Source organism: Labeo rohita, chromosome 19, assembly GCF_022985175.1.
Source record: "Labeo rohita strain BAU-BD-2019 chromosome 19, IGBB_LRoh.1.0, whole genome shotgun sequence".
In the NCBI taxonomy this organism is placed as follows: domain Eukaryota; kingdom Metazoa; phylum Chordata; class Actinopteri; order Cypriniformes; family Cyprinidae; genus Labeo; species Labeo rohita.
In genome coordinates, this window is record NC_066887.1 from 14052064 (window position 1) to 14196242 (window position 144179).

The 144179-nt window shown below is 35.6% G+C and overlaps 2 protein-coding genes and 1 long non-coding RNA gene across 5 annotated transcripts; 2 read left to right on the forward strand and 1 right to left on the reverse strand.

Annotated features, from left to right (window-relative positions):
- Window positions 1-3497: 3497 nt before the first annotated feature.
- On the reverse strand, window positions 3498-13501 carry trappc3 (trafficking protein particle complex subunit 3). The gene is made up of 5 exons (XM_051137110.1): window positions 13342-13501; window positions 11534-11631; window positions 7249-7348; window positions 4135-4317; window positions 3498-4052 (listed from the first exon to the last, which is right to left on the reverse strand). Exons 1-5 carry the CDS (start codon window positions 13381-13383, stop codon window positions 3933-3935), a joined length of 543 nt encoding a protein of 180 aa, XP_050993067.1. The 5' UTR covers window positions 13384-13501; the 3' UTR covers window positions 3498-3932.
- A 47-nt stretch (window positions 13502-13548) lies between these two features.
- On the forward strand, window positions 13549-15604 carry LOC127182028 (uncharacterized). The gene is made up of 2 exons (XR_007829841.1): window positions 13549-13723; window positions 15551-15604. It is a non-coding gene; the product is annotated as an uncharacterized LOC127182028 (long non-coding RNA).
- A 9049-nt stretch (window positions 15605-24653) lies between these two features.
- Window positions 24654-79853, forward strand: angpt2b (angiopoietin 2b). Of its 3 annotated transcripts, none has more exons than XM_051137108.1 (9): window positions 24654-24745; window positions 55204-55350; window positions 56855-56976; window positions 63590-63822; window positions 64043-64167; window positions 69694-69795; window positions 72491-72657; window positions 77520-77650; window positions 78859-79853. In XM_051137108.1, the coding sequence occupies exons 1-9, from the start codon at window positions 24710-24712 to the stop codon at window positions 79017-79019; spliced, it is 1224 nt and encodes a 407-aa protein (XP_050993065.1). In that variant the 5' UTR covers window positions 24654-24709; the 3' UTR covers window positions 79020-79853. The 3 variants fall into 3 exon arrangements, with proteins under 3 accessions (XP_050993065.1, XP_050993064.1, XP_050993066.1); XM_051137107.1 differs by lacking the exon at window positions 24654-24745 and adding an exon at window positions 46337-47168; XM_051137109.1 differs by lacking the exon at window positions 24654-24745 and adding an exon at window positions 52248-52397.
- Window positions 79854-144179: the final 64326 nt, after the last annotated feature.

Sequence of the window (144179 nt, forward strand, 5' to 3'; positions counted from 1 at the left end):
CCGCAGGATTTTATTGTTTCAGCGTGCCATTCAGCATTTGTTTCTGATATAGGGCACATGGTTGCATTTAGAGGGTTTAAATGAGATTGGTGTGTACCGTCTTGTTTCCAGCATATGCAACTTTTGCTACTTGTATGCTAGAATTGTCCTAATAAAATTCTTAAAGGGACAGTAACCAAAATAAAAAGTCTGTCATGAGTTAATACTACCACTCACGCTGTTCCAAACCCGTATGGCTTTTTTTCTTCTGTGTAACACGAAAGGAGATGCGCATACATGAAAGTAGTCCATTTAAACAACACTATATTTCATTATAAGACTTCCACAATATATATATATTTAAAAAAAATATTAAGATGTTATTTACAGGAAATATTGGTCCTTTATTGAGAGAAGCCACTGAGTGACAGAATCTCAACATTTAGATGAAGGGAAGAACCGGAACTTGTATCTGGCAGTCGGATGGGATATGAACCCGGACTACTGCCGGGGAAGCCGTCAGAAAAGGTGTCACTCTCTTCGGATCGATCTTGCCATGGCCGTTGGGCATATTTGCACTGTAGACCAAATTGTGGCCAATTATATCCTGTCCCGTCACTCCATGCTGGGGCAAGAGGTTCAGAATGCTCAGGACATCCCGTTTGGAGGTGCTCAGGTTCCTGCTTCAGAGTGCCCGTCAATTGATGCTGGGGTGAGAGGTTCAGAAGACGCAGGACATCTCGTTTGGCATTGCTCAGTTTCCTGCCCCGGACTGCCCACATCAGGTCGCGCTGGCTCATATGATCTTGAGAACTTGAGGACTGAACTCGTTCATCTCCAGGAACAGAAAGCAGAGCCTCTGGTTTGGTTCAGAAGGCCTCTGCCACCCATCCTGTCACCCAGCGGGGCGCACCCAGCGCCTCTGTAAAGTCTCGACAGCATGCATATGGCTTTCGACTCCCGGCGTAAAATCCTTGGTCACCATTCACTTTCATTGTATGTAAAAGAGCATCTTGGACATTCTGCTAGATATCTAATATTACATTCAGTGGACAAAAGATAACCATACAGGTTTTAAAGCACATGAAAGTAAAGAAAAAATACAAAAATGTAATTTTTGTGTGACTATTCTTGTTAATGTCGCAATAAAATGAAAATTCACCCTATCTATTTTCTAAATGCACATTATGAACAATTTATCCACGGATATGCTTAGTTTTTGATCTTCAAAGAGATGTTCAAAGAGAATATCATAACTAGTAATGTATGCAGAACTAATCTGCTTAAACCCATTCCCTCCACAATAAACTGCATCTCAAAATCCAATCCACTGATACATATAACCAACCCGACTTTTTCTTTTTCGATAATCTGTTACACTAGGGCAGGGGTGCCCAAACTCGGTCCTGGAGGGCCGGTGCCCTGCGGAGTTTAGCTACAACTTGCCTCAACACACCTGCCGGGAAGTTTCTAGTATGCCTAGTAAGAGCTTGATTAGCTGGTTCAGGTGTGTTTAATTAGGGTTGGAGCTAAACTCTGCAGGACACTGGCCCTCCAGGACCGAGTTTGGGCACAATATGAAAGAAAAGATATGTTTAATCACCACTTCAAAAATATGGGAGGGCAATGAGGTGCAACAGAGGTAGACCCTAAACAAACTGCATATGACTGGATAAAAGTTGAAACGTCCTTTCTTTCATTTGTTGCCACTGACCTAACTTTAAACAAGAGGAAATAAAAGAAACAAAAATAGCTTGTAAAAATCAATTCCTTATGGTGGAAAAGCACTTCTTGGAATTCCTTTGTGCCTTCTCCATGAAGAACTCCAGTATCAGCCTGGTGTTGTGGCCACACTGACATGAGCAGCTCATACAGATGAGAATAAACATATAAGAAAGATGTCGGTGCCAATAGCCTTGTGGTTAGTGCGTCGACATACAGCGCAACTGCGCTCACGGCGCCCCCGAGTTTGATTCCCATCTTGAGGTCCTTTGTCGATCCTGCTCTCCTCTGTCCTTCCACTGCTTTCTTGTCATCTCTCCTACTGACAGGACTGCTGATTTGATGGTTGCCCAGCAACATAAAAAACTGCAACGCACTGCTCTTTTTTTTAAAAGTCACCAAAAAAGGCAGTGTGGTGCGCCTCGCGTTTTCAGACCTAAAAAATGCGTCCGGTGTGATCGGGGCCTGACACATCACTTTGTATCGGATGCTTGGCCCTGCATTGTCAAGAAGGGAGAAAAAAAGGAGCGAGAGAAATTCCTGAGAGCATATGGAAGAGTGATACAAGTTTTCACGCAGTACACAATCCCAGCTGTATATCCCCATGATACAGGGGTTTATTCTGCCAAATGATTTACATCAAATGTCTGCGCGAAACCATTTCCTATTCCCGTGCTTTCCAATATACACATTATACAGAATACATACATTGTATGCATAATCTAGCAAGAGGGGATGAGGGATTCGGCCTGACAGGGCTCTGCATACGTTTTCCACTGTTTTTCTTGTAAATGTCCCTGAATCAAGAGCGAGTGGGATAAAGAATATATTCATGAAATAATTTCCCAGCCCCAGAGATTCAAAAACAAGCAGTTGGTGGACCCCGTGAGCAATCAAATACCAAATTAAAAGGAATCACAAAAAAAAAAAAAAATTCATGAGAATGAAAAGAGAAAAAAAGGTCGCCCACCGCAATGCTCACAGCTACCTCTAGTGGCTTGATGTAATAAAACAATACACTTACACAATGAATGCATTATTCAACACATCAGTGTGAATCAAATCACATGGAAACTGCATAAAAACCTGAATCCATACACTAGCTGATGGGAAGTAGTAGTAGAAGCAGTAAACTTCTTTCCATTTGTGATTGACGAGGTGTGGAATTCTGGAAAAAGAAGTCCAGATCATGACGTAAGGCGATTAACAGGTGTCAGGAACGAACTTTGAGCTGCCCTGGAGAAATGAATGGCTTTCAGCGAACGGCCTTCCCCTTTCCACCGGTCAGCACAACCGTGAACCCCTTGGCTACACCATTAAAACGCACTGGCTCCCAAAACAGCCCTGTCCTGCACACGCACCAGTGAACCTCCAGGCCCTGATTGCTTCCACGTTGCTTGAGTAAACATCTGAGACGAATTAGGTCCTTGTTATTGTTGTTTAACTCTAACCACATCGTGCTGCTGCGCTGTAGGAATAACAGTCCCACGATGCAAGCGCCAGTACACGACAAGTCGAAGACGGCGATGGGGGCTGCCGTGACACTTCATTACATACGTGTGGAGAGACCTGCTACAGGCTCGGCGCACACAGGTCCCATTATCTACATACCTACACCCCTCCCAGACTCCCCTTAACACCACCGGCCCTCTACAAAACATGTGCGTCTTACAAGACTACGGCTCTGTTTTTGGCGAACATGGGGCCCTTTCTTTAAATGTTGGTTTTAGATTAGCCATCTAAAGTTGTTTTTGATACAAGCGTTATGGACATTAAAACAGCAGTGTGATATGGTCTGCTCAAATAAGCGCTTTATTGCAACTTTGAGTAAATATTAGTTTGTGTCAAAGGCCTATTGAGTAGAAGAATGATAAATGAGGGGATTGGCCACAGTTGTTGCAAGCTAATGATTTATTCAATCTTGACTAAATAAATTAAACTTTCTGTGCCATATGTATGAGTTAAATGCAATAAGAATAACAGAAAATACACTAGAGACAAAGTGTCATACAAATGGAGACTTGAGAAAGGCTTCGCCTGAAATAAAAAACATGGACCAGGTGGAAAGAACATGCCAACCTTGGTGACACATCGAGAGAAAACTTCTCAATGGTGAACTCTCATTGCAGTACTTACAATGTTTCAGGATTGTTGGTCTTCCTGACCAAAAAAGAAGTTTTTGGTTCCCAATCCAACATAAAAAAGTCTCTCAGATCAAAAGTCTCTCAGTCTCATTCATCTCCAGCTGGCAGGTTCTCTTCGATCCTTTTGATGAACTTCATGCGAATTTCTGTCACATTGTCGCCTCTTAGTGTGTCCTGAGCGAATCGCACATCCACTGCCATTTGAACCTGCAGGAGTAGAAAAATAACCTTAGTGTGAATGGTAATTGAGGATCATCTATCATCAATTCAGCACAAATATGCTTTTCACCATTTCAAGAGCTCCTCTCAGCACTCCACAGAGAAGGTTGGAGTAAACTAGATTGCTGTGGTTGTCGGGAAGCTCTACAAAGTCCACCAGGGGGTTGCTTTCGAGGATAAGAGAGAACTCATCTCCGGCAGGACTCCAGTTGGTCACGCTGGGGGTGATACCCAAGTACATCTTGAAGGCTACCTGTTAATGTGAAGACAAAAAGGCACTTGAGTCTTCATGTTAACTCTCTTGCCTACATCTATGATGTCAGGGCCACATTAAGTGATTCTGCAGAGCTGCCACATTCTTTTTAGGTGCTGTATTCACAACTCTGACACTGAAATGACTTGTTTTTTGCACAGCTGCACAGTATGGGTTTGAAGAGACATTATGAACCCTTTAAATGTAATTAATAAAAGTACTGTAAAGACGGGATAGGAAGACCAAATCTGGGTTGATTTACAGCACATTTTTTGTTCATTTAAAACCATTTAACTATAAAAAGTTTTAGATAATCCAATTAATTTAATACATCAAAGTAAAGTTACTGATTTGACTACAATTTTCTTTTTTTTTGAAACCTGGACACAAACCAGATTATTTTTGGTTAATATAACATAATTATCAGCCAATATCACATTTTTATTTATTTTTCATAATGAACATTATGATGCTGTGATGCCTAAAATCACTTTGAGTCAGTGCTGTTATTGTGAACTATTTAAAATAGTTTTTGGTAAAACTAAATTTTAAATTAAAAATTAAACATTATTAAAGTTATACATAAATATTTATAAATAATAATAATAATAATAAAATGAAAAATGGACATAATACTACTAAACCTTAAAAAAACTAACATGAGAAATAAAAAAAGAAGCTAGTTTAAATACCTATAATGGTCTACAAATAATACTAAAATTACTGAACTTAGAGCATTTAAAGTAATTCCTTTTAGTTTTAAGACAATAATAAAAATAATGAAAAACAAAATACAAACAATTATTTGGCTTATAATGAACAGAATTTTAATATTGTGTATCACTTGATTACATCCTTAAAACATTTTTTTAAAATAATTAAATACCATCTAAACAATTTTAGATAATTCAGTAAATCCAGTAAATTGTGACTATGTTCTTTTAGAAACCTGGACACAAACCAGAAAATAAGATTATTATTTTTGGTTAAAAACACTGCATTTTGGCTATCAGGCGATATTACCGTTTTTACTTGTAGCTCCCCAATTTTTGACATTTAAATTACTATTGTCATCGAGTCTCAAAATTAATATTTTTCTCATACTGAACATTATAATGTTGTGATGCCTAAAATCACTTGGAGTCAGTGTTGTTATTATGGACTATTAAATATTGTTTTTGGTAAAACTAAAATTTAAATTTAAAATTAAACATTATTAAAGCTATATATATAAAATACATAACAATATTAATAAATCTTAAATTAAAATTAAAATGAGAACTAAAAATATAAAAATAACAGTTATTTTTAATTATTTTTAGCTTGGAGCATTTAAAGGAATTCCTTTTAGTTTTTAAGACAATAATAAAATGAATTAATAACAAAATACAATTAGTCGGCTTATACTGAACACAATTTTAATATTGTGCATCCCTTGATTACATCCTTAAAAAATACTTTATTTATAAATAATTAAAAACCATTTAACTATAAACAATTTTAGATAACCCAGTAAATTAAATACATAAACATTAAAGTTACTGATTTGACTGTGTTTCTTTTTACTTTAGAAACCTGGACATAAACCAGATAATAAGATTATTATTTTATTTTATTTATTTTTTAATTGGTATCGGTTTATATTGGACTTTTACTTGTCGTTTCTTTCCCCAATGTTTGACATTTAAATTACTTTTGTCATCAAATCTCAAAATGAATATTTATTTGTCATACTGAACATTATGATGGTTTGATGCCTAAAATCACTTAAAGCCAGTGTTGTTATTGTAAGCTATTAAAAAATTGTTTTTGGTAACTGAAATAAAGCTGAAATAACTAAAAAATAATAAAAATTAGATGAAAAGCCTAAACTTAAAAAAAAACCTAAACAAAGATTAGAAATTACCAACAAACTGAGCTAAACAAGTTGAATCGCTAAAGTCCATAAAACTAAAATTTAAATGAAAAATTAAACATTAATTAAGGCTATACATAAATATTAAAAAAGTAAAAAAATGACAAATGTACAAAATTACTAAACCTTAAACTACAATAAAAAATGAAAACTAAAATGTAAAAAGAAAAACTATTTTAAATAACAACTATAATGGTCTACAAATGTAACTACGTTTACAGAGCTTGGAGAATTTTAAGCAAATCCTTTTAGTTTTGAGGACAATATTAAAATGCATGAATCACAGCCAAAATACACACACCTGTCAGCGCACATCATTTGAATTCTATATTACTGTTCCCAGTCACGGCACTGCTCAGCAACCATAACAACTAAACTAAATGTTTCACATTATAACGCTAATTAAAATTAAGAAGTGTTTTAAGACCCACAGGTTTAAGATTCTGATCAGGGTCCCACCAAACCAATGCATTCTGGATTAACATTCAACAACGTGGCACACGTGGAAGAAAGTGAGAACAGAAAGACAGAGAAAACAGAAGAAAAATTGAGAAGAGACAGACAGAGACCAAGCAAGCATGGACAGGTGACGGACAGGGGGAAGAACTCTCTGTCAATCCTGTCAGTGCAAACCCTATACGCTTAGGGTGAGGTGCATTGTTTTGGAAAAAAGCACAGTCTGTGGCTCTCCCAGACCAAAGAAAACAAGCCGAGAGGAACACGAGTGTCTCGGTTCACTCTAACGCCGCACAAACGGCCAGCCAGTTGGCTTTGCGATAGCATAGCGTGGATGTTTCTCAAGCTGTGTGACTCAAAAAAAATTAAAAACGGTAGAAAGATGTGATGAAAGCTAAGAAAATATGTGGGCTACTGCAGGTTGAAGTTCAAATTCCAGTCACTTGCTTGCGCATTAACATGCTTGCCTGCTTCCTGATTCCCTCTTTCTCTCTCTCTCTCGCTTGGCCTAGGGGAAGGGCTCAGCATGCGCTCTGATTGGCTCCAGCTACTCACGTTACCTTTGCAATGACATCGGCCGTTTCTCGGAAATCGTGACACCTCCCCACGCTGGACCGAGCCAAGAAGTCCTCAATCAAACGCACTCCGATATTGTATCCCCTTGAAAAGATGGAAGAAAAGAAGGAAAACTGTGAAACGGTGTCATTGTCAGAGCAACTTCGCTTTCAATCGCCCTCATTTCACCCACCGACGCAATCATAAGAGCTGTAATCTCTTTTTACTTTGAAGGTCTTAACTTCAAGGACTCGAAATGAAAGATTCAAACTTGTTGGTCAGAGAGAAAGTCAAATCTTGCTTTTGCTTATATCATATTTGATGCTTTAAAGAAGCAAGAGGAAAAAAGATTGTATTTCAGACATGTTGCCAAACCCAATATCAGTGGGACTACTGGATTAGTTCAAGGCACGGTTTAAATGAAAAGACCACTCAGCCAAAGAATACACGCTGCCCACTGATTCTCTAAATCACAACCGTTGGACTCCAAGCATCTCAGGGCTTTCCACGCATCCTTACTGCTTTTCCCACAATCTTTAAAACAGAGCTTCCCAACTGCTTTTGATTCAGGGTTCAGATTTTTACACTGGAAATCAAGTGGCGACCCAACACAGTACCAAATTATTTCTACAAATAAAAGCAACAAAAACGTACTTACTCAAAGATAAGCCCGTTTTCGCCACTGGATAAAAAAAAAAAAAAAGGTAATTTGTGACTTTTTAGCTCACAATTCTGACTGTTTTTCCCCTCGCAATTGTGTGATACAAATGGGGTGCTCCGATCAGGATTTTTGAGGCCGATCACAGGAAGCTGTGTCTGCTGATCCGATCACCAATACTGATCTTTTTAAAGCCTTCTATTAATCAAGTAGAATTATTTAGAGATACTCCAGTCGGGATTTTTAGACACTTAATCAGGGCCTGATGTTTATTTTATTTTAGTTTTATTTTTTTGTGAAAGGGGAGCATTTTTAAAAAAAAAATATTTCTCTCACCTAATGTTTGATCATGCAGTGCATTTCTTTTTTTAGAATTATTGCACAATAGCTTACACACAGCACAAACCTGATTTCCACAAACACATTTATCCATTATTTGTATTTCAAATCCAAACATTATTGAAAATACTTTTTTACACTGTACAGTAATGCAGTACAGTAATCTTTTATAGATGTGTTAAAACACAAATAAACACACACTATTCAATGACCTTTACGTTTGCATTTACTTCTAGATTTATATATTAAGTTTGCAAGTGGTAAAAAATTTAAACTACTTTTCTTACGTACCCACAAACATTCTAAATTAAGAATTGAGTGCCATCTATTATTGCCTTATCTAAAGTGCTCTTTTCCTTTAAACCTAGCCAACAACCCCATATGTGTTCACTGTGAAACACAGTAGACTTTAATACTATGCATTTATGGTAGACTTTAATGATATGCATTTATGGTGTAATTATGACATTTTCGTGTCAATCCTTGTTCAAATGTACCGCAAACAATGCGCTGTCACTTTATTCTTCGCGTGCAGCACAAACTCCGTGCGGAAACGATCTCTACACTGCTGCAGATACACCGGAGCGCACTGCCAGACCACAACCGTGTGCAGCTTGAACGCTTTAATCCGTTAGCATGAGCGCAAAAAAAAAGAGGGTATGCATGTGCTTTGTGATTGACTGTACAAACACATTTGACAAGAAACCTGAGGTATATTTTTACAGACTGCTGAAAGCTACTGAAAAGAGAAACAAATTAATCGCTGCAATTCAAAGAAACAAACGGTCTCCAGGCAGCGAAACAGATTTGCAGTTATCATTTTTGTTAATATGTTGAATTGTGCAGTAAAACCATATCCTATATATTGTAGTCATCACTGTAAAAATCGACCTATAACGCTGCAGAAGTACAAACCCAACGCACAAGGAGGGTCAAACACCCTTTAAAAATAAAAGCTGGAGGAGAAAATGAGACGTACTCTAACTGTATGGAACCGGAATGCACAGAGTTCACGCAGAGCTAGACAAGATGGGCATTTGAGGTTATAAAGTATATAAATTGTACATTTTTTATGAAAATAACCAATCGTTTCGATAGATAAGACCCTTCTTTGAGCCCTTTGAAGCTGCATTTAAACTGCATTTTGGAAATTCAAACTCGCGGGCACCACTGAAGTCCACTATATGAAGAACATTCCTGAATTTTTTTCTCAAAAAACAATTTCTTTACGACTGAAGAAAGAAAGACATGAACATCTTGGATGAGTAAATTATCTGTAAATTTTTGTTCTGGAAAAGAACTTCTCCTTTAACACAGAGTCACGCAGAATTCATATTTAAATAGTCATTTTGCAGCTTAATATTTACAAATATTAATCCATATCGCGATTTGACTTAAGTGTAAACAGGGTCTACACAGTCTAAATGTTATTTTTGTATTTTACTATCATTTTATTAGAAGTAGGCCGCCTACGCAATTAAAATTCCTTTGCAAATGGGCATTAGTATCCGGGAATTCTAATATCAGTATAATATTTTGTATCTTGCCATTTTTTCACGCAATTGTGGGTTATAAAGTCCAGTTTTTTTAGAAGAGCAATTTTATATTTCACAATTCTGATTTAATAAGTCACAATTGTGTGTTCTAAAATCAGAATTGCGAGTTTATATCTCACAATTGTGACTTTTTTTTTAACTCACAATTCTGACTTTATAATTCGCAATTGCGAGTTTATACCATGCAATGCTAAGAAAAAAGTCAGATTTGCTACTTTATATCTTGCAATTCTGGCTGTATAACTTGTATAACAGCAAGAAAAAAAGTCAGAATTTTGAGACAATTACCTTTTTTTATTTATTTATTTTTTAATTCAGAGCCGGAAATAGGCTTCCATACAAATGCATAGCCATAAGTACAGAAAAATATTAATAACTACATTTCAATAAGTGCATGTAAATGGACTGAGTGAGATTTTAGTGCAATTAACAGCAAAGAAAATAAAAATAACTGACATCTAAAAACAAAAACATTGTAGTGTGGGTCTTTTTTTTTTTTTTTTAAAAACCATGTGTAGTTTTGTTCAAGGTTTTATGGATGAGTGTATTAGCATCTGCCTAATTTTGACTAGCTTCCACCAAGTGACAGATAAATTTGCACCAAATTGCTGGAGATTTTGACTGGAAATGGAAAGCATTTCTCTTTCCCTTGGAATCTTGATAAGTCTATTTACTTAAACTATGTACTGGTTTGGCGTCAGCTGTTCTTTTGAATATTCTAATCACCAAAGATCCTGAAAAATAAAGTATCACCACTTTCGCAAAAATATTAAGCATCGCAACCATTTTAAACTTCAGTAATAGGAAGGACATTTTTGAGCCCCATATCACCATTTTAAAATGATCAAGTGACACTGAAAATAGGAACAATGATGCTGAAAATTCAGCTTTGCATCACAGGAACAAAATACATTTTCAAACATATTACAATCAAAAACATTTATTTTAAATTGTAACAATATTTCAGAATAGTCCTGTTTTTTCCTGTATTTTTGATCGAATAAATGCCGTCTTTTGGAAACATAAGAAACTTCTGAACAGTCTACATGGTTACATACATTTTACCATTTGTGGTGATTTTTTTCTGCTGCTCAACCCACCAGTTAAAAGAATCAGTGCAGTACAACATGAGATGTGAATTTGCTAACACACACACACACACACACACACACACAAAAACAAAAAAACAAACAAAAAAAAAACACCAACAACACTCTCATCCATCTCTTTCATCTGGATCCACTCTAACAGTGGAATTGAATGAGAAGTATAGCCAAATGTGGAACAGAATCATGCATCTGAAAAACCAGGGGTGTAACCTACAGCTGCACAATTCATTTAGCAGGGTGGGGAAAGAGACAGCTCTTGAAAAACCTAGAGTGGCACATTTCATACTCTCAATACCACCCAACCCAACTTCAGCAGACTGGATGGCACAATCACCACACCTAATGCAACAGCCTACACCCAGCACAAATACTGACAAAACAACATCCACACTAAACCCTCTCTGTTTTACTCATACATGTTGAATAATGGAAATTCTCAAACCGAAAAAAAAAGTTACAGCACCTAACAATTTAAACATATTCCTTACACTTTCAAAGACTCTTTAAACTACAATCTTAGAAATAAGAAAAAATGTATGTATAATGTATTTGTAAATTAAATTATAGTACATCTGTTTAATGTGACCAGATTGGATGGATAGGTGAGAAATGGAGGAGACAGACTCACATTTTGTCCAGTTGTTTGTTGACTTCCTCGTCATTTTCATAGTCCTTACACAACTGAGTGACCAGGGCACCGTAAGTGAGAGTGAATAACTCTGAATTCTGTTTAAAAGAAAGACAAGACAGCCCTAAATTACCCACCACCATACTCACAATATTCACCATGTTTACCTAAGAGATACTGACAATGAATGCTAAATAAATAATACTAATTTTTAAATGAATACCAGTCAAAAGTTTTCAAACAGTAAGATTTTTTATGTTTTTTAAAGACGTCTCTTCTGCTCACCAACCCTGCATTTATTTAATCCAAAGTACAGCCAAAATAGAGTAATTTTGGAATATTTGTACTATTTAATATTTATGCTTTCTATTTTAATATATTTTAAAATGTAATTGATTTCTGTGAGAAAGAAACCTGAAAATATTCTACTCTGTTTTCGACATAATAATAATAATAACAATAATAATGTTTTTCAGCAGCAAATCAAAATATTTGAATGACTTCGGAAGGATCATGAGACTGGAGTAATGATGCTAAAAATTCAGCTTTGAAATCACAGGAACAAAATTACATTTTAAAATATATTCAAATAGAAAAGTTATTTTAAGTAGTAAAAATAAATTACAATTTTTGCTGTACTTGTTGGATCAAAACTGCAGGCTTGGTGAGCAGAAGAGAATTTTTTAAAAACATTAAAAAATCTTACTGTTCAAAAAGTTTTGACTGGTAGTGTAGATCCAAGCTTTTCATTAAATAATTACGAAGACCTTTTCTTTTCCTTTCCTTTCTTTTCTTTTCTTTTTTTGCTAACCGCAAAATGTAACAGTAATGTTTTTAATGAACAAGAACAGTTTGGTCTAAAAGTCTGAGATCTCTAGTTAAATTATTCTATTATGCATTTTGTAAATTAATACAACTTCTTTTTATTATAATGTTTATTATAAGCATAACAATTTGAGCAAAACATTAACACTAGAGAATGTCATATTACTTGTAATAGCCTCCTTCTGCATTATTGACAGAAGCACATAGTCTGTATGACCTTAAAACCTAAATATCATGTTCTGCTGCATGGTTTAAAAAGATCAAAAGAGCACCTTTAAACTCCACTATACAGGATGTAACAAACAATCAGTCCATCAATGTATCATCATTAATAATATCAAAGTTCCTAGTCTTTGGTAATGTTCAGGTCTGAATTAATGAAGGAACATAGTGGTCTCTAGCGCCCTCTCACGGCAAAACATGGGGTTGTCACAGACAAGACCTGTTAAATGTCAAAATACAGCCAAAACTTCATGTCTACTAACGCTTGCATGGCACAGCTGGATAAATCTATATGCGTTTCTCTGCTTTCACTACTGTATTGTTTATTCCATGTTGAAAATATCAATGCTTCATATAACCAGCTGCTCAGTGCAATAATACTTGTAATAAAACAAAATGCATGACATATAATGCACACTGCTATAAAAGCATGTATCGTTCTAACAAAACTACCATTATAATTCCCTCAAACGATTATTTTTATTTATAATATATTTGCATTTCACACGATTTTTAATTCAAACGCCGAGCCATGACTGCTGGAAAGACTAAACTCACGTCTACGTAACAAAATCTCTTAACCAGAGGAATAAACTAAGGCACGTCTAGGTAAACACGTATAGTAAATGTATTTATTTTATGCAAATATACAAACACTGGTCAAATAAGCATGTTATTTATCCGATGATAATAATAATAGCATGTTAGCTAGCTGTCTTGCATTTAGCTCAGATCTGCGGAAACACAACACACACACTCACCATCTTCTTGCTGTCCGTGGCTCTGTTCGACTGCCTAGACATATTGTCTTATATTACAGGTGTGTGCAGATCGGTTACAGGTAATATTTTATTAATCTGCTCAGTGCAATGAGAGTCTCGTGATGTTGTTCCTGTCACTGTAATATTTTTAGTTCCTGAATCGCCGCTGACTCACCGGAAGTGTTAATTCGGTTTGGATTGTGGGAATTGTAGTCAAACTGTAACATTAGCTCTGCCAGTTGAAAGGTTTTTCGTGTAACCTAATGCAGATACGGAGTCATTGACCGTGTGTTTATATTACATTTAATCACTAATCCACAACATTACAGTAGTATGAAGCTGGAGTCATAGTAGTATGGTCAACTACGTGCATGTCCATTAGGTAAGAGAAGCGTCTTTCCTTCTGTGCGTTTCGGGTGTTTGAGTTCTGGTCAAGAGAGAGATTTCATGTGTTTTTTCTTTTCTTTAATTAATAGATAAAATAACGAATTATACATTCCATGTAGGTCAAATTATTAAATTATCGATTTAAATTATTAAAAAATCGATTTTGTCAGTTACCCAGATGCGCGGCCATATTGGCGATACTTGGATGTAAACAACAGCATGGACTGCACGAATAATGTACTACTGAATACGTTGTTCTGCTAATTTATGCTGTCTAAACCATGGAAAAAATGTGTGGAAGCTGCTAAATCATATAGAGATGGACTTAGTAAGCAGAAAAGAGTGCAATATTTTTACAAAGTAAAGTTAATAGGTGGTAAAGATATGTATGAGCAGTATTAAGCAAGATATTAGCCTAATATTTTACCTACTTGACCTGAAATTATACTGTAAGAACAAACACAAATGTTTTCAAGATTCATGCCCTGAAAATCTGATTCAGTTTGACCAACCACAACTGCCTTTTGTTTCTCAGACAGTTTTTTGCACTCCTCTCCTTTATTTGTTATAACTTTTGGCAGGCTATAGTACTCCAAATGTTTTTCCCGGTCCGACAGATTAGTGCAGCCCAAAACATGACAATAATTGACCATTTTTAGCAGCAATTATCAGCAAAATATGTGAGTTTTGTTCAGTTCAGTGGCATTGTTTATGTTCAGTGCCGCCAATATGGCCGAATGATGATGCGTCGTGAAAACACTCTGTATCATATAAAACATAAAAGATATAAAACTGTTATTATAGAAAAAAAACTATTGTGAAATAGGATTTTAGTCATATTTTCCAATTTAGCACATGCCCAATGTTGCAAAGATCTATACATACCACCATAGGCCTGTGTAGTAGCACTGGCATGTGATTTTTTTTTTTTTTTTTTTTTTTTTTTTAATTTAATTTAATTTATTTATTTTTTAAGGGGGAGGAAATCCTCAAAAAAAGGGCAGGCTTTTTTTAAATGGATAAAATAATGAATTACAAATTCCATGTGGGTCATCTATTATTAAATTACTTTTTCTTGTTGTTTTATGTTTTTGTCATGTATTGGTTCAGTAATAGTATTAAAATATTTTAGCCAGGTATGGAATCGAAGTCAAAATTTTGGTATCATGACAACACTAGTATTATCGATTATCTTTTATACCAAAAATCATTAGCATATTAAGTAAAGATCATATTCCATAAAGCTATTTCTTAAATTTCCTACTGTAAATATATCAAAACGTAATTTTTGATAAGTAATATACTTTGCTAAGAAAATTTACACTTGTGACTGGTTTTGTGGTCCAGGGTCACATATAAATTGATATTTTAATTGATGCAGTATTTGTTTTGTTGCTAGGCCAAAGTTTTCTATGTTGCTATTGACTTCTTAGTGTAGACAATCTGCAAGTAAGATAATAAAACATATTCATCTCAAATCATTAATTAATTTCTTTGGTAATGGTGGAGTAGGCCTACAGTGAGCTGTTCATAATTATCACAAAATAAATCCCTTTAGGGCTCCTGATCACACTGTCAAAGTTCAGCCTATTTTATAATAATGCTCAGCTCACTTTACATAATCTCTTATATAAAAAACCTTTTTCTTCAAGAATGATGACCAGTCCTTAACACCTTAACAACTAAACCTAGGTACTCACTAACTTCTCATAAATTGAAAATGGCAAATTTAAAACCCATTTGAATTTCCTGAGGGAACCCATTACAATATTTTCTACTTTGGTTTTAAAGTTAATCTGAACTGCTCTATTTGTACTTACAGTTGCGAAACTGGGGCATTTCTTTCTTCTTCCACTAGATGGCTGTGCAACAACATGTAAGTTTACAGGTGATGTAGTGAGATGTTATGAATTCAAGATACAAATACAGATGTATATTCTTATGAAAATGCAGCAGACTTTAATATCTGTTTAAAACAGTTTAAACTGTACAATCTACTTTAATAAAAAAACATATAAACCTCATTGGCTTACTAAAAACATTAAAATGTCCTACACGACCATGTCTCTTAAAAAAGATTAAAGTTAGGGTTTAATTTAGTCCAAAGACTAAGTTTTAATTTAATGGATTTTCAAGGTAGGCCATTATTGTATCCACTACGATATTCAGATGTGCAAAGATATTTTAGCTAAAAAATTATATATTTTTTGTCCTTTTGGAATTTATAAACATCATAATTGGAAATTAATTAGGCAGCAGCCATTGTATGTTTCCACCGTCTTAGAATCTGTGAGCGCATTAGAACGACCATAAATTTGCTTAGCAGTATTCATATCCTGCAGGAAGGATTGTGGGATATTTTCTTAAAATGATTATTTGCAGAGCTCCAAAATTTGAGATTTGGACAACAACACTTAATGTCACGCTGTGCTGAGTCAGTTGATCTTGCTTGAGGAGAAAAATTTAGTTTCTGTCTGTTCAATAGCAGCTGTCTCATTTTCTCTCCCGATGTTTTCTTTCTCACGCTGTTCAGACTGGAAATGATGGATAAGCTTCTCAGAACAGATTCGGAATAACTTAATGTACTCAGAGCAAATACCAGCGAAACCTCAAAGTAAATACCAGCAAACCCAGCAAAACGATATTAGTAGCGTGTGCGCCCACTCGTGTGATCATAAGCAGCAGACGTCATATCACAATATATAAATATTCCGAAGCTATTTGGCATGTCATCACCAAATACCCAGGGAATTTCACACAGGTTCAGAAAGGCTGGCTTAATTTTAAAGTGGTACTCTGTTTGGGAATCTTTCTCTTTTTAAATCATAAGTGACAACTTTATGATAAACAAAGTCAAATTATTAGTCTGTGTGGAATTATTTGAGATTTCTAAAGGCATGTAGGACTCGTTTCTCAGAGTAACGATTAGTCATTATGCCGTAATGTTTCTTGGTCCACCCATCACGGCGTGCATCTACTGTATATGTCAGTGATCTCTGGCTGAACTTCTTGGAATGTTGCTTAGCAAAGAAGCAACACAGAAACAGTACAATCTGGCCGTGGGGAAAGGTATTATCCTCATTTCACAGGATATATTCTCACAACAATCTCTAAAACTGCAGCTTTGAAGGAAAGCAGTTGCTACAGGCTAAAGTATGATCTGAAATAGTTGCGGGGCAGCCAGTGGCAGTCTGAAATTCAATAAGGTGCCTGTCAGGTTTTGTTTTAAGTTATATAATACGTGATAATAATTGCAAAATGCAGGAATGCACTCGTAAGCACCAGTGCTATTTTTAAAAATGTATTACTAAAGACAAAAAAAAGTTCTGTTGCCACTTTGCATGGAGAGATAATCACATTTTAGGCATAATATTGTAAGGAAAAGGTTTGAGATTGTGTTCGTATCACTTTTGCCACAGACATCGAATCTGCTGCGAATGCAAAATATCCGTACGTCATCTGTTCTACTTTTCACAGATTGAAGTATAAACCCTTGCATTGCACAATTTTTCTTCTTCACGCTACATTGTAAGAGGAGCAAAAGAAAAAACACAAAGGCTGCTTCAGAAGGCCTCAATGTACTTTTTAGCTTATAACAGGACACTCGATAATGTTAGTTGCTCTGTCCTCACCTATTACATTAGCTACAGTGAGGGTGAGCCAGGATCATAGCCCTCTCTCATGTGTTATCATTTGGCATCCTTCTGGCAGTGTAATAAATCCAGTCTCTTAAGCGCAAACATCAGCAGAAAACTGAACAGGTTCTCACTCTATGCAGGAGGCTTGTGCCTTGTCAGGTTGAATCTATAGTATGCAAAAGTACAAGGTGTAAAATTTAGATTGAATTTATGCTTTTTGGCATGAATGCATCTTGTAATGCTTCCAACGCTTCACTTCTTAAATTCAAACCAATATAACAGAGCACTATAATCGACTTTATTTATTCAAGCTTTTTGAAATGATGCTTTTTTGATGTTGCTTACACCACCTGTTTTTAAAGCGAGCTATTTTCTATGTTATTGTGAACAATTTATCCATTTGTGTCTTTATCTTCTGAAATGACAGACATCAGACATTATTTAGTTCGCTTAAACTCTGCCCCTTTCTTACGATCAACAGCAAGCTTGTGTTCAGATCTGCCCCCATCCAGTCAGCAACCAATAAATTGAACCAAGTCCTGCCCTACATTTGATTTTGATCCATTTTATTCGGATGCACATAACAATATAGGTGGAAAGACTAATCTTTTGACATATATAAGGTCACTGTGCTATAAAAACATCCCTTAAGTTTCAGAACTCAAAACCTCCACAGAAAAAGATCAAGTGCCAAGTTGTGGAGAAACCAACCTGATCTCATGACGAAAATGTACCTCTGGGAACTTTTTAAATCGGCATGTACGTTTTGTTAAATACTCGATGTTAAAATGTCAACTGGGTGAGGCTAAAAGCGTATTTGTTTCTTTTTTTCCCTAGAACAGATGAACGTACATATGGTATGTTTTATGTGACATTGTTTTTTTATTTTATTTTTTTTTTTAAGGTATCACTGCAGTTCTGTTTGAAATGTCCATTGAGTGGCGCTAAAACTCCAATATTTCATGGCGTTTTAAAATAAAACATGTACCATCTGCACTACACCTAAACCTAAAGCGAATGTGACGTAAAAACGAAATTGCAAGCATGCAAAAAAAGAATAAAGAAATAAAGAAGCCACATAAATTGAAAATAGCTGGAGGCCAAAAACTGAAGGTTTGCTAGAAGTTTTGATAGACCTGGTATTGCGTAACTTCTAGTTGAGGGTTCCAAGTTGTCTTTTATTTCTTGAAGCAAATTAAAAATAACATGGCTTGTCAAACGATATGTTCTTCTGGAATTTCAAATACAGTGCCCTCCGCAAATATTGGCACCCTTGTTAAATATGAGCAAAGGCAGCTATAGAAATAAATCTGCATTGTTTATCCTTTTGATCTTTCATTAAAAAAAAAAAAATCACAAAATTCTAATCTCTCATTGAAGTAAAAGGATAAAAAGTGGAGGGAAAATCTCATTATGAAATAAATGTTTTTCTCTAGTTCACGTTGGCCACAATTACTAGCACGCAATTATTTCAAAGTCCTTTTCCCAAGATAACAGCTCTGAATTTTCTCCTGTAATCCCTGGTGAGTTTGGAGAACACCTAACAAGAGATCAGAGACCATTCCCTCATACAGAATCTCTCCAAATCCTTCAGATTCCCAGTTCCATGTTGGTGCTTCTCCTCTTCAGTTCACCTCACTCATTTTCTAAAGGGTTCAGGTCAGGGAACTGGGACGGCCATGGCAGAAGTTTCATTTTGTCCTCAGTGACACATTTTTATGTTTGTTTTGGATCATTTTCCTGATGGAATATCTAAACAGGGACCATTATAAGATTTCTACCAGTGGCAGTCAGATTTAGATTTTTCTTTTTTTATCTCTTAGTATTTGACAGAATCCATGATGCCATGTATCTAAACAAGATGTCCAGGATCTCTGGCAGAAAAATAGGCCCAGAACATTAAAGATCCAGCAGTTTATTTATGGCATACTTTTATCCCTGTTTACAGCAAACCCATCTTGAGTGTTTACTGCCAAAAAGCTCTTTTTTTAGTTTCATCTGACCATAGAAGCCAGTCCCGTGTGAAGTTATAGTCGTATTTGACAACTAAATATGCTGGAGTTTGTTTTTAGATGAGCGAGCAGGATTTCTCTTGAAACCCTCCTAAACAACATGTGGTGATATAGGGGCTATTTGAATTTTTTTAGGCCTTCTGGCCCAAAGATTTAACTAATCTCTGCAATTTTCCAGCTGTAATCCTTGGAGAGTCTTTGGCCACTCAAAGTCTCCTCCTCACTTGTCGGCGCGATAGCTTTGTGAGCAGTGTGACGACATACATTGCGGTTGCGCTACGGGCATCCTGTGTTTGAATCTCGACTCGAGGACCTTTCCCGATCCGCTCCCTATCTCTCTCCCACTTTGCTTCCTGTCCATTCTAGTCTGTCCTGTCATAATGAAGGCTAAAAATGCCAAAAAAAATCTTTAAAATAAAACAACAAAAAAAGTCTCCTCCTCACCATCCATTATGACGATATAGACACACAATTATTGCCCTGATGGTGGAAATGTGGCTTTTCAATGCTTTAGCTCTTTTCTTACAGCCACTTTCTATTTTGTAAAGCTCTGCAATCTTGTTCAGCACATCAGAACTATGTTCTTTGGTTTTACTCCTTGTGATGGACAATTAAGGGAATTTGGCCTTTGTGTTCCTCGTATTTAAAATCCTGTGCAACAGGAAGTTATGGCTAGACAGGTTCATGCTCCTAGCTCCACCATGATGTGCTAAAAAAAATGTAAATATGAATGAGAATATATTTCAAAGATATTTTACTCATAAGGATTTCTAGAGGTGCCAATAATTGTGATCAACGTAAACTAGAACAAAAACATTTATTTCATAATGAGATTTTCCCTCCAATTTCCGTTGTTTTACTTCAATGAAAGGTTAGAATTTTGTGTATTTTTTGAATGAAAGATCAGAAGGATAAACGATACAGATTTATTTCCACAGCTGCCTTTGCTCACAAAATCCTCTTCCTTCTACCATGTGCTCTCTGTTCTTTGTGGTGCCTCCTCCTGGCAACAATAATTGCAGCCATTTCAAGCGCAAAATAGTTTAAGACATCCTTTATTGGGAGTTAAATATTGGTGCAAATGCCAGTAATTTGACGAGTGGAAATATGAGTAAAATGCGTTGCATGAATCATTTGAATACTCTCCTCCCATAAATTTTGTGTTTGAAAGGGAAACTCCTACAAATGCATATTCAATAAGGTCAGGTGCAAAAATAACGTGTCCACACCTTTTCAGCGCTAATTCATCACTGTGTGTCAAGCCTGACAGTACAATTTTAAAGCCAAAAGATAGTTTTGCGCTGACACAAGCTGTTAGTAAAATACACCCCTAGTGTTAATTTTTGTTGGAAACTGCAGTGTTATGTACTTATTGGTACGTATTTCGCATCTTGCGACAAAGTTCCCAGAGTTACGTTTTCATCATGAGACCAGGTAGGGAAAAACAGTCGTTGCATTACTTTCCTTCTAATCCCAACATTAGGCAAGAGTGGATGAACTTTATTTTTACTAAAGTTCCAGACCGTATCAGTAAGAATTTGGTCCTACTTCATTTCGACACAGGATTTTCAGATAGATTGAAACTAAAAGACGGTGCTGTGCCGACTATATTAAATCCGACAGTAACATAGCTCCACCCAAGTGTGATGAGGAGGGTTAAAAACAGGACTGAAAATTGTTTTTTTTGCATCTTTTGATGAAAAAATCTTGATAACATTACAAAATAAAAAACAAAGGCAGTTAATGACCCCTTTAAATACTGGTTTCCAGAAAATGTCTGCAATTGGTTAGTCTCTAATGTTCTTGTGTCAGGCTGGTTGAGATGCTCAAACAAAAATGTTGGATAGCGCAATGTTTACACTCCTTAGGGGAACAAATCTTTGGATGGCCTTTTTTGTAGTTTTTGCAAATGAAGCTGAGCTAAATTTTACACTTGAAAACACTCGAAAAGGAAAATTCTGTCATGATTTATTTATTCCAAATGTTGTGTAATCGGTTCTTCTGTGGAACAAAAATAAATTTTTTTTTAAAGAAAAAATGGTCATACAGATGTGGAATGACAAAATAGATTTCTGGGTGAACTGTCCCTTTAAACTACACACATATAGCAGAGCTCTTATGCTAGAGTTTCAAAAGGCTCACACAGCTCTAATCACACAGCAGCATCTTTAATCTTTGGTCCAGGAACAGTGCCTTTCCTGAAAATGAGACCATCTGTTTGGGAGAGGGCTGTGATGTCTGTATTACGCTGGCTGATTTTAGAGTAACAGAGAGAGTGCTGAAAAGGGAATATCACACTACAAAATCGCAGCCTCCAGCAGGGGAGGGTGACCAGTGCCATGAGGAAATTAGAAAACACAGAAGGAGAGAGAGTAAAAGAAAGCAGAGGATGGGGTAGACTCCACAGCTGAGGCTCCATGGCAACCAGTGTTGTGAGTAGGAGGACTGAACACCATGCAGACCTTAGTCAGGCTTCCTATCAAAGAACGCTTGCCAGGGAAAGTTCTGACGGTCACAGCCTGGATGAGTAAATCTCATATGCTGTTTGTAGATATGATTTTTATATTGGGCAATGTTAAGAGGGCAGAATGAGTACCAAGTAAACATCATGTGAAGTGACAGAACATACAAGAGAATTATAATATGATGATTGTTAGATACAATGTACTCTTTTAAGCTACTTTTTTGAAATTATTACACGATATATGCTATTTGCAAAAACATTATTAGAGAATGATTTTACAAAGAAAGTAGCTAAATTATACAGCATACACTACCATTCAAAAGTGTGAAAATAATAGTAATATTGTGAAATATTATTACCTTTTTCTATTTTAATATATTTTAAACTGTAATTTATTCCTGTGATAGAAACCTGGATTTTCTGCAGTCATTACTACAATCTTCAGTGTCACATGATCCTTCAGGAATCATTCAAATATCCTGATTTGCTGCTCAAGAAAGCATTATAAAAGCTTATTATTATCAGTGTTGAGAACACGTGATACTTAATATTTTTGTGTTGTTTTAGTGCATATATTATTTTTATTTCGCGATTAATCACATACAAAATAAAAGTTTGAGTTTGCCTAACATACACTATATTGCCAAAAGTATTCGCTCACCTGCCTTGCGTCACCTCACATATGAACTTAAGTGACATCCCATTCCTAATCCATAGGGTTCAATATGACATCGGTCCACCCTTTGCAGCTATAACAGCTTCAGCTCTTCTGGGAAGGCTGTCCACAAGGTTTAGGAGTGTGTTTATGGGAATTTTTGGCCATTCTTCCAGAAGTGCATTTGTGAGGTCACACGCTGATGTTGGACGAGAAGGCCTGGCTCTCAGTCTCCGCTCTAATTCATCCCAAAGGTGTTCTGTCGGGTTGAGGTCAGGACTCTGTGCAGGCCAGTCAAGTTCATCCACACCAGACTCTGTCATCCATGTCTTTATGGACCTTGCTTTGTGCACTGGTGCACAGTCATGTTGGAAGAGGAAGGGGCCAGCTCCAAACTGTTCCCACAAAGTTGGGAGCATGGAATTGTCCAAAAAGTCTTGGTATGCTGAAGCATTCAGAGTTCCTTTGACTGGAACTTAGGGGCCAAGCCCAGCTCCTGAAAAACAACCCCACACCATAATCCCCCCTCCACCAAACTTTACACTTGGCACAATGCAGTCAGACAAGTACCATTCTCCTGGCAACCGCCAAACCCAGACTCGTCCATCAGATTGCCAGATGGAGAAGCACGATTTGTCACTCCAGAGAACGCGTCTCCACTGAGTCCAGTGGCGGCGTGCTTTACACCACTGCATCCGACGCTTTGCATTGCATTTGGTGATGTATGGCTTGGATGCAGCTGCTCGGCCATGGAAACCCATTCCATGAAGCTCTCTGCGCACTGTTCTTGAGCTAATCTGAAGGCCACATGAAGTTTGGAGGTCTCAGCATCTGCTGACACCGCTCCGTCAGTTTACGTGGCCTACCACTTTGTAGCTGAGTTGCTGTCGTTCCCAAACGCTTCCACGTTCTTATAATACAACTGACAGTTGACTGTGGAATATTTAGGAGCGAGGAAATTTCACGACTGGACTTGTTGCACAGGTGGCATCCTATCACAGTTCCACGCTGGAATTCACTGAGCTCCTGAGAGCGACCCATTCTTTCACAAATGTTTGTAAAAACAGTCTGGTGCTTGATTTTATACACCTGTGGCCATGGAAGTGATTGGAACACCTGATTCCGATTATTTGGATGGGTGAGCGAATACTTTTGGCAATATAGTGTATGTGTGTGTACTGTGCAATAAATACACACAAATGAATGTATATATTTAAGAGAAATATGTTATGTACAGAATATTTTTATTAATATATATTATAAATTATATAAAAATTGTAATATATACATATACTTGTAAATATTTCTTAAATATATACATGAATGTGTATATATAAATACGTAATAATTACACACAGTACACACACATATATTAGGCAAACTCAAACTTTTATTTTGTAATCAGCCCTAATGATAGCCCTAATTTATTTTATTTAATAATTTGTTTAGGATTCCTTCAGCATTCCTTCCTGTCATTTTTTGATCACTTAAATGCTTCCGTGCTAAATGAAAGTATTAATTTTATAAAAAGTATATAAATAAGTCTTACTGACCCCAAATCTTTGAACGGTAGTGTATGTAACAGCTGTTCATTTATTTTATTTTTTAAGAAACAATGAAAATTGATTTTTGTCAGAATGACAAATGTATGTTCCATTATAAATTTAATAATCCCATGTACAAAGTTGAATGTTAAACATATTACAAACTTGCTGGTAAATCAAATTATATATAAGATTCCAAACCATCTCCCACTGCTCCAGGGCTTTGATCTAATCGTAGGCAGTTTTAAATGGCAGAGCATTACGATAATGTGCTTACATTTTCTAACTTAGTTCGTTTCGGACCAGCGCCCAGACCTGACTGCCCGGCTGAAAATTTAGGGTGAGAAGTCTCAGAATAAACACAATATATTCCAGCGGGATGATTGAAGTGAGGGTTTGGCCTTGTTTGGACAACTGGATAAGCGATACAGCCCACATGGTCTCTGAGCCGTGGGAGTTCCAGAACCACGTGTCCTTAAAGAGCAGTTTAATATATACATTTGATAAACTTTATAGGTTAACTAACTGAAGTTTGTGTAGATGCATTCTGCTGTAGTAAATGCCAGTGTCATTTACTAATAATTGCATTTTTACTCATGCACAGAAAAAAAAAAAAAATCTGCTGGATCCTTGACAGGAACATACATTTGTTCTGCAGGGAGGATGTTATGAAAGCCTGTTTCCACAACAGAATTAAAAAAAAGGTAATTTGCAACTTTTTAATCTCACAGTTCTTTTTTTTCAGACTTTCTTTTTGTCGCAAAAAGGAGATTATATCTCCTAATTTAGACTTTTTTTCTGAGATCTAAACTCTGAATTCTGAATTGTGATATGTTAATATGCTATTGTGAGTTCATAAACTCGCAATTCTGAGAAGAAAAGTCTTGAACTTGAAATTGAGAAAAAAAGTCTCAGAAATATGAGACAAAAAGTCATAATTATCTTTTTTTTTATTTTTACATTTTTCATTTGTGGCAGACAAAGTCCGAAATGTGAGATGTAAATTCAGAATTGTGAGTAAGATCAGAATTGTGAGGTAAAAAAGTCTAAATTTGAGTTTATATCTTGCAGTTCTGACTTTTCTCAGAATTCTTTTTTTTTAATGTTTTTTTTTAGAAAAGTTGATGTGTTTCTGTTTATATCTCACAATTTCCTTTACTTATTGTTTCCTTTTCTTCTGTTCTATACAGGTGCAATCATATTGTGAAATATTATCGCAATTTAAAATATAGTGTTTTTCTATTTTAATATACTTTAAAATAGAATTTATTCCTGTGATAAAAAACCTGAATTTTCAGCATTGTTACTCCAGTCTTCAGTGCCACATGATCCTTCAGAAATCATTCTAATATGCTGATTTATTATCAATGATGAAAAAAAGGTTTTTTGGAACCTGTAATACTTTTTTCCAGATTCTTTAATGAATAAAATGTTAAAAAGAACAGCATTTAATTAAAATAGAAGTCTTTCGTAACAACATAAACTACTGTTCAAAATTTGGGATCAGTAATTTTTTTCTTTTTTCGTAAAAGAAACAAAAAAAAAACTTTTATTCAGCAAGGATGTGTTAAATTGATAACAAGTGATAGTAAATACTTGTATTGTTAGAAAAGATTTCTATTTTGAGTAAATGCTGTTCTTTTTATTCACCAAAGAATCCTGAGAAAAGTATCAGTTTCCAAAAAAATATTAAGCATCACAACTGTTTCCAACATTGATAATAAATCAGCATATTAGAATGATTTCTAAAGGATCATGTGACACTGAAGACTGGAGTAATGGCTGATGAAAATTCAGCTTTGCATCACAGAAATAAAATATATTTTTTAAGTATATTGAAAGAGTAAACTTTAAATTGCAATAATATTTCATAATATTGCTTTTTTCTGTATTTTTGATCAAACAAATGGAACTTTGATGAGCATAAAAGACTTCTTGAGAAAACATAAAAAATCTTACTGATCCCAAACTTTTGAACATTAGTGTATATTTATTCCTAAATTTATTAGCAAACACAATGATGAATTCTAATTTCTAATTTAAACAGCTTTAGATATACACAGCGAATGAGACCCACATGATGCAGAATTTGTTCAGGGCACTGAGATGTTTACTAGGAGATTGTTGAACACTTTATGATACTGCTCAGTGTGTATCGCTATCTGTGACAGCACCCCACTGCTAAATATATTATCAGCCGGCCTCAATTCCTCCCATGTCTCCAAAACATGATTATCCCCTTTGACTTGTCTACAGCTATTAGATACATCACACACCTACCACTTCTCTACAAGTGCTCGTCATCTGTTTGAAGAGAACCTCAGGATATGAATGGATTTAAACAATGTTTACAAATAGAAACCGATCTTGTAAATACTTTTTCAGTGTTTTCCCAAGAATTTACAGGAAGCTGAATGTGCACATTAAACTAATCTAAGACTTTGCTTTGCGTATACAATGTAGTGAAGGCTAGGCTTCAAAATGAATAGTTCCAGCCGACGGTTTGTCATTGTAAAGCACAGAATTTACATTTACATTTCATGCACTGCTCGGACGTGAATGTGAACGCACTCATGCACACAAATTGACTTTCACGTACAGCTTGAATGTAAATGAGGGGCTTTTCACGTGTTTTCACATCTGCTGAGTGGGATGTTTTCTGGACAAAACTCACTCATAACCACAGTGCATTCACGAAACAACATCTGCATTCATTCAAGTGGGCATTCACTGAAATGTCTCATTTTTTTTCTTGCCCTGCCTTGATGTTGCAGTTGAGTATTTGTGAGCTGCAAAGAATGTAGATAGAACAGAGAAAAATGTACAAAATACTATAATTTTGGTAAAATATGGCATCTCATTTTGTTTTTTATGTTAAATGTTTTATATATTTTATAATTTATTTTATATTTGCAGTATAATGTTATGTAAGAAACATCTATCTATGCGATTTAATGATTTATATATAGAAAATTATTGTTTTTTCTGTTTTGTTGTGATGGATGGAACATGGTGTAGAAAATAGATTAGTAAAACTGACTTACAAAAAAACGTACACAACAGTTGCACCTACAACTTTTTACTGTTGAACATTTTTAGATTCATAATCAACATAAACCTTTAAGTTATTTACAAGGTCTTATTAGTTGTATTTGTTAAAAGCAACACTATAAGTTCAGTCCTCCCATTCCTGCATTAAGTCCTGTCACGTTCATGAGTGAGTAGCATGCATTGAGAAGAAAAATGTTGAGTGTGTGGTGACCCCTGACCTCTAAATATGTTTATGAAGCCACAAAGACCCTAATGAATGCCACTGGGACCAGACTAAAAGATGAAGGCAGAGGAAACAATTGGTTAAGTCACTTCTGAGGGTCATTAGCCTCATCCTGTGAAGTATCACAAGCATCTTTGGAACAGACCTTCAAAACCAGAGCATATATACTATTTGAATGAAAACCACTGCATTTTCCTTTTCTGAAAATGAATGTGTGATGTCATTTTTGTAAATGTGAGATAATACTATTTTTTGTGCTTTCTTAAAGGGATAGTTCACCCAAAAATAAAAAATCTGTCATTAATTAACTCACCCTTGTTTCATTTCAAACCTGTAAGACCTTTGTTCATCCTCGAGACACAAATTAAGATATTTTTAATGAAATCCAAAAGCTTTCTGACTGTGCACAGACAGCAACGCAACTGACACGTTTAAGGCCCAGAACAGTAGGAAGGACATCATTAAAATAGTCCATGTGACATCAGTGGTTCAACCTTAAAGGAGAAGTCCACTTCCAGAACAACAATTTACAAATAATTTACTCACCCCCTTGTCATCCAAGATGTTCATGTCTTTCTGTCTTCAGTTGTAAAGAAATTATGGTTTTTGAGGAAAACATTTTAGGATTTTTCTTCATATAATGGACTTGATTGGTGCCCTGATTTTGAACTTCCAAAATGCAGCTTCAAAGGGCTCTAAACGATCCCAGCCGAGAAAGAAGGGTCTTATCTAGCGAAACGATCTGTCATTTTTTTTTTCGAAAAATAAAAAATTGTATACTTTTTAAGCACAAAAACTTGTGTAGCACAGGCTCTGGGATGCGCGTTCACAATGCTACGAATCAGTGATGGGTCGTTCTTGAACGTTTCGTTCATTTTGAACGAATCTTTAATGTGACTCGGGAAGAACGTGAGTGATTCGTTGAGTCGCGTGTGTGCAACATTCTGTTAGGTTCTGTACTGGAATTAGTTCACCTGTTTCGAGTCTTTGGGTTATTCGGTTCGTTCATCTTATGGGGCTGTCACGTGATGAACGAACGTCTCGAACCTGAAGACTTGAGAGATGAACTAATCAATTTTTTTTCCGGCTCACACTGCATTGGTTGAGATTATGGGGCTGTCATGTGATGAACGAACGACTCAAACTCGAAAACTTGTCAGATCAGAGGTGAGGTGAGCTAATCATAGACTAAAGACCCAGGTAAACAATGAATTAATCTTTTCTGTTTCTTATATCATTATAGTTTTGTCTTGTGTGTAGTGTAATCAACGTTTGTGTAAGCAGTAGATGTGTTAGGGAAGTAACACTTTAATTATATTATATAATTTTATATTTATATTTTATATAATTTTATTTTCCAAAAAAAAAAAAAAGCCCTTTGAAGCTGCATTTAAACTTTATTTTGGAAGTTCAAAATCGGGGCACCAATCAAGTCCATTATATGAAGAAAAATCCTGAAATGCTTTCCTCAAAGACCATAATTTATTTACGACTGAAGAAAGTCATAATCAACTTGGATGACAAGGGGGTGAGTAAATTATTTGTTAATTGTTGTTCTGGAAGTGGAGTTCTCCTTTAGTATTATTTAGCTACAAGAAAACAACCAAAAAAATGACTTTATTGTCTATGCATTGCTAGAAAGCCCTTAGATTTCATCAGAAATATCTTAATTTGTGTTCTGAAGATGAACGAAGGTCTTATGCATCTGGAACGACACAAGGGTGAGTAAATAATGACAGAATTTTCATTTTTTGGTGAACTATCCCTTCAAGACAAAACTCTACCCAAAATTGTTACATTTGTGTATACCCTGAAAATTAGCATTAACTAACCCAATTTCATGTAAAGGGTGTAATAATTGAACCTGTGTATTTTCATTACTTAGGGTTTTGTAAAATAGAAAAGTGTGATATTTATTAGACGGTCCATTTTCAAACCATAGTAAATCAATAACATTTTCAATTTTGGAGTCTACATGATTCGCTTGATAAAAAAACCAACAAATAATTTCACAGATATCAACGGCACATCGATTAAAGCAGCTGTTGCAATAAACAGACTCATTTTGTGCACATTAAAATCAGGGCTTTGTGTACTTCTGTAAATACCTGCAGACCAGTCTGATGCCTAACTATAAAACATGCTCTCATATTTGGCAGAAATGGCCAAATTAATGGGCTTTAAGGTGTGTGATTTATGGTGCCGTACAAGCTGATGATAATGAACAGCCCTCGAATGAGTTTCTCTATTATTGGCAACCATTGTACAGAAGCCTAACCCAGAAATTTCTTTTGTTTCCTGAACTCTGGTCCAAACCATTAAAACAGCAGGGCATGTTTCTTGGGATGTGATAACACCCACATATTACAATTAGAGAGATCTGCTTCTCTTTCATCATCATCAATCTGTCTAAATGATTTCTTGCTTATTTTCTCTCCGTCTCTCTCTCTCTTTCTTGTGATGAAATCATCTTGAGAGGTTCCACAACCTAGCTGAGGAATGGGCTGTTTGCTCCGAATGGTACATTAAAACGATAATTCACTGGGAACACGATGTTCCCCTGAATTCACGTTAGTCTTGCAGAATTTTTTTTCTGTCAGAGCTTTGTGATTATTATAGATGTATGCTGCTAATATCTTAATCCACAAAATCCCCTGTACTTTTTGGAAACTCTTGATATATTTGGTTCATTTTCAAGTACACCATTATCTAATTAATTATAATGACTTACATTTAAAACGTAAGAACAAAACAATGTTGATCAAAGATATTCACTTAAATATTCACGAGATCCAGTCTCTAGTTTCCTTTCCTAGCAGGTCTGATCATACACTGAAAACTGTTTTTTAGTATTATAGGGCTGTCAGTTTAACGTGTTAACTTAATTCATTAGATATGAAAAAAATAACATGATTTAAATATTTTAACGCAGTTAATGCACTGGCCCCACCCCCACATCTGTATGTCATCTAACATTTCATTCAGTTCCATAAATGCAGTTATGCCATAAAATTCAAGATATTGGGGAAAAAAATACCCCTGTATGAGTTTTTGTCTCATATTTGTATCATATGATAAGCGATATTACAAGAGCAGCGAGAGCAATCACAAGAGTGCTGTTTGTTCTGATTATAAAATGCAAATGTGCTTTTATACAATAGTTCAGTAAATCAGAAGTAGAACAGAAGAGAAGTTGTGTTATATTTTAAAAACAATATTGTCTGTTTCTGCACAGTTTTGCTAACAAAAATATTACCTAGAAAGCCAGCCACGGCAGAACTGTTGCACATCCGCTACCTAGTAGTGTTTAGTTTGTGATGAATCCGCGTTTTGAACGAATCTGGTGAATCAACGAATCAAAAGCCCATTCATACCGTTTACTGAATTCCTGAATGAATCAGCTTTTTGAACAAATCAGGTGAATTATTGACTCAAATACATTTACCGCCACCTGCTGGCAGTTTTAGTTTCTTATTTAAAGTTAAAGTTTACCCCAAAAAATTAAATATTAAATATTATTAAATTATTAAATATTAAATTATGTCCTCATTTACTCAAACCTGAAGGATTTAGTTTCTTTTGTGGAGCATAAAAGGTTGTTTGAAGATTTTTTTGGTAACAAATCTGTTTTGGTTACCAATGACTTCCAATGCATGAACATGTATATATGTGTGTATATATGTGTGTATATATATATATATATATATATATATATATATATTCTCAAATTATCAATTTTTTATGTTATATGGTTTTTGTTAGGCCATTGTAGTCTAGATGTTTATGTGTAATAAATGTTATGTTGTTTTATGTTGAATCAAATAATATATTTCTTTTTAAAGCTTTCTAAAGTAATGTGTACTTCTCATTGAATGCAAAAATAGCTTTGAATAATCTTTTTGGGGGTATTTTCAGAGCCAAATGTAATTTGCGATTAATTTTATTAATAAATCAACACATTGTGTAATTAATTAGATAAAAAAATGTAATTGACTGTCAGCCCTAATTATTAGCTAATTGCATATCACACTGACAGTTTTTTTTTTTTTTTTTGTTTTCAGTTGTGACTGGACTGCATTGTATGTGAGGATATGTATTTAAAGAAGTAGTTAACCCAATAACGAAAATTTGCTGAAAATGTACTCCCCCTCAGGCCATTTAAGCAGTTTGAGAAATTTAGCTTTACATCACTTGCTCACCAATGCATCTTCTGCAGTGAATGGGTGCCATTGGAATCCAGAGAGTCCAAACAGCTGAAAAAACATCACAGTAATCCACAAGTAATCCACACAACTCCAGTCCATCAGTCAAAGTCTTGGAAGGCAAAATGCTGCACATTTTTAATAAACAAATTAGGGTTTCTGCAGGTTTTAAGAGGGTACATTTAAGACTGTTTAAAGACCTTTCTAAGACCAACTAAAGAAAATGTAAGGAAAATTAAAAAACAATACAGCAATTAAATTAGCAGCAAATCAGTGTTTAGCAATTGTTTGTTTTTTGTTTGTTTGAGTTTTCCCTCTTTTCCTCGCTTTCCTTCTGTAAAAGTGCTGTGCACATTTTACTTTCACTTTCAAATTAGTGGCAATTCGGCATCAAACAGTTGTTTGTTTTTAGTTTGTTTGACTTTTCCCTCTTTTGTTCACTTTCCTTCGGTTTTAAGTAGCTTGTAAACGGGGCCGCTGTTAATATTTTTAAAACAGACGCTTTTGCATTTTGTTTTGAAACTCTTCCGCCATAGTCTTGTCTTTTTCACCTCTCTCTTCTTGTCAGTCAGCTCGACTCACTTTAAGTGATAAATGAAATCTGATCTGCGATGCGACTGTCATTTGGCACACTGCAATATGCAGCTGCATTCAGTTTTAATTGTATTGACTGTTTTCTAACTAAATGATTTTTATTACTATGAAAAAAATCAAAACAACAAGTTTGTCTTCGGGTGACTGACAGATGAAGCGGCACATACCGCCATCTACCACGTATTGTTTAATGAATGTTACGCTTTCACTTCACTTTAAAATGAAACACATGAGGAAACAATCCCTTACCAAACTGAATGGAACGGAAAAGTGGACTCGCGGAAATAAATGATTTTAAATTATTTATTTATTAATATATATATATATATATATATCATTTTCAAAAAGATTAAAAAAACGTAATTTTTCCAAAATTTGGACAAGTAGTATATATATGTAGTATATATGTAGTGTATGTGCATATATATATATATATATATGTATGTATGTATGTATGTATGTATGTGTGTGTGTGTGTGTGTGTGTGTGTGTGTGTGTTTGTGTAATATTTGGCATATTAATTATCAAATTGCCATTTAACAAAATGCAATTTAGAATACTGAGATGTTAGCTATGTGGCATGTGTTCATTTTTTTTATATGTGCTGAAATGCTAGATATAGAATATATTTATTTTTGTATACTATTGACTTATGTATTTTTTACATGCCTTCAGCATTTTGTTCCTTTGTTTTTGCACTTTGACCCCTCATCAGTAGTTTTCTTCCTGGCTATGAGCGAAGCGGCTGGTTGTAGTTTGTAACACCTGCCCTGGACAGGAGCACAAAGAGGGTCCAACACAGCAGGGGGGTTTTCCTTCAGACCCAAATGTCCAACTCAAGAGGTGCTGAAATGTTTGCAACCGGTCTTATTATGAGACTCCTGTCAGATCTCTTTAAAGACTGAGAGCTAGTTTGGATAGTGAGTCTTTGTCCTCTGTGCTCCCAATAATCACAAAACAATGCATGTGCATAACGGCCTATAGACATGAATGGGAAACAATGAACACTGTATTCCAATTCCATCGGGGAAAATTCAAGTCTGCTGATTTCCAGCATTTTCTGATCAAATTTGGTTATTTGTCTCTTAAAAGCCTTGTATGGATTGGTCAAATCTTTAAGGATGTTTTTCTTGGCCTCTATTGACCATGATCATCTCGCCAACGTTGTATGAATCACCCTGGGAGAACTGTGGCTTCGTATTGTATTCATTCCCATCTTTCACCTTGTAAAATAGACTTTGTCCTTTCCCTCCCACTTTAATATAATGAGTTGCACTGGCTAAGCGATTGTAAGGAAAATCCAATACATCAAGTAATAAAAACACCTTCAGTTGCCCTATGTATAACTATAGATCATGCACAAGTAAGTCCTCTATAAATTGTAATCAATTGCATCACCTAGATTTACTTTTTTCACTACACCCAATTAGCAGAATAGCTTTTAGGCACTGAAGTGTTTTTGTAGGAAGAGGAAAAAAGGTGAGTGAAAGTAGTAACATAACTCTTTTTTTACTTTAAACTAAACAAAAGGGCTCTAAACACAAATTCCAGGAATAGTCCACTACAAATGTTCACAGCACAGTATCAGATAACTAGCAACACATCTAGCAGTATCAAGGTTCTCGAATGACTAGATACACAGCACCCTTGTGCAATACGCATGTGAATTTAACTCAAAAAATAAACACTAAAATGCTCTTTTCCTTATAGAAAGCCATGCAACATCAGGCGGCACTGAGATCACAGCCAAGGAACTCTACAGGTCCGAGGGAAAAGACTGCTAAGCTCCCAGTCAGATTTTTTACTCTGATGTTAACAAGTGTTTTTAGTTTCCTCTAATGGTGTCAACTGTATCTTCCTGAACAAGTGTTGCCTTGCATCCTGCTGGGGTTTGTTCATGTTGCCTCTGCTCCCACATAGCTGTTTTCACTTTTCCGGCCTGTACAGGCTGCCGGGAATGTGTTATTATACACAGACAGCAGCAAAACTGTCTTCACTTTGTAAAAACAACACAGAAGCTGCATCTGAAGCAACATACAGTATATGCCATGACAGAGATTTAAACGCCACAGTGGCAGCAGATGTATATATTGTACGAATCCTAATCACAAAAATAACTGTTTATTAGCTCAATTACATTTGTTTCATGTGCACAACTGACAGAAGCAAGATGCAAAGACCTAATTGTAATGTATTGCTGAAAACACATTACAAAGACTTTAGTGTCGTATGTAGTGCTGAATTTTGGAGTTAGACTGTTAAATAGTTTTTCACCATTTTTGTGTTCAGGATTTTTTTGACAGCGGACACGCCCCCAGCAATTGAACAAAACGTTTTTTTTTTCGTTTTTTTTAATCATTTAAATTTGGCTAGGTGGTTAATAACACATTTTTCTGTGGTCCCAGGTGAAAAACACTTGTACTTAAAGTGCTCTATTTTTGTGCACCAATTTTGTACTTAATATGTGACCCTAGACCACAAAACCAGTCAGAAGTAGCACAAGTATATTTGTAGCAATAGCCAACAATACATTGTATGGGTAAAAATTATTGATTTTTCTTTTCAAAAATCATTAAGAAATTAAGTAAAGATCATGTTTCATGAAGATATTTTGAAAACTTATTTTTTTTTTTTTTTGTAATATGCATGGCTAAGAACTTAATTTGCACAACTTTGAAGGTGATTTTCTCAATATTTTGATTTTTTTGCACCCTCAGGTTCCAGATTTTCAAATAGTTGTATCTCGGCCAAATGCTGTCCTATCCTAACCAACCATACATCAGTGGAAAGCTTATTTATTCAGCTTTCAGTTTTAAAAACTGATCCTTATGATTGGTTTTGTGGTCTAGGGTCACATACACAAAAAAATTTAGACTTAAGATCATCTTTGGGACACCATGAAATGTGCTTTATTTTTTATTTTAAAAAATGTATTTAGTTACCACTTGTAGTACACTTGAGTATGCTAGTGTATGAAAGATGGGTTCAAGTGTACTACAAGTGGTAACTAAATACATTTTTTTAAATACAGAGATAGTATGTTAAAAGCACATTTTTGTTCATTTTCATGGTGTCCCAAAATAGCACAGTTGAGTAAATGTTGATGATCTTAAGTTTATCTTAAGAAGTACTAAAGAATAATTTTAGTATATTAAGTTCAAAATTAGTGTGAAATATAGAGCGCTTTAGTGTGTGAAAATAGAGCTCTTCAAGTACATTATGGAAGTGCACTTTTTTCACCTGGGGTGTGACAAACTCAGAACACATTTAATATTGCTCTGCACAGACTTTTAAGGTTTATTCAACTTTTAATTTAAGCAAAAATTACAAATGTCTGTGTTCTGCTTAAAAATAATGCTCTATCTGCTTTATGAATAAAGCATTTTTCTTTACTGTACAGATTCTATATACTGCACAAAGCAGCTTCAAGAAAGATTTTGAATTTATTATTTCTTTTTGACTTTTACAAGGTACTGTGGCTGCCAACCTAAAAATTTACAATGAATCATAGTCGATTCTAGACACTATTAAGAGCTCCGTTTTTTAACTCAGCCACCTTTTAGAGTACAATGCAAATCTTCTCTATTGCATTTTAGTCAAATCACGTAATAAAATGCAAGCAAATGTGTCCTTTTCCTTAAAATTCAAAAATTGCTGAAAAACAGGTTGTGTTATTATCAATGTTGAAAACATTTTTTGCTACAAAAGTTTTCATAGAATTCACATAGAAGGAAAGAAAAAAATTATTTGTAACATTATAAATTTTTTTTCTGTCACTTTTGATCAATTTAATGTATCCTTGCTAAATAAGCGTACTTTTGTTTTAAAAGAATTATCATTATTTATTTATTTATTTATTTTATGTATTTTATCTTATTTTTTTCCTGTCTGTTTTCATTAATCAAAGAGTCCTGTAAAAATGTATCATAGTTTCCACAAAAATATTAAGGAACAAAAAATGATGATACATTTTTTCAGGACTCTTTGATTAATTAAAAAAAAAAAGAAGAAAGAAATTAAACAGCAAACAAACAAACAAATAAATAAATAATCTGTAGCTTTATAAATGTTTTCACTGTCCCTTTTAATAAATTTCATGCATCACTGCTAAATAAAAATGTATTTTTTTTTAAAATATTCTTCTTTCTTTTTGCTGTCTATTTAAATTTGTCCTAAAAAATGTATCATTGTTTCCACAAAAGTATTAAGGAACAAAAAAATGATGATACATTTTCCCAGGACTGTTTCATTAATAAAAACAATTCAAATAAATAAATAAACTGTAGCAAATGTCTTCACTGTCACTTTTGATCAATTGAATGCATCCTTGCTGAATAAAACAATTTGTGTTTGAAAATATTTGTTTATTTATTTTGCTGTCTGTTTGAAAAATACAATGATACAGTTTTTCTTTGATTAATTAAAAAGGATGCTTTGAATAACTGTGTAAAAAAACAACAAAAAACAAAAAACAAAAAACAAAAAAAAAAAAAAACAACTTGGATAGCAAAATAGCTAAAAATAAATAAAATATGTTATATATTATTTGTAGCATTGTAAATGTCTTCACTGTCACTTTTAATCAGTTTGATTAAAAGTTTTTTTTTGTAGTGTTCAGCAAAAAATGTTTTCAGTAGCATTATATAAAGTATTATATTGACGTACACATGTATTATATAACACGTATTTATCTTTTTTTTTTTTTTTTAATAATCGTAAATACAAACAGAAAAAAAGGGCTGAAGTCACAGTCACTTAAATGCATTTTACCTGTTTTACAAGCAGCAAATTTGTGAATGCGTAGATATAAACCCGATCAAGCATTAACCCCCGGTTGCACATGTATGCCATCCCCTACGGGCACACACATCAAAATGAGATAGATCTTTTGAACACACTCCAGGACATTGTGTAGGAAGGGTAAAGGCTAGAAAGATAGGGGGGCTACGACTTCCTGATTCACACACAGCATAAAGAGAAAGACAGCTGGCTCTAATAAGCTCTCTATCCATAAAACGCTGCGTATTACCCAACCACCACTGAACCAGCCATTCGTACAACATGTGAACCACATTAAAGTTCATTATGCCTTAAACATGACACATATGTTCAGGGCCACTGCAGGTCCTCAGCAGGAGAAACATCCATGCTAGATTAACATGCTAGATGTCTTAGCATGACATGAAGTGTGATTATGTTTAACTGCTTAGCTCCTCCACTTACAGCTGCATAATCTAATCCAATAACAACTATTTACGGAGAGATTAGCGACATTAGCATTGACGACTCCGTTTGACTCCGCTAACAACCTGAATTTACAATAACAGATAATTTAGGCTAAACTGTTAGCGTAGAGATCTTAATGCCAGACAGATTAGCATGTAAACACCAAAACATTATGACTACATTTCGCTTATTGCTTTAATTGCTTAGAAACCACTTTAAGATAGTTTGTGGGGGCAGTTTTTTTTACAAGCCGCTTGCTGTGACTAATGAGGACTTTTAGGAGTTTAAAATGGAGCAAACAGCGATATTTTTACAACGCAGGCGATCAGAGCAGTTGTTGGTCGTAATATAAAAAATGAAAAACAGATACGCTTACACCATCCTGACAGGAGTATTGAATAAAACAGTGCATGATATATGTCTGATATCTGGCAGTGGCCTCGGTTAAACCCCTTGAATATGGTTTCAACAAAAAACAGAAACATGCGGTGTCAAGAGAGAGAGAGAGAAGATCACCGTAAATGTCTGGAAAATCTGGATCCCCTTTTGGTAATGTTCTGTTTTGCTGGCACCATTAAACCTGTCTATTTGCTATAAGGATAAACTTCCAGATAAAGGTGCGTATTTTTAAATGTCGTTCCTGGGGTTCACACGAGTTCAGAGGGCATTCACCTTGCTGTAATTTAAGAAAATGCATTTTTTGGAAAACAATCAAAGTTCTCTGCAAGGACTCTTATGTGTGGCAAGATTTTAGGATCTTATAAAACTGTCATTTTCACAATTTGTTCCAAAGACAAGACAAAGGATCATAGTGTTTTTTTCCCGCTAAGACCTGTCAAAGGTGAAATTACCCTGGCTCTGGAAATCAGAGCCTTCATGTATGTGTTGTCCTGTCCCCATGGAAATAAGGGCCTGTTTGTGTAGAAACATTAGTGGGGTCAGAGGTTAAAGGCGTTGCATGACTTCACCATTGCTATAGTTTAGGAATATGTTTTACATGTATTTTTCCTGTAAATTAAAAACTGATGCTAAACATGCACTTCTGTCATGACATCATGCAATACTGTGAATTTAAAGCTTTTTAATAATTTCAGTTCATTTTCCTGACCTGATAGCAGTGCAATAAATATACCATCCAATACCATCATTCACAATCGCACGACTGGCCTTTATAGGAATAGTTCAGCTTTTACAAACATCATGTCTCTAAAAAACAATATCAGGTTAACCTTTATTTTAAGATGTCCTTGTTATAGTGCAATTATTTAATTAAGTACTGAGTAATATTAATAATAACTTGTAATTATGGTAAGGGCCAGGATTAGGGTTTGGTTTACAGTTAGTTGCATTTAATTATGCACAATTTACTGTTATTGCTATAATAAGTAAATGTAACACTGGCAACAAAGACACTGTGAAATAAAGTAATAAAGTTCACCCAAAAATGAAAATTATCCCATGATTTACTCACCCTCAAGTAATCCCAGGTACATGACTTTCTTCTTTGAGACAAATACAGTCAGAGTTATATTAAAAATGTTGTGGCTTTTCCAAGCTTTATAATGGCAGTGAATGGCTGTTGAGATTTTGAAGTCCAATAATGTGCATCCATCCATCATAAAAAGTGCTCCACATGGCTCAGAGGGGTTGATAAAGGCCTTCTGAAGCGATTTGTGTAAGAAAAATATGCATATTTACAACTTTATGAACTGTAATCTCTAGCTTTCACTATCTGTTGTACACACGTTCACGAGAGTGGCGTTCTAACGGATGACATAGGATGACGTCATAAAGGTGATGAATGCAGAAGTGCAGAGGAGAGATACAAAATGAGGATTTGTGAAGAAAAATGTCAGAGGATTTCGATATAAGAGGAGACTGGTTTTTCTTTGCTGTAAACAAAACTTGGTTCTCACAAGACTAGCATATTCTCACCGGAGCTTATGCTACAGTTACATCCTACATCATCTGCTGGAACGCCACACAACGACAGTTAGCGAAAGCTAGAGATTACGGTTAATAAAATTGTAAATATGGATATTTATCTTACACAAACACTTCATTTCACTTCAGAAGGCCTTTATTAACCTCTGGAGCCATGTGGAGTACTTTTTATGATGTATGAATGAGTTTTTTTGGGATTCAAAATCTCAACACCCATTCACTGCCATTATAAAGCAGGGAAGAGCCAGGATATTTTTTTAATATAACTTCGATTGTATTCATCTGAATGAAAAAAGTCATATACACCTATGGCTTGAGGGTGAGTAAATCATGCGGTAATTTACATTTTTGGGTGAGCTTTCCTTTTAAGTCATCTGGAAAGCAAAATGTCCTATCTGCTCTTTCTTTTGAGTAATGAATGGCAGCAATGGCTGTCAAGCAAGAATTTTAGAATAACAGCTTGTATTTTAGTCTTTTCCTCAAAGAAAGCTATGAAAAAATGACTTCTTGATGCTTTATGGTGCTTTTTGTACTTTTTGAAGCTTGACAGTCCCTGGTCACCATCCACTTTCATTTCTTTCCTCTCGTCTTTTTCGAAATCCTTTTGTGTTCCACAGAAGAAAGAAAGTCATGCAGGTTTTGGAATGCTAAACAGATTTTATACAACAATAGGGACAGCAGCCAATAATGATTTGTCCTTGTTAAAGGGACTGTTTTCTGTCATCTTTGCATGCTGTGCAAGCTGGTTTGGTTTGCTGCTCGTAGAGTGACAAGTCCACTGAAAAAGACATTAAATGGCGATTGATATTGCCCTGAAGGCTTGTTTGTTTTCTCCATACTGAAATAACACTCGCCTGCCTTTTGACAGGCCCAAGAAAGAAGCCAAACCCTTTCTGCCCTGATAGAGAGGCCGGTTTGTGTCAGTTCACGAAAGGACTAGTTTGTCAGATTTAGAACCTTTGGGGAGGTTAATAAAATATCAGGCCTTTGACGGCTGGTTCTCTAAGTACTTGTAAATTTCTTCTGTCCCTGCTCATCAAGACATTTTGCCCTGATGCTAGCGATGGACAAAAAACGGTAGTCTCGCAGGCCATAGTTTTGATTTACAGCATAGTACAAAAACAGATATTACAACATAAAAAAAGTGTACAAATGACTTGTTTTTCTGAAGTACAACTGTCCAACAGCGACACCAAGCAGGTAAAGTTACAGCGGGAGTACAGTGGCTTCCCCTGAGCCCACTGAGTTTTAACAGACCCCCTAAAGTGAGCAGTGGGTTTGGTGGGGGGTAATTGAGAATGAATGGGGGAAAGTCATGTGAGAGGAGGCAATGCCTCCATTGCGATATGATTGGATATGACTGGTTATGATTGTCTATGATTGGTTCATGCGATAAATCCAGCCTCTTGTGTTCATGTGCATTTCACATTCACGAATCAAGTCTGAATGAACAATACAATGGCGTTAATGGGAAGACTAATGAAAGAATAAGTAAAAAAAAAAAACTTCAAGTGGAATGAAAACATGATCTGTGGGGTTTTTAGCAGTCAGCTGAAATTAAAAGTACATCTCCACGTCAGTGTTTACCGAGCTTTGATGACTGATGATCCGAATATGAATTTATTATGAGAAAGAACAGCTAAACATCAGTTTATAAATAATAGTTTAAAGAAATATTGTTCTTAATTTTTTTTTTAAATAAATATAATTGTTTAAATAAAGTATATTATGTAAATGGTTACTGAGTTATTATTTTGGAAAAAATGTAAAATGCTTAAAAATACTAAACTGATGAGATTTATACTTGGTTTTAATAAATAGAATAGTATATAAATTACATTGTTGGTAATATTTGGTAATATAAGTAATGTTTATTTAGCCATGAAAATGTGACTGGGACATGAATTTACATTTAATTAAAAAATTATATATATATATATATATATATGTGTGTGTGTGTGTGTGTGTGTGTGAATATTTATATTATATGATTATTTTAGCATTAATCATTTAATAATAATTTCCATATATTTTGCCATAAAACTCTCACTGTAGAATAAAGAATTTATTAATAATAATAATAATTCATATTATTATCACAGTGTGTTTTTATTGAGAAATACATTTTCAATAATAAACTCTCTGTACACTCCCTGTGGTTCAGTAATAAGACATTTTCCTACCATCTGAGCCATTCAAGCTTGATATAATTTCAATTTCAAGCTTTATATCAATTCGATGCTGTTGTCTGCCGCAATAATGTAATATCTTTGAATGCCTTCATTTTGGGGTCCATGATTAATTTGACAATTTTTTGGTATATCAAGTGAAAATGTAGTCTTTTTTATTTTTTATTTTTTTTCTAAATATCAATTGTGTGCATTCATGTTGTGATAATCACTTCATTTTTACTCGACCACAACATCAGCACATGGTTCTCATTGTGAAAGTGAGCTTGGCAATAATGAAACAAGACTATTTTCACCAGTCAGAGTGGGAAAATGAGTGGTATGTTCTGTTAGGATGAACTATTGAACCTAAACAAACCATATCATATTCTGACGCCTCTCCGCACACATCTGCACAATTGATCATAGCTTTTAGCTTTCGCTGTGACCTCAACTACCCCCTCACACCGATTTGCATACTTTGATCAGTTTCTATGATGGACACTGCGACAATACAGGCATTCATAGAGTTGCAAAACATCGCCCACACACTCTTTAGTACACCCTGATCCATGAGGCATCACATCATTACCAGCAGACTGTTCTTATTTAGCTGCTGCGCTAAAGAATTTAGCAAGACAAATGAACCTGGTTCTGTTGGTACAGACGTAAAAGAAGATAAGGAGCGGGAGGGAGAGGAGGAGACAACCTCCTGTCAAAGAAGAGACATGTACAGACAATTAATTTCTCTTTGTGTTGGCAACTTAATCCCATTATATACCCACAGGATTTTTATAGCTACTAACTTTCCATTTAGCGTAAACCATTTATGAAATATGGCACGGAAAAGTGTAAAAGGAAACAGTTTAAGTGAACGGGATTGACTCGGTTAGATTTTATCCTGCATCTGGCAAAAGCAAATGAAAGAGGGAGGAAGATTTAAGCTCTCAGATGTTCCTGAGAGCTTGTGCTATTCATACCAGTTGCTGGTAAGCAGTCTAAAATGCCAGGCTGTATTAGTCAGTGGGAACTAGTAATGGAAGGATGACTTTAGTAGAACACACAAAGTCTGCATTGTAAACTATGTAAATAATGCCTACAGGTTAAATTAGGTCAGAGCGATCCAGTATGCTATTCCACCAGGTTAGAATCAAATAACTTGCAGCTTCTTTGTGTCACACCCCTTTGGACTGTTTATGTTGGTTTGTCCCTCTGGTGCCCATATTTGGTTCTTCCTGCCCTCGTTGTGTCCTGATTAGTTATCTCGTTTCACCTGTGTCCTAATTAGTTCTTTGTAATCACCTATCTTTATAAGTTCGTCTCAGTTCAGTGTTTGTTGTCTGGTCTTGTCTGTGTGCATGTGCTTTGCTGCCTTCCTGTTATTTCTTTGTGGATTATATTAAAGACTTTGGATTTCACCTTTATCCTTGTGCGAGTACGTTCTTCCAACATGTTTGTGACGGAAGACCAGACCTTATAAAGAAAAATAGCGGTGTGTTTACACCATGGACTTTGTGTTCCTTGCCAACCTAACACACTATCCTGACAGCTGCCTCTGCTCATTCTACCAAGCTGGACTTAACATCGCCACATGAGCGCAGCTGTCCCGAAAGGGTCCTTGAGAGAGCCTCGCCGCCTTCATTGAGTGGGTGCTGGTGTCCTGCAAGTCTCATCTAGCTGTGGACATCACGGATGACGACACCAGCCCCACTTGGGACCCAGTGCCCGCATCCACCGTCGCGTAGGTTGTTCCCGGCTCTCGCACCTGGTCGGACGTGATGGGTCCAGGGCAATCCTCAGCTCTAACGCTCCACTTGGCGATGGCTCGTCGGTCGCACTGGGCTTTGGTCCGTCCGCAGTGGGCTCGGGCTCATGCTCTGTGATGCAGGGTGATGGTGGGCTGGGCACTGGGTCCCAAGTGGGGCTGGTGTCGTCATCCGTGATGTCCACAGCTAGATGAGACTTGCAGGACACCAGCACCCACTCGATGAAGGTGGCGAGGCTCTCTCGAGGACCCTTTCCGGACAGCTGCGCTCGTGTGGCGATGTTAAGTCCAGCTTGGTAGAATGAGCAGAGGCAGCTGTCTGGATAGTGTGTTAGATGCGGAGCAGAAGGGGGTCAAGGATGGCCCCACCCACTGCACCTCCATTGAGGGTGAGCTGAAACCAGAACTGGGACTGCAAAACGGTGAACTGGACTTAATAGACTTCCATACTGAGATGTATGCAGACATGCCCCCTCTTCTAGCGCCATCACCTGAACTCTCAATCTGCCCTGACCCTCAACCTGGGGACTTTTACCACCCACCCACTCTCTCCTGCCTTCTCCTGTCTTCCATGCCTCAGCCCTGCCACCGCTGTCTCATGACAGCCCCTCTGCTCACCCTCAGCCCACCATCTGTGCCGTGGGCTCGCTGCACGTCTGCCATTCTCTATGGGCGTCTCCGCCTCCAAGTCCTGGACTCTCTGCCCTGGCTCCTGGCTCCTTCATCTCCACCGTCGCCCATCGGCCCACCAGCTCCACCAGGCTCCCTCATCCCTCTGGCACCGCCTTGGTCGGTCGTTGACCCGCCATCGCCTCACGACTCCTCCGACTGCGCCTTGTCACTCCGTCCCACAGGCTCCGTTGGGCTACTCCTTCCCTCCAGCTCCGCTTCAGTCCTCTTTCGCTCCGGCTCCACCGTGGACCTCCGCATCTCCGCCTCGGTCGCCTGAGCCTTGGACTCCACCCTGGCCCTCTGGAGCCTCGGTGTGGCTTGGACTCGTCGGCTCTCCGTCTCCGTCTCCGCCTCGAGCTCTACCTCCAGTTGTTCCGCCACCCTTGGTCGGCCCCCTGGAGTCATAAGCCCTTCCTCCACCATGGCTCCTCCCTCTGTTGGCTCCGCTGTGGGTCGCCATCATGGCTGCGGCCTGGGTCTCGCCGGGCTCCTCCTGCTCCGGCTTCCTTCTGTCTCCACCCTGGCTCCTCCCTCCGTCACCACCATGGACTTAGTTTTCTATCCTTCTCCCGGGAGTCCGTCCTCCACAAGAACCACCACCAGCACATACTTTTGTTTCCATTCTATTTTAAATGTGCTAATATGATGTAAAAATCTGATTTTGGCAGTTCAAGTAGACTAGCATGTTAACACATAACTTGAATTAGATGTAACCGTGTGTTTTTGTTGTTGTTGTTGTTGTTGTTGTTGTTGTTGTTGTTGTGGTGTGTGGGTTTTTTTTTTTTTTTTTTAATACAAATTTTATTATCAACACAATTTCGGTGAAAAGTTGCTTTTCAGATTTTAGTGAAGTAGAAAGTTAAGTGCATAATTTTAAATACATTTATTTAAATAATGTATTTTTAAATTAAAAATAATTAAATTTTAAATTTAATTACTATTATAAATATAAACTCAGAACTTCAAAAATAATTATTTATTAATTTGTAATATTTTTATCTAATATATTTAAATACTTTCCATAATATATATTGTTGCCTTAGAATTATAAAGTTCCATCTGCATTCTAAGCACTGAGCAAAGATACTGAGCTTTAAAGTTTTTGCATTCCATAGACTTCTGTAGATAACCTTTTTTGTTTTTAAAAAAGGCCCAAAACGTACACAGCTTACAAAAGAAACTACACATAATGTATAACTTCACATAAATTTGTCACTGAATAAGAATATGTGAATAACTCAATTTTGTCAAAAATGTCAGATAGAAACTTATAATTCTAAGGTGACAATATATTAAAGGCGTTTCCTCCAAAGAGACAAGGGAGGCAGTTCCTCATCAAAATACTGCATGAGAAAAAAAAAGTACAAAAATAAAACGTTAAAAAGTGTATAAATCACTTGTTTTTCCAAAGAAACACTGTCCAACTGCAACACCAGCAGATAAAGTTACAGCAGGAGTCTGTATCTCTCTTACATCCCCTGAGCCCATTGATTTTTAATAGACCCTCCAGAACCTTTATCGCGATTGAATATGACTGTGATTGATTTATGCGATAAATCTCACCTTTTGTGTTCATGCGCATTACACATGCACAAATCATCTGAATAACCAATATAATGCTGTTAATAGAAGGACTAATTAAAAAAAAGTAATCAAACGCTTAGATATATCCACTTTGTTGAAATGGCCTGAAAACATGATCTATGGGAGTTTTTAATGAAATTTAAAGTGAATCTCTGTTTGTGACCAATATTTACCAAGCTTTGATGGCTGATGATCAGAAAATTTAAAAACAGTTACTATTACTAATCCTTACTATTAAAAATAGCTGATCATAAGTTCACAAATAAATTATATTGTTGAAATTGTTACTGCCTTGAGTTATTGTTTTGGAATAAATGTAAAATGCTTAAAAATACTAACTTGATGAGATTCATACTTGGCTTTAATAACAGAATATTGATTACATTGTTAATGTAAAAATATAAAATATAAAATGTGACTGCAACATGAATTTACACTTGATTAAAAAAGGACAAAAAAGGACCTCCTCATTTCAGAACACCACTGAACACCACTGAGATATATATATATATATATATAACTTTGATCTCAGACTTTTGGACCTCACCAAATAACCATAAAAGTGCTCTGTACTTTATACAATCCAGTTTAACTCCCAATAATGACTCACGTCACCATGTCCAGCTTTTTATTCCTGTGTAGTGGTGCAGGTGTGGAACCACAAGCTATTGCTCTGAGGGAAAGATGGCAGGGGGGAGAATGAAGAGAGAACGTGAGAAAAGGAGGGGGTTAATGAAAAGAGAATGTTCTCTGTTTGGGTTTTTAGTGGTGGTTGCTGTGGGCATTTTTGCAGCTTCCATCTGAAAATGCTGAGAAAGGGAAGGGGGGAGTATGTAAGAGACGGAGAGAGAGAGAGAGGGAGAATGAAGGAGGGGGTGAGTGATTATGTGTCAAAAGAAGGGATGTTAGATTCAGTCTTTAAAAAGCTCTGGCACAGAGTTCAGAAGTTCCCAAACTCAAAACTTCCAACCCTGGACAGTCGCAACGAGTGAATGAGGACGGTACAGACCCAGAGCGGGAAACTGAAAAACAATTCAGAGGGTAAATAAACAGAGAGGATGTTTCTGGTTCTGAGCTGTGCTGAGCGCAAAGTCAGCGAGGAATAGGAAACAGTCTCCCCCTCCAAGCTGTCGTCTGGACAGTGTTGCTTTTAAATCTACAGCAGTTTTTGGCAAACAGCACTACAAGTGTGCTGTTGTAGAATAAGATCTCTCTGGAACAACACATCTAGCAAAAAAAATAAAGAAGGGAAAACAGAAAGAAGCCAAGAAGCAGAACTTGAACTCCAAACTTCAGAAAAGTTTGGACAAGTGCAAATCCAAGCAACGCTCTCACCCGACCTGCTTCTAGAGGAGCGCCCACGCGATTTCATCCTTCCCTGGATTATAACTTTCCTACCGTCAGCATTTTCCTGGGATGGGCTGGCTGCTGTGTCTGTGTTACCTGGCAGCAGCAGTAGCTGTGGCGATTGGCTCGGAAAGACGACAGCACCAGGTGCAGCATGGCCCCTGCCGCTACACTTTTATCCTTCCAGAGGTGGAGCAGTGCCGGCCTGCGGGGGACTTCCAGGTGACTAACTCCCTCCAGCGGGACTCGCCCTCGGCCCCGGAGTCGCCCCAATCTGAACCCACTTGGCAGGAAAGGAAGCTGGAGACCCTAGAGAGTGCCACAGAGAACAATACACAGTGGCTGCAGAAGGTAGTGAATTAGCTTCATCCACCTAAACCTCATTCTGTCTGATTCTCTCTCATCTTTCATTGCACCAGTGGTTCAAATTAGATTGCATGTTTGAAAAAACTGCTAATGCTAAAATGATAAACCAGGGTTTCCCAACTGGGGATGAAAAGATAATTAATTAAATCAAATGTGACCCTGGACCACAAAACCAGTCTTAAGTAGCATGGGTATATTTGTAACAATAGCCAAAAATACACTGCATGGGTCAAAATTATCGATTTTTCTTTTATGCTAAAAATCATGTTTCATGAAGATGGTTTGTGCATTTCCTACTGTAAATAGATAAACTTAATTTTTGATTAGTAATATGCATTGCTAAGAACTTCATTTCGACAAATTTAAAGAGGATTTTCTCAATATTCCATATCTTCAGATAGTTGAATCTTGGCCAAATATTGTTCTATCCTAACAAACCATACATCAATGGAAAGCTTATTTATACAGCTTTCAGAAAATGTATAAATCACATTTTAAATCACATTTCTTATTCTTATGACCCTTATGACTGGTTTTGTGGTCCAGGGTCACAAATATATGACAAAATACAACACAGAACAAAATAATTGTGATATAATTTTTTGCTGCAGCCCTATATCAAAAAATTAAAATGAAAACAATTCAAATAATACTCTTACTAAAGAAGATTAAATATTTTATCTGTTTACTTGCATGCCGTGTGTTTATTATATGACATCAGAGAACTGTGAATATGCAAATGTGTCATTAAATGATTGAAATCCTCATTTTAATTCTCGGGGTACTTCAAGAAAATATTTTACATCTAAGGTGTTCGGCTTAGTTTGGCAACCTGTGTGCTGAATGATAACTAGCAAGATAAGTTAGCAAGATAAATAGGCTCATTAACTTTCACAGGGAAGTAGAAAACACGATCATTTTTAATGAAGGCTGTACATCCAATCACATTTTATGGTATTGCGCTGCAAAATTTTGTATGGCTAAACAGATCACATGCAAAACTGTTTGTTTTAGTGACCTAGAAACGTATTTTACTAGAAACTGTGGTATTTTAAATGTAAATTTGAAATTAGTCGTGGTAGAAGGTTACCAGGTTGTGTGACGTCTTCGAAAACCATGAACAAAGCTGTGAAAGGAAATACAATCCAGACTAACATGGTTTGTGTCGACCACAATGTATATGTCTAGTGAATTATAGGCAGCCAAGCATGAAACTGTTGCAATTTAGACATTTAGAAAGCAAATTGTAAATATGCGTGCTGTTCAGACTACATCATGGATAATTCCTTGGAAGTTCTTGGAAATATTAATACATTTCAGTGTTAGATTGTAAGGGGATTTTGTTTACTTTCACACGATAAATTATTTTGAGGCTTTGTTGGGTCGCCACTTGATGTCTAATGTGAATTCTGGATTCTGAAGCCAAAGCACTTGACAACAAGTTTATGTGTATTATTTATGCTTGTGCACTATAGATGTGTCCCAATCTGCATTACACATTAGTCTCAGAAGGTTATTGAATTTGGGAAGGAGAGAGAGAAGGAAAGGTAAATCTTGAACATGTTTAAGCAAGATTTCCTGAATGTGTAGATCTTTTTAAGCTGGCGGACAGTTTGTCAGTATCAGAAACTGTTTTTGGCCTCTATTAAGAGCCAGATCCATTTCTCTCCGTCATATTTTTAGAACAAAAGTTCTTCATAAAACAGCAGAATTGATTCCACACTGTATTACGAAGAAGTCTATTTCGACCTGATCTAACCCCTAAAAATAACTGATGTAATTAAATGAAATCAGGTTGATCTAACAATTACATTTATTCACTTAGCAGGTCTTTTTCATCCAAAGCTTGAATGAGAATATTTCTGTCATATCAAGTAATATATTGACTTTGATAAGTCTATTTAACCTCTCTCCATTTTTTTAGGTTTCCTGATAAACATTGTCACAGTGTGTTTCTGGCTAACATATTTTAAGCTTATCTCAGAAACATTCTGTTTGACAGGGATATTGCTGTTTATAAAGATATCAACAGTTAAAACCTGCAGATTATTGTTTGGAAGTTTGAGATAATGCTGTTTTTGCAGTGCAGGTCTTTTAAACTCTGATAACATTATGGCATAGTCATTTCCTACAGTAATTCTAATCAGATGTGTGTTTTGAGTCAGTTTATCTCTGTGCCATTTGCACTACGATTCAACGAGAAGGTCATTACTTGTCACATCACAGCTTGCAGATTCTGTCATTTATGGGTCCTCCAAGAGCGCTCACTACTTCTAATATATGCTTGTCCTTTAAATCACATGGCCTATATGTTACATGCCCCAGCTTTGGCCTGCTCTGTTTGTCACCCAGACTATGGGCCGTCTGGAAAGTCTGTCTCGTTATTCAGACCTCCTATTGGTTTGCTCCATAAATATGGAGATGGAGTAGGCTTAGTATTGTACGTGCACACCCGAAATGTTCCAACATGCCAAAGGATTACAAAAAGGGTCAAAAGCACTCATGAGTTGGCTTTTCATTTTACAGGCAATACATCTGGCACAAGATGCACTTAACTGACAGTAGGAGGTATGGAGGGGAAAAAAACGGCTGAAGCGGTTACTATATCTCAGAAATAGCGGTCCAGACAGACTGTCCTGACATGCCTATATGCACGCTTTCATCAGCAGGCCAAATGTTGTATAAATTATTATTTCACTCCCTCTCCGGTCATTGAGTGCAGTACGCGGTAGGAGCAGCAGCTTCCTGAGCATTGGAGAGCGTTGACCTCTGGCCCGCTGCTGAGTGGATTGTACTGGGTTTTCAACACCACAGACGATCTGCTTTGCATATGCATTACTAGACTTTCCGGCCAGAGGCCACACATGAGACGGTGTATTTGTATCACACACCATACTCCCACATGATTATCTGACCCCCAGGGTCTTCGAGAACCCCCCAAAGAAAACACGAGCTAATCCTGGACGTTCCTCAATGAAATTCCAACGAGGGAACAGGCATGCCAAATTACATGTTGGAGGCATTTTTGTAAGAACTTATTTTTCTTCAGTATCTTGACCTAATACTGTATGTGGTCAATAGGAGGCGTTTCTGCTGTTTTAGGTTAAATACATGTGAAGTTTAGATCAAAACCAAGCACTGGCTTTAAATTTAGGTCTTCTTTAATTACATGCTATGTTTCACTTTGCAGCTTATCTTTTATTGGACTTTTTGCAATTCATATTAGACTTATGACAGATGTAGTCTGATCCTTTTAGCTAACGTGGTAAAAGAATAAGGCTACATTTCCGCAAGTGTCGGGGAAGCTATTTTTAAACTTTCAAAAAAGTCATTTAAAGTAGTAAAACCGACAGTCATGACATGCTTTAGAAAAAGGATTTCATTTGAGTTCTTTAAGAGGGCATTTAAGATCTCAATTAGGGTGACAGTTGAAGAGAGAAATTTATACTGAAAAATGCGAGATATATAAATGAGTAGAAAACAATGAACTTCAGCATTTAACTAAATATATTGCTTCAGAAAGGTTGACACTACAATCGATCAAAATGAAATTCGACAGAGAAAGAATAGGTTTAGGAATATGTTTTGGAAATAAGTCCCTTCCCTACTGGAAAAAAAAAAAAAAAAAACAGCCTAGGCTGGTTGGCTGGTTTTAGCTGGTCATCCAGGCTGGTCTTAGCTGGTCATAGCTGGTCAGCAGGCTGGAACGACCAGCTAAAACCAGCTACTTCCAGCTTAAACCCTTATTTTATTATTTTAAACAGTTATTTTAAATTGTAATACTTAATAATATAACTGTTTTAAATGCATATTGATAAAATAAAGCCTAGGTGAGCATGCTGGAAAACAAAAACAGTTTTTTTTTTTTTTTTTTTTTCCAGCATGCTTTAAAATAATTAAGTTTAAAATAATTTTATATTCACCTTTTTCCTGAGTAACCGATCAGTGCCAACTTCTATTTTCTGTCTCTATAGAAATCCATATTAAAATGGGGTACAAAAAATTGACCGAATTAGTTAAACTGAAACTTTTTTTTAATATAACTAAATATAAAAATATGCGCAGGGTTAAGCTGTGCCACAGTAAAAGCAAGAAGCTCAAGCAATTCCTGTAAAGTACTTGTTTTGTTTACTAGCAAATCCCTCCGTGTCCTGAAGTGTGTGTGTTGCGTAAACGATGACAAAAGAAATTAGGGTCATTGTGAAACTATGCATCATGTGCTTTTTAAAACCATTTTACCGGTTTAGCGTTACATTATTAGCTCGGAAATTATGTTCATCTGACTAGAAACACCAGAGACTGGAAATATAAAACATCGTTCCAGTCGGCCGAGACTTCCGCGTTCAGGAAAAGGGTGGATAAATGTAATTTATTTCTGTGATGTCAAAGCTGAATTTTCAGCCTTCGGTGTCACAAGGTCCTTAAGAAATCATAGTAAAATGTTGATTTGGTGCCCAAGAAATATTTATTATCAATAATAAATATTGTCATTGTTGAAAACAGTGATGAATCTGATGAGAAACTTTAAAAGCAGCATTTATTTGAAATAACTTCTGAATAATTGGCTTTGTTGAAAAAAGTATTAATATATAAATGAATAAAATATACTTATCTTACAGATCCCAAACTTTTGAACACTTGTGTGTGTTTGTTCCACTCACAATCAGATGGCACAATATTTATAAATGATTTGAGTACAGAATGTGATTCACACATGGGCGTAAAACTAAACAAACCTTTTGCCCTGAAATGTTTATCTAAGCACTATTCAGAAAAGAGAAAAGGCATACATGGAAAATCAAGCTTATTGTGTCATAGTACTGGCACAACAAAAAAAAAACCCTTTTTATTTGTTGTTTCAGAAGTGAATAAATCACCTTTCTTTCAGGCAAGAACACGTCTCGACGTGGAATATACTGGCAGTAGCTGTAACAGTTTCTTGAATTCCCAACATCCGTTCTTAAAGTTGCGTTCTAATCCAAAATAATCTCCTATGACAGATCTTCTGCTTGCTTATGCAGCCTTTGTTTCTCAGTTTAAAGCTGCCAAGATGCACTGACATGTCCCGCTAAAAAAAAGATAGGAAAAAGAGTGAGAGACAGACAGAGAAGAGATGGAGAGCCACATAGGAAGAAGTGAATTAAAGGAATAGTTTACCCAAAAAATCTTTTCCAATGAAGAAACAAATTCATCTACATCTTGGCTGACCTGAGGGTGAGTACATTTTCAGCAAACTTTCATTTTGGGGAGCTATTCTTTTAAAGAACTGAAAGGTTAATATTTTCCAGACCTGAATGCATTTTTTATTTCCATCAAATGATAATTCATATTACCCATGGCTTTAAAGCTACTAAAAAGTAATATAAAAGTAGTCCAGATAACTTGTTTACTAAATTTGTCACCAGTAGTGCAGGTTGGATGTCAGTAACAAGCAAACGTTATTGATTCACATGTGTTTTAGAACCAAATGTCAACGCCAGAACTACTTTTGTAGTTTTTTTTTTCTGGATCTTAACAGTGCATGATCACTATAAAAATGCCATTATACAGAAAGTGTGAATGTTCTCTACAAAACCTTTGTTTGTACCACGGGGGAAAAAAATAACATACTGTTTTTAAACATGATGGGGATGAGAAGATAATAAAAAAAAAGTTCAGTCTTGCACAATAAAATAATTCTTGCTCAACTGCCCATCTATTGTTTCAGTTTTCACAGAGAGCCTGGAGTGTTCATGTTTGGCCCTTTTTAAGAATAAATCTCATTTTCCAGGAAATGGAAAAATACAAATGGACTTGGCCACTTTTTATAACTTGTTATTTAACTCAATTAAAGCCTTTTGAATGTTCATTACTGAAAGTGGCAGAACACAAGATTAAAGGTGGTTTAATAAATGCCGCTTTAGTTTGCTACAAAGCTCACCTACTTAGCGACTGGCAAAAAATCATTCTTGGAAAAACGTTGAAATTACATGGTACAGTCGAGATATGCCAGGAATTCTCTTCCCTTTTGTCATTTTTTGAAAAGGCCACATCAATCTGAGATCTGTTTATAACTCTCAGATGCTTGGTGCCTCGATTTTATAGTTCGCATAAATGGTTCAATACACATCACAGCCAATGAAGAATTAAACAGAACACACAAAACATAGTTTACCCAAGGGCGCTCACACCAGTGTTTCAGCACAGTGGTACAGTAGTTGTGGCTGAAAGATGCCATGTATTGTGCATATGGTACAGTGTCATGGCCTCTGTGTAGGATGTTGTTTGGTTGTGGACAGTGGCACTGAAGATGGATGAGGGCATATTTGTATTGCCTCATTAGAATTGTACAGTGTGCACTGAAGTGCATTTGTCCAAAGGGAGTCAAGCACTGTCAGTAAAATTGATTGTACAGTACTTGTTTTAGTGTTGATTTCCGACCATGCATTTCATATTGATTGTTTTTGTGCTGTTTTGGCAAACTTGTTGGCAAACTTTTCAAGAACTTTTCATCATCATTATCAGTAAGGGATAATGCACCAACAACCACCAACAGATACATTTCTCTTGTGTGTGTATGTGTTTATATATATATATATATATATGTATATATATACAGTTGAGGTGGAAAGTTTACAGTATATACACCTTGTATATACTGCAAAATGTCAATTATTTTTACCGAAATATGAGGGATTCTACAAAATGCATGTTATCTTTTATGTAGTACTGACCTTCACATAAAAGACGTTTACATATAGTCCACAAGAGAAAATAATAGTTGAATTTATAAAAATGACCCTGTTCAAAAGTTTACATACACTTGATTCTTAATACTATTGTTGTTACCTGAATAATCCACAGCTGTGTGTGTTTTTTTTTTTTGTGATAGTTGATTACGAGTCCCTTGTTTGCATGACAGTTGAACTGCCCACTGTTCTTCAGAAAAAATCCATCAGGTCTTACAAATTCTTTGGTTTTTTAGCATTTTTGTGTATTTGAGCCTGACGACAACTGAGGGACTCATAAGCAACTATTACAGAAAGTTCAAACGCCCACTGATGCTCCAGAAGGGAAAACCAATGCATTAAGAGCCGGGGTGAAAACTTTTTAAATTTGAAAATCAGGGTAAATGTAACTTATTTTGTCATCTGGGAAACATGTAAGTATTTTCTGTAGCTTCTGAAGGGCAGTACTAAATGAAAACAATATGATATTTAGGCAAAATAAGAAAAATGTACACATTTTCATTCTGTTCAAAACTTTACACCCCCGGCTCTTAATGCATAGTAATGCATTTTCCTTCTAGAGCATCAGTGAGCATTTGAACTTTCTGTAATAGTCGCATATGAGTCCCTCAGCTGTCCTCAATGTGAAAAGGTGGATCTCAAACAGTCAGAAATCATACAGTCATTGTTGGAAAGGGTTCAAATACACAAAAATGCTGAAAAAACAAAGAATTTGTGGGACCTGAAGGATTTTTCTGAAGAACAATGGGCAGTTTAACTGTTCAGGACAAACAAGGGACTTATGAATAACTATACAAATAAAAAAAACAAAAACAAAAATCACAGCTGTGGATCATTCAGGTAACAACAGAGTAAGAATCAAGCATATGTAAACTTTTGAATGAGGTCATTTTTATAAAATGAACTATTATTTTCTCTTGTGGACTATATATATAGTAAGAAATTGGCTTTAAACATGCACAAAATTATTCAAAACTTACATTTTGTAGAGCATCTTTTATTTTTTTATAACCTCTGATAAACATTGCCTCTGAGTGCTTTCAATCACCTCTCTACCACGATCTTGGCTCAATCCCATTCTATTCAGATGTAAATTATTCAGTCTCTGAGGGGTTGAAAAATGTTGATTCCAACTGTACATATATACATATCAATAAGCAATATATAAGGCTTTTGAGTTGGCATGCTTTTATACCGCCTATGCAATCTTATGTTCTTATGTGAGGCTAACAATCTTAGTATGCGGAGATGCTGGTGTACATTTGTTGATGTGTTTTGTGTCATGTTTACAGCTGGAGAGCTATATTCAGGAGAATGTGCGATCAGAGATGGAGCGGAATGTCATTCACACTCAGACAGCCACCATGCTGGAGATCGGAACCAATCTTCTAAGCCAATCAGCGGAGAACACACGCAAACTGACAGATGTGGAGACACAGGTGAGGCTGATCAAATGCAACTGACAGCTTCCAGACAAACAAATAGCACCCTGTTCTAACTGCAGCTTCTGTTTTCTGTGAAATACCTTTTCTCTAATTGCTTAAAACACATTTTGAAGTCAAGCATCCATGAAGAGTGGGCACCTCTCATTCCATTGCTTGTCCAAAATTTTCTATTATAATAAGCAAACTGCTCAATAATTTGCATTGGTGACTCATAATCGAATTTAATTCTTGGACCTCGATGGATGAGAATTTTTAATTTTGTGTAGTGAGTGAGTTCACAAAAATTAGGCCTCAGTGCCTCACATTTGACACTCAAAGCACCGCTGCCCATTTTGGATAGTGTGTGTGTGTTTGGTTTTTCACTCATCTGAATTCATGGCCAACAGAAGCAGGGTTAAGTGGCCATGCAGAGTAGTGTTGGAAAAGAATCAGAGGGACAGTGAAAATAGCCCTACTAAAACAGCCATAGTGTTTATCCTCTCAAAGAGTGATTGTTTCACACTGCTATGTTTTGCCTTCATTTTTTCACAGTCAGCAGTTCATTGAACATCATAGTACAGCCTGAAAAAATATTCGGCTGCTTTTGTCAGGGTTTGAGCTGCTGTGTTTGAGCTGCTTGAAAAAACATGTAGGTGTTTGAAGGAACAGGCATGATGGGATAATCACTTATGATCTATGTGTGATTTTCAGAGTGTTTGGATCACTTGATTATGGCTTCATAAACTTTAAAAAAACAGTGCACCCAGAAATGAACCATCTGTCATTATTTTCTAACCTTCATGTCGCTCCAAATCCATAACTTTCTTTCTTTTGTGGTGTACAAACGCACAGATTTTGAAATCTTTTTATCCAGCTACAATGAATAGGACTTGTCTAAACATTCTTTTGAGTTGAATCATTTCAATGAATCAAATGATTTGGTCACAGTGGTTTACAGCTTATCGGAGGGAAAGATTGTCAGTAGATACATAAATATTTCAATGTTTATTACACAAAACTATCATATGACTTGGAATATAGTGCATGAGTGTTTTTAAATTACATTTGCATCCTCCTTGTGTATTGTAATTGAATGAAAAAGTGTGACCAGCACAGTGTCTGGGTTATTCCTTTTTTTAGTTCTATGAAAGAAGGAAAGTAATTTGGATTTGGGACAACATAAAGAATTTACAGAATTTACATTTCTGGGTGAACTATTACTTCAACCCTGATTAAAACTCATTAACATACTTTATTTGTTTCCAGCAATGCTAATTCAAACATTGCTCTTGGAAAAACTTGGCAAACTTGATGTTGCAGGGAAACATCTGGTACTACCTTCAACATTTAACTACGGTGTTTTCTTGGAAAAAAAAGGGGAAATCCTGTACATTTACATTAAAGCAAAGATGAAAACCATAGTAGTTGGACAAGAAAAGCACCATCATTCTTCCGTGCCTTTGAATATTTTAAAGGTAATATCTCTTTCCGCTTGTCTGTCATGTGGGCCTGTTTGCAGGTGCTGAACCAAACCAGTCGGCTGGAGATCCAGCTGCTGGAATACTCTCTGAGCACCAACCGGCTGGAGAAGCAGCTCTTAGAACAAACCCAGGAGGTCTCCCGCCTCAATGACAAAAACAGGTGAGTCGTCTGGAAATGTGCAGCGTCTGACTCACACCATTCTGTATGTGAGCACTGTCTCTAAACGTACAAATGCAAAGTGCATTAATGCATATTTTCTAAAAAGGATACAAAGGCAAACAGGTTGCAAGATGCTAATGACCTGTAATATTATATTAAGTTGTTTGTACATAAATATTTGTGACCCTGGACCACAAAACCAGTCATAAGTAGCACAAGTGTATTTGTAGCAATAGCCAAAAATACATTGTATAGGTCAAAATGATCGATTTTTCTTTTTTGCCAAAAATATTAAATAAAGATTGTGTTCCATGAATATATTTTGTACATTTCTTACCATAAATATATAAAAACTTAATTTTTGATTAGTAATATGGATTGCTAAGAACTTCATTTGAACAACTTTAAAGGTGATTTTCTCATTATTTTCTCAACTTATTTATTCAGAAGATGTATAGATCTCAATTTCCAAAAATTGATCCTTATGACTGGTTTTGTGGTCCAGAGTCACATTTGTTCAAATAGATGAAAATGCATATGTGCTAGAACCACACATTACACAATAATACCTATTAATATTAGTTGGATCATGCTGCCACTTACAGCTTTTTTATTAAACCTTAATGCATTAATATACACTGCCCTCCAAAAGTTTGGAAACACCCCTGGCAAAGTGTGGTTTTGGACGATATCAGTATAAATCATTTTTTGGTGCAAATACATTAAAATAAGTTATGAAGACCAGCAATAATAATTTTCATTTCATGTCAACATATACATGTCAAAGTCAGACATGCCCCTTTGCCAGCTGTGATGTCTGGTTACTGGTTTAAACTTGGCCCAGGTTTTTAAAAGATTTTTAGGTCAGCACACCTTAATAGCTTCAACAATTGATTGCCAATTAAGTTTAGAATACAATGAATTTAGGCCCAGATTATGCAGAGCTGTAATAGCTGCTAATGGTAGATATTTTGATGAATCGAAAATTTACGTTTTTTCTATGTATAAACTGTTTATATAATAAAATATGTATTTGTAGTTTGTGTTGTCCCTTATCAGTGCAAAATTATCACAAATTAAAAAGGATTCATGCCAATATTGTCCAAACCCCCACTTTTCTAGGGTGTTTCCAAACCTTTGGAGGGCAGTGTATGTTAATACGTTAATATTATTAAACATTGTTAAACACTGATCAGCACACATACATGAAGTATATCAAATATAATAAACGGAAACATGCTTGCTTGACATGCAAGAACCAATTTTTATCTTGATCAAAGCACATTGCTATATGTGTGTGCTTTGATCAATGTTTATATGTGATTAAAAGACGATATCTTGGTAGAATCAACCTTTAATGGAGGGTCAGAAATCTCTTAGGCTTCTTTAAAAAAATCTTCATTTGTGTTTTGAAGATGAACAAGCTTGAGGATATGATCAAAGAACACTGCAAACATTTATGTACCCTAATATCATTCCAAACCTGTGTGCATTTTTTCTTGGGCGTAGCACAAAAGAAGAATGTTGGTAAGCAAAAACTTTCTTAGTTCCTATTGACTTCCATTGTATTTTTGTCAATACAGTGGATGTCAATGGAAAACAAAATGTTTGGTTACCTTTCTTCAGAATAGCTGCTTTTATGTTCTACGGAAGAAAGACAATTATACAGGGTGAGCAAATGATGAAAGAATTTTCATTTTTGGCTGAAGTATCACTTTAATATAAGGTGTAAACAGGCCCAAAATCATCTCATCAGTGATCTAAGAGAGATATTTCTCATTTTCCCTGTTTATTCCTTGTGTTTACTATTTCATATACTAAAAATAAGTTATAAAATAAGCATCACCTGTTTCACATCGCTTTTATGACTTTATAATTGCATCCAAATAAACAATGATGCTGCAGAGCAGCAAGTACCTTTGACACAAAAAACAGCACTCTGTTACAGTAAATTGGCTGTCAAGCGCCAGTAATAAAGAAATTGCGTTTTCATCTTTCCCTGTTGGTCTTTGGGGAAGTATAGCTCAGTAATTATGCATCTATCTGCTAACCCAAATTAAAATATGCAAGCTTTTTTGTGGAAACTTAAACTTTCTGTCTGAAAATGGGGCAGTAAGATAATCTATTCAGGACTGAAATATTGTTGAACAGGATTTTTTGGAGACAACGTGCTTTACAACAAAGCTGCAGCTTAACAATAGCGATGTTTTATCTCCACAAATTCAGATGACTAAAAACAATCATCTTAAAAAACTATTTAGTGTATTTTCAGACAATATGACAAGGTATTCTCAAGTGCAGAGCTCCACAGTTGCACGCTGGAAGAACAGAAACAGCAAGCGAAGAGGGATTTGGGAATGCTTCATTCGACTAGCTAAGAGTAGCTTGTTCAATCTGTGTGGGTGGATCGTTTCAATAAAAAACTGCTGCAAAGTCATTAGTCGGACTCATAAAGATCAGGCCTGTGGGATTTATTGTCTTTATTTGGAGCTTGGTAGGGTGCCAGCTCACACAGCCTGTTGGAGTGTTGATTTTGATTTTGATAGAGAAGCCCAGGCAACAACACCATCTGTGAATGGCAGCGGTATCCAGGTGTTTACAGGTCTACCAGCCTCTCAGGCTCACAGAGGTGTGTGATGTGGAATCTGAGAGGCTTCTTCAAGGGTGTCGTGTGTGCTAAGAGCGGCGTGAACCAACAAACAGCTCTTTACAGACAGAGTGAAGTATTAAAAATTAAGATTTGATATGGCACTTAATATAGTAAGACAAAACGTTTGTGTCTAAGGACACAATTTATGTATTCCCCATCCACATACTGTACCCTCTTGCAATTCCTGGACTTCCTTTATAAATTAATTTGCTGTTTAAAAAGTCTTTCATCATTTACCGCTAAATAATATTTGAATGTGCTCTGGGAATTCAGCTATTGAAAATTAGCTATTGTAATTTAATATAACTCCACTTAAATGAAATGAACAAAATGACTTGACTAAAAATAAGTTAATTTTGCTAAATGAGATCAAGTTATTAAAATGATTCAATCCTCTACTTACCATTTTGAACCATAGGGACTTTGATTAAAACAAGTCACTTGTGGCAAAGATTCTGACCATTTGAGTTCTGGCTAGTCTTCAAAAGGTTCATAAAGATTTATGCATCTCTAAAGTTGTGCATACTGTACATATAAGTATTTACATTTTAAATGCTTTAGATATGTTGATATTGTGTGTTTAAGTGTGTACATTCAAAAAAAACTTTATATTAGTAAATATTAATAAGTTATATTAATAAGTACATTGTACTTATTGTGTTCATATTGTATTGCAAAATACAATATAAAAAGGTGGGATACGGGTAAGGTTAAGGACAGGTTTGGTGGTATGGGTAGGCTGGGTTAAGGGATGGGTCAACAGTGTGATTATAAATGTAATTACAGAAATTAATTGTAGATGTAATTACAAGCAGGTATTTTATAATATAAGTACACTGTAAAAACGTGCACAATAAGCGCATTGTATTAAATTACTAATTTAAATGTAAGTTACTTGTAGTTAAGGCCACCTAAAAATGTATATGTATGAATATGAATAAGAATATAAATAATCTAAGATGCAGCTATTCAAATGTGTTATGCAGTGTAGTGTTAATTTGGTGATATAATTGTACAAAAGAGCAACAAACAAGAAGTTAATGTTGAGAAACCTACATTTTAGACACAACCTTTTTTTGCTTCGCCAATAAGAAAAGTACCAGTTCTATTCCTCTCTAAACACAAAGCTGTCTTTGCTTCCTAAATGAACCAATGTTAACAACTTGATTGAGTGAATTACTGTGATTCACCAACAAAGTGTTTTGAATGAATCGAGTGAATGAATGATTCAACAACTCATTCAACAAAAAGTTGGAATACACTATGCAACTTTTTAAATCTGAATTTTTTTTAAACCCAGGCATCATATCAAAACAATGAAACCATATTCTAAAATAGGTTGAAAATATCAAACATGTTTGATATCCTCTGACAACCATACTCTGAAGCTAAAAAATCAAAGTCTGTGCCCTTCAAACACTACGTGATTTTCTGTGAAATCTGTCAACACAGACTGCCCAAAATCTGCAAAGTGACTCTGACTTTCAGCAACTAGACTCATCCAGACTCTAAATCATGGGTGGGAAATATTGTGTAAAAGTCAAGTAGTGTATGCTAGGGCTGTGTTTGATATATTAATATGATACTTGACAACACGGGTCTCGTCACAGCTGTTTCTGTATCGATTCCGCAGCACATGCACAGCATTGGAGTGTGCTTAATTCGAATACAAGAAGAGCATTTAAAACAGAGTGGAAAAGTTTAAGGTTTCTAAAAAAAATAATGAATAGCGTATGTACACTTAAAGCCAAAAATATCTGCACCCTTGCAGTTCTGTCAGAAAATGCAACCCTTCTGAGAAAATTGTTGCAGTTGCAAATGTTTTGGTACTCACAATGTTTTTTTTTTTTTTTTTTTTTTTGCAATGGAACAACACAAAAAACAGAAGAAAAGTCAAATCTGATACAATTCCACACCGAGCCCAAAAAATGCACTGGACAAAAGTACTGGCACCCTTAACTTAATATTTGGTAGCACCCCCTTTGGAAAAAAAAAATGCCTGAAATCAATCAGTTTTTTACACCACTCTACTGGAATTTTGGACCACTATTCTTTTGCAAACTGCTTCAGGTCATTCAGATTTGAAAGATGCCTTCTCCCAACTGCTGTTTTGAGATCTCTCCACAGGAGTTCTATGGGGTTCAGATCTGGACTCATTGCTGGCCATTTCAGAACTCTCCAGTGCTTTGTAACCAAAAATCTTTGGTAAGCATCAGATTTCATTTTATTGTTCACACAGTCAAGGCATCCAGTGCCAGAAGCAGGAAAGCAACCCCAAAACATCTTTGAACCTTCACCATATTTGACTGTAAGGACTGTGTTCTTTTCTTTAAAGGCCTCATTGCTTTTTCTGTAAACAGTGCCATGATGTCCTTTACCAAAAAGCTCTACTTTTGTCTCATCTCTCCACAGTACATTCTTCCAGAAGGATTGTGGTTTTGTCACATAAGTTTTGGCAAACTCCAGTCTTGCTTTTTTATGCCTTTGTGTCAGCAGTGGTGCCCTCCTGGGTCTCCTACCATAGCGTCCCTTTTCATTCAGATGGTGACGGATAGTGCGAGCTAAAACTGTTGTACCCTGTGTCTGCAGAACAGCTTGAATTTTTTTGGAAGTTAATCGGGGTTCATTATCCACCATTCGAACAATCCTTCATTGTAATTTTGCTCTTACATCCACGTCCAGGGAGGTTAGCTACAGTGGCATGGGTTGTAAACCTCTTGATGATATTGCACACAGTGGACACAGGAACATTAAGATTTCTGGAGATGGACTTGTAGCCAGATTGAAACTGTCCATGTTTTACCACAATTTCTCTCTCAGATCCACAGACAACTCTTTCTCCATGCTCAGTTTGACACACAACACAAAGTTTGAGTCAACTTTTCTCAATTTTAACTGGTTGCAAGTGTGATTACTATATTGCCCACACCTGTAACGTGCCACAGGTGTGTCTAAATACAAATTACAGGAGCATCACATGCTTGAAAAGCAATTATTTCCTACAATTTTGACAAGGTGCCAATCATTTTGTCCAGTCCATTTTTGAGTTCTGTGTGAAATTTTATCAAGTTTGACTTTTCCTCTTTGTCTTTTTGTGTTGTTACAGTGCAAACAAAAACAATAAGCACTTGAATACCAAAACATTTGCAATTGGAACAATGTTGTTGCATTTTCTGACAGAATTGCAAGGGTGCTGGTGTTTTTGGCCATGACTGTTTAAGCTACGGTTTAACCTGGCTGCAGAATAACACAAAAGGGGTTGCGTGATATAAACAGAGCTTCGCACTTGCGCAATACGGAAGTATCTGCTAAGTGTTTGTTATTTTTGTCAACCTGTCAACCATGTGGATAAAAGCACTGGCTTTCTAAAACACTGGTAAGCTTTTAGTGTAGCGATATCTACTTCGATATTCTGTTCCCAGAAAAGTGTAATACAACAAGTGTTCATTAACGAGAAAGAGAGACTGTGTATGTATGAATTACCTCAGCTTTTGCCACATTTCTCTATTAACAGAGAAGCTGTGGTTTTAATTGCTTCAAAAACAATGATGTTACCAATTCCTTGATTGCTTGACCAATTCCAAGATATTGTAGCTTTTCAGCGGTTAAGCTATTTTATTGATAAAATTGTGGCACAGCGCTGAGACATTTCTGTGTTGCTGAATGTCTGTGTACATTATTATTTATGGACTTAAAAACAAGATGCAAAGTGTATTCCAGCCTTAAAGGTGTATTGATGTATCCTCCAGACAAAATTCCTACAGCTAATGCACCGTCTGACTAGCTAATGCACTGTCTGGAAGCTCTATCTGGAACACAGACAAGTGAAGTGATACAAACCGTAAAAAATCCCAGTGCTGTTGGGCGGTTATTTCAGAAACGTATAAATAGTTTTCTAAAAATGTTGAGCTTGTAATATGCAAATAGCAAGACCATATATGAACCAGGCTGTTTTTTTCTCAGCTACCTGGAACAGCGTTTTGCTGCCATGGAGGCCAAGCACAGCAGAGAGCTTCAGGCCATCCAGCAGGAGAAACAGCAGCTGCTGGAGCTGCTGGACAGACAGAATCACCTGGTCAGTTTGCTGGAGGGAGAACTGGCCAGCTCCACTCGTAACAGCACACTGCTCCAACGACAGCAGGCCACACTCACTGACACAGTGCAGCAGCTACTGGCTATGGTTGCTCACTGTAACGGTTAGTGCCAAATTCATATTATCAAAGGGTAAGCTGCATATGACCAGCTCAGTGGGAACAAAAGAGTCTCTTTGAACTGGGCATCTGCTTAAATTCCCAAAAGTGGCCCGTCGAGCAGTTTTCCAGAAAGACTGTGATGTAAATCAGTATTGATTATAAGGGATTTACATATGCTTTTATTTCTTTTTCTCAAACGTAATAATATCCTATGTATTTACAGATATCTCCACTCCAGTTGAAAAGGAGATGTTGAAGTTCAGAGACTGTGCTGAGATATTTAAATCTGGAGTTACAGAAAGTGGGATATACAGCATTCATCTTCCTAACTCCACCCAGAAAACGAAGGTTTGTACATTTATATATGAGTAAAAATGACATATTACATTCAAAACAAAAGCATTTTGTAAAGCATGAATCTTGGCATGTATCTTGATTGCTAAAGAAACGGAGCTCTAATGACATTTACTTCTTTGTGTTGTTTACTAAATTATAATCTGGAAGGACAGAATGTTTCAATATAATGCAATTTCAGGACGTCTTCGTAAAAAGGCTAAGATGAAAATGTCATGTGGACCAGAAAACCAAATCAAAAAGTCAGACAAACATTTCCTTCAGGCCAATTCTCGGTGCATCTAACTGTGAATATGCACCCGTATTTATTTTAAAATCATGCCCTACTGAACCACAAGAAAAGGTTTGCGTTTTGTTTTTGACTTTCAGAGTCAGATCTAATTTCTGGCAGGCTCATGGGGTGATGAACATTTTAAAAATGTGGCTAAAATTGTTTTTGTTATTCATTATTTTTCTGTGCACTCATTCGTCTTCCCCTCCATTTCCTGTGGGCATAGGAGCCAGGTGTTTGGCAAAGATCCGGGAGCTTCCTGCCAACACAGGGTTTAATGCAGCGAGTGAAAGCGAGCTGGTATATGTAGTATCACCACCCTTTCAAACTGTGCCGCCCCTCAGAGAAGCACACTGGGTGGCTCTTTTCATTTAGAGTGCAAATTGTTCTTTTTTTCTACCTCATTTTGTTTGCATAATGATACAAATCCACATATTTATGAGGGAAATTGATGAGTGCTGATAAAAGTTTATTGATAACAAATGGTTCCTTTGGAAAATCTTGACCGGTGATGCTCACTTATTAAAACATTGCCGTTATTTTGCTGCCTGAGACAAGCTGAACAAGAAAAGTTTTAGAAGAAGAAAAGACTATCTGTTATGCAAATAGAAGGATATGTTGTGCCGAATAAGAATGAAATCAATTCAAACTCTCTAATAGCAAGCTCTCTACAGATGTCATTAATGTGAGTGCTTTGTTTTTAAACCCTGATTAGCCGTTTAAAGTTTCACAGTGGACAGTCTCGTGTGTTGCTAAATGAGCTGGTCCCACCAAGGGATAAAAATGTACGTTATCCCACTTTTTGTTTTTGCCAAGAAGAGCTTATTGCTTTTTGCCTTTTCCTTAACCTTATTTCTTCTCAAAAACAGCTGGGAAAATTGGAGAAAAATCATACAGAGGATATTTACTTGGAATCTTTTCACTTGACACCCACAGGCTAGAAATATGTAATATTCGAGAATAAAATCCTTTACGGGATTGGCTTTAATTAATTTTGATGGATTCAGATGATGGAACTCAATGAGTTGCCCTTTTATTACTTTAGTTTGCTGCTCATAGCTCATACTAATTTGCTGTTTTTATCACAAAACATTAAATTATTAAGTTGTTTTGTATCCAATACCAAATCAATGGTTGGTAAAAGTTTCAGCAGAAAAGCACACAAAAGAGTGTGCATTCGAGTGTTTAAACTGCACCGAGACCAGTGTGCTCATGTCCCAAAAATGTCTGCATGAGACTTTGTTTGTGCTGTATGGTAAACTGGTACATTCATCATGGCAAGTTTATTGCACAGTGGTTAACCAAATTTAAAAGCTACAGTAAATACAAACCAAATAGTGCTCTCGTATAGCTTGAAGTCCTACCATCTGTGGACAGGAACAAAATGTCCTGCATTAGATGTCCACATGTGGCGGTCTGCGATCCAGTTAAGTCCCGAAGCGCATTAAAAAAAGATTGTTTGTCACAGTTTTTTTTGTGATGACTCATGAAGTTCATATTCTACCATTTAAGTTATCAGTTAGTTTATTTTGTCAATGTAACCCACAGAGATAAGAAAAGTCTCCTAAGCTTGTAATAAGTCTCCAGTTTAATCTGTCAAATCTCAAAACTGCAGCTTATTTTCTGAAGTGTGTGGGAGTATTTACCAAATTTGGACTGAAATAATACTCAGGGTTCGTACAAGGTGCTTAAAGTACTTGAATTTGACTTTTTGACATTTAAGGCCTGGAAAACCCTTGAAAATAGCTATGAAGAGGTACTTGAAAAGTGCTTAAATTATAGAAAGATAATGTATCTATAAAAGAAGTGTTTAATTTTGTCAATAAGCACATCTTTTCATGCAAAATTCACACAATTCAAAAAACGTACCTTTTCCACTTATTTCAGTGAATGTTGGAAATAAATTGAGCTAAGCAAGTAGTAGTACTGAAAGTGTTGTGTAAACATGGCCAGAGATGAACAGATGAACCAAATCAATTGAATCATTTATGCTGGAACCACTCCGATTGATTCAAACTCATGACTTCGATCATTGATTTCAAGCGGTTTGCTGGCAAAAACCAAATCAAATTAAAAGAACCATTCATTTTCGAATTTCGATTGTAACGATTTTAAAAAAAGCACGAAGTGATGGGTGAAACTGAGCTTTTTGAAACTCAGTTAAACTGTCGCTAAATGATTCACTATTTCGAAGTGCTCCAATCAGATTGCGTTTTGTAAATAATTTGATTTAGATCGGAACGGATTTGTGAATCATTTAGCGAACTGAATAATTCAAATCAAATGATTCGTGATATGCGATTTGAAGTCACAATCTAAATCAAATTCAGATCGGGACTTCAGAGCGTGGATCACAAATCATTGGATTTAGATCGGAACTTCGGAGCAGGTTCGCGAATCTTTTGCTTTAGATCAGAAGTTCGAAGCACGGATCACGAATCTTTTGATTCAGATCAGGACTGCAATTTTTTTTCCTTAAACAGTAAAAAACAACAAAGTATTAATGCAGTACAGTTATTTATATATATATATATATATATATACATATATATATATATATATATATATATATATATATATATATATATATATATACATATATATATATATATATATATATATATATATAAGAAAGTATACATAAATACAAATCCCTTAAAGAGTCATGAAACCCTAGACTACTTTTTCTGAGATTTTAGCAGAGGTGTTTGTGTTGCATATCATAGATGACATTGTTAGCATCCGTCCATTTTAATTGTTGGAGAAAACTGGTTACATTTTAACTTTTTTTAAATCTATTTTCATCTTCAGGGTTTAAAAACTACATTGTGCTGATGTCACAGTTTGTGACGTTTTTTTTTTTTTTCAATGCTTTATTGTTCCAATGCCATGAGAACATGAGGTATTACATATTCATGTCAAATTACAATAGCTGCCAGAAAAAAGGAAGAAAAGAAAGAAAAAAAAAAGAAAAATTACATAAAATTCAATGCTTTCAGAGCATTACATGTTTTCAGTGCTTTTTTGTTTTTTAATTGTTCCAAAAGATTTACATAGTCACAGTTTGTGACGTGGCAACGGTCTATAGTACAACGATGACGCGTGGGTGTCTCATAATTATTCATGAGGCTGCGTGTTCTTATCCTATGAGAAGAGGCTTCGCCTAATTATTCAGGACAGCGTGTGTTGATTTGCTATGACAGACGCTTCAGACTGTGAGACTGCATATATTAACTGAGAGAAACGTTCATGGATCGAAGGAGACTGTTTTTGTTTGCTTTGTAAGAGTTCAGCACAAACGCGATTCATTCATAAAGTGAGTGTAACAGCGGTTTTTACAACTCCTTGACGCAACCCATCAAAAGGATTGTAAAAGCGGCAAAAAAAGCCTTAAAAAGTTAATAGAGGTGCAACAGCGCGTTCATATATATATATATATATATATATGTTTTCGATGCAGAGTCCAAATGGTTGTGCATTTGTTCTTGTTGTTAACTCAATGGGAGTGAAATGAAACTGTCTGAACCGTCTGAACCCTAAGTTAAAACTGTGGTGAGAACTAACCAGAGCTGAAAGCAGGGGGGGTTTCATGACTCTTTAAGCAAATTAACCGTGCTATTACTATAATAAAAGTATACTTTGTAATACTTTGCATGTGCTTCACTTTATTTTTGCCATTTTTATTAGTATATCTTTATTTATCTATTTCTCTTTTTTTAGAATTTAAAATTGAAGACATTGTTTGATAAGTGAGATCTGTGATTGAAGTCCTTGAAAATCAGCAAAAAAAGTAATGCTTGAAAAGTCCTTGAAAGTTTTGGAATTTCATTGTACAGTATCTGTATGAACCCTGAATACTGTAATAATGAAATAATGGAGAATTACCAATAAAACTGCTTTTAAAAACAAACAAACAAACAAAAAAATAAAACAAAAAAACAAAAAAACAAAACAATAACCCACTGAAAACCATAGTTTTGTCATAAATATTAGGTTAAAATAAAAGGAATGTTTAATTTAGTTCCCCACACAAGTGTTATCTCTCTACTGTAAAAAGGATAAAATTACAAGCAGTGTTGGGGAGTAACTAGTTACATGTAATGGAATTACGTAATTTAATTACAAAATAATTGTAATTGTAATTAGTTACAGTTACTGAGAAAACATGTGTAATTAAATTACAGTTATTTTTGAAAAATGCCAGTGATTACAAAGAGGATTAGATCTGAATTTTTTCACACACCCACCCCAACAAAAAAGTAAAAAAAAAATAAATAAAAATAAATATATATATATATATATATATATATATATATATATGAATTTGTGGTGGCTGTGCTTTAAATTAAATTATTGTACTGTTCTGTGGAATGCTTGATTCTGATTGGTCAGTCACGACATTCAGGGCAACTTTAGTCAGTGCTAAATGCTTGATAATTTTTCTTGGCGGAGGCTTTGCGTTTGGTTAGCTAATAAAATATTAAAGCTCAATTCAATATTATGCAGACAGTTTTTTAATTCTGTCATCCTGGTATCATGGACTCGCTCTATTGTTTTATACAAATGCAGCTGCTGCCATTTTTTTTTTTTTTTGTACACTGTAATGGATTATAAGATAACTAACAAACTAGTACTACTTCCTTAATTATTTATGTGGTGAAATGTTGTGTAAGAAAAGTGGTTTGACTGCACTGTATTCCTACAATGTCTAGTTTGAACTTGCCGTTTGCTAGCAACTGATTTCTTCATGGAAGCTTTGCGTTCAAATATTTCAACTCAGATCAGTGTTTCGTGTCTAATAATTTTTACACGAAACATCTAAATAATCTATCAAGCAGCTGTGTATTAAGTGGGATAATGTTGTTGATAATGTAGCCAGTTGTTATCGCAAAATAAAGATGTATGTTGTCCCTTACTTATTATAATCTTAATTCAAGTGATGAAGGAATTTGAAAGTCTGACAGTAATCAGTGTTGAGTGCTACTGTAAGGTTAACTCTGCCTGGTTTAAATGTTTCAAAATGATTAACAGTTAAATATTAGAAATTTAGAAAAGTAATCGAAAAGTAATTAAAAGTAATGTTACATTACTTTTATAAAGTAATTGAAAAGTTACACTACTTATTACATTTTAAATCAAGTAACTTGTAATCTGTAACCTATTACATTTCCAAAGTAACCTTCCCAACACTGATTACAAGGTATATTTATATTGCATGTGTGTGTTTCTGTATGGTTGTTTCTGACCAGGTATTCTGTGACATGAAAACTAAAGGAGGAGGCTGGACTGTTTTTCAGCATCGCTATGATGGATCGGTCGATTTCAACCGTGGCTGGAATGATTACAAACTGGTAGGAACAACTTGTTCAACACCAATTAGAGCACATTTTATAATTGTATAAGTAAGCTATAGCTTTAGGAGGTAGTTAACTTTACACGGTTTGACTTTAGATTCTCTTAAATGCAGTTTTCAATCTCTGATCATTTATTATATCACAGACATCTGCATTAAGCAGGTCTTCATATATCTAATATCTTGAAAAAGACTGAAATAAAAACCCTTCTGGTAAATTCCACAATATCAGTGATGTTTTGAAAAATGGCACATCTTGCCATGCATCATATCTGACTAGCTGAAGAAATTTGATTATGTGCCGTCATTAAAGACAGCTTCAAAATAATTTTTCTTGATTTTGCTTTAGACAATGAAGTATGATGACTTCTTTAATGAAGACATACTGTATAATTCACATGTGGGCCTGTCTATCCTATATTGAGGTTTCTTGATTTATGCACACTTCTCCTAGCATTAATCTAAGGTACTTTACATTTAAAACACATATTTAACCAACACTGATGGAGAAAGCCTACTCATGTGTGGTATCTGACATGTATAGCCATAGAATACTGATGTGATGGTGACCCCATTGACCTTTCTTTGTGGAAGAGAGTTCTGATTGGCCATCTTTGCATTCCCATGTCTCCCTATGTTGTTACACCTGCATTCCCTCCCTATATAGGAGGATGAGTATATATTAAATCGGTCACAGGTCATTTGATGTCTTGAGAAGAGAAAAGATAAGGAAAGACTTTAGAATTTAAGTAGGATGTCATCATTCACTCACTGCGTCCGTTATTTAAAACAAGTTATGGAATATAAGAAGAGCACTTATTGTTAGTAATGCTTGCTTTAAAATCATTGTTTTGTACCTGTTAAAGTAAAAGCTCCCTGGAGAGCTGATTTGTTTGGAAACTATTGAATTTTAAATGCAAAAACAGTGGTAATTCATCTCACCTGGGCCACTTCAACAGACAAATTGCTATGGGTGCTTTGGGAGTGTGTCAGAACCGCGCAAGTTTTGTTTTCTCTTTTCCTTGTTGTCTTCCAAGAAAAATGTTTTTACAAGTGAATGATAAATATTTGGCCCCAGATGGAGTGTGGGAGTGGGGAGCCCCTGTAGATTGTTGATAACGTGTGCATTGAAGCATTTGAATGCCCAACTGCACTACCACATCTCACAGTGTTCAAATGTGCCATCTCATTTGCTGGTCCAAGTAGATGGAAATGCAGTATTTTCCTGTGGTTACAGGAGGTCTTGTGAAACGTTTGCTAGTATGTGATGAAGAACTCCTGGATTGTCCTTTTGAAGCGTCTTTCTGCTATCAGTGTAAATAATTATGTAATACTAATTATTAGTAATCGTCTATTTTACAGAAACAGTGTTTGAAAATTCTGTCATTAATTACTTACCCACATCATTCCAAACCCGTAAGACCTTCGTTCATTTTCGGAACACAAATGAGGATATTTTTGATGAAATCCAAGAGCTTTCTGACCCTGTCAGCAACACAACAGACACGTTCAAGGCCCAGAAAGGTAGTAAGGACATCGTTAAAATAGTCCATGTGATCCCTAGTGAACAATAAATATATAAAAATGTATTTAAAATACATTTATTTCATGCTAAGCATACTATAAATAAATTTACATAATATGTACTTACTAAAAATACCCTGCAGTTGTACTTTTATTATACTAAACTAGTATATTTAAAGTCTGCTAAATTGGAACAAGTAATTTTTTACTTAATGCACTTTAATTGTGTAAGTAGTCCAACTAAAGATATACTTAAGTATATTTGATTATGCTGAAGTGAAACTATTGCAAGAATACTTTATTTACACTTTAAATATTTTGCATTTAAAGATCGATATTGTTTAAAGATCATACAATACTCATCAATAGTGACATTAAAACATATTTTAGGCTTAATATTAAGAAATGTGCATTGTGCACAAGTAGTACTCCAAATAAAGTTTAATTACTTAGTATAAAATAAATAAATCTATTACTTTTTTACTAGGGACATCAGTGGTTCAACCTTAATTTTATGAAGCTACGAGAATACCTTTTGCACGCAAAGTACTCTCTTGAACGCACACCAAAGACTGACACGGAAAAGAAGAAATTGTTTAATAAAGTCGTTATTTTTGTCTTCTTCGAGCATAGAAAGTATTTTCATGGCTTCAGAACATTACGGTTGAACCACTGATGTCACATGGACTATTTTATCGATGTTCTTACTATCTTTCTGGGCCTTGAACGTGTCAGTTACATTGCTGTCTATGCAGGGGCAAAAAGCTCTCGGATTTCATCAAAAATATCTTAATTTGTGTTCTGAAGATGATTGAAGGTCTTACGGGTTTGGAGCAACATGAGGGTGAGTAATTAATGACGGAATTTTCATTTTTGGATGAACTTTCCCTATAAAATATTTCAATGCACTTAAACCTAATTGGATGTGAAAATTATGCATTCACAAATAATCTGACCTGTTAATAATTATTTTTAAGTTGTGAACAAAACAAAAAGATAATTGAAGTGTGTTTTAAAAGAAAAAACAAATTAATTCTTAAAAATTAAATTTTACTAGCAATTTGAGTGAAAATAGTTTCACTGCTTGTTCTGAGATTGTTAAAATGAGATGTGTATGTCAAGCGAATAAAGCAACTTTTTTGCTTTTTTTTCCCCCACATACAACATAGGGATTTGGAGAACCATCAGGAGAACACTGGTTAGGAAATGATGTCATCCACCTGCTTACCACATCGAAAGACTACACTCTCCAGGTCCACCTCAAAGACGCAGACGGACAGCAGGCTTATTCTCAATATGACCATTTCTACATTGATGGAGAGGATAAGAAATACAGGTAGCAAAATGTTCCGTGTTCTCTTGACTCTAAATATTGTGATGCATACAGATGGGAGCCACTTTGTTTACAGAAGTGGTGGGAATAAATTGGGTTGTGCACAGTGTAGGCTGTCAATTGAAAAGCTTCTTAGCTCATGAATATTTATATCATTAGGTTATGTACAAATAATTGAATGGTGTATTTTTACTTTGATAAATTGTCTCAGTGGTGTATTTCCTGTTTGCAAAAAATGACTTAAAGGAATAGTTAAAAATAAATATCCTTTATTACTCACCCTCATGTTGTTCTAAACCGTAAGACCTTCATTAAAATAGTCCATGTGACATCACTGGTTCAACCTTGATTTTATGAAGCAATGAGAATACATTTTGTGCCAGAAGAAAACAATAAAATAGCGACTTTACTCAAATGTACATTTCTTGTAGCTTCATAACATTACGGTTGAACCACTGATGTCACATGGACTATTTTAACAATGTCCTTACTACCTTTCTGGGCCTTGATTGTGGTAGTTGCATTGCTCTTTATTAAGCTGTCAGATTTCATCAAAAAAATCTTAATTTGTGTCTTATGGGTTTGAAATGACATGAGGGTGAGTAATTAATGACAGTACTTTCATTTTTTGGGGTGAACCATTCCTTTAAAACATTTTTAAACTAATTTTTGTTTTTGACATGCACATCTCATTACACAATTATTTGAGGGACCAATCATTTTCCCAACCATTTCTGTTTATTTCAGATAAACTTGGGGTCAAACATGGTCAGATATGATTGGTCTAATGGCAGTGTTTTTGCTGTAACTGTGAGGGGTTCCATAATATAACCTTTTATTTGAATAAACCCAAATCAGCAACAGGAAAACATTTGGTTGCGTTTTGTTTTGTGATTTAACTGGAACGGATAACAAGCTGAGGAAAGTGAAAAGGAGGTGGCAGAGCAGTGTGCGGTAGAGAACATTCCCGCCAAACGCTTTCCACCACTGATCGCAACTGCAACAATCACTCAACAAAACATAAAAATGATGAATTCCAGCTCCAGACTCATTATAATACCCACTCACAAATTGAAAACTCCTGCCCAGCATTTGAAGACGCATCCTATGTATTAGCATCCAAGACATGAGCTATTTCATAAAGTGCTGGGTATAAAACCAGCCTTGGTCAGCCATGTCTCCACCGTAAATGACATCCACAAGTGAATTTAGAAAAACAAATTAGCAGAAGATAAAATCTCCAGTATTTCAGGTTTTTCATCACAGCTGTGTTTAATTCTGAGTATTAGTCAAAGCCAGGCTGAACTGAACTGGTGAGAGTAATGCTGTTTATTTGTATGTATTTTATATAATTTAGGTAGAATATGTTCAGTATTTAATTGTAATCCAATTAAGACTTAAAGGAGAAGTCCACTTCCAGAACAAAAATGTACAGATAATGTACTCATCCCCTTGTCATCCAAGATGTTCATGTCTTTCTTTCTTCAGGCGTGAAGAAATTTTTTTAAGGAAAACATTTTGAGTAATACATCCATATAATGGACTGCTATGGTGCCCCGAGTTTGAACTTGCAAAATGCAGTTCAAATGCGGCTTCAAACGATCCCAAATGCTGCTGTAAATGATCCCAGCCGAGGAAGAAGGGTCTTATCTAGAAAAACGATCGGTTATTTTCATAAAAAAAAAATACAATTTAAATACTTTTTGTATATTTAAATTTAAGTGCTCGTCTTGTCTAGCTCTGCCTGAACTCTGTGTATTCTGGTTCAAGACAGTTAGCACATGTCTAAAAACTCTCTCAACTTCAAAAATCATTTCAAAATCATCCTACATCGCTGCAGAAGTACCGACCCAGTCTTTGCAAAGTGAACATGCAAAGAACATCAAACACCTTTAACAAAAAAGGTAAAACAGTTATATAGGATGATTTTGAAGTTTAGGGAGAACATGATATGGGAGTTTTTCGACATACCCTAACTGTCATGAACCAGAAAAAACAGAGTTTAGGCAGAGCAAGACAAGACGAGCATTTGACATTAAAAAGTATATAAATTGTATTATTTTTTATGAAAATAACCAATCGTTTCTCTAGATAAGACCCTTCTTCCTCGGCTGGGATCGTTTACAACCACATTTGGGATTGTTTGAAACCCCATTTAAACTGCATTTTGGAAGTTCAAACTCGGGGCACCATAGAAGTCCACTATATGGAGAAAAATCCTAAAATGTTTTCCTCAAAAAACATTATTTCTTTACGAATGAAGAAAGAACGACATAAACATCTTGGATGGGGGTGAGTACATTATCTGTAAATTTTTGTTCTGGAAGTGGCCTTCTCCTTTAATTTGCATTTCCACTGTGAATTACATTTTCCGCATGTTTTTGGCACATTTAATTTCTTTTTTGGCTTGTCTTTGTCATTGAAGCACTTGATTATATTCATAAGTCAAAATGATGAGTTACATTTACGGTAAACTACCATTTCTCCCAGCATCCCTATTGCTTCTGGTCTGCAATCCCAGGAGCAGATCTGCCTACAAAAGAAAAACAGGGCAAACAATTTCAAGCATGAGGCTTTGCCAGAAAACTGCCGAGTTAGACAAATCTCACACCTCTCTTAAGGGATGCAATTAAACATGCAGCATTGCTTGTGGGCATGCTTATACGGTGAATGAACCAGAACCAGAAATATTAAATTTAACTCGAAATAAATGATTTGGAATACAACTCTAGAATGGGAGAGTGTTGCAGGAGTGGTATCAAATGGAAATGCCAATGTGTGTTTGTGTGCGTGTTAACAGGTAGAGAAAATGCTGAACAAACACTTGCCAAATCCCACCATGTTTGTTTTCTAGTTTACCTCATATGGTAAGTGTGCGTTTTATTAGCGAGCTGAGAATCCTGGCATGGTCCCGAAGGTGTTGGGCCCGTTTGGGATTAACCAGCCAAGCAACCTATGGTGCAAAAATGTGTTCATGCCAACACAATCTCCTGCAGTCCCTAGCTGTGTGGTCCTTTTTCTGGCACAGTGTGTTCGCAATCCTTCCTGGTGAGGCATCATCAACAATGGATTGTGGATAATAGAGGCCGAATATCTTTGGAATGCACTTTAATGAGTCTTAGAGCTTTTTGAAATAAGAAAGAGAAAAAGATAAATCACTTAGGAGTATCTTATACCGGCTCGCAGCCGGTCCAATTACTGGGGTTAACAGTGGATGTAATAGATGTAGACGCTTTCATCTGATTATGTAAAAAGAAAATAGAAAATAGTGTACGTAAGTGATCCTTTGCGTATAGTATTTAAGTTCATTTATCTAAGGCAGCATATGTGTCCAAGCTGATTATGCAAGCTAATGCTGGAACACGACATACAAAAAATGGCAAAAAAATAAAGAATATAAATAAAAAAGAAGAAAAAGGTAGTAGCATTAGGGATCACCAGGGGGCCATGAGGGCAAAAACTTTTGTGAAATAATTATTATTATAAAATACGAATCTGAAATGATTATAGTTTCATTCTACATTCATTTTTTCTTTTGCTGACAAAGTATATTAGAAATATACATTTTCAACTTAAATTTAAATAATCCAGATAATATTTTACACATAATATTTTCATTTTTCATCATATAAATCACTACAACTCACTGAGGCTTCCTTTAATCGATAAAAAATGCAGTAAAACAGTAATACTGTGGAAATATTATTACAATTTAAAATAACAGTATTCCATTTGAATATTTTTTAAAATTCTGTGAAGGTAAATCTTTTTTTTCAGCATCATTACTCCAGTTTTCAGTATTACATGATCCTTCAGAAATCATTCTAATATGCTGATTTGAAACTTTTATTATTATTATTACATTATTTAAAACAGTTGTACTGCTTAGTATTTTTATGAAAACTGTCATAATTTTTTTTCAGGATTCTTTGATGAATACAAAGTCTAGCCGAATAAAAATATTATTAAAAAAAATCCTTTAAAGTGTAACGTATGTTTGTGAACAGTAAGATTTTTAATGTTTTTTTTTTTTTTTAAGTCTTTTGCTCACCAAGCCTGCATTTATTTGATCCAAAATATAGAAAAAGCAGTAATATTGTGAAATTATTTTACAATTTAATATAACTGTTTTCTATTAGAATATATTTTACAATGTAATTTATTCCTGTGATCAAAGCTAAATTTTCAGCATCATTACTCCAGTCTTCAGTGTCACATGATCCTTCAGAAATAATTTTAAAATAATTCTTAAAACAGTTGAGTACTTTTTTTTTTTAATAGATGAATAGAAATAGACATTTATCTGAAATAAAATAAAAAGCTCTTGTAACATTGTACACTATACCATTCAAAAGCTTCAGTATTCAGTCAGTATAATTTTTTATGGGGACACATTAGAAATTAATACTTTTATTTAACAAGGATGCTTTAAATTGATGAAAAGATGAAGATAAAGAATGAAGATAAAGACAAAGAAACCTGATTAAAATGATTTCTGAAAGACCATATGACTGGAGTAATGATGCTAAAAATCCAGCTTTGAAATCACAGGAATAAAGGACATTTTACAATATATTCAACTAGACAACAGTTACAGTATTTTAAATTGTAAAAATATTTCAGTTTTTTATTGTTTCAGTTTTCAGTTTTTGCTGTACTTTGGATCAAATAAATGCAGGCTTGGTGAGCAGAAGAGATTTCTTTAAAAACATTAAAGCTTTACTGTTCAAAAACTATATTTATATATGGTGGTCCCTCACAAGGGAGTCTGTTGCCTCAAAACATGAAAACCACCTGTTGTATATTATATATTTTGTATCCGTGCTTATGTTGAAATATTCAGTATTTTTCTCCCCCCCCCCCAGTCTTCATGCAAGTGGTTTCAGTGGCACAGCTGGACGTACCAGTAGTCTTACCCACTCAGGAACCCTCTTCAGCACTAAGGATCAGGACAATGACCAGTGCAGCTGCAAGTGCGCTCAGATGGCCACTGGAGGTATCACATTTACATTCTTTCTGTTTGTGAGTGCACATAATGATCAAATTGCATATAATGGAAAACAATTTTCCAACTTTAGCCAAGACAAGAACTACAATAATGTTAAAGTATCAGATAGTTCCAATGGAACTGAGAAAGAAAGTAGTGGTAGAGTAATCTAGTAATAAAACAGCAGTTCACATTTACTTGACTTAAAGGGATAGTTCATCCAAAAATTACAACTCTGTCATTAATTGCTCTCCCTCGTGTCATTCCAAACTCGTAAGACCTTTGTTCATCTTTGGAACACAAATTAAGATATTTGTGATGAAATCTGAAAGCTTTCTGACCCTGCATAGACAGAAATGTAGTAAGGACATTGTTAAAATAGTCAATGTGACATCAGTGGTTCATCTGTAATATGAAGCTACGAGAAAACAAAAATAATGACTTTATTTATATATTATTTTACTACTTTTATGAGCCTTGAACATGTCAGTTATGGTCACACAATACGTCTGTTTTTACCATTTTATTGGTAAAAGGTTTACTAATGTTAGTCTGGTAGGTTTGCTGTTGGGTTCAATACAGTTGGTGGTGTCTTATATTTTGACAGCAGCCTTTTTACGAAGCCTGCGTTATACCCTGACAGAACCACAAAACAATCCTCACTGCAATGTGCTGCACAAACACTGAAGGTTGGGCTGATGTGATCAGGGACCTTGTTAAAAACAAACTTTAGACACTCTTTACTAAAGTTAAGCAGAGCCACAGATCAGAGTTGCTGGAACCAAGCTCCCTCCTTACCTCCAGCAGGTAAAGGTAACTCCCAAAGCATCCATGAATCCATCCCTTGTGTGCTGCTTACAATAAATCAAAACAGCTGAAGGTTGTGTAAAAATATTAGATCAAATGTGAAACATATCTGCTATGATGCACCTTTGCAGAGCCCTTTTGCAGATCTCTGACTCTCTGCCAGAGCCTAAATATTCAGTCTTGTTATTATTATAGGAATGGTTCACCCAGAAATCAAAATTTGCTGAGAATGTATGCACCCTCTGGTCCAGGATTATCTAGGAACATGACTGGAATAAACCCACTTCAAAACATGTTGCTGCTTTTTTAATTTCATAAGATGAAGGAAAATCTGATTGATATAACATATTAAAAATTTAATTTAAACCAATCTAGAAAAAACTGAAATCACTTGCCATTTGTCACTGCAGGGTGGTGGTTTGAAGCTTGCGGACCGTCCAATCTCAATGGGATATACTATTCGGGAAGCTCCAATGTGATACGGTATAACAGTATAAAGTGGTACTACTGGAAAGGGCCGAGCTGGATGGCGACCATGACCACTATGATGATACGGCCTGTGGACTTCTAAAAGCAGGAAGAGACTCTTACAAATGGGTCATTTGACATCACTGACAGCCAAATCATCCAAACAAGATGGTGACATCAATGAAAATTATGGACAACTTGAGCATTGGACAGCTTGTGCCCATGTCATTGTAGCCATTCAATCTGTCTCCGTTTTGTTTGTTTAGTCTGGCGAAACAGACACAAATTGCACCATAAATGTTTTATCTCCCTGTATAGCGAAGCTCTTCCAAAGTAAAATGCAATGAACTGGAATGGCTGATCAGTGCTCACATTTGTAGTTGATGTTTGAGGCCTATGTCTGTCTGATAAAACACTAACCTATCCTCCTTCTCCATCCAGTGGAACATCAGCTCTCCTGAGATTTCCTCTCCCATTCTAGTGCTTGTAAAGTGTTTAAGAGAGAACACCTCTAAAAAAAAATGCTCAAGACACTGAAACAGGTGTATGTTTTATAAGCATACCTTTCATTATAAATATATATTTGTAATAAAACAACAGACATCAAATCAGGCTTTCCTACAGAATTCTGTTCCAACCTTCAACCTTACATACAATATAGGACTATTCCTTCATTGCAATATTGTATGTTTAATAATATGTAAATATGAAATGTTAAATGTGTTAAGCAAAAAGAATGTTTAATCAAACAGAAAAAACATGCAATACTGGCGTGACTGAAAATAACCTATGAATAACTTGCAGTTAAGCACTGTATGTGGGACAGGTATTGATTCAGTAAATGCTCAATCAGTTCAACTGAGTGAAGTGAAGGATTCATCGACTGATTTAAACAGGTAAGTTATCTGTTTGAACTGTTCATTAAACTACTCATTCATTTGGGAATCAGACTGTTTTTTATTCACTAAAAGAACCAGCTTACAAGAGTAATTTGTTTGTGAATCAGGCTGGTTGTAGTGCCTGTTATTGATTTGCTAAAAGAAACGGCTTAGTCATTCATTCCGGAGTGAGGTTACACTGGACATATGGTTTACTTTTGATTCATTAGCAGGTTTGTATTAGTAGTTCATTCAGGAAACAAATGGTAAGTTTTTGATTCACATGAAAGAACTGGGTAATAAGTGTCATTTTTGGGGGAATTTTATTACACTGGTCATGGTTTTTGATTCAAAAACAAGAACCGGTTCTTAAGAGTCATTCATTTGGTAATCAGACTATACTGTGTGCACTTTAGTGTTTTGGATTCACTCAGAAGAACCGGTTCATAAGAACCGGTTTTTGATAAAAATAGTCATTAATTAGAATCTACACTGATTACGGTGCATGTTTTTGATTCTCTAAAAGAAATGGCTCAGAAGAAACTCACTGGCCTTTTGATTCATTAACAGGTTTGTATGGAACCATTATTCAGGAATCATGTTGTAAGTTTTTGAATCACTTAAAAGAACTGGGTCATAAGTGCCATTTATTTGGGAATTTGATTACTTGTCATGCCCTGGTGAAAAAAAAAAAAAAACAGCATATGTTGGTAGGTATGTTTTGATGCTGGGATGCTGGTTAGGTATGTTTTGGTGCTGGTTTAAGCCGGTCCTTGACCAGCAACATGACCAGCTTAAACCAGCAAAGGACCAGCAAAAACCAGCAAAGGTCCAGCATAAACCAGCATCAAAACATACCTAATCAGCATTATTCATATGCTGGTTTTTTCACCAGGGTGGTTTTTGATTCACAAACAAAACCGGTTCTTAAGAGTCATTCATTTGGTAATCAGACTATACTGTTTGCACTTTAGTGTTTTTAATTCACTCAAAAGAACCGGTTCATAAAAATAATTAATTAGGGTATCAGTCTAAACTCATGGCCTGTATGTTTTTCATTCACTAAAAATAACTGGTTCAGAAGAATTATTCATTCGGGAATCAGACTACACCGGTTGCAGTGCATGTTTTTGAACAGAAACGGCTTAGAAGAGTCACTCATTCAGGAATCATGTTGTAAGTTTTTGAATCACTTCAAAGAACTGGGTTTATAAGTGTAATTTATTTGGGAGTTTGATTACACTGATCAAGGTTTTTGATTCACTAGTAAGAGTCGGTTCGTAAGAGTTATTTATTGTTAGAATCAGAATAAACTATTCACACTGTACTTTTTTTTTTGTTTGTTTCACTCAAAAGGAGTGGCTCATAAGAATAATTCCTTTGGGAATCAGACTAAATGCATGGTGTGTAGTTTTTGATTCACTAAAAAGAACCAGTTCAAAAGAGTCATTCATTCGGTAATCAGACTGCTTGCAGTGCATGTTTTTGATTCGCTAAAAGAAACGGCTTAGAAGAGTCATTCATTCGCGAATTAGATTACACTGGTTAAACTGTATACTTCTGATTCATTAATAGTTTATATGAGTCATTCATTCATGTTGGAATCATATTGTAAGCTTTTGAATTACTTGAAAGAACTGGGTCATACTGATCGCACCATAGTCTGTTCGCACTGAATGTGTTTGATTCACTCAAAAGAATCGATTCATAAAATTCATTTGGGAATCAAACTATACTCACAGCATGAATGTTTTTGATACGCTAAAAAGAAGCGTTTCAGAAAAATCATTCCTTCGGAAATCAAACTCGCACTGAGTGTTCTTGATTTACTAAAAAGATCCGGCTTTGAGGATCTATCCACCTTATTTTTAGTGTGGAAGTAAGCTTTTTCCTGGTAATGTGTTGGACTACAAACCAGTGTGTTCATAATAAAGATAATACATTAAAATAATATGGTAAGACACACCAGTTTGGAATATCAAGCAGTAAAACAAGCTTTTTGTGCAGCTAAAAATAGCTGGAAGTGGATGAGACTGGAAGCCAGACACAAAAAAATTTACAAATGGCTGCACCCACTCTCATGGGAAAATAAGGTGGATTAGTGAATTACTACCCGGACACACTAACTATATGTTTGTCTTACATGCAGCTCGTGACAATAGCTTAACACAAAGACGTTTCTTGGCATTATTTTTGAAGTATGCTTCTTATTTTATAGCATTCAATACAAACTGCAAACGCTCAGTCACAACTCAGGTAAAATGTGGTTTATTTTGTCCTCAGAAGCGGCGGGAGCTTTGCTGGATTGCGGTGCATGAAGCAGCCTGAAATCCACTATGAGGTAATTAACGCGGTGTTGTCTACGCTTGCACTCTGCCATTTTCATAATTGCGAAAGCAGCAGGTTTGGTCTAAAGCTGCCGTGGAAGGCTGACCATCCATGCAGCGTGTTAAGAGTCTATATTAGCCCCTCTTTTATGCCAATCGCTTGATGAATCATTCACTAAAGAACCTTCCTGCTGCTTCTATAAAACACTTCTCAGAGGCTGGCTCTCTTGGCCCGCTGACCTGTGTTCACACTCAGCACTTAGCCATGCTACTACTGTCTTGATTTAATGCTCTGGTCTACAACCCCATTCATCCGTGGCCAGAGAGCAAGAAGACTTACCGTGCTCTTTCACATGAGATTCTGCATTGATTCGCCAGCCATTTGCCAGAAATGCATGCATGTATGGATGAAGACATGCACCATAACAACTAGCACAACTTTATTACAGGTCCAGCAGCAGCAGCAACAGCAGCTGTGATAGATTACTGCTGGTGAAATGAGGGTTAAGCATGGAGGATTCCATCATATTTGTGTCTAGGGAGATCTGGACTGCTGGCTCCTCCTGGTTTAGATCACATATGAACCTCGGCTTGAAAAAAGACGCCATCTTTGTTAAGTGTGCAAATAAGATGCCCTACACTGACAGGGGGTTCCACACCAGTACAGCCTTTGAGCACCTTCAAGAATTTATCATCTTCTTGAGCAAGAGAACGGAGAAGAAAGCAAGCTCAGTAGGGAGGGTGTGCATAGTTTCCACACATAAATCTCTGTCCGGCCTCAGTTCCACATGGTGGGCCGGATGTGAAGACAGGTGAAGCCAGGGATATGCCATAATGAATCCAGGGGACAGTGAGATACTCAGCAGAGCAGAGACTACTGACCTCGAATGAGAGCAGTTTTTGCATTCCTTCTCAGTTTGTTTGTTTACATGTAGTATGTTTTTTTGTCAGTCTAATCATGTTTGCAGATGAAATATTTCTTGTTGCCAGCAGGGGGCACTCGAGACACAGCAACAGCACTCTGTTGTGAGGCTGCGTATTTGGATTACAGAACTGATAGGGAGTTTGTCTCCACTCTGCTCTCCCTTTTCCCTCTTATCATGCTGTTTTTGTCGCAACTTCTCTTATGCATGTCAGTCATAACTATTGCGACTCTTTTATACTGTTGTCTCAAACAGATGGCCGAAAGAAGGGCTGGAAAAAAGGGCGATTGATGGGGGAATTGTGTGATACTTGCTCACAAGGCATCACAAATCTGTTAATGATATGTGTGCACTAACAAGTAAGAGTCAAAAAAGGCTGGAAGACCATCAGAATGGGCTCGTTAATGCTGCTGAAACACAGAGAACATATTGTTGCGAATGCATCTGCGAACCTAGTCATCTGTCAGCGCCGGCTGGGTAATGATCTAACCTATTAGCACTTCAAAGTCTAGGGTCTTTCCTTCTCTGCGGTGGGGGTGTCTTCTTGTTGCATATGCAAAAATAAGAAGAATATATTGTATTTATTTATTTCAGTCGTTTTTTTCCATCTCGGCTCTTAGATTCCGACATTAATTTGTTGAGCTATTCAGAACAACACCTAATGAACTGAATGTTATATTGTGGTAAATCATCCGCTCCATTTGTTCAACCTTGATTCCATTTCATTTTACTCAAGCTTATTATTTCTAACAGCATATTTACATATAAAAGAGTACCGACTCTGGCGTATGCACTCTGCTGTTGTCATTTCAAAAGGAGGGGTCTTTCTCGAGAGGATGCAAGCAGAGCAATAATGCCTACACCTAGTGTTCGAATTACGAGGGGGGCTAGAAGGGGCCGAGATCAGCTCGAGAGGGGGCTTCTTAACTGCACTTTGAAGTGTCATTTCGGAAAGGAAACCAACAATACAATCTGTTCGCTATGGGGTTAGAATCGTTGCATAATTCCAAATAAATACATTATGATCCACAAATAAATGTAAAGCGATTGACAAAAACAAAGCATATTCACAAAATAAATAGAATGAGATCCACAAATACATCTTAGAGTTCCACAAACATAAATTATATTCACAAGTAAAAAAATTAGAATTGCAAATAAAAAACATACTCACAAATATTTTTTTTATTTTACAAACACAACTTTGCCCGGCATTTATATGTGAATCGCGTACTGTGCATTTGTAGATCGCTGCGCGTATTTGTGGATTGCTTTCTGTGCATTTGTGGATCGCAGCGCATATTTGTGGATTGCTCTCTGTGCATTTGTAAATCGCTGCGTGTATTTGTGGATTTTGAAACATTTCAAGCGTCAAGACGCACACTGATCCACAAATGCATGGACTCCACCCACCTTCTACTTAAGCCAATCAGATACCGGCCACGTGGGGCTGACCAATCGTTGCATGTTCTCGCTCCAACCAGTCACGTTTTGCCTTACAATCAGTGCGGGACCAGCCGTAATTCAGGACAATTAACCAGTCTCTTCAAAATGGACGATTAGGACAGTGGTGCTCATCACAGCATTATTGTAATAATATCTAAAATAAAACAAGTAATGTTATGTGTAATGTAATCAGTGTTTCATGTATCACTGAGTCGATGCGTGTTTTGACCGTGAGTGTGTTTAGCAAACTGGTATTCTACGGTGACCGGGAGGGGAGGTCTTCGGTTCACTTAGTTTTGTCGTGGCCACGACATATAAACTCGTGAGAACGTGATAATATAACACAGCCACGAGATATTAATTTGTGGGAACGTGATATTATGTCGTGGCCACGAGACCGTTTTGTCGAGGTAACGATGTCGTGGCCTGGAGAGGCTATGTTGAGGGAACGACTTCCATTTCTCGTGGCCACGTCTTATTATGATGAGGGAACGGCATATTTTTCTCATGCATAAACAAACCTTCGTGACCATAGCAACCTGGGATTATCAGAGTTGTTTAAAACATTTTTACTAACATGAAACATTTAATTTAATATTTGTATATTCTTCTTCTTCTTCTTCTTCTTCTTCTTCTTCTTATTATTAATAAGAACGTTATGTAAGATCGAAATTAAGGGAAAATATAAAAATATAATAATAGGCTAATAATAATGATGTTGATGAAGATGATGGTGATAATAATGGCCTAATAATAATATACAAATATTTTGAAGACGATTGAGGGATGGGTAAAAATGTTTTCTTGTATGCCTATGTTACTTAGACTACTTTAGGTAACGTTTATTCATTATAAACTTAATATGAATGCTGTTTACATTGCGTGCAATATAATAATTTATATTATAAAACAATAAAAGAAATTATGAAATAATCTATAATAATTAATATAATAATTTATTAATTCAAAATAAAATAATAATGAATCCACCATCTCTGATAATCCCGGGTTGCTATGGTCACGCAGGTTTGTTTATGCAATAAACTGGTGTCCACAAGAAAAATATGTCGTTCCCTCAACATAAGTCGTGGCATAAGTATGTCGTTACCTCGACAAAACGTTCTCCTGCCCACGATGTAATATCACGTTCCCACAAATTAATATCTCGTGGCTGTGTTATATTATCACGTTCTCACGAGTTTATATGTCGTGGCCACGACAAAACTAAGTGAACCGAAGACCTCCCCTCCCGGTCACCGTAGAATACCAGTTTGCTAAACACACTCACGGTCAAAACACACATCGACTTAGTGATGCATGAAACACTGATTACATTACACATAACATTACTTGTTTTATTTTAGACATTATTACAATAATGCTGTGATGAGCACCACTGTCCTAGTCGTCCATTTTGAAGAGACTGGTTAATTGTCCTGAATTACGGCTGTTACTGATTGTAAGGCAAAACGTGACTGGTTGGAGCGAGAACATGCAACGATTGGTCAGCCCCACGTGGCCCCGGTATCTGATTGGCTTAAGTAGAAGGTGGGTGGAGTCCATGCATTTGTGGATCAGTGTGCGTCTTGACGCTTGAAATGTTTCAAAATCCACAAATACGCGCAGCGATTTACAAATGCACAGAGAGCAATCCACAAATATGCGCTGCGATCCACAAATGCACAGAAAGCAATCCACAAATACGCGCAGCGATCTACAAATGCACAGTACGCGATTCACATATAAATGCCGGGCAAAGTTGTGTTTGTAAAATAAAAAAAATATTTGTGAGTATGTTTTTTATTTGCAATTCTAATTTTTTTACTTGTGAATATAATTCATGTTTGTGGAACTCTAAGATTTATTTGTGGATCTCATTCTATTTATTTTGTGAATATGCTTTGTTTTTGTCAATTGCTTTACATTTAATTGTGGATCATAATGTATTTATTTGGAATTATGCAACGATTCTAACCCCATAGTTCGCTGTGCACTCTGCCATATTGACAAGATGATTGGGTGATGCATGTGAAATAGCAATCTAGATGTGTTTATGTGCAGCAGACATCATCAGAGATCTATTCACAGATAAAATATGAATTACTGTTCAAAAGTTTTGGGTTGATACGTTTCTAAATGTTTTTGGAGGAAAAAAGTATCTTGCTCTCACCAAGGCTGCATTTATTTAATACATGCGTTCATTATTACATCCAGCAACACAACACCTCAATCGCTCAATCGGAGGTATTCTTGTCCTACTTACATCCCTGCTCCGGCATCGAAACAAAGAGGGTGGACTGTTACAGCTGATCTGAGGTAAAATGCTCATGTCAATCAACTATCATGGGAGCGGCCTCTGTTGGTGTGACGCCACAACGACAGGCATCTGAGAACAGCTCGATTTGGAAAAGGGAATATTATTTTTACAGATTAATTAAAAACCACTGCATGGATTTTTATCATTATAGGGTAGATTTGTACATACACTGCCAACACACATTAATGTTTAAACAACATGTAAAAGTGAACTTAGCATCCAATGACCCCTTTAAAGTAACAGCATCCAAAATATCCTAATAACCAGCTGCTGTGATGTCTGTTAATCAAAGAACAAAATTAAAAAAGAGGAAATCAATAACTTCTGTAGTTTTAAGCTTTATCTTTTATTTAATTTAGATTTTAGTGTTTGATAGCTTTATTAAAGGAGAAGTCCACTTCCAAAACAAAGATTCACATATAATGTATCCACCCCCTTGTCATCCATGTTCATGTCTTTCTTTCTTCAGTCGTAAAGAAATTATGCTTTTTTTGAGGAAAACATTTCTGCATTTTTCTCCATATAATGAAGTGATATGGTGCCCCAATTTGAACTTCCAAAATATAGTTTAAATGCGGCTCCAAACGATCACAAATGCGGCTATCTTATCTAGCGTAACAATTGGTTATTTTAATAAAAATAATACAATTTATATACTTTGTAATGTCAAACGCTCGTCTTGTCTTGCTCTGCCTGGACTGTTTTTGTTCTGGTTCATGACAGTTAGGGTATGTCGAAAAACTCCCATCTCATGTTCTCCCTTCAAAATCGTCCTGTATGGCTGTTTTACCTTTTTTGTTAAGGGTGTTTGATCTTCTTGTTCACTTTGCAAAGACTGGGTCGGTACTTCTGCAGCGATGTAGGATGATTTTGAAAAGATTTTTTAAAGATGAGGGATAAAATATGATTGGAGTTTTCCAACATTACCTAACTGTCTTGAGCCAAAATACACAGAGTTCAGGGAGAGAAAGGCAAGATGAGCGTTTGAGATTAAAAAGTATTTAAAATGTATTTTATAAAAATGAAAATAACCGATCGTTACGCTACATAAGACCCTTCTTTCTTGGCTGGGATCATTTACAACCGCATTTGGGATCGTTTGAAGCCGCATTTAAACTGCATTTTGGAAGTTCAAAATCGGGGCACCATATCAGTCCATTATATGGAGAAAAATGCTGAAATGTTTTCCTCAAACATAATTTATTTACGACTCAAGAAAGAAATACATGAACATCTTGGATGACAAGGGGGTGAGTACATTATATGAATCTTTGTTTTGGAAGTGGACTTGCTGAAGGGCACAGGTAGCTATATGGAAGTTATTATAATGGGTTTGAAGATTGTTCTAAATCTTAGAATTCATTATTAAATTACAAGTCTAATAAATGTAAAATTGAAAGCTCTCAATTATACTGTAATGTTAAATGGCTAAATTTAATGGATAAATATTAGGAAAAAATTTATAGAGAGATCAGTTGGTATCAGTGATACTTGCCTTCTGTCATAAAAAAGATGGCATTAAACAAATATCAAAAATACACACATGTTGTTTCTACATTAATTTGAAGAATGAAAATGAAATTATTGCAATATTAAAGTAGAATTAAAAATGGTAATGTTAGGTGGGATTAATTGCGATTAATTGTGATTAATTTCTGAAAAAACTATTTAATCGATTGACGCCACTAAAAAAAATTCATTTTAGTTTTTAGTCTTTTATATGTAATTTATTTTGACAATATAGTATAAAATAATATATAATAGAAAAGCATATAATATCTAGTTTGGTTATGTACCATAACATAAAATAATTTAAAATAATTAAAATAATTATTGGCTTAACCACCTTTTTCCTAAACGCTGAACTCTTGTCCGCCCTAATTAAGGAAAGGTGCTTTACATTCCCGGTCTCTGGTGTTTCTGGTCAAATTAACACACAGCTTAACCCTGCGCACATTTTTATATTTAGTTATATTTATTACGTTTCAGTTTAATTCATTCAGTCGGTCTCAAGTAGCAGTCTATGGAAGTGAATTTATATTTCAAAATTCTGACTTTATTCTTACAATTCTGATAAGAAAAATCAACTCGTCATTTTCTATTTTCTCCTTGGCTCATGCGTTTATATCCCATACTTCTGACTTTTTTTCCCCCTCAGAATTGACAAACTCGCTATTGTTGGGTTAAATTGAGTTACAAAATTCCGAAATATGAGATATAAACTCGCATTTGCGAGTTGTAACTATATAAATGTAGCAAATTATTATTATTATTATGAACTGCGTATGTGAATATTATGTAGACCTATTATTTAAATCTAATTAATGCTTTAAAAGTAGGGTAATCACACGTGGGTTTTTTCTTTTATTCCATGGATTTTACCCATTTCTCTCCACTTGTTAACAGTGTTTTTCTGCTACCACAATGTGACATCTACTCTAAAGTGGTCTATTCGTATCAGACAGAATTCAAATTTTAGTCCATCCCTAGTTCTGTTGTTTTTTCTTTAAAATTTTTTGTTTTGTTTTGTTTTAGATTTTAGATTTAAGACAGATGTCCTTTTATTATTTCTCAGACAAAATGCTGCGTATTTCTTTGTTAAGCTGAAAAATGTCAAATAATAAAACTAGCTTGAAGTTTTAAAACAAATCCCAAATCAAATAAATAATACAAATTAAATAAATCTCTTCATATAAACAAAGGCTTTGCTTGTGCCCTTGCCATTTAAAATCAGAGGCAACTGCTGCATGTTAATTGTGATCCAAACAAAGGTGCTGCATGTTATTTTGATTGTAATTTCTAAATATGAAGCAAAAACAGATGGTCTGACTTTAGCTTTGTGAATAAGATGCAAATGTCACTCTCTGACAGCAGGTGGCACTTATGGAACAGCAGGTATTTATAGGCTGCTACCGATCCAATAACAGAGGTGCCCAAACTCAGTCCTGGAGGGCTGGTGTTTAGCTCCAACCCCAATTAAACACACCTGTACCAGCTAATCAAGCTCTTACTAGGCAGAGATTGTATTACTATAGGGAGTTGAGAAGGTCTGTATTACTTACTATTGGAGAAAGCGTAACGGCTAACTTGGATCACGTGTCCCTTAAACCAATCACATTACAGCCTTGCCGTCATTGAATTTCAGAGAGAGTTGTGCGACACTCATTGGCCATTTACAGATACCATTGGAATGAATGAGATGTGCCGTAAGTTGAATCCCATCTGACGCAAAAAGTCAGTGACTTCTCTTATAAAACGGCATTTTTTTTGTAGTAAACTCTAAAAATATTTAAATCCAAAAGTATTGTTTGGTGTAAAACATGTTGAAGATTAGCAGATAGGCTGTGGATTTATTAAATGATAAGCCGTTTCCTCTAAAAAGCTCTTTATTCAGTGTAGTAAAGCCTCTCGTCCACTGACATCCAATCAAACAAAATGGTGTCTGGTCTCCTTTCCCACGTACTGCCAGACCGGAAATGTTAGCTTTAGCCGTTACGCTTTTTTGTTACGCCTAATCGTTGTAGGCTTGCCATCCAGTGGCTTTATTACTAGGCATACTAGAAATGACCCAGCAGGTGTGTTGAGGCAAGATGGAGCTAAACTATGCAGGATACTGGCCCTCCAGGACCGAGTTTGGGCACCCCTGCAACATAATGATGCTCATGCGATTTCTTTCCTGACTGTTTAAGTTCACTTAAGACATAACCCACTTTCACCCCTACAAGTGAGTGAACAATGCGAATCTAGGAGAAATTTTAGATTACTATTCTAGATAGCCCGTCAAGTCCAGGTGGTACATTTTGGTAGCCCAACTTGAAATCACATAGCCCCAGGACGTCAGGCTAACGATTTTGCGAGCCCTATAATGTAAGTAAATATTTACAAAAGTAAACTTTTTAAAATGTTTAATAACCTAGTTTTTTGAAGCTTTAGTATAATTAGAACTCAGTCTCCAGTTCAACCCTGACAGCTGAGGTGTCTCCTTTTTCTTCCATCTCAAAGAGAACTTAGGGAAAAGCGTGAAAAATCATGACAGAATCTATTAAAGCAAGGCACAGACTTGACCCAGGGCACAAAATAAATATTTGATTCCGACGGGAAATGCAGGCCATGAGTTAATAGGTTTAATTATTTATTTAGCTCTTTTTTTAAAACTCCCCTCTTCCAATAGCATATGTATTAGGAGCGAACATGAAGAGCAAATAAACTGGTTGCTATGACCCCTGGCTACTTGTTGACTGGCTCCCTCCTGTGTGTGAGGAGCAGGCAGAAAGAGAGAGAGAAACTGACGCAAGGAAGCAGAGGAAAACTGTGTTATGGAGTAAAAGTTATTTTTCTTCTGTCGTGCTTGGCTGTCTCCATTGCGGTGTGCTGAGAGACGAGAAAAAGAATGGAATGAAGTAGCTCTGTCGACTGAATGGGTACATAGAGCCTTGGGCTTGTCAACTTCAAATTCACTACACTACCAACCGTCAATCAAAATGTCAGCAAAAAGGGAACATTGCGTTTAGATTCAAGTTTTAGTTGGAAAATAAGGCACATTGCAAGTAGCATATAGAGCGATGGGATTATAACGGGGTCCTGCAGACCATGCTAATTGAAATGCACAGTACAGTAAGTCCCACAGCTGATGCTGTGCTCACAATGCTGCACATCTGTGCTTGCCATTTATAATTTCATTGCAGAAAACCAACGATCACAATTCATTTAGAAATGAATTTTAATAACCTTTATTTCCTTAAGCACTGCAAATGGCCCTGTCCGTATCCACTCTCCCCATGACTCACATTGTGAATTTATCCAGAAGGCACAATTAGGGCTAATTGCTGCTTTGACATTTATAAGTTTTAATTTCCCAATGCATTTCAGGAGGGAAAAAGTTGGACATCTACAAAATAAGAGAATGTCTGTTTTCTTATCTGCTGGTGAGACGATGATAATCCCTGGTTAAAGCCTCAACCACAAACTTAAACTCACAAATGTGCACTTGTTGGAATAATACGAATGAACCTAAAAGTTTAAATAGTTAGATGCATGGATATATAATGTTGAAAACTTTAGAAAACTGCTCAATTCTAAGTTCTACTTCTAATTCAAAAATCTGTTGCTCAGCAGACCCTCTCCAGCTTGTTTCTAGAAATAGAAGTGACGTTGGGAAACCAGCTCATGAATTTGAACATTCTCGTTTGACAGATCTTTCTGCACCACATACATTTTTTGTTAGGTTTCAGTGTGCCATTGTTCCCTTTAATGAGAATACTTTATTTTAAGCAGGGAAAATATTCAGTGCAAGCAGAACACATAAGGAATTAAGGTTTTCAGTTCCAGCGGGCCAAGGAAAAATAGAGCCTTTTAGACCTTTTTCATCTTCATTAGTGAAATCCATCTGGGACACAATAAAAGAAAGTCTTGAAAGTCTCTTATTCTCACCAAGGCTGTGTTTGATTGATCAAAATACGGAAGAAATAGTAATATTGTGAAATATTATTACAAATGAAAATAATATTTGAATATTTTAAATAAACGTGTTGAAAGCACTTTTGCTGCTTATTTTGTAATTGTTTTATTTACTTGTTTATTTATTTGAGGAAACCATGATACATTGATACAAAAATCAGCATTTATTTTAAAGAAAATATTTTGTAACAGTGTCTTTACTGTCACTTTTGATTAATTTAATGTGCCCTTGCTGAAAAAAATCCTACTCATATGCAACTATTACAGAAGGTTCAAATGCTCACTGATGCTTCAGAAGGAAACGCAATGGATTAAGAGCCGGGGTTAAAACTTTGGTAGAATTTTGGTAGATTAATTAACATTTTGGAGATTCTGCAAGGTGTATGTAAACTTATGACCTCAACTCAACTTTCTTCTTTCAGAGTAATACAACCTGAGTTATATTCAAGCTTTATAATGGCAGTGAAAGGGTGTTAATATTCAATAGTCCAATTCTCACAAATTATTCTTACACATTTCTTACAAAAACGCATCGATTCGCTTTAGGAGGCCTGGAGCTGTGTGAAGTACTTTTTTATGATGGATGGGTGCAGTTTATTGGACTTCAATTGGACTGTTGAATATCAACAGCCATTCATAAAGCTTGGAAGAGCCAGGACATTTTTTAATGTAACTATTAATAGTATTCATCTGAAAGAAGAAAGTCATATACAGATGGTTTGAGGGTGAGAAAATCATGGGGTAATTTTCATTTTTGGGTGCGCTATCCCTTTAAAAACTGCCTTACACTGAATGCTGGCACTTATTGTAATGAGAAGAATTCCATTATGCTTCTTCAAAAAAAGCTTACAGAAAAAAATGCATGTAATTAAATTGAAAAAAATGTCATGTATGTTGTGCAAAGCCTGGAAAATGAGTTGCATTCTTACATTCTCTTTACCATTAAAGAAACATCCCACATTGCACTACACAGATGCCATCTGATGCGTGCATTACTGTCATAACAGTACAGAGGGGCTGGGCTATGGCCATGATTAACAGTGAGCTCACGCTGCGCCAACATGCACTGTTGCCTTAGACCGGAGAGAGGTAATGAGCTTTGGCTGTTCTGGCCATGTTGTCCATCATTACTCATCATTACAGAGAACATCCTATATTTAGAGACACATGGTCTGTTTATCATTAACCAGATGTATGCAAAGATGAGCTTGTTTGCGTTTAATGAACAAACGCATTTATTTATGTATTTATGAAGTGTACCATCAAGGTGGGTAGGGGTCAAGGTCTCCTTCTTTGTTTGCAGAGTAAAGTGGCTCATTGGGACAGCTGTTAAAGGGTCAGTGGAAGAGAAAGTGGGTTTTAAGTGACACCTCTCGGACTCTCAATGTGGATAGAGGTCAGTTCTAGGAGATGCCCACGGCTGTGAAAGCTGAGCTGAAGATGAACTCGAGTGGGCAGGCTGATGTTTTATTCAAACACCTTCAGGCCTGACATTTAAAAAGCTGGGCAGATATCAGACGTGCAGACGCATCAATGCTGCGACAGACAATGATATGTCCATTGGACACCGCTGCCTCTTCTGTGCCCCCCTTGTGGTGCTCTCATGCTGCTGCATGTGTTTCCTGACTGATGCAACCCTTTGGGGCTCAAGCGGTGATTTCAATGACCTTGGGTGTTTAATGAGGAGAAATGAAGGGAGAGATATCATTCTATTTCAGGTTTCCACTCAAAAGCTTTGCCATAGCCTTTTAAAATGTTCTCAAATTGGCCAAAACAGAAAAAAGGCACACTGTTCTCAAGGTCACGTTCTACTCTACTGACCTTTGTATAACATGCTTGCACACTGTAAAAATGCTTGTAATCAGTGCTCAGAGTGGACCGGTATGCACTAAAGCACTTCTATATTTTAATCTTTAGCATACCTTCACTTTTCTTGTGTACAGCAACTTCTCGCCTGCTGAGAAAGTGTCAATTAAAGTGTCAGTGTCTGGGTTATTAGTAATGAGACTATATAAATAACACTATCTGGTCTACCCTATCCAGTGAAGGTGCCACTTCAGCCCTTGTGCCCCCTCAGCTTGCCGATTTCTAATGAAGGGGACCCCCTTCAGTCACTGTCTTGAGCCTAGGCCCTCTACTCTCTACCAACCTAGCTTACAGTGTCCTCTTCTAAAAGTCATCTTTGACAATTCCACTTCTGAAAAAGAGGCTATCCAGCCTTAAGGCAGTCGCACACCGGACGATATGTGCAGCCCTGCACTGTGCCACACCACTGCACAACGCCTCAGCACCATAATTTTCCATTAAATTACATTTCATTTGTCCCGAATTATTGTTAATGTACATAATGACTTCATCCTAGCTCTGACGATTGTGTATTGTGCATTTTTTAGCAAAACGTTTGTCTTTCTGTGGCTCTAATAAATTCTGTTATTCATACATTGTGCTATATATCGCAATTTCTCATCCCGTTTGCTGTTTTTTTCAATCTCCGAACTTTAAACTTATTGACACAACCTTTTCATTCTTGAAGTTACATTTTGACTGTTTGGGGAATAGATGTGAGTAAGTTCTCTTTCATGTCTTATTGCGCTTAAACTGTCAAATACACACAAGTTTGTTAAAAACACATGAGTTACAAAAACAGTTGGTTATGTCTGTGATGGTAAACAGCTGGAAATCGCATGTTTATATTAGATGTGTGTGGCAGAAGTGTAATATACAGTGAATAAATCAATAAATCCACTGCTCTCTTGTCTCCTCTGAGGCTGGGACTCTAAATAGTGTTCTGATGCAAAGACAGAACAGCTAGCATGCTTTGTGTGATCTTTTGCCAAGGCGTTAAAATTGGTACATCATTGTCGTTTGTGAAAACAGAATGGCAGCACTGTGGGTGAAAATGTGCAGATTAAGTGGCGGTAATATTATAATGAGATCCCTTTTCTACATCATGGAGGGAGCGAAATCTGATGCGCTCATTTTTTCACATGCTTGCAGAACAGGGCTTATTAAAACATAGGTACTGGGTTGTCCTAGTTGGTAGATGTACTAAAAACCCGATTATAGCATTTAAACATGGAAAAAGTCCGATTTTCATGATGTATCACTTTTAAAGATTTATTTATTTATGCAATTATTGCTTTTACAGAGGGTTTAGTAATTGCAGAGACAAATACAAGTGATATGTGAGCATTACATGTGTACATTTTTTATCCAGGCAATGTTCCATACGCTCCCCAAATAAATTTTATATCAGCTCCATCAGGACCCATTCCCATCAAATGCCCTTCTCCTGACACAACTTTGCCTCAAGCTTGTGAGTCTCAGGCTTGTTTCACCTGTTTACCAGATGATTCAGGACAAGAACATGCCAGCTTTGCTGTTTTATTCATGTTTAGTTGCTTTGGATTTACCAGCGAATGAACAGAATGCTGCTTGCCTGCCACATATGCATTGCAAGAAACTCAAACGTTCATGGAAACAAGAAGTAGAATCAACTCTAGTGATAACCAGTCATGAGAATGTTTGAAGCATGAAGATCGAACCTTTATGAATCTCCTGCTTTACATCAGTGCTGAATATATATATATATATATATATAAATGTTGAAGTTGAATGTTGAGTTGGTTGCATACTTAGTAAACGTTCCACCGCACTTATTATTGAATGCTTGAAAGTGCATCTGACCTGCAGAAATAAGCCTCACGCACGAGTTGTCATGCCATATTTGATGGCTGGACGAAATTAATTCAAGCCAATTGATTTTTTTTTTTCCCTTTCTCATGACATTTTCTCCTCTCCCGCTATACACACCGCAGCTCATTGCTGGCACTGTTCCTCAGCCATTTTGTGCTCCTGCACTTGACCCTCCAATATATATCCCTTCTCAATTCATCCCAGTCCTTCAAGTGGAACAAGCACGGCGAGAGGAGAAGGTGTTGATAAACCTGGCACAAACACCATTACCTTTCAGAGTCAGCTTCGTAGAGTGACCTGGAGATGTGAGGAAGTGTGAGGTTCAAAGGGTCTATTTACTCAACTGGTGAAAGGACACTGAAGCATTTTAACTTTGCGTGCCGGTGCACTTATTTTGTTTTTGAATGCCTGAATAAAAACCTCATAGCCATCAAACCTGCCCTCTCAACAGGGACTTTGTCAAGTACCAAAGAGTGTGATTTTATTTTATTTTAAACCTCTTTTATGGTTAGCTTCTACGCAGAGCGTTCTATTTCCCACAGATGTGTCTGAGCTCATTTGCAAGTCATGCTGAATTTCGGTATTCTTTTCCAAAGCGCTGGTCTTCTTATAAGCTGCAAATCCCAGGGCGTAATATTATCTGTTATTTCAAGCTTTATATGGCTTTTTCAAATCAACAGTCCACAGAAGAATGATTTCCAAACTCTGAAATATAGCACCATTTATTTAAAACCAGCAGAGCCTGTTTAACATATATTGTTTGTAGTATAGCAACTAACACAAGGACCAATTCTTCTTCATAAAAATGTTTTATTTAAGGATTGCGGAACTTGATGAAGAACATGTTTGTGTTACAATAGCTATAAATGGAACATTTTTCATTGGAGCTTGAAAAAATACGCTTCTTTTCTGTCATGTGAAACTCCAAAATTCTTGAGCAGATGGTCTGAAGAAGTAAATTTTGGCAGGCAATATGATACATTATGAACAACTTAGTTTTGTAAAAGGAAGCCAGAAACATTCCACTCGGCCAATCAGGCTGTAATTGATGGCCCAACCTAATAGAGTATGTTTATAATAAGAAAGATAAATCATTGAGTAAAAAGCCTGAGGAGACAACTGTTGAGCATTCGACTGTGTGTAGACCATACCATAAATCTTTAATTATTATTATTATTATATTATTGTCTATTCATTATTTATTTTTTAATACATTTTTATGAAATTATTTTTATTATTATTAGATATAATGTTTTATTCATATCTATTTATTAATCTGTTATTTATTCTATTTTTATATTAATTGTATTATTCTACTGATTGATTGATTGATTAGTTCTTATACTAATGTTTTGGTCAGTTTTTTTTTTTTTTCAATATTCAGCAAGGATGCATTAAGTTTATCAGAAGTGACAATGAAGATATTTATAATGTAATACAAGATTTTATTTAAAAATAAATCCTGTTTTTTTTTTATTAATCAAAGAATCTTGAAAAATAGGCACGGTTAAAATGAAAAATACAGTTAAAATATATATTATAACAATTTAAATAATTATTCTATGTCAATATATGTCATTTAAAATACTGGCAACACTTTACAATAAGGTTCATTAGTTAAAATTAGTTAACTATATTAGTTAACATGAACTAAGAATGAACAATACTTATACAACATTTATTAATCATAATTAATGTTAATTTCAGCATTTACTAATACTGCATTATTAAGATAAGTTGTGTTTTTTATCATTAGTTAATGTACTATAAACTAACATTAACAATGAACGACTGTATTATTATTAACTAACATTAACAAAGATTAGTAGTGTAATAAATGTATTGTTCATTGTTCGTTCATGTTAGTTAATACATTAACTAATGTTAACAAACAACGCCTTATTGTGAACTGTTACCAAAATTGTATTTATTATTTAATCGTGCCTATTTTTCAAGATTCTTTGATTAATAAAAAAACAGGATTTATTTTTAATTAAAATCTTGTATTACATTATAAATATCTTCATTGTCACTTCTGATAAACTTAATGCATCCTTGCTGAATATTGAAAAAAAAAAACTGACCAAAACGTTAGCATAAGAAGTAATCAATTATCAAGTATTACAGTTTGTCGATCTAAAATGGTAATTGTGCATTAACAGCTGCAACCATGTCTGTACGTAAATGCGCGCGTGCAAATTTGCCGATCACTTCTGCGCCCCTGGTAATAAATGTACTGTTCATTAATTGTTTAGGTTACTTAACACATTAATGACACCTTATTGTAAAATGTTACCAATAAACCCAGTCTTGTTGCATAAAATACTTGTTGAGTCTAAGCTTTTGAACAGTGAGTCAAATCTGTTTACCTTTAATTCTTTTCAGGTATTCAAAACTAAATCTATTTGTTCATATAGATTTACATCTCCGTTAGAAAAATATGGCAGCTCAATGGTTTAAGCTCTGCATAAACTGTCAGTAAGATATATATGATTCCTGATATATATGCTCCGCAATTCAAGTCAGATGAAAAAACTACAAGCAGTAAATTCGAAATTAAAAAGATCTGCTGGATTTGAAAATGGAAAGTGGTTAAGTATCTCAGCCTTAGCTGTGATCTCGCTAAGACTTTGCAGCCGTGTCAGTTTTTGACTTAAGGTCCAGATGCAATAATGTCCTCCACATGACTGCCTCTCTCTTCATGGAGGAATAGCATAAGTAAGTGTGTGTAAAGGCCTGTGGCACATATCACCTGCTCTGAGAGTCCAAAGCTTCCAGTAGAGACTGAGAAACAGGAGGAAGATGATGAAGAAGGGAAGAAGCAAATGAAACAGAATTACTGTTTATATAGCAGGTGGGCTGCACATCTGCTCTGCAGGGTCCTTTAGGAACGCTTAAGGTCTCTCATGGGCTTTAGAGGACTTCAGGAAGAATGAAGAGAAAACTTATTCACGGTCAGAAGAGTCTTTACTCCGGAGCTCAGCTTAGAAGAGGCAAATGAGAGGAACTGTATTTGACCCCAGCTAATTTTAGGTGAGGAGTAGCGTGATAAAATATGCCTATGAGCATTTTTAATTTGCACTAGCATACAGCAGCTGTGCAGAGAGAGGGAGTAAATGACACTCCTCTAGAATCCACTGAGCCATTGCAAATTTGCAAAACTTCTCATTCAAGAGTTCCAGTATAAATGAACCTTATGAGTGTGTTCCTCAGTGCATGATATTCAAAGTTCATTTGTGAGTTTACAGCAAAGTTATACTTTGTTTTATTTTTTTAGACTTTTTACTACTATACCTGTTTTTCGTAATGTATTAATATTTTAGTTTTTATTATTATTTTGTTGTATAAATCTATCTATACTGTCTATTGGCAGTGTTATTGTGGTATTATTTATATATAGTAAAAATAGTAAAAAAAAAAATGTTTTTTAGTAAATTTGGATATGAGATTTTGTCATTTGTCTTTGTTTTAGATTTAAAGGCACAATATGTAATATTTGTTATTAAAATATTCAATGTTCCGTCACATCTGTGACACTGGCCAATAGGAGCACAGAAGCGCATTCGAATTTTCAAACATGCCAAAAGGAATGTAAGACAATGGTATTGTCCTGCTGGGTGGAATTTTATAGGGCCCTATGATTTCCGCGATGCAGAAAACGCGGACGGAATCACGGAATCCAGTCATAAAAATTAAATTTACTGAATAACACGGAATGTCATGGAATTCGTCAAAGTTTGAATGAATTAATCAAAAGTAGGTCATTACACTTAAATCAAACCACAATATGGACTAGTATCTGTAAATATTACGCCGCAAAAATAACATTTGAATGTGAATCCTGCATGTTCTTCATGTCTCTGTTTTAATAAATGGAGCAGAAGAGCGGTTTTGTTTACTAAAACACACTGAAGCACGCATGACGCTCACGGGTGATTTCATCGTCTGTCGTCTCACTAAATGAGGACATAAACACATGAACAATATCTGCTGAGAGTCACTTCATGAGCACTTTCCATTTTAGGAAAACCAGCCTCATATCATATACACACAGAAATGTAAAGGTAGACACGGGAACCCGTCAAAATAAAAGTCCGGTTTAACTTTAAGACATTGTGCCAGATATATATTACTACTATTACTACTGCTACTACTAAAACGAAACAAACATTATTTTTAGGGTATATTCACACAACATTTCTTCCATGTTTTAATTGTAATAGTAATTTTTTTTAGTTTTGTTTTGTTTGTTTTGTTTGTTTTTTTTTGCCTAAAAAAGTTTCTTTGTTTGCCTAAAAAAAGTTTGCTTTATTTTCAATCATTAAAAGATAAATGAAATTAATGTTTTATGCCTTCATTTGATAACCAGAACATTTTAAATACACAACACAGAATTTCTAAGGGTAAAAAAACCTTTCATAATAAATGAAGTATGCATTCAAATAATTAGACATGCTCAAACACAGAATTTGATAACAATAAAACATATGGTGAGAAAAAAAATTCATAGGGCTCTAATTAATTTTGTTAAACCTTTATTAAATTGATGTGCAATTGTATAAGTTTCACGATTTTAATTAATTAGACATGCTCTTTGATTAATAAAATTGTATTTAACCATTAATAAGGAGTTGAGAAAAATTAAAACAGGAAAAAACGCAATCCGGAAAAATTAAAACGGAAAAAATGGAATTTGGAAAAATAAAACAGAATTTGGGAAAAAATAAAACGGATTTCATAGGGCCCTAATTTTACAATGGAAGAAATGTTTGTGGAGCATTGCTGGAAACATTAAACATCATCACACCGAACAGCTAATCAATTTATAGTATTTTTCAGTTGTAGTAGAATAAACAATTAGTCGTTTCCCGCATTTTATACTGTTGTGTTTTTATTTATTGATTTATTTATTTTTATTAAATAAATAAATAAATAATAAAATTATTTACCTTGAAATGCAGCCACAAGTCTTTGGATGGAAGATGCTCGTTTTAGTGCTTTCCCATTGATGTTTCCCAGTGGAGACTGGGTTTGAATATACCATAAGGTAAACTCATATTATGATTATTTCATGTAAACACCACATTTACCGACTTAGTAACAGTGAATCTTTAAAGATGCATAGTGCTTAAAGCCATGTTAAAATTAAATGTTTAAAGCTGTAGTAAAGCAGAAAGATTGAGGATTTTGTAGATGCAAGGGTAAAATAATTTGTTTGTGTAACCGCCCAAACAAAATGACAGCTGAAATGTACTTTTTTCACTTAAATATTCTCACCATATGCTGTTATTTAATAAATTAAATGCACTAGAATTTATTGAATACTATGTGGAGAAACGTTTTTAATTAAATATTAATATTAATCAAGGATTTGTTGACTTTTAATAAACCTTATTTTGAAATGCACAGAAATACATGCTTTCATATGTGCTTTAGTTATGATTATTTCATTTATTCACTACTTACTATTTATTATTTATGTCTCATTTCAGTTTTAATTTGGCTCAAGTTTTGTGTTTATTCCAGTTCATATAAAAAGGTTCATGTAACATGGATTAAAATTCATCCAGAGAGTCTCAGTTCTCTTTGACAGTCCATAGTGTTCTCTTCATGAAATCCAGATTTGTGTCCACTGTCAGGTTTTCTTTCTTTTTGGGCTTTTCTGATGACAAGACAGGGCAAAACACACTTTTTGCTAGCCATTTTGTTTACATTCATGGCACTTTCTCTCTAGTCCCGCTGTATTGATGACAGCATGCTCGTCGTTAAAGACAGCGAGCAATAAATGGTCGAGTACAAACCAGGGTTGCCAGGTTTTCACAACAAAACCTGCCCAAAAAGCCAAAAAGCATTTCAGAGGAGTCCCCTAGTAAAAATCACATTCTGTGAGTAAAATACACATTTTTTGGTGGGGTTCACCTAGTAAAAATCGTATACCAGGGGCTAAATATCAAGTTAGTAGGGTTACTACAATCCGCGAACATTGGTAGAAACGTGTAGTCTGACATAGTCTGATCAAAATTGCAAAATCTGAGCCAGTGACTATCATAACTATCAAAAATATTGTGTAGTCTCTGAACCTGGCTTTAAATACTTCAGTTAGCTGCCATGTTTTTTTTTTTTTTTAACATGTTCATTTAAATGGATAGTTCATCCAAAAATGACAATTCTCTCATCATTTACTCACCTTCTTGTTATTGTATGCCTCTAAGACTTGCTTTCTTCTGTGGAACACAAAGTCAGTGTACAATGATTTAAAAAAAATAAAAAATAAAAACACTGTTTTTATATCCATTTAATAGAAGCCAGTGGAAACAAGAATGTGATTTAGTTTAACAACATAACCCTGTCTTTTGGATCATTGTTGTTTATAACATTCTTAGTATTTTTTCCCCCACAGTCTCAACAAGACTTAAATTACTTGTCAAGTGCTAAAGAAAAGTAAAATCTGATTTTGGTGAATAAAAGAGTTACACACCAGTAACTTTATTAGGAGACGCGACATAATACAAGGTTTAAATTGAACAGTAAACTGGTAAATTATATTATGTGCAACAAAGAAAAAGAGAAAATGAGAGTGAAAAGAAGCAACGCGGGAAGCCTAGAAAATGTTTATTCTTCTCCCAAACTGATGTCAACACTTATGTGTCAACACAATGAGTTTGTGACAGATTCAGTGTCAGCAAGAGATGCAGACTCATCCTGTAAACGGCGCTGCGAGTGACACAATGACTTGTGACTTGTAGAAAATAAAATTTCATTACTGTATGGACGAAAATATATTTCTTTTATATTTAAAATAAAAGTAAAATACAGTCAGTAAGAAGTTCATATCAGTAAAAAAAATGCCATAAATGTTGTACTCAGTCTTGTTGAAAGAGGAGAGAGAGTTGTTTTTATTTAACTTCCATATAAGTTTTGCCAGACTAAACCCCAAGGACTTCAAAAAGCCAAGACTCTGCTACTTAAATATGTTTATACTTCAGGGTATTTAGATGTGCCAAAGAAACATACCTCAGGGCCTGTTTGTCACCAAGTCATGAAAGTCTGAAAGTCAAATTCAGTCATTTCGAGTTATGAGTGATTGTTTTTTTTTTTACTCAAACACTCATGCAAGTGTATGTTTTACTGTTTAGCAAAGTGTGTTTGACTCTGAACTGAAGAGCATCTTTCAATTTGTTTTTAGATGGATAGCAGCCCAAAAGGAAATGCTAATTTACAGCCACTTTACCAGTTTGTAGCCAGTATTTCAAAAATGAATTCTTCTGCATTTAAGGTGGGTACCTTGTGGCAATTCTCCTGGACAAGAAGGTAAATAATGACATCTCTTGTGCATGTAGTAGTAAAATGCCCACTTAGAGCTGACCTTCAAATTACAGCTAAATGTCCATCACTACAGGCCAACAAGAATCAGTTTTTTTAATTAGAGGCTTGATGAGTCTGTTCTTAATGTCAGGGGAACACACCAAGTACTATAATAGGTTTCTTTTAACAAAGCTTATACCTTCCAAAATTAGACACAAATAAAAACTCATAGATGTTTGTGATTTCATGAGTAAAAACCTGAAATGTTACCCATGTTAATATTAATATTTGCTGTTAATGTCCTAAAGTATTTGTTAACAAGTATGCACCATTTATACAGTAATATTTTGTTCAGTGTTTATCTATAGTACATGCTGTGATAAAGTGCAGGTATTTGAGTGACTCATAGATATTTATACAACAGTTCTTTCTTGTCCTCGAATCTGATTTTCCGAGAGGAGTGCGATATTCTAGTGATATTGTAATTCCAAGCATTTGTATCACTCTGTTTGCCGTATTTCTCACAGCAAGTGTCATGGCGGATGCCCAAATCCACTATAATTTTATAAATAACAGTTTTTGGGTCACAGAAAGTAGTTCTTAAGACTTCAAATCTTTTGTTTGTTAATAAAGATAACGTCTATTTGACAGGGTGTCAGCAGCCATTCAGTGCTCATGAACCCACCAAGAGCATCCTTACCTCGACCAGTTCTTTTGGAATTTGCTGCTGGCTCTAATGTCTCTGTAGTCGTTAAACATAAGATATAATTTGTTTTGGTTAAATCCGATGGGCAGTACTCAGTACTTCACTTTTAAGTTATTTCAGTTGCCATAGCACATTTCTGAAATTTTAATTTGTTTAAGTTTTCATTGAGTATGTATGTATATATTTAGTATTATTTTAATTTTATTCCAGTTAACAAAAATATTTTAATTGTTTTAGTTAATGATATTAACCCTGCCTATTGACTTGTTTATATAATTCTTAGTTTTTTTTTTTTACAATATGAACAAATCTAAAATGATTTGCTAATGTAAAAACTGACTTTGGTGAGCACAAAAACACACATAAAATGTTTATCCACATGCTGTGATAAAATGCAGACATTTGAGTGACTCATTTATTTTCTTTTCACTTGTCCACTAATAATGCTTTTATCACCAATTATTAAATAGTTCAGCATCATTATTGTGACTCATGAGTTCCCAGAAACCCTGTAACAGTCAATGTTTCATTCAGTGGCATTACATACTAAAGTACATTTTTAAATTCTTTTGTACAAGAAAACTTACAAAAGCATAAATATAAAATAAAACAAGAAATTAATAAAATGAAGTCAAAAGTTTACATACACCTTGCAGAATCTGCAAAATGTGAATTATTTTACCAAAATAAGAGGGATCATACAAAATGCATCTTATTTTTTATTTAGTACTGACCTGAATAAGATATTTGACATAAACGATATTTAAATATAGACCATAAGAGAAAATAATAGTTACATTTATAAAAATGACCCCTTTCGAAAGTTTACATCCCCTTGATTCTTAATACTGTATTGTTACCTGAATGATACACAGCTATTTGTTTTTTGTTTAGTGATAGTTGTTCACAAGTTCCTTGCTTGTCCTGAACAGTTAAACTGCCTGCTGTTCTTCAGATCCAACAAATTCTTTGGGTTTTCAGCATTTTTGTGTATTTGAACCCTTTCCAGCAAACGCTCACTGATGCTCCAGAAGGAAACACAAATGCATTAATAGCCAGGGGGTGAAAACTTTTGGAATTTGAAGATCAGGGTAAATTTAACTTATTTTGTCTTATGGGAAACATGCAAGTATCTCCATTAGCTTCTGAAGGACAGAACTAATTGAAAAAAATATGATATTGAGGCAAATGAACACATCTTCATTCTGTTTAAGTTTACACCCCTGGTTTATAATGCATTATGTTTCCTTCTGAAGCATCAGTGAGCATTTGAACCTTCTGTAATAGTTGCATATGAGTCCCTCAGTTGTCCCCAGTATCAAAAGATGGATCTAAAAATCATACAGTCATTGTTGGAAAGGGTTCAATACATAAAAATGCTCAAAAAACAGAATTTGTGGGACCTGAAGTATTTTTTTTTTTGAAGAACAGCAGGCAGTTTAACTGTTCAGGACAAACAAGGGACTCATGAACAACTATCACTAAACAAAAAACACAGCTGTGGATCAATCAGATAACAACCCAGTATTAAGAATGAAGTGTATGTAAATACACTTCATTTTTATAAATTCAACTATTATTTTCTCTTCTGGACTATATGTGAACTTCTTTTATGTGAAATATTTTATTCAGGTCAGTGCTAAGTAAAAAATAACATGCATTTTGTATAATCCCTCTTATTTTGGTACAATAATTAACATTTTGCAGATTCTGCAAGGTGTATGTAAACTTTTGATCTCAACTGTAAATAAGTAAAATGCAGAGCGGTTTAACCCCATTTGAACAAAGTCAGATTCATACAAGTAGAAAGATACATAGAGAACTGACAATTATTATATAATGACAGACATAAGAGTTCACCAGCAGGGTGCAACCCATTCATTTATTAATTCATTCACTGTGACGGTAATTGTGATTTCAGCAGAGCTCATTAGCTAGAGATGAGAATAACCAGCCATAGCAGCAATATGTTCAAGGACATTAGTTATGCCCCCCTGAAATGCACTGCACTCTTCTACACAGTAGGATAGACCCCATAAGCATATGCACATCTTCTGAGATTACCTCAGGAGACCATCACATCTCCATCTCCGAAGGGACAAGCGTGCAGGTGTACATACAGTATGAATTCAAGATGACGCTGATCACAAACTTCATTTTCACGCCACCTTGTGATATTTAGCTGCTGAACTGTGATTCAACCAGCACAGATGCAGACAATTCCTCCAGCAGACTGTAAGGCCTTAGGGAGCTCGTGTTGGATGAAAATTTCATATTCTTTTCACATAGACACCCATCTTGTTCTGCCAAACCCACAAAGTAAATGCTTGTTGCCTCTGAAAACATGGCATGCAGAGAGAAAAAAACAGGTTACACCATATCAGAAGGCTCCATTTTCACAGATTTCTTTCTAATCAGGAGTTTTAAGTTATTAGCTAAGAGATTCTCAGTTTTACCCACATGTACAGTATCTACATACATGTTCATGGTTAATAAAATTACGCCCACTGCTGCATGTGAATTTAATAGTTACTCCATAATTAATCAAATAACTTGATGAGATATTTAATAAAAACGAGAAAATAAAAATCAATGTAACAATGTATATCCAGCCTCCATTAATAGACATATTCATATAGTATTAATTACTGTAACTTTCTAAACCTAAAAGTATATGATGCTTATTTTTTCTGTCAGTCTTTGACCAAACCTCTACTTGTTTTTAAAGACCTCACCACACTTTTATTAATTATGTCCAACCACACGCACACAGGTGATTAACATTTCTAAACTAACACTTTTTAACTCTAGTAAATAAAATAAAAAAGAAATTAAAATAAATATTAAAAATCTGTAAAAACTTTAAAATGTACACTATCAGTCAAAAGATAAAACAGAAATTGAAAAAACAAAATAAATATAAAAAATCTGTAAAAACTTTAAAATGTACATTATCAGTCAAATGTTTGTGAACAGTAAGATTTTTTTTTTTTTTTTTTCTATTTAAAATAACTGCTTTCTATTTGAATATATTTTGTAATGTAGCATCATTAGCATTACTATTGTCACATGACCCTTTAGAAATCATTGTAATATTCTGGAAAAACAAAAAATAAATAAATACATACATATATATCTATCTATAGCTATATCTATATCTATATATGTATATATATATATATATATATATTATTATTATTATTATTATTATTATCTTGAAAACAGCTGAGTAGATTTTTTTTTCAGGTTTCTTTGATGGATAGAAAGTTTATTTTCATTTATCTGAAATAGAATATTTAGTATTTTATTTTATTTTATTTTTGTGAAAACGGTGATACTTGATGTATAGAAAGTAAAAAAAGGAGGAAAATATATTTGTAAAAATATATATATATATTTTGTAATATTATACTATGTCATAATATGCCACTTTTGATCAATTTAATGCTTCCTTGCTGAATAAAAGTATTAATGTATTTTTTTAAAAATCTATTTTCTATAGAAATTGATAGCCTAGATTTTGAATGCAAAATATAATTTTTTTTGTATCTGTGATACTTTGGTAATTCTTATAAATAATAATATAAAATAAAGAAATAAAAGATAAATTCTGTCATTATATTCCTATAATGTCGCATTTAAATGTATTTATCTAGTATGTTTTTACCCAAGCAAACTTACAAATGAGGATCCATATCCTCCTATTCCTAACCTTTTAAAGTAATATGGTACCCTTTCTATTAATATGACAAACAAAAATGTATGTGTTATCTATCTGCAGAGATGAATGCAATACTCAAAATGCAACGTCAGTACCAACAGCCTTTATTAAATGGCAACAGTGAGCACATTCATACACATCTTTGCTCAGATGCTTTAATGAATCTCTCCATGACTCCTTTCGCAGACAGAATAAAATAAAATGAGCTGCATATGATGTATTTGAAACGGAAGGTCATTTAACCATTTTCTTGACTGAAATTTAGAGATCTCATATGATTTTATGTTCCTATTACGTTTGCAGGTCGTGATCGCTGCGCATGACAATCTCGGCATCTGAGAATGTGTAGAATATGAAGTTAATAAAAATGTCAAGAGGGATAAGAATATTGATTTCCTAATCTGCACTCCAAAAAGGGGACAGATTCGCACTCCCATCGAACAGGGCCGGAGCTGACGCGATTGGCGAGCAGTCGTAGTGTGATTGCTGGCACCGTCTCTGAAACGACGAGAGCGCAAACAGACTGAAAAATTCAACTGTCAGTATTAAAGATTAAATATAGGTCTCTGATCTGCATATTCCTTTTTTACTCCAAACTGTATAAGAAGGGAGGTTTGAGATGTTCCTACGCCTCTTGAAATGACTGCTCTCCAGACCACGGCAGTCTTCTGAACATGACTCCATGGGAATTAATATCAAAATGATACACAAGAAAAGATGTCTTGAGATTGACAGAATCGGCTGCGTTAAACAATGTCACTTTCACAAAGAATGACCCATTTCATGCAAGGCAGAGAAAAAGCAGTTGAAGGAGTCAACGACAATGGAAACGCACTGTATTGCATGGCACATTTTCCCAGCAATATACTTCACACAGGGCCCCTTTACGCCATATATATTTTATATCCAGCTAATTTTTACATACATGTTTATTTCCAAAGCATCTCTACCCAGACAAAATGCAAATCACCTTTACATATTGCATGAGATGTTGCATTAACTGAAGCATTTCCATCATTTAATGAATTTTTAAAAATCAATGGATAATTCAATTTTTCATTATTTTCTGCTTCCTTTCTTTACAAAAACTTAGTATAGAAAAAAATTTTTTTAGGTAACATCTGAATATTTTCACACACACACACACAGACACACTTAGCCATGTACAGTAAATGGGGACATTACATACACTTCTATTGTTTTTATGTACAGATGGTTATACTTTTCTAACCTAAACCTACCCCTAATCCTATCCCTATCCCTAACTTTCTGCATTTTTACAATTTCAAAAAAACTTTATTTATTTTTATACCAATTTTACAAATGAGGACATCTTCAAAAGGAGGTTTTTGGAGATTTCGTCAGGTTTTGCTCACTTTTGTGTACAAATTTGTCCCTAAAATATGGTTAAGTAGGTACACACACAGACAGATCTAACTGATTTCTTTCCAAAATTGGGTCCCACTTTATAATAGGTGGTTTTATCTACTGTGTACTTACATCAAAAAATAAGTGCAATGTACTTATTGCTTTCATATTGTTATTGCAAAGCACTTTTGCTGCTATTGAGGTGGGATACAGTTAAGGTTAGGGACAGGTGTAGTGGTATAGGTATTTTTTCAAATTTTTCTATTCATCAAAGAATCCTGAAAAAAATGTACTCAACTGTTTTAAATATTGATAATAATAATAATGATAATAATAATAATAATAAGAAGATGTTTCTTGAGCAGCAAATCAGCATATTAGAATGATTTGTGAAGGATCATGTGACATTGAAGACTGGAGTAATGATGCTGAAAATTTAGCTTTGGTCACAGAAATAAATTACATTTTAAAATATATTCATATAGAAAGCTGTTATTTTAAATTGTAAAAAAAAAAATCACAATATTACTGCTTTTGCTGTATTTTGGATCAAATAAATGCAGGCTTGGTGCGCAGAAGAGACTTCTTAAAAAAACATTGAAATTCTTACTGTGCAAAAACTTCTGACTCAAATTAAAAAATCTGACTCTCAAATTAAAAAGAAGCACTAAAGTCTGGTTATGTGATGGCTTCAAAATTAGAATTGTATAATCTTAATTCAAGTGATGAAGGAATTTGAAAGTCTGGCAGTAATCAGCAGTGAGTACTAAAAGGTTAACCCTTCCTGCTTTAAATGTTTGAAAATGATTTTAGAAAAGTTTAAAAATTCAAATTTAGAAAAGTAATCTAAAAGTAATCAGTTACATTACTTTAAAAAGTAATTGAAATAATTACACTACATTTTAAATAGGGTAACTTGTAATCTGTAACCTATTACATTTCCAAAGTAACTTTCCAAAACTGTTTTTCAGCATGTTTTAAACTGTAATTTATTCCTGTGATGGCAAAGCATCATTACTCCAGTCTTTAGTGTCAAATGATCCTTCAGAAATCATTTTAAAATGCTAATATGCTGCTCAGGAAACATTGCAAAGTAAAAGCCGATACTGACCCCAAATTTTGAACGGTGTTGCATCCCAGGTCTCTATATTTTGTCTGTATGAGGTAGATAAAGAGATATTTGTTTTGTTCCACCATAATATCACAAGCTTAATATCCATTGACCCTATTATGGTCTGAGGACATGGAAGGGATTCTCTTGCATCCATCTCGCTGACCTTCACAAACAGCCCTGCCCTATTCCTTACGTCAAAGCACTCGAACTGCAATTTCGCTCTACAGATGATAAACCTTCTGTGAAACTTCAGGAGGGTCATGGCGGCATCAAACATCGCAGACTCATTGATGAAAAGCCCAGGTCTCTTTGACAACTTATTTTCCTTGGTATATCCGTCACCCATGTTGATTCCATTAGCTGTTGCTGACAGAGAGCCTGAGCAGCTGGGAATATATCAGTCTGGTGTCAGGCAATGCAGAGTGACTGAACCTTTAAAGCATCGCTTTCTTCTTTAAGAGGCCCTGGAGGTCTGCTCCACTCTGAGAAATATACAAGTGAGTGATGATGGTTTCAGTGCCAATGTGAAAGAGAGGATTACACACTGCCCCTCATCTGCTCTTGAAAGGTGGTGGGGCGTCAAGGTAACAATAATTATGAAATACTTGTGTTGTGACACCAACCATGAGCTTCAGCCAAAGCTATGTGACTTTTACTCTGTGGCCCTCATTACACTATTGTTCAAAAAGTTTGGGGTTGTTGTATTTTGTTAGATTATGGAATATGAAAAAGAAGCTTTATTGTTTTATTTATTATTCTTATTGTTACTGTATAGTGATATGCCTAGTATATAATTCATGCTATGAAAATATACATTTTCAAAACTACTTTTTCATCTCAGAATAAAAATAAAGTCAGTAATCATCTGCCGTGTACTGAGTGTGTCAGGAAAGAAAATTGCAGACTGGACTCTCTGAGAGCTTATTGAAGTTGATGTGCAGTCTTGGTAACACATGCTCTTAGAGGAGAGCAAGGACAACAGAGTTTAAAGTCAAAAGAGTGCTTTTGCCAAACGAAGGCCAAGGGTACGTTCAGAGAGGTTAAATGCTGGACTGAGGTACTGGGTCCTTGAGGAAATTAACAAACTGAGACTTTATAGGAGCTAGCGGGAGGTGTTCAATTGGTGGGAGTTATAAAACTTTGGTGAAAGATATGGTAGACTTGCTTTGTGGATGAAAAATCATCCCAACAGAACCTAACCTTATATGAATGTCAAGAATGAACCAGACCAACCCTGCACACAGTGCCGTCGAGTAGTCTGGATGGAAAAGCCCCTGAGGTCTGATGTGGATGTGAAAAGCTTTAGTGAGGCATTATTGGGAAGCAAACTGATCTAAACTAATCTTAACATTATATTCAGTCCCAGCTGTATAATAGAGTAGATTTTGTGCTATGGAATAGCATGACAACACCTATCTCTCATATAAAACATGGGAAGATTTTTTTATTTTGTTACCTGAGGTTTACTTTTAATGTTATTATAAGTTTTTTTGCACAAAAAAAGAAAGGAATATGTGGAAAAATGATTATTTTTGACCCTCATTCTAACCCTCTGTCTAGCCAGAGATAGTGTTATTGAAAAACCAGTTGTATATTTTTTTGGGTGTTATGGGGGGTCCCATAATGCATATGGGAGGTCCAGGACCCCCCAGCCCCCCCCTCAATTCGATCACTGTATATATCAGAGGTTGTGTTAACCAAAAATTATCCAAATTTTTTTTTTTTTTTTTTTTTTTAATAGTAATGAAAAAATCGGAAGGCCCTTTAACGGATTACACTGAGGGTGATCAATTATAACTTGTACCTGTAACTTCCACTTCTGTCCAATTGGTGGCGAGTGCGTTCCAGTGTAGCAGCAGATCACTGGATCCAGAACAAAAATTAAACTGTCACGAATGTTTTGCTATGCTTTTGATTACGCACAGCACAGACGAGTACCCAGAAGCTAAAAATCTATCATGGTACATTAAAGATCGCCAAAACGGTATTTATTGCTTGAATTTCTTAATAGAGAAGTCCACTTCCAGAACAACAATTTACAGATAATGTACTCACCCCCTTGTCATCTAAGATGTTCATGTCTTTCTTTCTTCAGGCGTAAAGAAATTATGTTTGTGAAAGGAAAACATTTCAGGATTTTTCTCCATATAATAGACTGCTATGGTGCCCCAAGTTTGAACTTCCAAAATGCAGTTTAAATGCGGCTTCAAACGATCCCAAATGTGGTTGTAAATGATCCCAGCCAAGAAAGAAGGGTCTTATCTAGCGAAACGATTGTTTATTTTCATAAAAACAATACAAATTTATATACTTTTTAATGTCAAACACTTGTCTTGTCTTGCTCGTCCCAATCTCTGTTTTAGTTCCTACTCATGACAGTTAGGGAATGTCGAAAAACTCCCATCTCATGTTCTCCCTCAACTTCAAAATCATCCTATATCGCTGTTTTACCTTTTTTGTTACCAGTATTTGATGTTCTTTGCATGTTCACTTTGCAAAGACTGTGTCGGAACTTCTGCAGCGATGTAGGATGATTTTAAAATGATTTTTGAGGTTGAGAGAGAAAGCACAATTCGAGATTTTCGACATACCCTAACTGTCTTGAGCCAGAATACACAGAGTTCAGGGAGAGCAAGACAAGACAAGCATTTGAGATTAAAAAGTCTTTTAAACTGTATTTTTTTTTTTTTTAAAATGAAAATAACCGATCGTTTCGCTACATAAGACCCTTCTTCCTTGGCTGGGATCGTTTACTACCGCATTTGGGATCTATTGAAGCCGCATTTAAACAGCATTTTGAAAGTTCAAACTTAGGGCACCATATCAGTCCATTACATGGAGAAAAGTCCTGAAATGTTTTCCTCAAAAAACACAATTTCTTTACGACTGAAGAAAGAAAGACATGAACATCTTGGATGACAAGGGGGTGAGTACATTTTCTGTAAATTGTTGTTCTGGAAGTGGACTTCCACAGGCTTTGACCTGCATTTTACTGTCAGATGCTGGGTTTATTGCCTTTGACCTAGAATAGCCACTCGATCCAAGTAGGCAAAGCTCATTTAATTGTCAGAGTGACACTCAAAACACTTTGCATATATTTAGTAGGTCTGAGTAAACGGCCTGTGCAAACAAGCGCTGGCTTTCATTATTACTGAGCCCTGAAAAGATCAGAGCCTTTAAAGGGATGAAATCATTGCCTTCATGATCTAGTGGGTGCAGCATCAGAAAAGTACTACACAGGAGAGAACACATGTCTGTGGGGTAAAATCATAATGAAAAGGAAATGCTGTATGATGTAATTCTGAATCAACATATGAATTTAACTCTGAGATTAGGTTAAACCTAAATGGTCTTTGCAGGCGTGCATGTTCTCGCTTTATCTTTTCATCTTAGGATTCACAATAATCCTGCTACTCAGAGACAAAACTGAGGTTTGTGAAATGAACCATAACCAACAGCCATTGAGAATTCTACAGCAAATTGCAAATATACAGATAAGCATAGATCAGTTATGATAATGATCATATCAATAAATAAATCATATCAAATAAAATTGTAAAAATACATATTGTAGCCTTCTTTCACTATAACTTTGCTTTACTTTATCCAGATTTATTTGCATTAGTTCTTCACACAGTACTTTGAGATTAGTAAGAAACTCGGAGAGGCACTAAGTAGGTCAAGGATTGCGTTCACTGTACTGCCTGCACCAAGACCCAAGACTTCTTCACCCAACCATCAGGGGTCACTGTAGTTCCATAGATATACAGGTGCAATCCATCCTATTGTTCTCCGTACATTACAAGCACTGCTGTAAAACCAGCCGCTGTTCAATATAACCTTCTTGACAAGATTAAAACTCCACACAAATAAACAATCTACATTTACTTGTGGCTGATCGGTCATGTGCATCTTTCTGGTATTTGAGGCAGTGGAGAAAGAGAGAAGGTGGTCAGAAAGAGCATCTCATGCACTTTAAGATACAATCTTCTGGTAAAACAGAAGAAACAATCTTTTTTCTGGTCTGCTGTAGGATGTTTCACCAAGAATTGGAAAGTGATAGTCTGCAATTGTGAGTACATGCTGCGTAAGGAATTGCTGATATACAATTGCCTGTAGGGTTGCTCCTCAGGCAAGGGAACAACAGACAACAGGATTTGTTAGATTAGTTGCTTTTTTTCAGTAAACAGTAAAACCAATGCCCAGAAGTACATGGTTTTAAATAATGTAACGATTTACAGCCAGTTTGGTGGAAACTTGGAACGTCTACTCATTGTATTTGCTGGAATCACGACCTCTTCTGTTAGAGCTCCAATACAACAACCTGATGAGAAAATGTAACTATTTTACAGTTTCATATGAATTTGTACACTGTAATTTGTACAGAAATGTATGGTTTTTAGAAGAAGATGAAGAAAAAGAATGGTCCAAACCTAAACTTAAAGGAGAAGTCCACTTCCAAAATAAAGATTCACATATAAAGTACTCACTCCTTTGTCATCCAAGATGTTCATGTCTTTCTTTCTTCAGTCGTACAGAAATTATGTTTTTGAGGAAAACATTTCTGCATTTTTCTCCATATAACGGACTGATATGGTGCCCCGATTTTGAACTTCCAAAATGCAGTTTAAATGCGGCTGCAAATGATCCCAATGCGGTTGTAAATGATCCCAGCTGAGAAAGAAGGGTCTTATCTAGCGTAACGATCGGTTATTTTAATAAAAATAATAGAATTTATATACTTTTTAATGTCAAACGCTTGTCTTGTCTTACTCTGCCTGGACAGTTTTTTCCGGTTCATGACAGTTAGGGTATGTCGAAAAACTCCCATCTCATGTTCTCCCTCAACTTTAAAATTGTCCTATATCGCTGCCTTTTGGAAGTTCAGAATCGGGGCACTATACCAGCCCATTATATGGAGAAAAATGCAGAAATGTTTTCCTCAAAAAAATATTTTTTTTTACAACTGAAGAAAGTAAGTCATGAACATCTTGGATGACAAGGGGGTACATTATATGTGAATCTTTGTTTTGGAAATGGATTTCACCTTTAACTGTCTAGTGGGCCATACAGTAATGTATGAATGAGATGGTACAAATTCATATAATTATTTGCCAAAACATAAAATAGTTATGAATTGCCATAAGAGTGTACCTTTTAAGAAAAGAAGAGGGGTGGCAAAAAAAAATAAATAAATAAATAAAATAAAATAAAAAACAACAACAACAACAACAAAACATATGTCCTCCCTGTTGGAAAAAAACAAAAACAAAAAACAAAAAACAAAACAAAACAAAAAAACAGCACATGCTAGTTAGGTATTTTTTGAAGCATGGCAGCTAGTTTGAGCTGGTTTAAGTTGGTTGCTTAGGACCAGCACATGACCACCTTAAACCAGCTTCCATGCTTCAGAACATACCTAGCCAGCATATGCAGTTTTTTTTTTTTTTGTCAATAAGGCTTGCACCTTTAATGAGAAAAATAATACAATACATAAAAACACTGGACATAAAAACTCAGTTTGGTCGGCTCAACCGGTTCACCATCAGAAAGAACTGGCTCATGGAAATGAAAGACCATTGGCGATTACATTTCAGTCTGTTTGTCAAACATTCAAACAAATAGAGTGTTTTCAAGACAAATCATCAATCGGCCATATTGGCAGCACTAAACATTAACAGTGCCACTGAACTGAATGGAACTTGCAAATTTTGCTGATTATTGCTGCTGAAAATGTTAAGTTATTGTCATGTTTTGGGCAGTACTAATTGGTCGGACTGTAAAAAATATTTGGAGTACTATTCTGCCAAAGTTATAAATCAAGTTTACTAAAGTTATAAATCAAGGAGAAAAGTACAAAAAACTGTCTGGGGAACATTAGGCGTTTGTGGTTGGTCAAACTGAACCAGGATTTCCAGGGCAAGAATCTTGATAACATTTGTTTTTGTTCTTATCATTTCCAGTCAAGTAGGTGAAATATTAGGCTAATATCTTAATTAATATTGCTCGTACGTATCTTTTTCACCTAATAACTTTAGTTAGTCAAACAATTGCGCCCTTTCCTGCTTACTAAGTCCTTACTAAGTGCAAACCCTCTATAAATTCAGAAGGCCGGGAATAACGTCCACACTTCAGTATTGACTAATTTTAAGGCTCATCCTTGATTTTCAGAAATTAAAGTTTGTAAAGTTTGTGTTTGTAAGTAATTAATTTATTACATTACATTCATTAATTTATTTCAGGATATTGTAAGAGCAATTTTGCATTATAATGTAGGCCTAATTATAGCTTAGCCTAATTGAAAATAACAAAACAACACGCTTGGTCAGCAAGGTTTATATGCGTTTGCAACTGTTCAGGCAGAAATTTTGCGTTAGAAACATTTCTGCACGGCATGCGTTTTGGCATGTAATTATTAGTGAATTTGACCTAGTATGACCTGTCATTTATGTCCCATTAAAACCAACTAGCAATCAGAAGACACTTTAGGAAGAGTGTTCCTTTGTTTCTTTTGAAAGTGCTGCTCATGCCCTCATATCTTGGCCCTCTTCTGCAATTCACTTCAGGAAGCCTTCTGTCTTGATGTGCTGGTGACAGGTGGCATGTTCCAGAGGTTGCCTTGACGTCTGTCCAGCCTTAGGCGGCCTTTAGCTTTGCCTCAGTGGCTGAGGACAGCAGAGGGAAGGTGATCTGACTGACTGCTGACCTTCTCAAGCACTGTCAGCCGAAACTTCAAGCAGCCACATTATATCAGAAAACAAGTCCATCAGCTGTCCTGTTAACATGTCAAAACAAACAAATAAACATGAAAGAACACAAGCCAAACACAGTCTGGTTTCAAAAAACGCTGGTGACAGAGTCTGAGAAATCAGTGTGCATTTTTTTTGTTCTGTTTTCTTTATGTCTCTCATCACATGCGAGTCCAAAAATACATTTTTATTTGAGTAAGATGTTAGATTTTTATATTTTATTAAATTTTTTTGTTTGTTATTTTATTCTTTAACAAATATTGAATAAACAAATTTTAAAAATATTTTTAAGTAAATTTCAGTAACTAAGTAAAATACAGTTGCACTTAAAAGAATTAATACATTAATTCCGCACAGATGTAGGCTTTTAAGTAGTGATGCAAAGTTTTTTCCTTTTTCGCGTGATTTCCGCGAACCGGTTGTTTCAGACAGTTTGGCTCAATGAACCGGTTCAAAGAACCAAACCATCGGTTCCTTAAGTCATCTTGCAAAGATGTCAGTATACATTTCTTTTCAAACAACCCTGTGTCACTGTATATGAATGAAACATTCAAATAAAATTATTTTTGTGAACGCATATAGCTGATTATTGCCTTTCCTTAATTTAAATTAATGTTTGTGGTCAGTTTCATTCACTGATACTTCATGTTGGATACGAGTCACAACTGACCAGTATTGAGTAGCTACGCATAAACGCAAATATTTCCTATAAGTACAGGCCTATATAGAAAGAATAAACTAGTCTAGCTAGATTTAGCTAGTTTAACAACTTAAAATATAATCTGCATGCACATTAGCCTATAAACCATTGTAAAATTCAGGTTTTCCGATGTTTTAATAAAAATGTAGACGTGTTTGATAAACTAGTCGTAAGCATATTTCCAGTACGTTTTGTTTATTATTAAAGAAACTTACATTGCGTGTGAGCCCTGGTGAAAAAAAACAGCATATGCTGGTAGGTATGTTTTGATGCTGGGATGCTGGTTAGGTAGGTTTTGATGCTGGTTTATGCTGGTCCTTAGTTGGTTTATGCTGGTCCTTTGCTGGTTCATGCTGGTCCTTGACCAGCAACATGACCAGCAAAAACCAGCAAAGGACCAGCTTAAACCAGCATCAAAACCTACCTAACCAGCATCCCAGCATCAAAACATACCTACCAGCATATGCTGTTTTTTTCACCAGGGTCTCGTTCAAGTCCTTGGTGATACACACGGATAATGTCAGCAGCTCACTCGTTAGAATCTTCGGCAAACTTCGACAGATGGAACCGGCTCATTCGGTTCTTTTCGAGTCAGACGTGCTAGAACCGGGAACTAATGTTTTTGTAAACCGACTCGTCTGGTTAGGGGAGTGCGGGGCACAACGTAACACTTTTTGAATTTCTCCGTTTGTGTAAATCCACGTGGGGTTCAAAGTATAATTTTTATCCACGTTAATTTCACACTTGTCTAGTACAAATATGGAACTTTGTTTCATAATCGCAGTGTATACGTTTTTCATTATTTACCTCAAAAGAAAGGAAGTGAAAAGTGACAACATGCCCCGTATGTGGGGTACATTGTAACATGTGAGGGGCATGTTGTAACGTAACATGACCATATGACAGCTTAAAATGTTATCTGATCGAATGAAAAAAAAAAAAAAAAAAAAAAAACACTACAAACTAAAATGTCAATAAAATAAAATGATTATCTTTTACAAATAAAATAATGGCGTTTTTTAAGAATTAAAAATAATCAAATTTTTAGTTTCATAATGAACACATCGCAACCATGCGTGGGACGGCCCTGATCGCAAAACACAGCTATACAGTGTAGTTCAAAACAATGGGCAAATAGATTAAACACATTCAGGCATTTAAAAAAACACTCCCCTCCCTCCAAACACAGCTCTCATAAAAACACGACACATAAACGAGCCAAAATGCTTTACATTTCTTGAAATAATAATTTCTGAACATTAAACATCAATTGTCAGTCTTTGTTTACCTGTTTCTTGTGGTTTCTTATTAAAATCCATAAAAGTAAATAGTGAAAATCACATCGCTAATGTCAGAATAGCATAGTTTAATAATAGCGGGGCAGATTGTAACGCAGTGTTACAATGTTCCCCCATCATCAGTGTCTTCTGCTGGTTTGCCAAGCATTAATAAACTGAAATCTAAACTGATAAATAACAGATTGGAGATTAAAATAATAGCAGATTTGTGTCATTTTAAATGAATACTAAAAACTGAGATGAAAAATTTACTTCAGCCAGAAATGTACCTTTACTATGGTAAAATAAATATTCAGCGAGATCTTCAAAAGGCTTTTGAATTTTGGCGCACTTTTTTCTCTGAACAGTGTTGCTATGGCATCTAGTAAATACTGTAAATTTAGTTAAGCTAGCATGTGTGGAAATATTTAAACCATGTGTGTTACAATTAACCCCGAGTTAGTTTGTGCTCCACGCTCCTCTTACTTTCTTAGAACTGGCTCAAAAGAATGATTCTTTCAAGAATTGGATATCACTGGTATTAAATTGTTCAATGACTGTTGGGACATAGGCTATATTATTATAGTGTTACATTATAATGTTACAAAAAAATATATTAAATTTCTATAAAATGATTAAACAACTGCTTTCAAGATAATCAGCTGAAGACGGGAATAATGGCTGATGAAATTTTAGCTGTAGTTATATTTCACAATATTCCTGTTTTTTTCATTTTTGACCAAATAAATGTGTGTAAAAGTCTTCTTACAGATAACAAAGCTTTTGAACGGTAGTGTACAAAAGTGAAACTGATGTCCCAAGTTTTCTGATAGTGTTAGGTTGTCACAACAGTGCAGTTTGTACTTAACATTAATTTATAACGTATAGAGATAAGTAGATTTATAAACAGCTTTAATTTGTAGCAGATACATGTAGAAAAACTATAAAGTCTCAGATAAACAGAGCTACAGACATTAAAGCAAAAATGTTTCATCCATTCCCCATCTCCAATATTTCAGCTAAAACAGTTCAGCACAATTGGGTTTCGCCCCATAGGACGACCCTAATCAGCCATCAGAACTTGGCACTGGCAGCCACCCAAATTTAGCCCTGTCAGCCACCTAAACTTAATCCTGTCAACCATCCAAACTTAGTCTTCTTACAAGTAGCTTTCTTAACAATATATGACATGCCAGAAACCTCTGAGCCGCTGTGACTCTGAGAGTATTGGGTGAATGAGTCATCAGCCAGTTTGGTCTGTTGTGGAAACTACTGGAGCACCGCCGTGTCCATTTATAGCATCCACTCACTGCAAGCCTCTTAAATATAAGAGGGACCATTACAAAAGTGCAATTTTTCAGATGCCCTCTTGAGACATTAATTTGACCAGTTTTGTCATGTTTTAATGATGGTGAACTTTAAAATATTCAAAATGGTGCTTTTTTTTTTTCTTTCTTTTTTTTTCTTTTCTTTTCTTTTCTTTTAAAAATAAATATATAAAAAATAAAAGTATGTTACAGAGAACAGCTCTTACAGAAGGGATTTGGTAATCCAGATGTCTCACTTTGACACCTTTACAGGGTTGTGGTGAGACTGAAAGAGAGAACGAAACTGAGACAGTCTTTTGTCTCTTGGTGATTTTTAATTATCAGCCTTTCATTTATTTGGCCGGCATCCGTTTAATGCTTTGAGGAATTGCGTGGCCTCAATCAACCTCCCCTTCTGCAGGGACCTATGTTAAGCATCTTCAGTCACATGTAATTGACTTTTCATGTTTGAGAGGCAATAAAGTTTATGACTATTAAACAAAACATCAAGTGAGCTGTCTTTTACCAACTATTAACGAGGGAAGCCACACTGTAAAATGATAATTAATTGCTTACTCTGGGATGCCTAATTACCAATTGTTGGCGGTATTAGCTTATTAGCGGCACAGTTTGACAGCTCTGAATGCATGTCATTCGCAATGGAGAACTGTATTGGAATAGCTGACATAATTGAGTTTAATTTGGCTGTCAGTCTCCTCTCTTCACTACTAATGATGTGCCTGATGCTTGACATGTGACATTAAGAAAACCTAGCTGGGTACGCAGTTTATTCAGTTTATTTATAGAACAGGTGCTGATATAAATTGGGCAGTCCCAGTTTCAAAAGTTCAAAAGTTTGGGATCAGTAAAATGTTTTTATTTAGCGAGGATACATTAAATTGATCAAATGTGACAGTAAAAAGATTTTTGGTGGTGGGGAGGTAGAGCTGTAGGTCAACAAACCTTCTACGATCTCCTAACATTATCCTGCTTGATTTGTATGTTCCTATATTTATATATGATTTCAGTCCTCATTCAAAGAGCATAATCATTCTTCTGAATCATAATCCCTGTAATCCACAAGGTTACATCTAACTGCTTTGGAAGTCAGATTGGCTAAACTTCTGGTTACATCTAGAGCAGGTGGTGTCAGAAGACTGCTGGGTGTGATTGAGGACACAGGAATCAGTGGAGAGTCATGAAAAGAGGGTAAGATATGGTAATTAGGTGGGAGATGTAAACCGTATGAAACCGGATTGATATGTCTTACTACTTTGAAGGATTCTGCATTTCTTGGACTGAGTTTACGGCTTGGGACTTTCAGAGCGAGCTCTCTAGTAAAGAGCCAGACCATCTGTCAAGGTTGGAAAGTGGGTGCTGGTCTGCATCTGCCATCTGCTTGGATCTTCTGGTGTCAAACAGCACATTGTAACCTGACATGATTTGCCTCCCAGTTCCCCTCACTAGAGCATATCCTGTCATCCACTTCTGGAACTTCAGAAGACTCCCTAGATCATGGAAAGTGAGTGTCCAGGACACAGTAGGGATGCCAAACCTGTTGATGAGTTTGAGAGGTAAGCAGTTCTGCATGCATTTGGCCCAGCGACTAAATCTACTCCATTCTTCAAAAATGCAAGAATCTCCATTTTCAGATGTTCCTGTAGATGGCAACCACGTACTGCCCCTCCTGGGCATTGTGATTTACTAATAACCCAAACACTGACACTTTGACTCTGAGTGGCAACATTTGAGATGTTGCCGTATGTAAGAAAAAATGAAGGTATGTACTGGCTCACTTCTAGCAGTGCTTATTGCTGTTACATGATCTTTCTTACCATATTCACCATTTTAGTGGCCCAAACCATTGCATGTAGTTAGAAAGAGTCATACAAACAAAGAAGAACACATTTGGAAACAGTGATTTTTCCCTTTAAAACAAGTTAATACAGCTTTTTGATGTATTCATAAACAAAGCATTCAGATTTGACTTTATTCCTGTCATGTCATCCGTCTTACCATATTCACCACTGTAATGACTCAACCATGTTGTGTAGTTAGATAAAGTCATGCAAAGAAAGAAACAGAAGAACATGTTCAGAAATACAGTTATTTTCAGAATAAAATATTTATGTTGCACTGTAACACAAGTTATTACAGGTTTTTGATGATGTCACATGACATTTCTTACTATTTTTGACACTGTGATTGCTCAAACCATGGCTTGTAGTTAGAAGGAGTCATCCAAAGAAAACTGAGTTCTGGCATGAAACTCTAGATGGCACAATCCTGATAGGTCTAGCTCAATCTGACCTAATAACATCATTATCACATGGCACAGCTGATCTCTCCTGTATCAGTAGCCAATGGGCTCACTGCTCAGCATTCAAATATATGACTAGTGCTAGCTGTAAGCAGTTTTGCGGCATGCTTCAGAAACCCTCCACCTTCCCCAGCTCCACCTGTATAGATCTGCTACGAGGTGATTCATGTATGCTATGGGGGTTATTCATATATGTTATATGTGCAGCAGCAAGTCTCAGTACTTTCTCTGCCATCGCAGCAGCGTAGCAGATCTATTCCGCCAAGACCAATATATATATATATATATATATGTATATTAGCAAATTTGCCATTGTGATGGCTCAAACCATGATGCATAGATGGGCTGAATTATGCAGAGAAAGAAACAGTGAAGAACATGTTGACCCTGCATGGTACTATCTGAAAAGTGTGGTGTACTCTTTCCATTTTCTTTTTTTTTTTTTTTTTTAAAGGGGTCATCAAATGCAAAACTCACTTTTACATGTTGTTTGAACATAAATGTGTGTTGGCAGTGTGTGTACACAACCACCCTGTAATGATAAAAAATCCACCCAGTGGTATTTTTTGTTATCTTTATAAGTAATATCCCCTTATTCAAATCAAGCCATTCTCAGCATCTTGTCTGTGTGATTTCACAAAAACCCATGCACGACAGTTGACTGACACAACCATCTTACCTCAGACCTGCCCTAAATGAGCTGAGTAAGCTGAGAACAGTCCGCCATTGTGTCGACTCCTGTGCAAGGGAAGACAAGAATGTTTCAGATTGAGCGATTGAGGTGTTGTGTAGTTGGATGTAATAATGAACACAGCAATCACTATTTACTCGCAACATCTGAACTGCTTTAACCAGAGGGTTAATGTTACTTTTGTTTTTGAAGGAAATGCTCCCGGCTATCTACATAAATGCATCTATGTTCGCGCTAATCATTCGTGATCCAGCTTCATCTACAGCAGAAGTGAGTACAAGGGTTTTTTAATGCATCTTTGCAAATTGCTCATATGTGCTAGTTAGCAAGTTTCACGGCTAAACGCCGCTAAATGCGGCTAAACAGTATTGCTCGTCACCCCACAGAAGAGAGGGGGCGGGGTGAGCATAGCTCATTAGCATGTATAGCCAAATGTAACAAAATGGCTCACTCTAAAAGTGAATTTTGATCAAAGTATGTTATAAACTTCACATTAAGACCCTAAAGAATCATATCAAACTGTGGAAAATGGGCATCCGATGACCCCTTTAATTTAATTTTTTGCAAGCTGTACTCAAAATACATGTTAGATGCAAACTGATGTGATGTTAAAAAAGATTTTAAAATGACACATTAGTATTTTAAAAAAATTATAAATCAAGAAAAATATATAGAAAAGAAGTTTAAAAAACAGAAGAGTTAAACACATTCTTTTTTCTGGATGCCATTTACAAAGCTGTTTATCGGCTCTTGCAAAGGCAGTTGTGACAAACTTTGACAGTTGACATTTAATGCTGATTTTTTCATCCTTTGTACTATGTTGTGCCAATTAAAAATGAGCCTGAACCAAGAATTGCATTCATGAACAATAACAGTAATGCTTTGCACAATGAGGTCTGTAATACCTAGTGAAACCTACCATTAAGTTTTATCTCAAAAACAGTTGCTCACGGTGATACATGAAAATCTGTGTTTAATGCGATTTGAATTCTACCATCTTTACAGATTTAGAATCCTAATATGTATAAACAGAGAAAACAAAGAAAAAAATGTAGGTACAGTGGCATGCGAAAGTTTGGGAACCCATTGCAGATCTGTGAAAATGTGAATAATTTTAACAAAATAAGACAGGTCATACAAAAAGGCATGTTATTTTTTTATATAGTACTGCCGTGAGTAAGATATTTTAAATAAAATATGTTTATATATAGTCCACAAAAGAAAAAATAGCTGAAATGATTGAAATAACCCCCTTCAAGAGTTTGGGAAACCTTGGTTCTTAATACTGTGTGTGGTTACCTGGATCCATCTTTTCACACTGAGGACAACTGAGGGACTCAAACACAACTATTAAAAAAGATGCAAACATACACTGATGCCCCAGAAGGAAACACAATGCATTAAGAGTCGAAGGGTGAAAACTTTTGAACAGGTTAAAGATGTCCAAATTTTGTTGAAATATAATTTTTTTCCCATTTAATATTGTCCTTTGGAAGCAACAGAAGATACATGTTTCCCGGAAGACAAATTAAGTACAATTTACCTCGATCTTCAAATTCAAAAAGTTTTCACCCCCAGCTCTTAATGCATCATGTTTTCTTCTGGAGCATCAGTGGATGTTTGAACCTTTTCTAATAGTTGTGTTTGAGTCACTGAAAAGATAGATCTCAAAATCAGTCACTGCTGGTAAGGGTTCAAATATGCAAAAGATGCTGGAAAACTGAAGAATCTGCAGGACTGAAGGATTTTTCTGAAGAACAGTGATCAGTTGAACCATCACAAAACAAAGCAAAAAAAACAAACAAACAAACAACAACAACAACAAAAAAAAAAACAGTCGTAGATCATCCAGGTAACCACACACAGTATTAAGAACCAAGGGGTACCAAACTTCTGAAGGGGGTTATTTTAATAATTTCAGCTATTTTTTGTCTTGTGGACTATATGTAAACATCTTTGATGTAAAATATCTTACTCAGGACAGTAGTTAATAAAAAATTACGATGCATTTTGTATGATCTCTCTTATTTTGTTAAAATTATTAAAATTTTCACATATTCTTCAGGTGGTTCCCAAACTTTTGCATGCCACTATAAATATTACTAAACAGGCATTTTCATTGTGCAGTTTTTCTGTAGATTTGTCCAAAAATGCAAAATAAGTATGTATTTAAGATGGCAAAAATTTATGTATTTAGGAAGCTGTGTATTTTTTATTAAAATATTGTTTTGATAACACAATGGCATAACAGAATGCTAAACACAAAACACATCACAATACAATGACAGTAATTAACTATTAATTCTAGAAAAACAACAGTATCTTGTGTATATATATATATATATATATATATGATGTGATGTATATCAATTGTTTGACATTGTTAGTGGCAATGAGAGAAAAGTGTTTAAGGAGAGTTTTCTAAAAGTCCACAGAGCCAAAAGTGCCCATAATTTAAAAACAACGACAACAACATCCATTTAGGAAACCTTAAAGGACCTTTAGTTTTACCTAAAATTCTTCCACGTTCTGTCTAGCATTTTCAAAAAGTTTCCCTTGAACAAACTTAAAAACTACTTTATTTTATTTATTTTTTTTTTTTAAAGGGTGCATATTTTTGCTTACCAAACTTCCACTACCAAAAGTATAAGTGTGTTGACTCTCTGACAAATCTAGATGTATCACACTTGTGGCTTGTTTTTTTAAAATTAGATCAAATTAATCGCCCTTGAAAAACATTTTGTCCCGCCGAGAAATAAACAACACAACAACAACTAAGAGTATGTCAGCCTCATTACACTGGTGTATGTTTATGGCATAAAAATATGCATACAGCATACAAATACAGTAATAGATGTTAACAGTGTGTCAGACGGGTCTAAAACAGGCCGCTCTACTAATGCGACTTGTTTCATTCGTAGATTTGATGTACTTCAGGGCATTTTCTGGGTGGTGTGGTGAAGCGGTTGCCCTTCTGTTCGCTACTCTCTTCCCTTTGCTCTTCCCCCTTCACTCACAAGACATTCCCTGAATGCTAATCCAGTGCTACTCTCTCTCTCTCATCTGTGAACTGTGAGATAAAAATCATTCATAATTCAATATCTTTCCACCTCTCATTTCCTCATACAGTCTGACAGAGAGAGACAGAACACCAAAGCCCTCCCCAGCCCTCCAGGACTGCATCTTCAACTTCACGCCCCCTCAGGATGGGGCGGGAGCAGGGGACCATCTCTATTCCAGGTTGTACTTGCTGAATCATTCATGAAAAGTAAGGGAACATACGCTGTCTGTCTCTCCCCAAGAACTGTCTCAATGTTTTTAAAAGAAAAACAGATTTGAGCCATCTTGGTTTTTAGTGCAAGCTGAAAGTGTGTTAGAGAAACCAGTCTGGCAGGGAGATGTGGAGAACATTTTGGGCAGTCGAGATGCTTCTCTCAAACCCCCTCCTCAACTCTGAATATCCCAGCTTGTTACAGTGTTTCTGTAAAGATACGCCCAGCCTGTGAGCTGCGTTTTTTGTTGTTCATTGTGTGATTACCATAATGTCCTACTGGGAAATGGGCGATTCTCTACAAAGAATTGAAATGAATTTTATCATTCCACTCCCCCCCAAAAATGTGTTTTTGACATATTCTTTGAACCCTTTGTATTCTTCTGACCTATTTTTTAAAAATTGTCAATGGTTAGCATTTTCATGAGAATTTCATTATCATATCTGTAAATATGTATGATTTTTGTGACGTGGCACACAGCAATCGAAATCTATTCAGACAAATCATATGATACTGTAACTGAAAATATGAACAAGTCTGTTCTGTCTTCATCTGTATTCTGTCCGCTTCAAACAAGCAATCACAACAAGCGATCGCAACCTCAGACAGATGAACAACAGATGCAACACAAACAGATGACATCTGAAAATAATGAAGGCTTGTCGGGATTCCCCAAAACAAGTTTACAGCACCAGAATTGTATGGAGGAGGGTGTTTGGGTTAAACATTGTGCTAAGATGTATACTTGTGGGGGCTGTCTCAAAATAAATTTATAAATCTGAAAAAATCTGTTCTGTTGACACCTGTATTCTGTGTGATTTAAACAAGTGAGCACAATCTCAGTGTCATTCAGACAGATGAACAACAGATTCAACTGATGATTGAATCTGAAAATTTAGCTTGTTAGAATTCTCCAAAACTGTTAAAACAGCTGTTTCTGGGGTGTATGGTTCAACATTGTGAGCTATATACTTGTAAAAGAACAGTAGGTCAACATTTATAATCTATTTAGAACATATTTGAGTTTATAAATGGATGTTATAATTGCTTACTGTTTATTCATTTGTAGATTTTATGTATAAACATTTACACAAGTCCCCATGAAATCAAAATTGAAGTTTTTTGGTTTTTAGTATGAATATATTAGGCTTAAGTTTATCTATAAGCTAGTGTTCTCCAGAACAATGACAAAATTGAGAAGATATAAGCATTCAAAACTTACTGTCTTTAATTTCCACCAATATGATTTGACGATTTTGATGGCATCACTCTGCACTTCAGTTTCTTATCAAACTTTAAGTCCAATCAAATGCTTTCTAGAATCTGAGGCGTCCCGCCCCTCCAGTATAAAGAAACACTGAAGCTACAGCTGAAATCAGTCACTTGTTCATGGAATTATTATTTTCAGTACGATGAATGGCATATAGTGCAATATATAGGGGACAGAGAACGATTCAGACAGTGTACATATGCGTTCCATTGGGACAAAAGAAGTCTGGTTTCGCACCGTGTCATGCGAGCCGCTACAGTGCGCACATGGTCTGCTCTGGTCCAGAGACACAATAGCATGGAGCAGATCCAGAGATGGGAAGTAATGAAGTAAAAATACTTCATTACTGTACTTAAAGGGGTCATCGGATGCCCATTTTCCACAAGTTGATATGATTCTTTAGGGTCTTAATGAAAAGTCTCTAATATACTTTGATTAAAAATTCTCAATGGTTTTGTAAAACAACACCCTTTGTAACTTGTCAAAATGAGCTCTGGAAAAATCATCTCATTCTAAGGGGTTGTTCCTTTAAATGCAAATGAGCTCTGCTCACCCCACCCCTCTCTTCTCTCTGTGGAATGACAATCTTGTTCACTTTAGCCGCATTTAGCTGCTAAACTTCCTAACTACCATGTTATAAGGAAAGGCGATCGCAAAGATTCATAAAAAAACGCTTATACACACTTCTGCTGTAAGTGAAGCTGGATCATGAATGATTTGTGCAAACATAGACGGATATATGTAGATCGGGAGGTGCATTCCCTACACAACGTAATCTACTGCATCTTCAGCGGCTCAGATGTCGTGAGTTAAAGATGACCACTATGTTCATTATTACATTCAGCAACACAACACCTCAATCGCTCAATCAGAGATATTCTTGTCTAACTTACATCCCTGCTTTGGCATCGAAACAAGGAAAGTTACTGGACTGTGACAGCTGGTCTGAGGTAGCTAATGTCAATCAACTATCCTGGGAGCGGCCTCTGTTGATGTGATGCCACACCGACAGGCATCTGAGAACAGCTCGATTTGAAAAAGGGGATATTATTTTTACAGATTAATTAAAAACCATTGCATGGATTTTTATCATTATAGGGTAGATTTGTACATACACTGCCAACACACATTAATGTTCAAACAACATGAAAAAGTGAACTTAGCATCCGATGCCCCCTTTAAGTAGATTTTTTAATGTCATTATCTGACTACTTTTTACTTTTACATTTTTACACAAATATCTGTACTTTCTACTTCTTACATTTTAAAACTAGGCTCGTTACTTTAGTTTTAATCAGCATTTGGTGGATCACCGTTCAATAATAAATATCTAATAAATCATGGATCGGTTAGTCTTGACTGGCAATGCGAATCGGCTCGCGTGCTCTCCGCCAAACGGTTATCATTGCAAGTGACTCGAGAATGGAGTGGAAGTGCCCAGGTGGATCATAGAGGCATAACTGTTGACCAGTATTTTCACAAGTTCACGCTTACATATAGTTAGCCAGAGTATAGTAATGCGTATTTGGCGTGCTATCCGGGGAAGGGCTCCGAGCTCGGGAATGGCCCGAACCCACAGAACCCCGCCTAGGTGTAGTGAGAACTTGGAGTGAGGAGATGGGGTGGTGGAGGGATGCTGATAAACCGTCAAAAGGATAGAGGTAAGTCAGCTGTATTTGAATCTATAGCGTTGATTGACTTGAGTGGACTCCTGTTGTGTTAATTAGGCTAGGTATCTGACGCGCTCCTCCCAAACCTTGTTAATAAAACATCATTTGTTAGGGGTAGCAGTCAAGAAAAAAAAATTGTCTGCAAAATTAGTCAAAAAGGTGTGCGTTTTTGTGCAATGTGCCAATGCAAAGAAAGTCAAATGCCCTTTACAAAAAAAAAAAAAAAAAACAATGGTAAAAAAGGTACAACAACGATGTTGGACAATTTTGAAGTTGGAGAAGAAAATGAGATTTTTCGCCCTACCCTACCTTTTTTAACCTAAGCACACAGATGAAGAACTAGCGGCGCGTGTCCTTTCCTATGCGATTACACAATGCGTCAAAGAGCTAGTGCAAAATGAGCATTTGTGGTTAAAATAGTATATAAATGTTTTGAATGCTTATATTTTGTAAATGTGAATTTTGTCACACTAGCTTATAAATAACCTTAAGGCTAACATATTAATACTAAAAGCCAAAAACTTCAATTTTGATTTCATAGAGACTCAAATATTCTGTATACTAATTCTATATACTAAATGCTGTTGCTAAATTATATATATAATTTTGTGTATATATATTGCCTTATTTTCACAGGGGTTAAAATAGGCTTTGCTCTATTTCCCCTGACTCCAGTAATGGCATTCCTGCCTGTAGATAGTGGCAATCCAGAGAAGGACTTCCATTCAAGTGTGTATATCCTTGATAAATACAGTGCCTGTTATCAATATAGGCCTTAGTGGGATTGATGCTCTGTCGGTAACAGAGAGGAGTGTCTACCGATGAGGAAAATCAGCACCAATGAGAGCAGATTTAAATGGCTGCCGTGGCCCGCGATGGGCTCAGCAGATGACTCTTCAGTACGGCAAATCAGCCGGCGACCTTGGCTATGAGTGTTCATCACTCTTTCCCTCCACACCCACATCACTCTCTGGAAACTTCCCTATCCCTGAATAGACCACAGAGCTCAGTGTAGTGTTTATTTCTGTACATGTAGGCCTGTGTTCTTGCTTGTAGTGTTTTGATTTTGATATGGATATGCGAGAGATCTGTTTTATTTATTTATTTTGGGACTGAATGCTCATGCCAACATGAACTGGCAAAGATATTTTACAAAAACTTTTGCAGGCTATTTCCTTGTGATTGGTGCTGCTTATTTTCACTCAATTAGATACAGTAACCGCTAAGTGTATAATTGTAAATAAATGTAAGTCTTATGCCGGCTACAAATGGTTCATTAAAAGCTCTTTGCTGTGCAAAGAAATAGTTAGCATAAGCTGCTTTAAGATGTCTATTACAGTATTTGGATGCAAGGATCATTTTGGCGTAAATTCAAAATGATATTGGCTTACAGCTAAATGATCCAAAAAGCTCATAGTGCTTGAATGCCAATACAAACGACTGGAAGACCATATCTGGATCAATTAGTTTTATCTTCTAAATGGTTAGATCCCTCGCAGCACCTTGAAGGATCTTGGCTAATATACTTGCTGGCTCTGCTTGAACGTCTGCAATGCAGACTCGTTCATGCTGAAAATATCAACATTACAGGATCTTTAAATTGCATTTCTTGAATGCCTAGCCACGCTGATATTTGGTGCCAGCCGTGGCATGACAACAAAGTGCTTTTAAAGCTAGTCTCACAACATCAAACTGCGATCAAATCACAGCTTTTAAGGTCGGCAGGTGTAGAAACGTGCCCAGTACTCTAATGAACCTCTGGCACAAGAGCTGCCCACCTCACCGGTGTGCCAGTTTGTGCGGTAGCTGCAACAGTGAGCTGGATCCGCTTAATTACAGCACTTTGAATTCACTGCTCAGCTAAATAACAAAAAGAGCCTTTTGAGAGGAGTGCTGACTCTCCTTTTCATAGAAGAATGAGGAGGTAGAGTGGTAGAAGAGGTTGTTTGAGATGTTTGTCAAAAAGACTACCTGCCAACTATCGATTAAAGTTTGATCAGGCATTTATCATAAATTCAACCTGTGCAGTCTAAAACGATCACAAGAGAGATATTTTTTCATGTTTTTGAAAGAATTCTCACCAAGGCTGCTTTTATTTGATAAATAATACAGTACTATTGCAAAGTATTATTAACATTTAAAATAACTGCTTTCTGTTTTAATGCATTTATGTACAGTAATTTATTCCTTTGATGACAAAGCTGAATTTTCAACATCATTACTCCAGTCTTCAGAGTCACACGATCCTTCAATTTTTAATTATTAACAATTATGAAAACGACATTAGTAAGAAAAAAGATTGGACATCTTTGAAAACAAGATAGTTGATTCAGTTATTTTTGAGCGTACCAGCATACAGCATCTAAAAAAGTCTTTTGGCATTCTGATTTAAGGACCAGATACACATTTTTACTGCCAAAGAAAGTCATATCCAGAAATGAATTCCCCGCAGTGGAAAATAATGTGACATTTTTTTTTATATGAATTGATGGAAGGCAGTTCTGCAAATGCACTCGCAAGACACAAGCACCTGGTTACTAGGGAGAAAATTGCACGCTCGCAGTGATTGCTAGGACAGTTGACTGACAATATCTAAACAATTTTCATCATTAATATGGTAGGCCCGTGCAAATGGAATACAAAGAGGTTTTCTGTAGCCGCTTTGTGTATTAAGCTATTCTGGTCATGACCAAGGGGCAACTCAGTTTGCAATCGTGATAGAATTTGCACATCTCAGTGCATGTCACAATTTAATTCCAAATCCCTAAAAAATATGGAGAAACAGTTTACTCGTAAATGAAATATTCTGTCATCATTTACATGTCGTTCCAAACCTGTTTGACTTTTTCTTCTGAGCAACACAAAAGAAGGTATTTTAAGGAATGTCATGCAATGTCAAATCAAAGTCAGTGGGGTCCAAAACAACTTTAGAAGATCATCAGGTTTAGAATGACACGAGTGACCGTATGATTGACTCACAATTAGAAAAATACCACAACATGAGAGAACTTAATGGAAACCAATGCCATCAAACACATACCACTTCAGAGAATAACATTAAGGGAGGCAGCGAAGTGTGCAAAATGTCCAAGAGGACAATCCTGCGGAATATGAATGAAGGAAATCTGTGTGTTTCACTGACAGCATGTCACTTCCTGACACACTGAAGAGAGCAAATCTATATTATTAATGCATGCAGCTGTAAACAGGTCCACCTTTAACCCCACCACTATGTCTGAGTGATGGCTGAAACTGATATGGATGGGCACATTCCTAAATTACACACCATACTGACTTAATTAATCACGCCTGAAATTTAGCAGCCTGAGGTTCAGACAAAATGCAGGATGCAGGATGGGGAAAAAGAAAAGGGGGAACAGATAAGAGATAGGACACAGAATCAACTGCACTGCACATTTTAAAGGATACACTAAAATCATCCAAAATGAACATTTCTGTCATATTACTCATCCTCATGCCGTTCCAAACCTGTAAGACCTTGGTTCATCTTTGGAACACAAATTAGAATATTTTTGATGAAATCCTCTGAATAGACAGCAATGCATTTACCACGTTCAAGGTCCAGAAAGGTAGTAAGGACATTGTTAAGTCTATTATTAATTTATGATGCATATATACTTCTCTCATTGACATGCTGATGGGAAATGATAAGAACAAACATGAATATTGTCAAAAGGACATGTCAAGGCAAATGTTGGTATGTTTATTGCACAAAGAGTCTTATTTATTTATTTATTTTTGTGGACAGTCTTCTGTTCACATCTTTGTGTTCTCATTCACATTAAAAAAGTGGCCAGAATAAGACTCAAAACCACTTTTTTAGTATTTTGGTAAGTCATGGAGTTTTGGAACAAAATGAGAGTGAGTAAATGATGACAGAATCTGTCCATTTGTAAAAGTGCAGTTAATATCCAAGCCTCATTACACCCCAATTTACAGCAGAAATGTACACTCCAGTATAAATCTGACATAAAAACAAAAAGGGAGTTTTTCAAGGGTTTTATTGCAACTGTTCTGTTCAGATACAGTTTCAAATGATAGTGGTACTTTTATGTGTGACAAAAGTGATAATATTATGTTTAATGGTTGGCTAGTTTGGTGTTAAGGTGCTTTTTACAGTACTGATATGGTAGCAGAGATACATAAATTGCTCTTCTTTTGCTTGATTCTGTCATACGCTTCTGGTTTGGAATAATGAGAGCATTTCTTTCTCAGCAAACTGCTTTGATATGCTAAAGCAGGTCTGATCTTGTAGTTCTGGGGAAAGAGCACACTGGTCCCTAGGGCTCCTCGAATAAACCCTTGAAGAGGGAGCGAAAGAGACCATGACAATATTATTTGTTGTTGTTAATGTCGTTAATTTTTCTTGCAGAAAAAAAACAAGGTCTGGCAAGATATAATTAACAGTGATACAGTATGTGAAATGTAAAAGAACAAGACCGGATTCCAAAAATTCAGTTTGCAGGTGTTTTCTGTTTATACATTTATTTCTCTAGGTCTCTTTCTTGTGTAATCTCCATTTATGTCATCTCTTGCGTGCGCAATTAAAAATGACAGAAAAAGCCAAGAAATTATTGCAGTGTCCAATACAATATTGATCAAAACTCTCATCACTTTTACAGATGGAGCTATGGGTCAGAATTTAATAAATGTCATGTTTATTTCTACACTTTGCTAACTGCCCATGCTACATAACCAATAAATATTAATTTTGCTCTTGCCATTTGTAAACATTTTGCTAAGCTCTAATTGAAATAGGCCCTAAGGGATGTTCATATGTTTTAAAAATATGCTTAAATGAATAAGAAGTACACAAACAATATTTCATAAATGAATTCCTGTTTGTTGTTTTGTTTATTTTTTTTTTTAAATGCCTTGCAGGAAAGCGGAGTCATGACAAGACTTAAGACCAACTGTTTAACTTGGGATCACATTCTCAGTTGTATGGCATAATTCACGCTTCCTTTGATCAGACATGTAAAATGCCTTGCAGTAGCAAGGCACAGAAAAAAGTTCAATCCATGTTTACCAGCCCAAGACCCGGGGTAATAATAATTTCTCAGACTTGGAACAGGTTTTTCGAGTCAGTGACCTCCCAGCAGCCATTCAACCAGCAGTAGCTGCATGTAATAACAAAGTGAGAGGAGTTTGTTGTTCTGTTTTCTCACTTGAAACAAAGTACAGCATGCAAGTACCAGAGCCACTACTGTACCCAGGGGACCTGAGATGTTTTACTATAATATAAACAAGTACCTGGCTAGGCAAAAGCAAAGATTAGTTATTGTTTGATAAAATATGAAAAACAGAACTATCATGCAACAGAACTACAAGAAGTTGGAGACATCAATATCTCAATATTTTCCGGAATTTGTCGATAACAATAATTAGATGTTATTTTGCTGAGCGTGTTATTGTGCTGGTACCTTGGCAGACTTCCAAAGCTTTTGATATTCTTCATATTCTGTGTCGTGGTTAGTTTGCAGGAATAACAGAAATTAACTTTTTTAATAAGTTTAAATTGATTTTTACCTTTTAGGGACATTTTTACTTTTACAAGGCCCATTTTTGTTTAACTTAATTAAATGTATGCATCATCTTTTGTGTCAATTTCTTAAGTTTAAACAATAAATATAAACAGTAAGACACTATAGGGCTGTTAACAATCAAATAAAATCAGTAGCAACTAAATTTTTGTTTGAAATGCAGAGGTGGCACAGAAGGTGCATCTGTAGTGGCATTTAGATGCATTTACACAGACTGTTTAATGCAGGACATGAATGCATTTATCCTGTATTTACAAATGCATAAATAATGTTTATTAAAAATAAAATGATGAAGGCCAATTCTGAGAAAAAGAGTCAGAACTGCAAGATTTAAATTTGCAATTGTGAGAAACATTGTCAAAAGTTTGACTTTGTATCTCACAATTTTGACTTTATAACTTGAAACTGCAAGTTTATCACACAATTGTGAGGAAATAGTGAGAATTGCAAACTATAAATTCACAGTTCTGACTTTTATACCTCGCAATGGTGAGCTTATTTCACGTAATCGCAGAAAAATGTCAGAATTGCGAGTTTATGTCACAATTCTGACCATTTTTCTTGCAACTGTGAGTTTATATGATGCAATTCTGAGGAAAAAAGTCTGAATTGTGAGATAAAAAGTCGTAATTACCTTTTTTATTTTTTATTCAGTGGTGAAAATGAGCATTCATACATATTTTAAATGATTTTGGAGAAAAAGAAACGCATCAGATCACTGCATAAGTGAGTAACTGATTCATTCATTCAACCTATTCATTCAAACAGCTGATTGATTTAGTAACAAAACATGTTTATGCGTTGCTCAGAGATGTGTCTGTTGTGTCTAAAATGTAAGTCAATTAATAGTAATGTCTTATTTATTGGACTGTTTTATAAAATCAATATCACATTTACAATCATTCTGATAATTGAGAAAAAAAAAATACTCTTTGTATTAAATTAACTATATCAGATTATATAAATACAAAATTTATAATTTAGAAGGCTGTGTAGACGAAACGTGTAGATCTACACTTTTAATTGTTTTAATGATTAGCCCAGTCCATTAAAGGCTTTTTTTCTACACGAGTACCTTGGAATATTTCGTTTTTCAGTTATATAAATACAAAAGACATAAAAAAGTAATACGGGGGCATATTCTTGAATTTAGAGGGAATTTTAAATGTATTTTAATAGACTGAATCATGCAGTGAAAGTGTTAAAATGTGCTAGTATAGTCTAACCTATGTCTTATAGTGTATGCGTGCACTCGCTGGGTGTTTTTGTTTGGTTTTTGCGTTGTACTCAATAACATTAAATCACATATAAACCAACAGAGGATTTGGTCAGTTACCTGGATGCACGGCCATAGTGGATATACTCAGATGTAAACAACAGCATGGATCGCACAGTTAATGTATACTGAATACATTGTAATTTATGCTGTCTAAACCACAGAAAAAAATGTGTGGATGCTGCTAAATCATATAGAGCACTCACGGAAACGGTGCAATATTTTGACAAACTAAAGTTAATAGGTGGTAAAGATACATACGAACAGTATGTAGATATTAAGATATTAGCCATTTCACATAGCTGATGGGAAATGATAAGAACAAACACGAATATTGTCAAAATTCTTGCCCTGGAAATCCTGGTTCAGTTTGGCCAACCACAAACACTTCTCCACTCTTCTCCTTGATTTGTTATAACTTTTGGCAGTTTATAGTACTCCAAATGTTTTTCCTGGTCCGACCGATTAGTACAGGCCAAAACATGACAATAACTGGCCATTTTCAGCAGCAATAATCAGCAAAATATGCGAGTTTCGTTTGGTTCAGTGGCATTGTTTACATTCAGTGCTGCCAATATGGCCGTTTGATGACGTGTTGTGAAAAGCCTCTATTACCATATTATCGTAGATGATATCACACACCCCTATTGCTTAGCTTTAATGCTAATCAGCAAGAATTTGATTATTTCAAAAAAGTTGTGTTAATGTGTCAAAATTTTAAAAAGGTTTATTGTCAATGGCACAGTAATATGAAGCACAGATTACAGAAGTTGCTTTCATACCAAACAGCTTTCTGCTGGACAATATGGCAAATCAGTGTGACAAGCTTGAACCCCCCGTAAAAACAGGAATCCATGGGATCATGAAGGCGAAATTCCTGATCTCATACATTTCTTTTGAAATAACTGGATTTCACCCATGAAACAGCAGTAAATGTGCCTGTAAGTCACAGCTCAAAACTACTGTTTGCATTGCATGCAAATGGAGGGTAAAGAGAACCAAAGTGTTGGTTCAGAGAGTTAGGATGGATGTGATATTCATCCGCAGTGAGCTTATATATGGGACATGACATTATGCATCAATCAGCTGGAGGCCAAGGCCTGGGCAACACATGCAACCCCCTTGCCTGCCTCACCTGTCGCCTGAGGTAAAGGTGGAAAAATAGAGTAGGCCATAACCACAATCACTCAATTACCCATGCTGGTGTTGTTTTACCAGAAATAACATGAGTGCATTCCTCAATGTCCCACCAGCCCCCATGTCCTAGCCACCTGTGTTATAATGGCACCTAGTGAAGAGGGCCATTTCAGTTGAACAGGTTTTAGGATGAATTACACCAGACAGACTCCCTGTCAAGGCTAAAAGAAAATAGATTTGTTTTCAGACCATATATTAGGTTCTTCAGTGAGAAATGGTTGATTACTTCTCCCATTGAAAAGGGATTTTTTTTCCCTCAGCTAATAAAACTCTAAATTCCCATATTAAACTTCAGATAGTATTGTTCTTTCCTCCTACGTACAAATCTATGACATCCCCTGATTCCTCCTGGATGGTTTTTCTACATCATTTTAATACGAATTTGATGATTTTTATGGATTTGTAGGTGTAAAACGTACACTCCTGACAGAACTTAACAGGAAGCCGTGTTTCATTTGAATATCTGTGTGTCAGGTATTACATATTTGTTGTCGTATTAAAACCTCAAAGTTGAGAACGAGAGACAGCTAACTATTCTGAATTAGCGTGATTGAGTATGCTAAGCAGCTTTTCAGGTAAACCTCCGGGAATGCCAAATGAGTTGCACTGTCTCAGAGCCACTCTGAAGCTCTCGGATGCTGGGAAGCCAAATGAATGTAAATGGCATGTATATTTCAGTGCACTCAAGAGGCATTGCAGCATCTCAGAGAAAACACACACAAGTAGCTCAAACTCCATTGGTTTTCCTCGCTGCTGCTATTGTGCACACATGCCAAGACCACTGGCTAAACATTTGAAATTGATTTAGCCAAAAGAGTTATGATATCTAAGGCATACAAATCTGTCAAATCAAGTGCATATAGTCTCACAGCGCAAGCTGCTTGGTTTGTTAAACATCAAAATTGATCCTATTTACTTTCTTAATACATTTTCCAGGTGTTACTAGGAACGATTCATCAGTGCGTGTTATTTCCAGGGAGGTCCGTAAGAGAAAGCTATTCGTTAGAGATTTGTATACTGCAATGTTTTCATCTGAATACACGGCTACCTTTTGAACAGCCGTTTCTGGAGAAATATGCTTTTTGCTCCTGGAATAGTATAGTTATGATATATACCACCAGGGGATCAGAATGGATTTTTTTTTTTACGTTTGTTATTTCAAAGGGAAAAAAGGTCTGTCTTCATAAGCTTTTATCAAAATGTAACATAAATGTAAAATGTGAATATTCTCTACCTCTGAAATGACTTTTTTGTTCATCTGATGTCACCCAGCCCTATTATTTTTCAGCCCTTACCCTCCAACCACCATGTATCCAATCAGTTCCCCATGAATAAAATCAAGTCACGCTCTACAATTTTTTGTTCTCTCAGTCGGCTCTGAAACATGTGATTATGGAAGTAAAACGAGTTTTGTGCGCTGTTTCATGTTAACTTTAAAGGCCTCCCGATACACTGCCGAATATTTGAATGTGCATATAACAAGTGATCCCATCCTTAGCTATCCGTGCTGCATTGGTTTCATTCATTATGTGTGCAGCTGAAACCGTTTGACTAGCATGAACTGATGTATTCATCCAATTCTCTTCATCTGAGGTCATTGTCAATGTCATGCTGTTGTAGGTAGTAAGACACATACAGTATGCTCTATTGTTGTCTTCCTAAACAGCACATCAAAATCTTTTCACAGTGTCTTTTAAATTTGCTCATGATGTGTTACAGACAAAAAGACATATATTCTGAACTTTATATTAGTTATCGTTTTCTGTGATCTTACCTTGGGCAAAACTTCGCTAACGCACTGGGTTTATTTACATGTTTTGTCATGTTGTTTTGTGATCATCTGGAGGCCATCTCAAAGTGACAAGTCTGATGATTGCATAGCCAGATGTTAACAGGCCAGATGTGCAGGTATAGAGAACAGTTTGAGCTCAGGCAGGGAGTCTTAGCCGTGCGTGATAAAAAAAATTGGCCCTGTTCATCACTGATATCTTCCAGTTATCAGGGATATCTCTAATGAGAAGTGTATAAAGCAGGATCTCTGCCCCATCCAATGTTCTGTTCCCATCGTTACCATCTGGAAAAGAGCTAAAAAGCCTTCAGGAACAAATATCTAGATTAAGGAACAGTTTCTTCCTACAAGCCAGCAGACTACTCAACAATCTTGCTAGAGAGAATTTCATTTTGTTTGAATTAAATGCTTTGCAGAACCTTGGGAACTTCAGAACTTTTTCACTTTGCACTTAAAGTCAGAACGAAATTTCTGATCTTAACAACGATATTAATGATCTTTCTCTCTTTCTCTTGTATTTTGAAATTTTTTATCAAAACATCATTACTCAATCTTCTCGTGGAGTGACAGACTTCTCTTTGTGGTGATGTATGTTAGACTTCTCCAATCATTTAGACCAATTTAACTGCACCTTTTTCTTACAGTCAACTGCAGTCTATCCAATCAACAACTAATGTACTCTCTGTTGTACATTACAATACATCAAAATGGGTAAAAAATTATAATGCAATGAAGTGCGAAATGAATGAATGACTATGGAACATTCCTACATACTAATACAGCACATTGTGCCCTATTTTTATTTTTTAATTTAAATTTATTTTATTTTGTATGGCGTTGAAATAAACTGAAACAAAATAAAAAATATATTTTAAAAAACCTTAAACTTCCTTCATTTCTATGGAAGCCTGTTACTGCCGTTACCGTTTTTTTCTCTCAGTTGCAAGTTTACATATCGCAATTCTGACTTTTATTCTCAGAACTGAGAGATATAAACTCACAATTTTGAGTTATAAAGTCAAAATTGTAGGATATAAACTCACAATTGCGAGAAATAAAGTGAGAATTGCGAGTTATGAACTGAACTGTGACTTTATTTCTCGCAATTGCAAGTTTATATCATGCAATTCTGAGAAAAAAAGTCACAATTGCAAGATATAAACTCGCAATTCCAAGAATAAAAGTTAGAATTCTGAGTTTATATGTCGCTGTTCTGACTTCATTTCTGATGCAATTTTTTGTGACTCGCAACTGTGAGTTAAAATTATGCAATTTTCAGAAATTTTTTTAAAAATCAGAATTGCAAGATGTAAACTTGCAATTTCCGCCACAGAATATATATGTATATATATATATATATATATATATATATATATTTTTTTTTTAATATTCTGTGGCGGAAATGGGCTTTTCTTTTTTTCATTTAGTTTACCTTGTACAAAAATAACTAAAACTGAAATGAAAATGCATGTAATTTAATTATTTTTTTAAATTAATAATTATTATTATTTTTAAAATAATAAAAATGACAAAAATACATAAAACTTTAACTAAAATTAAAATGAAAACTACTTCAAAATATTAATAAAAACTACATTAGTAGTTCCGATACATTAGTATATCCGATACTAAAATAACCCTGGTTGCTACACTTGTTACATTATGATTTTAAAACATAGTCATATAAAAATGTTTAAATTATTTCTCTTGTTGTTCAATGGTTGTTGTACAACGTGGCTACCGCTGATATTAATTGCATGGTTGGTCCTCCTCCATATGAAACACAAATGAGAGAGTGTTGCTTGGACTGGCAGAGGATTTCACTGTGCTAACGATTTGCAGTCATTTCAGTAAAAGGCCAGCTCTATTAGGTTTAGGGGCAGGAGGGAGAGGATGTGCACTGCTGTGAGGGGGCAGAGGAGAAGAAAGAGGCAGGGGGGCTCTGCTAGCATTTTCAGTCAGTTGCACTAATGGAACAAGTAAAAGAATAAACACATTCCATTATTTCCCCACCCTGCTGGGCATTGTGAGGAATACAACAAACAACCGAAAAAAACAATGTCGCTCCAAACCTCGTTTGCCTGCTTAGAGAGGTACTCAGGGCACCTGAGAAACAAATAAATGGATAAATGAACACATCAGCAGTAAATAAATGGATAAATGAAATCATCAGCAGTGCACTGTGTACATCAGTGGTCACTCAGATGCTGCTCAGGAGTCTTAATGGGGTAAATTAAATTTAAGTATCAACTTCATGTCTCAGACAGTCCTCCTAAAAATCCCTGGATGAAATAAAAATAGACACAAATGAAACAATTGTTGATATACAATACAACAAGCTACACAGAATGTGGATAGAATTGCTTGAATAATTCGATTTTGGAGAAATTAAATTGAATGAAAAATGAGTTTATTTCAAAACAGTGCGAGATGTTGAGATCTTGTAATAGCAACAGCTATTTTCTTCTGTATTATGAATCTGAGTAACAGACAAAAAAAAATCTATTCTTTCTATTTTTCTATTCTTTTTTTCTATTCCTCAGATGTTGAATGGATTTGAAAGGTGGATGTTGCACTCGAAAACCCTGCATATATCACTGGAAGATCCAGTAATGACATTTTGTTTAAAAAATTATGAGGTAAAAAATAAATGAAATAAAACATACAACGATGAATCATTCACACTGAAATCAATAACATGCATTTAGAAAATAGCAAGGGTGAATGTTCAATTCATTGTGACTTTAATCTCACTGCTGTCTAGGAGAAGCAGCCGTGATATTAAAGAGGTCTCATTTGTAATTACTCTTTCCTATGGGAGCGTTCGGAGAATTAAATGTTTTTAACGACAAATTAGATCTTGTCAAATTACCCAACCACAGCTATATTAAAGAAATAAGCTTAACTCATCATGTTTGTATCTGAGTTTAAAGGAGAAGTCCATTCCAGAACAAAAATTCACATATAATATACTCACCCCCTTGTCATCCAAGATGTTCATGTCTTTCTTTCTTCAGTTGTAAACAAATTATGTTTTTTGAGGAAAACATTTCAGCACTTTTCTCTATATAGTGGATGTCTATATTGCCCCAAGTTTGAACGTGCAAAATGCAGTTTAAATGCAGCTTCAAATGATCCCGGCCGAGGAAGAATCTGGCAAAACGATTGGTTATTTTCATAAAAATAATACTAAATAACTTATATACTTTTTAATGTCAAATGCTCATCTTGTCTTACTCTGCCTGAACTCTGTTTTTTTCCGGTTCATGGCAGTTAGGGTACGTCGAAAAACTCCTATCTCATGTTCTCCCTCAACTTCAAAATCATCCTATATCACTGTTTTAACTTTTTTGTAAAGGGTGTTTGATCTTCTTTGCATGCTCACTTTGCAAAGACTGGGTCGGTACTTCTGCAGCGATGTAGGATGATTTTGAAATGATTTTTGAAGTTGAGGGAGAAAATACGATTGCAGTTTTTTGACATACCCTAACTGTGTTGAGCCAGAATACACAGAGTTCAGGGAGAGCAAGACAAGACGAGCGTTTGAGATTAACCCTTGTGCATCAATAAAAATAAAAAGTTACACATCGTTCCATAATGGACAAAAATGTCAAAAAACTGTCATAAAAATTTGAAGCTTGGGATCACAGACTTAAGTTTGGTCTCACTTTAAAGAAGACCCATGGCAGATTACTGATTAAGTAAGAAAAGTTTAAAAAGTAAAATATATATATATATTTTATAAAGGTTTAAGTTTATGAAATGCTTTTATATAAAGCATATTTTATGTTTTATATAAAATATATATTTTATGAAACATGTTGAACTCTAAACCTGCTAGAAAATCAAAGCCATGAAGCTGTGTTCCAAATTTGAGGCTGATATCTCAAAAAATGAGCTTTCAGTAAGATTTTGTTTGGACGCAGTACCAAATTTCCCCCATAAGATGCCAGCAAAACTCTGCTTGTGCACACAGTGGTTGGATTTGTGATTTGCAGTTTTCTCTCTCAAATATTACAAGAACACACACATAATTTTTTTTATGACACACATACAAACCACACTCTGACATCCATACCAACACACCCACACAATTATAGCTGCATTATTTATCCAATTGGCTCTATAATTCGCAGAAGCAGAAAACAGGAATAAAGTGAGTATTTGCTTTATTGGCCAAACCTGAAAAAATGGCACCATCTGGTAAAAAATAGTAAAAAATAATAATAATTTTGAAGCCTTGCCAACATAATGAAAGTCTATTAACAAAAATAGCATCATTTTACAGTTGAATGGCACTGTGATAAAAAATAGCAGTTTTAATGGGCTTCAATAAGGACATTTTTGTCCAGAAGGTGCTGAGTCTAACAATTTTTTGTACCTAGCGCAAAATAGATTTATTAAAGGAAATGGAGGTGAAATAGTAAAATTTCAATAAAAATACACACCTGTGCCAAAATGTATGCAGCTGGCAATACCACGGGTGAAATTATTACAAAAAACTGCAAGACTGCAAAAGGACAAAAATGTCCAAAAGGTTGCACAATGGTTAAAAAGCATTTAAATTATATTTTTTAAAATAAAAATAACTGATCGTTTCACTAGAAAGACCCTTCTTCCTCGGCTGGGATCATTTACAACCACATTTTGGATCGTTTGAAGATGCATTTAAACTGCATTTTGAAAGTTCAAACTCAGGGAACCATAGCAGTCCATTATATGCAGAAAACATACTTTCTTTACGACTGTAGAAAGACAGACATGAACATCTTAGATGACACGGGGGAGTGAGTACATTATCTGTAAATTTTTGTTCTGGAAGTGGACTTCTCCTTTAAGGGTATAAGCACTTTACATTCAGAAATTCTGTGAAACATTTTGTTGCTTGTGTTGATTTTAAAGTCCTGAAACTGTAAGCCTATA

Bases quoted from the DNA above. Each gene is read 5' to 3' on its own strand.
- trappc3 (XM_051137110.1), bottom strand. From the start codon at position 13,383: ATGTCTAGGCAGTCGAACAGAGCCACGGACAGCAAGAAGATG. The intron at 7,349-11,533 runs GTGAGTCTGTCT...CATCTTTTCAAG, and splicing joins AACAAACAACTGGACAAAAT to GGGATACAATATCGGAGTGC. The intron at 4,318-7,248 runs GTAACGTGAGTA...TCACATTAACAG, and splicing joins CGGCCGATGTCATTGCAAAG to GTAGCCTTCAAGATGTACTT.
- angpt2b (XM_051137107.1), top strand. From the start codon at position 46,887: ATGGGCTGGCTGCTGTGTCTGTGTTACCTGGCAGCAGCAGTAGCTGTG. The intron at 63,823-64,042 runs GTTAGTGCCAAA...ATGTATTTACAG, and splicing joins TATGGTTGCTCACTGTAACG to ATATCTCCACTCCAGTTGAA. The intron at 72,658-77,519 runs GTAGCAAAATGT...CCCCCCCCCCAG, and splicing joins GGAGAGGATAAGAAATACAG to TCTTCATGCAAGTGGTTTCA.